At 43.5% G+C, this 113,181-nt stretch overlaps 4 protein-coding genes and 2 non-coding genes across 14 annotated transcripts in view; all 6 read right to left on the bottom strand.

Moving 5' to 3' along the window:
* Window positions 1–1,739: 1,739 nt before the first annotated feature.
* DGKD (diacylglycerol kinase delta) lies at window positions 1,740–60,900 on the bottom strand. 3 transcript variants are annotated; one of them, XM_066326221.1, is made up of 30 exons: window positions 60,751–60,900; window positions 45,264–45,374; window positions 44,497–44,577; window positions 29,907–30,011; window positions 28,968–29,100; window positions 28,314–28,420; window positions 27,667–27,792; window positions 25,828–25,930; window positions 25,143–25,305; window positions 22,988–23,096; window positions 22,137–22,276; window positions 21,274–21,358; window positions 20,640–20,734; window positions 20,452–20,551; window positions 20,025–20,298; window positions 18,238–18,399; window positions 17,375–17,503; window positions 16,312–16,408; window positions 15,907–16,017; window positions 15,070–15,166; window positions 14,209–14,316; window positions 13,491–13,604; window positions 12,971–13,105; window positions 10,409–10,560; window positions 9,582–9,693; window positions 9,323–9,415; window positions 8,879–8,998; window positions 8,421–8,538; window positions 7,041–7,171; window positions 1,740–5,924 (listed from the first exon to the last, which is right to left on the bottom strand). In XM_066326221.1, the coding sequence occupies exons 1-30, from the start codon at window positions 60,898–60,900 to the stop codon at window positions 5,835–5,837; spliced, it is 3,651 nt and encodes a 1,216-aa protein (XP_066182318.1). In that variant the 3' UTR covers window positions 1,740–5,834. The 3 variants fall into 3 exon arrangements, with proteins under 3 accessions (XP_066182318.1, XP_066182319.1, XP_066182320.1); XM_066326222.1 differs by lacking the exon at window positions 60,751–60,900 and adding an exon at window positions 48,299–48,734; XM_066326223.1 differs by lacking the exons at window positions 7,041–7,171; window positions 60,751–60,900 and adding an exon at window positions 48,299–48,735.
* Window positions 60,901–62,844: 1,944 nt separating this feature from the next.
* On the bottom strand, window positions 62,845–81,838 carry SAG (S-antigen visual arrestin). Its single transcript, XM_066326230.1, has 15 exons — window positions 79,413–81,838; window positions 78,080–78,246; window positions 77,450–77,510; window positions 77,321–77,365; window positions 76,839–77,032; window positions 76,068–76,127; window positions 74,900–74,967; window positions 74,587–74,722; window positions 74,184–74,268; window positions 72,916–72,988; window positions 71,750–71,887; window positions 71,370–71,447; window positions 70,476–70,499; window positions 69,989–70,053; window positions 62,845–64,083 (listed from the first exon to the last, which is right to left on the bottom strand). Exons 2-15 carry the CDS (start codon window positions 78,176–78,178, stop codon window positions 64,040–64,042), a joined length of 1,170 nt encoding a protein of 389 aa, XP_066182327.1. The 5' UTR covers window positions 78,179–78,246; window positions 79,413–81,838; the 3' UTR covers window positions 62,845–64,039.
* Window positions 81,839–81,967: 129 nt separating this feature from the next.
* Window positions 81,968–103,481, bottom strand: ATG16L1 (autophagy related 16 like 1). Of its 6 annotated transcripts, none has more exons than XM_066326225.1 (19): window positions 102,834–103,481; window positions 101,745–101,838; window positions 99,417–99,522; window positions 97,848–97,921; window positions 97,411–97,662; window positions 96,487–96,552; window positions 94,204–94,290; window positions 93,403–93,459; window positions 93,156–93,203; window positions 92,361–92,463; window positions 90,152–90,257; window positions 89,962–90,032; window positions 88,419–88,490; window positions 86,370–86,490; window positions 85,438–85,543; window positions 84,767–84,916; window positions 84,297–84,344; window positions 83,831–83,932; window positions 81,968–83,427 (listed from the first exon to the last, which is right to left on the bottom strand). In XM_066326225.1, exons 1-19 carry the CDS (start codon window positions 102,946–102,948, stop codon window positions 83,334–83,336), a joined length of 1,872 nt encoding a protein of 623 aa, XP_066182322.1. In that variant the 5' UTR covers window positions 102,949–103,481; the 3' UTR covers window positions 81,968–83,333. The 6 variants fall into 6 exon arrangements, with proteins under 6 accessions (XP_066182322.1, XP_066182321.1, XP_066182323.1 ...); XM_066326224.1 differs by having other exon boundaries at window positions 94,204–94,293; window positions 102,834–103,480; XM_066326226.1 differs by lacking the exon at window positions 93,156–93,203 and having other exon boundaries at window positions 94,204–94,293; window positions 102,834–103,480.
* Window positions 89,345–89,607, bottom strand: LOC136365830 (small Cajal body-specific RNA 6). Its single transcript, XR_010744431.1, has one exon. It is a non-coding gene; the product is annotated as a small Cajal body-specific RNA 6 (non-coding RNA).
* LOC136365831 (small Cajal body-specific RNA 6) lies at window positions 91,879–92,151 on the bottom strand. Its single transcript, XR_010744432.1, has one exon. It is a non-coding gene; the product is annotated as a small Cajal body-specific RNA 6 (non-coding RNA).
* Window positions 103,482–108,075: 4,594 nt separating the features above from the next.
* Window positions 108,076–113,181, bottom strand: part of INPP5D (inositol polyphosphate-5-phosphatase D) — a 53,079-nt gene continuing 47,973 nt past the window's right edge. The window contains exons 24-28 of one of the 2 annotated variants that reach the window (XM_066326219.1): window positions 112,384–112,477; window positions 112,044–112,151; window positions 111,267–111,536; window positions 109,852–110,437; window positions 108,076–109,118 (exon numbers count right to left, since the gene is read on the bottom strand). In XM_066326219.1, the coding sequence (XP_066182316.1) occupies window positions 109,116–109,118; window positions 109,852–110,437; window positions 111,267–111,536; window positions 112,044–112,151; window positions 112,384–112,477 (1,061 nt within the window). In that variant the 3' untranslated portion in view covers window positions 108,076–109,115. The remainder of the gene's footprint in view (window positions 109,119–109,851; window positions 110,438–111,266; window positions 111,537–112,043; window positions 112,152–112,383; window positions 112,478–113,181) is intronic. The other variant, XM_066326220.1, reaches the window with a different exon arrangement.

The raw sequence follows: 113,181 nt of genomic DNA, 5'->3' as shown, positions 1-113,181 counted from the left end.
GACTTCTGCTAAGAAGACTGCATCCATATCCCAGCTGGGGAAGATATGTGCACTGCAAAGCTCTACTGGTATGTTCTTTATCCTCACTTCAGCCATTCAACAAAGAAACTTCAACTGAGATTAATGACAACAGATTTTTGCTGCAAATTAAGTTTATGAAACACACCTGAAGACAGGAAGCGTAGACTAGGAAATCTAAATAGAAACACATGTACTACCCTGTATTCCAGGTATTACTCAAATTTGTAGCTGACCTGGCTATTTGCTACCATGTAGGCTATGTGGGTTTGAATACTTGTTTCTAAGATTTGGTATAGCCTTAGAAACAAGACTGGAAATTCAGGATACACACACCAACTGCCAACCTCTGACATGCAAACCAATATGTCAGCCTCCTAAAAACATCCTTTTTTTTAACCCCTGTACTGATACTCAATAAGAATTAACTTAGTTCTTCATCATCCCTTTTGTTTTGCAGGCTTTGTTTTCTCATTTTCTCCTGCCACTGCAGCGAAGAAATAAGTATTTTAAAAGCCAGCAGTTGGGTTCTCAGGTGACCACCTTCCCCCCAACCCATTCCACCCTCCTGAGATCCATTAGCTAGTCAGATCAAATCAAGAAGATGGCAGCCCTGAGAAGGTCTGACATTCAGTAATGACACACTGAGTGAAGCAGTAAGATTTTTGCTATTAGCTTCTGCCACATTATTAAAAAAAGACCCAAATTAATTAACCTGTATCAGAGGAGTAAGAATATCTTCTGTCTCTGCTGCTGATTTCTTTGCATGTTTTCTGTAATGCCACTTAAAGCAGAGCCTGACACTTAGGGTCTGATGCATGTGTGAGTAAACACAGTTTTTCTTTTCTCCTTATTCTGGTTCCAGGTAACCAACACTGTAATAATGCTCCATTTTATCATTTTCATCATGCACAAGTATGTAACATTAGAATGATGTTCCCATTCCATACACTATTCTCTCCATACTTCTGTTTAATTATCACATACAAAGATGTTTTTCACATAGAAAATATTTGTGACCATTGTAACTTACTTTCCACCCACTTTGTGACAGTAATGTGGAACTCTACAACTATCCTCTCAATTTAAATAAATCAGCTGGAAGTTTCCTGTCAGGATCTTATGAACACATCAACCTGTACAGATGGAAGAGAAAGCTTGTCACAATCTACTCTATGGACTGCTCACCCAAACGCCTCCAAATTTTTTTGTTTCAAATTTACAGGTGTCATTTATGTAACTCAGTTTCTACATTTCATGAGAAAATTCACTTCTCCCACATTTTTGTAAATGCATTTTCACTTACTCCAGTCTGTACATACTCCCTGCAGTAAAAGGAATATGCAGAGGCCCAGGTGAAAGAGAGAACAACTGCTCCTGTCTCATCCTGGCACCGCAGCACCGTGGCCAGAAACAGCCACCTGAGATGGGGTAACCAACACAGCCGTGGTGAGCCTGACACAGTGTTCCCATTGAGCTGTGGGTTTGCTGCCAGCAGAGCTTTGATCAGGATGAGCACCAGTAGAAGCACCACATTTAGAACATCTTCTGTTCGCTGCAAGACATAGCCGAAAAAATTAAACTACCTGATATCTTCTATTCCATGTCAGTTAAATCAACACAAAAAATGTTACAAAACTAGTCTACAACACTTACATTTACCATTTCACTCCTCTCTAAGGAGTAGCTCTGAACTTCTGATACAAGCCAAGATAAAACCATTTAATCACAGCACAGGTTTTTTATTAGCTGGTTCCCACCCAATGGGCACAGCAGCCCTCTCACAATCAAACCAGTAACAGAGAATCTTTACTGGAAGCTCAGAAACATGTTTACTTTATATACAAGAAAAACATATTTACAACAAGTAAACTATGTACAAAAAAAAAAAAAAAAAAAAAAAAAACCAAGAGACATTTCCACGGTAATCACTGTATAAATTAACAAAATAAATAGGAGGGAAGCAGGTCCCATTCTTAAGGCACAAAACCTTCTTCCCAAGACTGTACAGGGATTCACTTGCTTCCCGATGCTTTTGACAGGATCACAGGAATGGTGGGGAGACCCCTGAGGAACAACGGTCGGTGGACAATGATACAGACATACAGTCACTGCTGACAGTTGTAAAAAAACATCATTTTTCATCCTTTTTTTTTTTTTACAGTACACACATCTTAAGATACAAAATATGTCTTGTAAACAGTCTGTTTTATAAATCACATTGCTATTATGCACATTTTTAAATAACACTAAAACAATGAACAAAACTTTCCACACGACTTGGGTGCAGCAGTTGTAGCACTGGCACTGAAGGCCTTGGCAGAGCTGGAGGCTCCCAAGTGCCAGGCCAGCACCTTCAGGCACCCAGAGGCACAACTCCCATTGGCCACCGTCTCACAAGCTACAGCAGAGAGGCTGTACCCGCCCTCCCAAGGGCAGCCCCCGGCAGGGCACTGCCAACAGCCACAGCTCCCTCCAGTCTCCACTGCATGCAATCTCACTTAGCCCCAACCATCATTCCCCAGAATCTGCCACTAAATATCCAGGGTGTGAGATATGCCAGAATGTGAGAGAATGGACTGAAGCCTCTCCCAAGCAGAAGAAACCCTGTGCCCAACTCACTGCAGCCACTGCCAGGGGTGAGGGATGCAAACAGAGGTGCCACATGGCTTTCACAGGAGTTGCGTTTCTTCAGCGACTAAACACCTGTGTGATATGTGACAGTTCTAGCTTCTCTCAGGGTGCTGTTCCTGAGACTGCTGGACAGTATCTTTTTGGCAAAGCAGCATATTTTTTACTGTCTTTCCTGAGTTTCTCTCTCACAAAAAATTATCAGATGTCAGAAGAGAAATTCAGAATAATGTAGCCAAGAGTTCTACCTGGCTCCCTACTTTGCAGATAGCACTCATTGATGTTCAAGACAAACGGTCTTCATCTATTCACAAAAATCTCACCAACAGAAATCTGCACTATTCCCAGTGAGACACACAGAACTACAACCCTTTGGAGTTTTTTAGATCTATACCTTAATAAATATTCAAAGGCACTCAGGTTAAATGCAGACCCCATTTTCTAGGTCTTAAAAGAGGGCAGAACACCCTCCCTGCCTCTGATAAGTAACAGACAGGAATATAGTGGCTGTCAAGCCTTTGATAAATGTGCATGTGCACAAAAAGGATCTGAAGGCATTGACACAGATCATAAAAGCAAAAGAAATTACAATGGGTCTGTGCAGGTCTCATCACTCATGCAGATGGCCAGGTCTTGATAGATATGGTATGTATTAAGGAACACACTTGAATGTAAAAACTCTTTGGATTCCTCTGTTGCTCTGGGCAGGAAGAGTACAGAGGAGCTGTTTCTACGGAAGCAAGGATTTAATCCCTCAAGGATTATGCAAGGCAAGTGCTTATGGTTTATGCATCCTTAACCATGGGGCTGCCTGGGGAAAGTTCACAGAACAGCTCCTTCACTACATATAGGAACAAACACAGATCTCACCTCTGTGGAGTTATCACCAGCCTCAATCCCCCCAATGAACTCTCCTGGGAAGGCACATGGATGTCCCAGCCATGCACAATTCTGGGATAGACAGTGGGATACACACACTGTGAGGTCACTGCATGCCACCACTGAGGATGGCTGCATCCTGGGGCTCTCCTAAGGAAGTTTCTCCTCATTTTCATCCAGACGCTGCTCTGTGCCTCAACAAGCAAGTGGGACAATACAGTATGCTTGCAATTCTTACTTACCTGATACCTCAGAAATTCAATACAGTTGGAGGGGGTCTGTACTGATAAATAAAAAATACAGCTATGGAAGCAATTGCCAGCATATACATAAAAGAAACACATTCAGGGTAAGGCTGGACATATTTCCTGCTCAGGACCCACACTATTTATATAATAAGTGTTTCTAGCTGGATCAAGCATGTTTAGTCTTCTTTCACCTTCTCATGAGCAAACCCTGTCACTCAGCAAGCTGAGAGGAGACACATGAGTGAATGTGTCTGGTTAGAACAGATAGGCAGAGTCAGAATAACCCTTGGTGAAATACTAGGGAATTCAGTGGAGTTTGGCCAGCTGGAATGAAATCAGCCCAGAGCCTTTATAAGTTGACAAATCTTTACATAAACTAACTTGACTGATTGTTATTAGACTAGAGAAGAGATATCAACTTGATAAAAATCCTTACAAGTGAAAAAAAGAAGAATTATGTCTTCAGCAAATTTTTTTTTTTTTTTGCTAGTGTGTGTGTGGGCTTTTCTGTCTGCAGCCATAGTCAGACAGGTGCCACTCTGTAATAATAGAAAAAAACATACACAGAAAATGACAGAATTATTTAAAATTTCTGCTGTCTCACAAGTTCTAAAGCACTGACTGATTCCCTTTGCAGTGATAAAGACAGTGATATATTTATGCGTGCTGGTCTTGGGCTTTAACAGCCATCCAACTGGTGTCAGCCATCTAGAAACTAGTTCAGACGCACTAATTTTTCCATGCTCCACTGTTGCTGATACCAAAGACAATTTATCAACATATTCCATTTCTCGTTATGATGCTCGTTGGTTCAGTAACAATCCTCCTTCTCTGAGAGCTCTTACAGGAGTCCAAATGTTTGACTGCATAAGGAATCTCTCTCTTAGGAGTACAGCCCAGAATCTTTTGTGTGTCCCTGGAATGAAGGAGCAAGGCAGCGAGAAGCAAGGTGGAAAAGCTACTAAAACCATGACAGGTGAAAAGATAAAAGTACTAGGCTTAAATCACATCTTTTGTGGCAGAAATAGTTTTTCTACACTGAAGGTGAAGTAAAGAAACAGCTCTTGTGTTTGTGGCCACAGAAGTGGCACTAAACAGGCAGGAAGCTACACCTGGCCATTGCCAATCATGCTGCTCCCTCCTCCAAGATGAAGTTAAGTTGTCCTATATCTCCCTTCTTGTGCAGCCCAAACAGCTCATTAGCTTCCCTCTCCCTTTTATCTGGTTCCCAAAGATGAATCTGGAAGCAATGTCATAGCCGATCTCCTGTAACTATTTGGCTCTCCAGAATTTTCTTTTCTTACTGCCAGGAATTCGTGAACAATTGTCTGTGATGACTTGGCACCAAATTTTTTGTGAAAACCTAAAGGTTGTACCATTGCCCCTGGCTGGAAGAGGAGAGCAGGCCCAGCAGAAGGCCCCACCAGCTGGTGCAAACCCTGTCTGAAGCACATGCACTGTTTGTTGCAAGAGTGAGAGTGAATGAGAATCACTGGATTCATTGGAAGAGATCTGAATGGGCTTTGAATTTTAGATGCAAATTGCACGCAACTAGAGATGCATTAAAAAGGGATGAGCAAGATGCAAGGAGAGGCTTTGGCCCACTTAAATATGCAAAATACAGGTGTGATATACAGATAAGCAGAAAAGTTTCGGGTCTGAAAAGACTGTTCAGATGCTCCTGAACTAAGACTGGCCAACACATCTTTTGCCCTGAATGATTCTACTGTGATGAAGTTATCCAATAAAGGTATCTGTGTTACAGTTCTCAGGAGTCCTGCACTGTCCCTGGAACCAGAACTTCCCATGACACAGGACATGGCTCTTCAAACAGTGAGTGAGTTCTCTCCAGGAGGCTCTGTCAACTGCAGAGGAAGCGCCTCTTCACTGGATGCAGTCATACTCCATAGGAAAAAAGTAGCACCATGCTTGGTTGATATGAGCTCTGAACAGCTAAAATTTGGCTGTCCAGCAGAGACAGTTGCGAGCACATCTGCTTTGTGAGGTGACTGCTGTGCAGTTAGGGAGAATGGTAGACACAGGCTGTGAAAACAGAGGCTAAGCCTCGCTGGCAGGAGTACTCCGGCTCAACTCCTTGATCCCGTGCAATATCCTCTTCATGTGACCCACTTTGGTCACACCCAGGTCCTGGAAGTAAAAAGAAAACCTTACATTATGAGAAGGAGGGGAAACTCCAGGTGGCCAAGCAACAGTTACAAACTAGTCAGCCAGTTACAAAGAGAGGAGGAAACTAACCAGAAAAATTCCAAACCTGAGGGTTATATACAGAGCCTCAAACCAGATGTCAAAAAGCTACTAAGGAATGCAGACAAGGCACAGAGCAATGCAGAGAAACAACTGCGGACTGTTAGCCAGAAACACAAATTGCTTTGCCTGTCAAAGACTGCAAGAACAGAAAGAGCACACAGACATCAAGGACCTAAGCTATTAGCCAAAACATGCAGGAAGAACTAACCAGTCACATCTGATGGCTGGGTACCATGCAACAAACACAGGCTGTAGGCGGATGACATGCAGAGGGGTCAGCTACACAGGTTACAGCAAACCCCACCATGGGAAGATGGTCAAAATGATAAATAAAGATTAGAGGGGCATTGAACAAATGCCACACTCTACTTAAAAAAACCCAGTGTTTTCCTGCTCTATGCAAGTCACCAGAATGATGACACAAGTCTCTTGCACATGCAAAGAACCACCACTTTCAGTTTTTCTCAGTAGAAACAATATCTCCTGCTGAAGAAATGAAAAGTTGTGCAGTGTGGTTGCTAAGCCCTCTTAAAAAAGATTCTCTCCATCCCTAAGTCTCACTAAAGTGCACAATCACTTTTTCTGGTAACAAGGAAGCGTGATGATCTATTTGTCCAGTCACTGCACAGTAAGAATCCAATCTTCCCAATTACAGCACCTTCTGCAAAGATGGTACAGTAGCTGAGAAAAACTTCCATCATTAAAACCAGAGACTCTCAAGAATACTGTTGGCAATTTGTGTGCTGGACTGTATCACATCTCCAGGAAGCTGTGGGAGAACTGGACAGCTGGTCCCTCCACCACTTCTTCTACCTCCCTGCTATTAAAAACCAGGTGACACAAAACGGTGAGAAAATAAAATGAGGCCGTAGTGAACCTGTTCATCTTGCCAAGGCACCTGGAATGAACAGCAGGCAGACCACTTCCAAGCACATTCAGCACAGAAGGTCATGCAGATGCAGCTGGCTATTTCTCGTGAGCCGACCGTGAAAGTACCTTGAGGTCCCTCCGTTCAAGGTGCAGGAGCTCAGAGCCCCGGACGTCATGTCGGATGAAGATATCCTTATACTCACAAAGACTGAGGTGCTCAAGCCACGCCGCAACCTCCTCCGTTCCCCAGAGGTGAACTGTTAGAGATGGAAAAGCAAGAGTGCATTGAGTACCCAGAATCCCAGGAGACAGGGAGAGATGAGGACACCACAGCACTCAGTGCCAGAGGAGGAGGGCAAGCAGGACCACAGACAGCCTCTAAGGGAAGGCAGCACAATCTTCAATCTCGAATGAAGGAGGTAGGGCAAAACAAGGTAAGAGATGTTCTCTTAAGAAGAGGCCTGCTGCAGTACAGCCAGGAGGAAGTGCATATTTGTTTTGATGGATGGGATATCTTTTGATGGGGACAACTTTTTTCAAGTTTACCCCCATGTTTAGGAAGAGTAAATTCATTGTGTATATTCTATGTACAAAACGACAAATTCATAAAATGTATGATGGAGTACCAGAGCACAGATTAGTTTGCACATTATTATGTACAACCACTTGTGCTCAGTAAACAAAATGGCAACCTCTCTTCCCCTTGTCTGAGGGAGAGAGGAAGAGTTTAGACTTCCACCTTCTTGCACAGTCTCTAAATAAGAGAATAATAAAATTTCTCAGTTTTGGGAGGCAGTGAATGAAAACCAGCTTGTCAGACAGGAGATGGTACCCACAACTCCACAGAGGACAGGACCCAAAAGCCAAACAGAACAGGTCATATTTCTGAATTTTGGAAGAAAGCCTTCAAAAGGAGAGCATTAACCAAAAATCAACCAGAACAATTTAGAGAGAAAATGTCTTGAATGGCTATTTGTTGATTCATGGCCAGTTTTTATCTACTGACCAACAGGATTAAAGGTCAGAGAGCACCTGTGGTGATGCTGATCCCCAGCCAATTAGACATGAAACTTGATTAAAGTCTGAAAGTGAATCCATGAGAAAAGTATCATTTACTGTATCATAGAGAACAAGCAGTGAAAAGACTGGAGTTATGCGGACTTGGGCCCCACAGTCATTTTTATACTTAAAATGCCAAAATCCTCAAATTCACTTCCTTAAGCACCCTCTGAAATATCCCTGAAAATCTGTACGGTGTAGAGGAGAATTCTTCAGAGGGTACCTCCTGTTCCTCCTCAGGAATGTCTGCATGGTACAGGGGCACCATGACTCAGAGGGGAGCAATAAGATATTCTGCCACACGAAAAAGACTGACTAGACCTGCAGGAAGAGGCAGATGCAGGTGAAACAGAAGGAGAGGATGTGTGAGGAAACAGACCAAGAACAGGCAGTGGTGTGACCACACTGATGTGACAAAAAGACACAGCGAAAGAGCAGACTTGGTACCCGGCAATCCCATGCTACTATGAGTCTCCTTATTTTTGTTGTTCTTCTCCTTTTTAAACTTGGTCACCAGGCGAAATTTGCCACTTCGGCTGCGTTTAGAATAATCCAGCATCTGGTTCTGCAAGAACAGAAAGGGAAAATCAAGAACACAGTCATAAACTGATTGGAATGGACTAAAAGAAACAAACACTGTCAAGCTCAGCTCCATGATCTTGTAAGAAAGGAAAAAAAAAATCCTAAACTCATTCTGATCAAGACAGAAAAGGAAACAGAGAAAGCTGATCCCATGTCAGGCAAGGGATCTTAACAGGAAATTATTTTCTTTAACCCTAGAGAATCAAGTTTCTTTCTCAATAACTTTTTCTCACATCAGTCTTATAGTAACAGGAAGTCAAACACACAGAGCTAACTAGGGAAAAAGAGAACATCTAGGGAAAAACAGCCTTGCTTCTCCTCACCTCCTCATCACAGGGCTCCATAAGCTGCCACAGCCAAGGGATGTCTGCCAGTTTCCTCAGCTGGAGGTCCATGTCTGCCAGGGCTGCCTGGAGCTGCTCCTTCTGTGGAGGATCCAATTGCTGGATCAAGAATAGAAGGAAGGCAGAGTTAAAAGCCTCATGGTAGAACACACAGCCAGGACCTTGAAATTCCTAGCTAACAAAGCAGGAAAGGGAGTGCAGAGCAGGTACTCTGCCCAGACCAAGTTAACAATCCTTATATTTTCTGCTCCAAGCTTCACAAAACACCCATGTAGCAAAATTTTCTGTAGCAAGTGATTCCTGGATGATAAAATCTAAACTGACTTAAAGACTCCAAGATCTCCAAAATGCTAGGCCAAAGCAATAGGAGGAGAGGGGAGGGAAGTGAGAGGCTGCTTTTTCCTCCTGCTTTGTGCTCCTTACCAGTGCCATTTTGCCTGCCAGCAGCAGCTCTGTCTCATTGTGCAGGGCTTTGACGTTATTCACCATCTCTACAACAAGGCTGCAGTTCAGACCCTGCAGAGAAGCAATTCATGCACAAGTTAAGCTTGGAAGTGCAGAGAACTGAGCAGTCAAAAGAAAGAAGTCTTAGACTAGCAAGGCCTACTTTTGGTCAGTCAGAATGGAAAACCAAGAGCTCTGGAGGAAGGACAAAATGGGAAATGCCAAGTGAGTGCAGTACCTCTGTAGACTTGGATTTGGCGTAGACTTTGTCCATAGACTTGGAGCTGGCATTGACAGCATGGGCAAGCTCCTGTTCCATGTCCTGATAGGACTGAGCTATTTCCCGAATGCTAAAGAGAGAATTACAGATTGCATCAGTGTATGCTCAAAGCCAGAGATGTCTCCTGACTGGGTATCCCATTTTAACACCCATACAAGTGATGAGCCAGAGGCACAGCCTCTGGCAAACCAGGGCAGTTCTCCTGCCACACTGAGCACAAGCAAGGAAATGCAGCTCTCACAGGCACAACACGTTCAATTCTGCACACTAGAATCAATGTGAAATACAATCCAGGCAATTTAATATGACCAGAGTGATGTGACAGACAGCTACACTTACAGCAGTCTTCTCTAATGACTGGGAATTTTCTCTAAGAAGCCCAAAGGAATGCCTGGCTAAAGGATGAGCAGGCAAGCATACATTCTGGGCACTGTACAAAAACTTCTGCTGGGCAAAAAGGTTACAAGAACCCAGGCTGTCACCTGAGCTCCTTCAGAGGCTTTTGTTTCTTTTCTGAAAAAACTACTTTATATTCAAAGGTAACAAATTCTTTCAGGATTAAAGGATTCGTGTTTGTTCATGAAAGTAACATTTTTTTTATTCAAAATGGCCTAAGAAAGCTTATTGAGCTGGGACACTGAACAATGAATGATGCTATTCCCTGTGACATGGACCAGCAATGATGCAGGTAAGACTGAACAGGAACATCTCCAGAAACAGGAAGCAGGACAAGAACTTTAGGCCCTAAAGGAGGCTCCATTCACTAAAAGCAAGTTGAGTCACACCTGTGGATCAGAGCACCTGCAGCTTGACCAAACTGGACGATCTGGGTGGATTCTTCTTCAGACATGATCTCTGGTTGCAAAGAGAAAGAGGAGGGCCGTGACAACTCACACTTTTGTTTGTCCTCCCAAGACTTCAGGGTGCTCTCAAATGCCTAAAAACACAGCAAGCAAATTAGAAGGTACCTTGTAAAGCTCCTACAAAAACCCAGTGACTGTGCCTATGCCTCTAAAACATGTAGATCTGGTACAGGCACATTTCATTGCAGGGCCCAGTAGTTAAGTTGCTTATAACTTTGCTAATCAGCTGGCTGAGATGAAGTTTTCCATGTCAAACATCTGCCTTGAATTGCTTAAGCTGAATTTCTGCTTAAGCATAGTTTTAGTCAAAATTACTGGGCCAGTTCTGAGGGCCAGACTAACAAAATCCAACAATCTCCCACTGGTGGCAGCCTTTTCTTTGAGCAGGTGTATCACCTTTACACTTCAATATTACTGTGACACTTCACAGCTTGAAATTAAAAATGTTCAAGGCTCTTCCTTATCTGAAAGTAAACTGGGCTTCCCTAGCAATTGATGGGCCAAGCAGCTGAGCTCAGTGCTAAGACCTGTCCCATTTGCAACCTAACAGATATTCCTGTGGGCAGCAGCTAGTGGTGTGGGAAGAAGCAAATAGAAGGATCAATACTGAATATGGTGAGAATGAAAACTATGGAACCCTGTGGTAAATCACTCCCTTCCTCTACTGCCCCGATACTGAAAAACCAGGCTCTGTCAGCTCAGTGCAAGCTCACTCTTGCTGATGACACTTCAGTGGTCCAGATGAGGCCAAATAAGGGAATTTGAGTTTTTCCATCTTCAGTTTAGGAAACTATATATCCCAAATCACATTTGAAAAACTTTACCAAAGGAACAGGGTCACATGAATGAAGGGAGGACTCCACTTCAACTGAATAGGACAGGTTTGATCTGTGAAAGAAGGGGCATGCAATGACCTTTAAAAGGACAGCAGGAAAAAAATAGGCTAAGTTGAGATGAAGTTGAGTGTGCAACTGCAAAACTGGAACCTCTTCCTCAGCGACAATTCCGTGACTACAAAACCAAGTTGGGAGGCAATTAGGAATGGGCTGACACAACCATAGTTATAGCTTCTGATGGCTTCACATAGCACACTCAAAAGGGACTACTTTGTCCTCTCTATCTCTTGTGCTTCATGCCACCTTTCCCACCATGCCCACATATAGGTTGCCTCTCCTTTTTTCCCTCCCTTTACCTTTACAGCAGCAATCCTGTTCTCTCTCTTGCTCTCTGTGCTATCACTCTCCCTCCAAGTGTCAGTATGATGCTGCAGAAGGTCCTACCCTTCACAAAAGATTGTGTGCACTACTCCTGTCTCCTCTCCACAACATTCAGATCAGAACTGACAGGACAACTCCTTGAACTCAAAAGAGGATAGGTTCAGCTAGATACAAGGAAGGATTTAATATGATGAGGGGGATGAAACACTGGCACAGGTTGCCCCAGAGAAGTGGTGGATGCCGCATCTCTGGCAACATTTAGACCACAGGCTGGATGGAGCTTTAAGCAACCTGGGATAGTGGAAGGTGTCCCTCCCCAAGGCAGGGGCTTGGACTAGATGACCTTTAAAGTCCCTTCCAACCCAAACCATTCTGTGGTTCTATGATCAACACCCACTGCTCTCCCAGTTAAGAGGTCTCCAGTGTCCTACCATAACAGGGGCTTTGTATGCCCACCTTTGCTTTCTTTTCATATTATCTTCTTTGTAACTCCCTGCCAGGCAATGTGCCTCAGGCCTATATCAGGCTACTTTCCCTTTTCCCCTTTGTTGTACTCCTTCTTCTTGTGATTCAGCAGGACAGTCCTTTGCATAGGACTTTGATTTGCTCTGGAAGCTGGGTAAAGGGGTGTTATACTGGAAAATATGAAGCGCTGCTATCAACTGAACTGTTTACACGTGGACAGTCACAGGGTTGGGAGGACTCAAAATCTGTCTGTACCACAGCAGGGTCTTTATCTTTTCCTTTGTCTGACCACTGCTCAATCACCCAGCAAAAGAGCAAGGAGGCTTCCTTATCTGCTGTTATTCATCAGATATATTTGAAAAGTACGAGGTGAGACTGACACACACTTCTGAACAAGGCATAAGACACTGTTTTACATGGTCAATGAGGTATAAGCCACAGACTGAACAATAATGAGAAATTAAAACATTGACCGTCTGAATCTAGACAATCCACAGCACTTGGCGATGCAGGCATCCTGTGGAAAAAACAGCATGCAAGTGTGTTAAGAAACACTGTCACAAGGCACCTAGAAAAGGAAGTAAAATAAACTTGCATAAACAACCTTATTTATACCATTTCCCAAGTGGTGAATGCAAGTTTAATCACATTCTTTCTCAAAAGATTTACGGTATGTAATGAAATATGTGTCTTCTATTCACAAAGATAATATGATGTTCACGTGTGGCTCGTGCCACACTCTCCAGAAAAATGTGACATCAAAACACTTGGATACTGCACAGGGAATTCAGGATGCTCTTACCCTGTCTCGGGTGAGGGTCTGTGCCCTGTTCTTATGAACAATCCAAATGTAACCTGGAGGCTGGATCCAGGCTTCTCCATCCACTTGCACGGGAACTCCCTCTTCTCCAAGGATTGCTATCTTTACTGTTCGGCACTGCAAGGAGCAACTGGGTCAGAAAAGCTCTAAATGTTGATTTTCCAAAAGCGTAAGCCATTCTCTTTCTAAAGCCCCTCCCCAGGTCCTGTAGCTTTGGTGCTACTTGAGGCACACAGGTCTGGGCAGCAGGACACACCTCACCCTTGAGCAGCAGGGACCACCTGCTTTGTCTTTGAATTAAGCTGTGTTTGAGTTGTTGGTCTAACTCCTACTACAATGAATGCTAGTAAACAATTCCATACTGAAATTGCCCCTGAGCATGTCCATTTTCAGCCCTGGTGGATGCTCTTCCCATGGACCAGAGAGAGCAGAAAGAAGGGCTTTACAAAGTCACCAGCTGGAGAGGGGGGATGCAGGAAGAGCTCACAAAAGCAGCTGATACCTGTGCAATCCGGTGATGCTGTAGGTTTATCACACGTGACACTGCCATCTGCATGCTACCAAACACGGCCACCACCTCCAAAATCTTGTCATCGAAGGAAGGGGCTGTAAACGTCTGCCACATACAAGGGAGAGAGAATTCGGCTGAGGCACAGCTCTGCTGGAGAGGTTTCCTTTACCCCCTACTGGTGCCGACCTGGAGGTTGGCTTTCAATTGTGCTCTTTAATCTGTATAAAATTAATAACAAGGCTAGAAGGTGAAGATCTGGAATGAACTAGGAGGGAGAAACAGGAGGCTTCCAATGGCTAAAGTATAATGCAGATATGAAGGCCATGGAACATGTAGGCCACAAGCCAGTAACTATTCTTTTGAGAGCAGGCACTCCATTTCCAAAAAATACAATGCTTCTGAGTGAATCTAGCTGCCTTTGCCTTCAAGAGGCTTTATTTCTCCTTGCTTCTCTGTGAGGACAAGATCAATCTAAAGAACTTCCTGCAGGTCCAAATGTTCTGGTGATGTTTTTTTTTATGAATCCTTACAGATTGCCTGGGTATGAAAGCTGCTCAAGGTTGGATTTCAGTATCTCAGCCACTTCCAACAGAAAGTGCATGCAAACAGGCCCTCAGCCCTCTTCCTTCAAGCACTATTTTCAGAGGCTGTGACCTCAAAAGCAACAGTAAGTAGAAACATTACCTGTATGGTCTTAGAAAATACTCACATCATCTTCCTTGGTTCCCCCCCAGAAGTTAGTGCCTCCTGCATAGCTGGGAATGTTGAGTACAGCAATCCCCTGGAGACTGGGCAAAGGGATTGGCCTCCCATCGCACTGCACAGAAATGAAGGCAACACTACTCTCAGCCCAGCAGGAGAGAGACCCTCCTGCCAGAGCACATGCTCTGTGAACAGAAAACAGCCAGCACCATCTTAGTAATACATTAATTCAGGCTTCTTCCTGTTCATTCTTGGCCTAGAAGAGTAGAAGGTATGCACTCAAGCCTCATGAGCCACACATCTTCCGGCAGACACAGATTTTAGAGAGATACTCTTGCTTCTTTTCCTCTGACAGGTACAGGGCACACCTGAGAGGCTTGGAAAAGCCTCTTGATTTATTTCTCAAGTAAGTGGAATAAAATTCCTGAAACATCCATGTGATGAAGGTCTTCTCCTGCAAGTTACCTGTTTATGCTGTACATGACCTATACAAAAATACTTATTTTTCAGCTGGATGCACATTATAAGCACAGTTAAATTCAGAGCTTTCCACTGCACTCACCATCCAAAATTATGTGCTCACATGAGATACCACATGGAACAGAATAATGCTGAACACTGCACTGGGAAGAGCAAGTAATTTCCAGCAGGATGATACTTCATCCCTTATGGGCTGAGAATATAACTTATGCTCCAAAACTAGGAAAAGCCACTTTTAGTTAAGCTCGGGGTGACATATTGCCAAGTACATTTTTTCAGGCAGGCAAATGTCACCAAGCCAAATGACTACGCCAAAAATCACAGTGCCTGAAGGAGATGGAATTAGGCATCCCAGTCTTAGGAACAGAAGAACATGCTAATTCCTCACCTCCAGCAAGACCTTCTGCTCCAGGTTTTTATATGTTCTGTGCAGCAGCTCCTTGGTCCCCAATACTCCATACCACATCATGTTCTTAGTACGACTTCTAAGGGGGCAAACAAAAAGACAAAAAGTCATCACAGACATTCACCCTTTCACTAAGAAGGAATAAAAGCTTCACACTGAAATGGTGCCTGCTACATACTAAACCACAAAGGTGCTCTGCTTCCAAAAAGGGTCAATTGCTCCAAGTGGTCACTGTGCTAGGAAACTTCCTTTTAAATAAACATCAGGTAGGAATCAAACGTGAGTAACAGACACTACCAGAAACATACATAGACTGCCCTGGCACAGAACCTGTCCATCTTATACACCAGGACATCAACAGTGCTTGGCTGTATTAGCTCATATACACCAAACATAGCCAATCTCAGGCTACACAAAGCATCCTGTAGTTGCTCAGGTCTTCAAAAGGCCAAACCTGTAGCTTGTACTGAGTCAGCATCAATGTCAAAACCAGCCTCTGCCACATTTAGAACTGAGATGTGCTTCTCTCATAGCTAAATAGCAAGCCCAAGAGAAAAATCTGTGAGTGAGATGACATAAACAGAAGACATGTGCTAAATCTGCACCTATGTAGCAACTTAAGTACCTTATAGCATAATGAATCAGTAATAAATCAGTAACTTTTCTCTTCCATTGTGATTTCAAGCTTTGAAGGAGCATTACGTAGACAATACACCTATTCAGCATATTGTACGCAATCAGCTTCAAAATCACACAGAAGCATGAAGTGGTTCAGTCCCTTTTGGTATCAATCCAAATGTCATTTAAAACCAAACCCACCTGCATTTCTCTGGGTGCTCATCACGTTTGTTGTTGAAGTCCAAAGAAATCTTTGCATCCAGTCCAATTCCAAAGTAATTATTCATGACACACTTCTCTGTGTAACATTCACTGCCAAACAGAAGAAGAAAACTTCCACTCCTAAGTATCGGTACCATTTGCTGCTTATCTCACACAGAATTATTTAGACTGGAAAAGACCACCAAGCCCAACTGTGTCAGATGCGTCACTGCATGTGTAACTCCATAAACTGATCCTTAAGCCCTAGAATCCAGCATATGGATCCATATATGTAACTCCAGGCTGCTGCAGTCCATTACTTTGGTCTATAAATTAATCCCCCTCTCTGCTGAGGTCTGTTTGCAAACGCCCACTCCCTCCCTTCAAGCTCCTGAGCATACTCACAGATTTTCAGGCTCAGAGTTAAAGGGATCAGCATGAATCAACAATCGGCTGATGACAGAGCTCCCAGGCAAAGAACCTGACATGCCAGCACGGATATCTGTAGGAAAATCGACCATGGAGAAGAGCATAACTAAGAATAAGCAGAAGGCAGGTAACTTCAATCTCAAAGACGACATGACAAGAGTTGATACATTGTTCCATCATTCATAAAGAATCAAATAGCATTAGTGCTTTCTTTCACTCCAGAGGTTAGTTCTTTTGACAAGGAGAAGAGTTTCTGGGGCTGCCTGCAGGGTTTCTGACTGACAGTGTACTGCCTAAGGCTGGCAGCATAGTTATATAGAAACATGGAAAAGGGAAATAGGAGTGTCTGCAGCAGGTTTTTTTTCCCAGGGTGAGACACGCAATATGCCTGACACAGTGAATAAAGGAAAAGGAGCAGGACTGAAGCTATGATCCAAGTTGTTCAAGAATTACTGTCTTCTGCTTCTTAAATTATTAACTGGTGACCCACAAATAGTAGGTTTGTCAGAGAGAAAGAAAACTACCTGCTTCCAGAAAGAGCAATTTGAACAAGTAATTTGGGTAAAGAGATGTAAAGATACGGCCACAGTGATGGGGAGAAGCTGCTGCACATCGTGTGGGGGGTGGGAATTCTGCTGGGTCTGTGCACTTCCAGTCACTTTAGCCTTCACATAAAGGAACTGCTGCTCCCAACCTACAGCTGCCATTCTTCAGAAACCTTTCGCAACAGCATAATCTCCCCCTTCTCATTGTTACTCTGAGATAAGTATCTCCTTGCAGTTGGCATCTAAATTCTGCCACTGAATGGCATTACTAAAAATCTGTGTCTAAGTCTTAGCTGCAAACTGGAAACTACTACAGCTCGTTCCAAACCTCCACTTGCAGTTATCCACAAAGGGATTTCTCTCACGGCTGACCCTGCACCAAAGGGTATCTGGCAGGACAATCCCATGTTTTCACACAGGGACTGCAGCCTGTGCTGCAGTCACCCATGCTCCAATTGGCTGCTTCGGTGGGACGTGGTGGGTGTTACACTTACTTGGGTAGAGGATTTTTGTATTCAGCATTGGCAAGTTGTCCCGGCTTCCTGTCTGGGGAGGAAGGGATGCAGAGCTGCCCAGTGACAAACTTCCTTTGTTTATTAGTCTTTCACAAGGAGACTTGGAGGCTGTAAAACACAACACAAACTTGGCTATTGACAAACATAGTGCTGTGAATCAGACTAGCACATGCCAAGCAGCAAGACTGGGTTAGGAATCACTCACTCAACAGCAAAACACTTGAGCCCCTAGACAACAAAGAATTGACAGAACCAGTCATTAAGAGACAGAGATGTCACAAATATGCTGCTGGAAAACCCCACAGATGAGAAGTACCAAAATGCCAAAAGAAAAATATTAGAAATGGAGATGAGAAAAAGCTGGTGCCAGCAGCACAACAGACAGGGTATTTGGCTCCAAATCATTACTCAGGGAAGTCGAAATGTACCTGCAGTGATCAGGGATCTTTAACAAATTACTCACATAACACAGTTATTAAAGCAAACTGGCTGCTGTTCTCTGTCATCTGCAAAGGATGACATGAAAAGTGCTCAAGACTGTCCTTGTCCAAACACTGAAAGCCAAGAGACCCCAGATTACTGGCTAAGGTGCAAGAAAATTTCTGAACCCTAGGCTTCATATGCTAAGAACACAGACCATCCATGAGAGATGCAGCAAAAAACAGGGTGTATAATGCACAGGCTAGAACACAGAAATGTGCACAGCTTGAAGAGCAATGATGCAAAAATCTGAGAAGAACAGAACACAGAAGCCAATACACATAACACCTCCTTCCCTTTTTACAACTAACAGAATTGTAATCCACAGCAAGACCAGCATGGTGGCAGCCTCAGAGCAGTACCTTTCCTCTGGCTCCTCCCCTTGGACACTCCATAGCTGCTGCTGTGTGATGACTGCACAGAAATCTTGTCCTCATTCCTCAGCTCCTTGCCCTCCTCAGAGGCTGAGAGACTAAGGAGGAAGCCCTCTTGCTCTTGGGTCTGGGCATTCTGCTCATCTACAGCTGTATGAAGAGATAAAGCAGGTGAGTGCCTCACAGCTCTTCTGGCAAGGAATACCTCCCACTCATGTAAATAACAACAGGATGGGACTCTGAATGTCCTGATTCCTGAAAGGAAAGAACAGGAATAACACAAAGCCTTCCTTTATCATTTGTCTCAGCTCAGCTCTGGAGAGCTTTTGGAAGGAGGTTGGCTTAGCCTCCTTGTTTACTTTGCTGAGCTCTGTAGCAGTGAGGCTCTAAATAGAAGTGCCTATTTTTAATGCCACAGGTATTCAGGCATCCTGAGATGTAAACTGTGCTAGAGGTGATGGGCTTCCATTTATTTGCATTTAGATGTTGCCAGGAATTCTAACCAGACAGACGTGAAACGATTAATGAACTTCCTGTTTGTTTGATCTGTAGTGGTGCAACAACATAAGACACTTGAAAAGGGAACTTAGACACATAATCAAAAAGGAAGAAAACAGCAGTCATAAAAACCAGTACAACCAGAGGAAAGAATCAGATTGCACACTTTGGAAACAGTTTGGAAAAGCTGAACAAATACATTTGAAATGTAACTGGAGTTTGCTCAAGAGCTGGTAACATTTAAATGCTAGCATGCTACCTAAAGAAATCAAAAGTTTGTTTGCATGCAATCAATAGGCCTCTTCGTCCCCAGCAGCCCCTGCCAGGGCACTGCTCTGAATGCCCTCAGCTGCTCTACCAGCTCACTGCCTGCACGGCTCACCCCCTTCTTTCAGCCTCTTCCCCTCTCTTGTGCTGACCTTGTAGCTCATCAAAACTGCCCATGAAGCAATCCAACCCACTCACACAGCAGAAAGAGGAACATTTCTGACTGGATAAAGCAAATCGCTTGGGCTCCAAAAGAACTTTACAAACATCAAACTGGCCTAAGGTAAGCAGCAGCAAAGTGAGGGAGCAGCGAGGTAAAGGCCTCCTACTTTGGTCTCAGTTAACCCCCCACTTTCTGACTAACACTTGAAGACCGATGCCTTTCCAAGGAAAAGGAACTTGGAGCATTGGGGGTGTGTGCCCGGAGAGAGACAAGGGTCCAGATGTGGAGAAGAGGGTCACCTGCCTAAGAAGTAAACGTCAGAACAGAACTGACCTGCACCAAAGTTCAGTATTAAAATATTTTCCCAGGGACAAAGCTCATTTAAGAAGCTCCCGCCCTCTCCTGCAGTTGTACCACAGCAATGTTTTGCTGGGCTCTGCTATAAAGAGATTGAAACAATTAAAGTTAAAATACTTAAAATCCCTTCTTCCCAAGTATTTTCAGATCTGTTTCACAAGCAAGGCCACACAAAGCTGCACTGACACAATTGTGGTATGGGTGGAGACAGACAGGAAATGCAAATTAACAGTGTGGGAGGGTAGGAACTTCCTAAACCAGCCTGCTGGAAGAGAACACACCTTGAACTTCAGACTCATTTACCAAGCAATGTTTCCAAAAGATGGGCTTGGCAGAGATAACACTGAAACTAAATGGCCAGGCTTACTGAAGTTTCTATAGCTTAGGAGAGCTGCTTTCAATAAAGAAGCCTGCTGCCCCCCAGAACAAAGGAAATTGATACTTCCTAAGAGGTTGTAGGAAGTGATGAGCAGGACTCCTGGTGCGTTACCTTTCTCTGCATGCTCTATTATCTGACGAATGGCTTTTTTCAAGCTGTTGGCTCTCAGCATGAGCTGCTCTCGGGGACGGAATATCTGGGGCCGTGCAGTGCATGCCGAGCCCACCGAGAGCTCACTTGATGAGTCACCAGCACTGCCCGACCCATCCCCATCCTCCATCTCCTCTGCAATGGTGGGAGGAGGGTTGGGCAGAGAGGAAGATGCTTGAGATTCATCATTCAGTGTCTTCAGCAATGAGTCCAGCTTCTCCTTCAGGACAGAGCACTACATGAAGAAGAAATACAATTGAGTAGAACTAATGGTTGCCTGGGTAGTTATTCTTTAAGCACTAACTGAACTGCTGCTATCCCAGTTGTCTGAAAACAGAGCAGTTCTATACTTCAGAAGTAGAAACCCAAACATTTTTTCAAATTTTACCTTCCTGGCCATGACCTCTGACTCCTCTGAGCTTTCTGTTGCTTTCTCATAGGCTTTCCCTACTCGAGCCACAAAATCCTTCACTGTCTCACAAAGCACCCTAGAGAAAGGAGAAAAACAAAATCATGCAAGGCTTGTCGCAGGATTTTCACAGGACAATTTAGAGCAGTTGTCCTCTAAGTACTCACTTGGCTGAGGAGATCACCACTGAGTGTTGGTCAGAAGTCAAAATTTTAGACAAATGAGCGGCCACAGAATCTTCATAGCAGAGAATCTTCTGCACCTGTTGACAGTCAGAAAGAAGCCACTGGGGTGCTGCTTCCCGGCATTACAACATATGCTGTGAAATACTGGCTCCTCTAAGAGTACCTATCACTCCCACAGTTTTATTTTGCCCTGAAAAGGTTCCACAGTCCAGGGCTCTGTTACTCACTGAAGACCTGAATCTGATGAAGAAAGTAATTCTGAACCTACAAATCATCAGCAATGCAATTCTTGTCTCTGATCAACTACAAATCTAAAAGCACTGGGTTTTTTTGTGACTGCTTTGCAGCTTGTCACTAATGTCAACAACTTGACAACATGAAGCAAATAAAAGGCAGTAATTCCCTTTCTGTTCCAAGGTATCTTCTCCTCATCTCTCATTATAGTTGTTGACTCTGGTAACCCGACCTCAATCTTTCTCCATAATACTTTATTGACTTAAAGCTCCGGATCTTTGCAGCTCTGGCTCAGCTCTGCTCCACTGGAGCTCAGCCACTGCCTCCTATCTTGTATGCTCCAAGGCTGGTGCTCCAGTCCCCTGCCCCTCCTGGAAGATACCTCTGAATTCTCACTGCAATCTTCAGTGACTGTGGAAGTAGAGGCCTGGCGAGGGAGTTTGGTTTCATACACCATGATGCTCCACCTGTTGAAGATCATACTTGTCAATAACAATGCAGGTGGTTTCCTCTGTTATCCAAACTAACAGGTTAGAACCTCAAAGTAGAACAAACTACACCTTGAGGAGCCATCACTGATATAACGAAGCCACAGAGTGGCAATGGAAATACAAAAGGGCTGAACGAACTGGGGAAGAAGGAAGGATGACATTATGAACAAGTACTCTACAGCACAGAGAACATTTCTGTACTTCTTCTCTCTCCACAAAAATTCCATTGGCATTACTTGATCCAGCATAAGAGATGCCAAGATGCAACTCTAAAGATATGAGACAAAGTACATGTACAAAGATATATACAGGAGATATCAATACCAAGGGCAGACATCCACTTCTGCATTTGGCTTTCATTACTAAGCCAAGCTCATGATAAATTGGTTTAGATTTACCAGAAAGAAATTGCTTTAAAAAAAAAGTCATGACTTTAAGGCTGTCTTAGGTTACAATGTCAGTTTGTTTTCTAACTAGTACAAAGGTTGACAAATTCAACTGATGAGGACTCTGGGACAGAAGAGAGGATATTGGAACCCAGAGAATTTCACTTGTTACTTGTCTGCAGCAGAAACATGGAAAGCCAGACCATTTTCTCTTGCTAGAAGGTGACAGTAGATTATCAACGACAAAATGTTATCTGACACTAGTAAGAGGTCCAGAAGTTTGACAGAGTCAGGACTGCCCTGTTTTCCTGGAAGGATATCTTCACACAACTCTTGAAGAGCAGATGATGTTAGTGATGGTTACTCACCTGTCCAGCATTTTGGTACTGGCCCTCTCCAGCTTCTCCAGGATCTGCGGGAGCTGGGTATCATCATCACATGCAGAACCCCAGCCTAAAACACGGGCAAGGTCATTCCCTGTTCCCAAGGGCAGCACTCCCAGTTGGCACTGCATCACAAAAAAGAAAAATGAAAGTGATATTCAAATGGGGAAACACAAGCCAGGAACACCCATAAGTAACATGACTGATTCCTTCACACACCAGTCACTGGGAAACAGCTAATCCCAGGGTGGTAGAAAGTAACTGGATGGAGAAAATAGCCAGAAGACTATACAATTAAGGAAAAATTTCCTCTACTTTTGATTGTGAATTTAGAGAGGAGCATTTTACAGCTCAAGGAGCACCTTGTTATAGTAAACCTCCTAGAGGTTTATATACAGCCATTGGGTGGTGCCACTGTGTTTCTGTAAAATTAGCACAGACAGCTCCCAGGCAAAACACTCCAGTGAAGCTTCTGCCTTTCCCTAAGACTCAGATACTACACCATGAGAATGAAAGGGAGTAGAGCACAACCCACATGGAACTCTCAAGTTTTCTAACCATAGCCCTTTCAGAGCATGTCTCTGCTGGCAATAGAGCAGGAGTACTCAGAGCTCCTCCAAAAGCTGAATCTTGCGGAGGAACACTGGAGACAGGCATAATCCAGCCATAATTACTGGGATTAACTTCTTAGTTTTCTGCAGAAAACTACTGCAAGAGCACTGCTACGGTAAGCTTTCAGCAGCTTCACTCCTGGGGCAAATGACAAGGAAAGTCCTCTTCATCCCACGCTGTTGTTACTTCATTCCTTCATCCAACCAAGCTCTTGGGGCAGGTACCTGCTTGTGAAGGTTGAGGCTATCAATTTCAGAGAGAACCCAGCCAACACTTCCGTCCCCACCACAAACTAGAATCCGGAAAGTGTCAAATTTCTGGAATAAGCGTAAACTACAGAGAAGAGAAAGAAAAAAGCAAGAGGGAAAAAACAATCAGCTGTTACAGAAAGAAATTGTAATTCCAATCTAGATAATAAACACGGCAGTATTGCTTAAAGTAGGCACTGATTTTACAATGAATACATGTCACTGCCAGATTGCAGATGAATTAAAATGGTGAATTAAGGGATTATAAATACAGCTAAGCAATTTACAATAGCTATTCACTACAGAAATATCTCCCAAGACATACTTGTCTACTAAAGCAGAGCAGTTTTGTCTCTACAGAAGAGGAGACAAGCATGTGACAGACAATTATCCATTGAATTAACTCCTTGCAGCCTTGCTGCATCCAGCCTAACATTAGTTATCTGACAGGGTTCTAAGTGCTCTGATGTCACTGCCTTCATATCACACCCACAGCCACACCAATTACAACAAAGCCTCAAGAGGGGGATCTTCATGCAGTCAACCAGCCAAGAGACAACTGCAAGAGGATGTAAAACATCACAAGCTTTAGTCCTTTGGAAAGCAACATAAATCACTGTTCTGATGCCTTGTCTGTCCCACAGGCAGGCAAACAGCTCACCAGCGTGAATTTCTCCATTCACCCTTTCCAGAACAATAAAAACAGCCTCTCCTGTTTGAAACTGCTTCCTACTGAACATTTTTGAGATCTGCTCCTGCTTTTAATTTGGCTTTGTATGTATGTTTTTTTACTATTATTACCTACACAGGATTTGCTGTAGTACACAAAAATCCTTATTTTATCAAGCATTGCTGATACACGAAAGATGACTAGCAGAAATAACATCTTATGGTGGAAGTCTGACTAGTGTCAGCTGAAAATATTTAAATTATCAAGAAGCAGACTTTACCCTGTACCATCACTTCCTTCTTAAGCAAATATATAAGAGCAGGTGTTTTATAAGTGTGCACCACAGCTCCAGAAGGTATTTGATTCCTTCCATTCCATTCCTACCTAAAAGCAAAATACCTCAGGGCAATCAATCTGGCTGGGGAGGGGAATAAGAAAAGAACTTAATTTTACAAGTCTTTTATAAATTATTTTTCAGCCAAACGCATCCCCTCAATAGAAAACTGCAGTTTTAAACACTTTGTTTTGCAATATGCTATGGCAAAGAACTACAACAGTTCTCAGGAGAACAGAACCCAATGATCACTCATCCAGGAACAGACGCTCCCAGATTTAGCCCCCTGCACTACGGATCTAGTCAAAGACTTGGAGTCACTATGAGGAAAAGATGAGGGAAATTTACCTTGTGTTGGCTCTTATTATAAGGAGCACCAACTAATGACAAAAGTTACTTAAATTTGAAGCAACAGAAAAACATCTGAAAGGGGGCAAACTAAAGACCAAACTTTTTCTTTAATGTGAGAGTTGCAGAAATACACAAAACAAATTTATTTCACAGCATTCACATTTTTAAATCCACCGATATTCCAGCATAATTTGGCAAAGAGTCTGAAATGTAACTTAGATGCTAGGGCAGAACCAACTTTTCCAAACACACTCATAAGAGATCTCTCCACAATATCACCACAAAGTCTTTGAGGGATGAAGTTTCACAGACTTCTCAGGTAAGTTATTTCTCAATAAATCTCATCTTGACAATATAATTTGCTATCTATGATATCTGTCTGTTTACTTGAGTTAACTGAAATTAACTCTTCTTAGCAGTACATCAGGATGCCTCTAACAAGACTGTTTGCTGACGAGTTTTCTTATGGATTCAAGCTCTCCATGTTTGATGATCTTCCAGGAGAGCATTCCTGGAATTCCCCCAAAACACCTCAAGCTGTCCTGCTATTACTGATGAATGGATATAATAACCTTTTGAACAACATTTTTGGTTTTAGCTAATCAATAATGCTTAACACAGAGAGAGGAAAACCCCTCCAAACCTTATGTGTTTCATTTTCTCTGAGGAATAGATTCCCTGTTACATTTGAGGATGAGCTCAACCAAATAAATCCCTCGTACTTTCTGGGTATTTCTGGTGCAACGAATTTTTGTTTCCATAGAATATCTGCCTACCCCAGGTGAGGTCCTCCATTCATGAGGTCAAAGACCTGGGCTGGATTCAGCAGCTGTTTGAATCTTCGTAGAAATTTTACGCCTTGGTTGTCTCCACTTTTTGAGTTGACAAAGACCAACAAAGGGCTTGTGCAAGAAGGGGGACAAGTAGCTTTCCAGAAACCTGTTGGGGCAAATGGAAGAGAGACAGAGGAAAGCCAAGAGATGTGAAGCTGCCCATGGGAATGGATGGAGAGAAAAACCAACAGCCCACACCCCAACTCAGCTGTGAAGCAGCTAATATTTTCCTTGTGCTTATGGCACTCACTGGGTGAATGCAAAACATGCACAGCCCTGAATCCAGCATGAACCACACCTCATGCTGCCAAATGTCACATTTATCTCCTAGCAGTATGCCAAAATTTTCAACTTCCCCAACCTTCCCGAATTGCTGCTGCAATATAGTAATTGTCAACAAATTGCATCAGCTGCAGCTCAGCAAACACTGATATTACAGGGAGATAAAACTGAATGCAAAAGCAAAGCAAACAGTTCACTGCCATACTCAGCAGTGGCTCTCAGTGTTGAGTTTCAGCAACACCAAAAGTAGAATTTTCAGCTGACAGAACCTGGCATTAATAGTGCCAGATGAAGCGACTGTGACTGAGAGGAAGGGAAAGAAGTGCTACTTACTACGAATACTTACCATCTGAATCAATGCTGTTAAGAGCAGTAGGAGGAATGACAGACACTTTGCAGAGCCCTAGAGGGCACTTGTTTGGCAACAACTCTTTACATGCTGTGTGTACCTGGAAACATCACCAAAAAAGAGTAATTCAGACTCTTTTGGACATTTTTGTGGTATAACTCCTAAAGCCACCCAAAAGAAGTTGTAAGAGGAAGAAAGGCAGAGGGAGTGAAATCACCAAAAAATGTCAGTTGATGAATTTATTGATAAAGTTATTTTAAGAAGATCTAATTAGAGCCTTCTATAAATTCTCTTCTCTCCATTAGTACGTACTTTCCTGCCATTCGAATTTATGAGACCAGTACTTTGAGTGCTGAGAGAACTAGATACCAGATTTTGTGGCTTTAGCAGCCTTCAGGCGTTCTATTTTCAAAATCCCAGCCTCAGCTGAGAGATCTGAAGTAGCAACAAAAGAAAAAGCTAGGAACTCAAGAGAACAAGTAAGCAAAAAGCAAAGAAGGAAGATGTGAGGGACGTAAGAGGTAAGAGAAGGAAAGATTATTGAAGCCACACAAAAAAGGAAATACAAAGCAGAGCAGGGCTTTTCTGGTACATAAAGACTGCAATATAAAGTGCTTGGCAGTTGAGCTCCCCATTCTAAAAACATATTTTGTGGTACTTTGTAGGCGAATCTGCAGATGGCTGGGACAAGGAATTCTGCTGACTTGTATATTCTAGAACATGTGGTTTTATTGCAAGGGTCGTGGGCAAAAGGGCCTTGCCTTCAGCCACCAGCCTGGGCTGAAGGGAAGTCCCAAACAGAGAGGGAGAAAGAACAGCAGAGTGAGAGCTGAGAGAGAAGACAGCCAGAGAGCAAAGTGGCAGGGGGAAGAGAGCAAGAGAGAGCAAGAGTAGGGGGAAGAGGACACGTAAGAGTTAAGAGCTAAGAGAGCGAGGTCCTTGTTACAATACATTATATCTCCTCTTGTGATGAATATTCTAATTTACAGTGACCAACCAATACAAGACACAAAATCCTATAGAATCTACATACAGCCTATAAGAACTACTATATTACCATATTGTGTTATATTTTAAACTCTAAAAACTACTCTTTAAACTTCTGGTTTGCTACATTGACCTTTGGATCCCTCAGCCAGCAGAAAGGTATTGTTCAGTCAAAGGGATTCTCCTTCAGCTAGCTGGGCTATTGTTTTCAGGTTATATAGTAACTAAGACTCAGTATCCTACAACTCAAAGTAAGCTTTCATTTCTATTTCAATTATAGGTTTCATATTTTCAGAATCTTTTGCTAAGCAATCATATTTATAAGGTTTCCCTGATTCATCTTCCCCAACAGTACTTCTCTTACTAATATCATAGACAACTGGAATCATAGTAAGATCTGCATCACTTCAGTGGATAGGCAAGAGCAATCTATTGCAATGGAAGGTAAATTGCTATTATTAAAATAGCTGAGTATTCTTTATAGTTTGTTGCACCTTTTCAACCTGTGAAAATAACTAATAATGACTCCTTAAAATCCAGTGTAGTTCATGGCTGAAACTTTGGTTCATGTCTACTGTAATTAGATTCTTCTATGAAAGCTCACTCTCAAAATAAAATGAGCTTGGCTAGAAGCTGGATAATTTTTTCAAGTCTTGCTTTTATGTATCACAGCAACACCTTTGAGCACAAATTAAATTTCTATTTCTTGCAGAACAATAAAGTCCTTCATAGCAAACACTGACAGTATGGTTAAAGATTTTACTCTAAGCAAGTGTCATTAAAAGAACATACCACAGAGCTGATCAAAAACTGTCCTTTTACTGAAATGATCACATTTATTCAACTCACCATGGCTTTGCACCACAGGCAGCGCCAGTCCTGCAAACGAAGGACACTGCCACAGGTTTTATCACACACAGTGCATTTGGCACTCACAGGCAGGTTTCCTTCCAGCCACTGATGTGGCATTGAGATCTGCAAAAGGTACAGAGGGACAGAAGCTTAAAGGTACAGGAGGCATCATGACTCTGAGATACATAGAGAAGCAAGCCTTTATATGCACTGTTTAGGGACACCAAAGGCAATTTCTAGAAAACACCTGAGGACCAATTCCAGCATTTTACATCATGCTCAAGCACAAAGAGTCCAGGTGACTCACCCCAGGCTACCCAAGAAATACTGATTTGCATCAGACATCCAATATACAAAGTTGCTGTTCCAAACACTCATTTATTTTTCTTTTGCCAAAACTTAGATCAAGTTCCCCATGCCTCAAATTATTTAATCTCAACTCTCCCAGTCCCTAGTAGTTTATTCCCACAAAGGAGTCCCTTGCTATCCTGATTGGACTTTTCACACAGAATCTCATGCTCTGACAGTAGAAATCTTTTCCATGCCAAGGCAGAATCTGCTATTTATGAAGTGAAAAAAGCTATAGAACACAAGACAGTGCTTCCATATTAAGGCAAGGCTTAAAAGTTCAGACTAACACCTACCCCATCCTCATCCTCAATGATATCCTTCCCAATAGAGGCCAGAGTTGTCCACTTACAATTGTTGGTTGCCCGCACAGCACAGCGTTTGTGGGCTTTAAACTTGCACACTAGGGAGGAAGAGAAGAATGTATTAATCCTGATCAGGAGCGGCAGTGTGTATTTGGCTCCAGAAGAAAGCATGGGCACACTCTACCCTTCTTAGCACCATCAAAATGATCAGCTGTAAGTGTTCTGATCTAGCTATTAATTCTTGTCATTTTTGCCAGTTGCTTGTACAAAGCTTAACGATCACCTTGTTAAATTTAACATTATTTACATAGTCATACACTCCTCCATCCTTTTACACAGCATAGGTGTCACCACATTCATGTCCAGAAGCATGAGCTGTGCACAGCCAGGCATTTCTGCTAAGTCAAAGCTGAGAAAGAATAACCTCCTGGCACTCAAGCATTTAACAAGGATGCTCTTACAAATACAATTATTCTCATGAATAGGAGTCGTCTTATGAATATTCTCTCAGATACCTCAGAAGTGTGTATCTGCTCATTGCAGACACATGACTTTAATAAGGAATGGCAGTATTGGGGTATATGGGCACCAACAAAACTAAAATGAGGCTGTTCCTCCCCAGGAAGAAGAGGAGAGCACACTTACCTTCACAGGACAGCCCATGTGATGTGACCCCAGACAAGGCCTCCCGACACACATTGCAGTATGTTGGCCGGGCATGGGAGCAGGCGTACCAGTTATGCATCCCTGAGAAATGGTCCATGCTGTACTGGGTAGACTGAGGATAGAAATGTATTACAGCAAGGTCTAAAGTACAGCAACAAGACTTTTTTTTTTTTTTTCTCTGAGACTTGCATGAAGCAGTCAGAAAAAGCAGAAACAGAACATTTTTTTTGCTAGGAAAGAGTGGGCCACTTGGTTTATACACATTAGCTGAAACTTAAGATCTCTAAGGCAAAAAAGACTACCTGAAGAAGCCACACCTTCATTACAGCTCCTGTATCACCTCTCATCCTTGTCTTACTATAAGTATGTCTAGGGAACTGGAGAATTTATCTGATGGAGAATTTATCCCCATTTTTTGTCATATTAAATTGTCAGAAAGATCAGCTCCCCCAGCTGGCTCACTGTGTAGCAGAAAAATGCTTGTGCCAGCATAAGGGTGACAAGCACAAGAGTGGGAAGAACACAAGACAGCTTTTTGTGGTGGCAGTGCTGGTCTCACTCAGCCCCAGGAAGCAGGCAGATGCACTGGAGCTGGCAGAATACCAAGGAGGCAAGGTGTGAATCAGGACAAGGAAGATAATTGAAAAAAAAGAAAAGACAGTAGAAGAAGATATCCATATCCAAGAACATATCCATGCTCTGAAAATTCTCTCCAAACTCCCAAGGGAGCATATACACGGCCAAACATTCTTTGGAGAATCACTTCAATGTATTTGGGATCAATTTTACAGAAGGTCTTGACACTATTACCCCTTAGAGTCAATAGAATGACTTCTATTATTTTCACTAGAAGCTGACTCTTAAGCTGTGATTTAGCAGAGGAAGCACAGAATACAAAGGAACACATTTTCCTGTTACCTCAAAATGTTCACGGTTTTGTACAGTCTTCAGTGCTGCAATCCAATCTTCCATCTCTTTTCTGTTATCAGCACAAAGGATGAGCTTCCGACATGGAGTGATGATCTGAAGAGAGAGAAAAGGAGAAGCGGACATGTCAGTGAGACAGCAAGAGAACACCTTACAACTAGTGCAGTCTGTTGAAGCTATTTTCAGAGCTGCACAATCAAAGTTATTTGCACCTCTGAACCATGTTTCTCCTCCACCATAGCACACCTTAATTTCTTCCTACATACACAGAACCACTAAGATTTTAGCTGTAATTCCCAGTAAAGAAATCTCTCATACCTAAATAACAGCACAACACAAATCAAGAACAGAGCAGCAGGAGTAATTATGTGCAGAACTTGCGTAAGTCTTTTAAAAAGACTTACTGTACTTTTAAAAAGACTTACTGTACTTTTAAAACTGGTAAGAGCATTAAGACATTTTGTTAATAGCACAGTATACCAGTTTCTAGCAATTAATGAATCAGATAACATACTCTACAATATCATACTAAGAATTTGTTTAGTCATGACAATTTGTTTAGTCTCCCTCATGGGGAGGGGAGAAATAAAACAAAAAAAGCAATTCGAACCCTCACGTTTCCTGAGGGCTTGTTCTACATACCTAAAAGATATTCTAACAAATGTTCCCCTATCAGGCTGAGGCTGTGGTGAGTTTGCCTCCATCTAACAATCCTGTCCTCAGTGTGTTAGTACCCTGGGCTAATTCCCATGCATTAGTTGCCCTGTGTTACCTAAACAGTATTTTAACAAACCAGAAGCCACACAGGGTTGCCAAAGTTTCCTTCTGCCCCAGGGTGGCACCACGCCCCCCCTGTCCTCTGCCACCAACTCCCTCCCCTTCACTCAGCTGGTGGCAGCAGAGAGAAATAAAAGCTCTCTGCTTTTCAGAGGACTGTGCCTGCTGTTTTTAGGGCTGCCCATTCAGCTGGAGTCCAGACTTGACTATATATCAACCTTTATTCTTCCTAAGACAAAAGTCCTTCTTCCCCACACCGTACTTATCTCACTGTCTCTTTGAGCACACCTCTGTATTGATTTTCATCAAGCTGACTTATACTGAAGTCTTTGCAAGACCTGGATTTAAGAAAAGCTGCATTAAGGTTGAGCACTGTTAATAAAAATCAAAAGGCTCCCTTTTATGTTAGCTCTAAAAATTTCCAGCAGTCCAGACTCTTCTGCACCCCTCTACATATTGTACATGAAAAAAATTGTCTACATCATCTGCTTTTCAAACAAATTGTACCTAACATCTGAAAGAATGGTTTAAAATAAACTAGGACTCTGTCAATCTCATGAGGTCCAACCATTCAGTCAAAGTTTTGTTAATGAACACTAAAACACCCACACACATCACCCCAATACATGCTATCCCTGTTTTCCAGTCTATTTCTCGCTTCTCTCATCACCATTCATAAAACAGATTAAAAATAAAAGCCTCTGAAGTTGAACACCAAACTTTTAGTTTATGTTCAAGTGCCTCAGAGCATCTCCCAAGATATGTAATGTCAACAAAAAAAGATACACCTGGAAAGTTCTGCTTTATTTAAGGTCTTCAATTTTCAAACTGTATTTCTTTTCATTGGCAGACTGCAGATTCACCTGCAATAACATCACCTTACCCAGAGGCATGACCAATACCTAGAAATCAGTGCTACAGGCACATTAAGTAGGCAATGAAAGGAGCTACAACCCTTTTTAAAGAAAGGACTGGCCATTCATATTAGAAGCACCGTTTTAGCATTTGGAGCATTCTATCTTGGACAAAATTACCTGATCTGTATCAACTGTAAGCACACAGAAGTAATTATTTATACTATTCTAAAAATAAAATTTTGAAGAACTCCTCTCTTCCTTCCCTTTCCTTTAAACATTTCCAGCTTTGAAAATTTTTATTTCAAAAGAAGGTAATCACAGGAATGTTTCTCCTTCCTTGAGAAAGCAGGAGAGTGTTTAGCTAGATGTATTTCCATCAAAAACTCTGCTGTGTAAGAATGGCTACCCTAGAGAAACCTTTTCCAGAGCATGAAACACTGATGCATAAATCAGTGTGAAGTTAGAGAAGAACAAAGCTGCTAAGAGGGAGCAGCTTTTTCCCTGGAAAGTAAAACCAAGGTTAGCTAATTTGTTCAGACACCACTGGGCCTCACTTTCTTCCTGGTAATAACACCAAGAACATCTATAGTTGCATACACAAACAGTAGCACATGTAAAGTCCAAACATCCTAGGATGAAGAATCCAAGGACCTTTCGTGGCTGTAAAACCAGTCAAATTCTCTAAGGAACCACCAGTTCATTTGAGTCACTGGCATGCTCTGGTGCACTGGGGAAGAACAGCTTCAGAACACTCCTACTCAGTGCTGTCCCTTTTCTTATTTTTCTGCCTTTTGGGGGAACGAAAGGAAAATGCAAACAATAGCATAGTTTTTAATCACACTAGAAGACAAGAAATTTAAAATAATTCACAGAAAATACAGAAATACAGACATTCCTTTGATAAGAATTAATTTCTGAGGCTACTGACTTCTTGCATCATCAGATAGATTATCCAATACAGAAAACAACTAATTCCTTCTTAAGTCGCCTACTACATCATCTTAAAAATCCCCACATTCACTGTTAGAAAACCCTCTGTTCAAAGAACAAAGTCGAAGTTTCTAAGACTAGAGGATAAATAAAGAGATCAAAAGATTTTCATACATGAATCATCCAGATAAAGAGTCACAGAATTTAAATAAAGGGTCTACTGTGTAACTACAAAACTGCAAATAAAAATGTAACTGTGCAGGATAAATATATGAAGAGCATTCCCCATTAGTCAGTTCAAAAGCAATATTTGCACTGGGATTTATTGGTATCACCAGAGACAGGAAATAAAAGAATAAACCTCTTTAAAAAGCTTGCTCCTAAGGAGCAAGCTAAAGTTTGTTCTCCTAAGGCGAACAAACTGGGACAATTGAGACTTCACTGTGAAGGACAGACAAGACTTTAATGTAACTCGTGCAGCAATTATTTGGGGAAATGAAGAAACCATACAGACCTGTTTTCCTCATTAATATGCAGCAGTATTACAGTTAAACATCTTAACAAGGATAATCAGGAATCCAGAAATAGGGCCCCTTCCTGTGCAGAGCAGTTCAGCAGCTCTGCTGTTCACACACCCCACACCCCCCAGCCCAGGCTGGGTACCTGGGGAGAGCAGCCCCTCATGCCTGCCCTGCAGTGCAGCAGCTGCCGGCTCCTTCCTGCACAGGCTGGTGGGCAGCACGTGTGCGCTGGGCTGAGCAACAGAAGCTCTCACTCCTCCTGCCACTGCTCCCTCCCTCTCCTTGAACGAGCAATTTCAGCTCCAGACATCCACCTGCTGAAGAATACTGACAAAGGGCCAAGGCTGTTCATACACTGCGCTGTCCAGGCAAGAGAGATGATCAATTTAGCATTTTGCAAAAAAACCAAAATCATTCTCATCATCTCAAAAGAAGCCACACCAATCTTCCCCCTGGAAAGCTGTCCTTTCCCAGCCAGGAGTCCAGGGAGTTCACTCTCAGCTACAGCTGCAATGAGCCAACATGCCAGAACACAAGGCTTGGTTATCCCTGTTGGTGAACATGGCTTACAAATCAGCATGGTCCAGCTATTTTTTTATGCTCCAGCTACAGCTTTTGACTAACATCCTGGAACAGTATATTCCACAGGATGACGACGCACTAGGTGAAGTAGCATTTCCTTTTATTTGTTCTAAATTTACAAAGCAGTAATGTCATCCAGTGACCTCTTGTTCTCATAAATGGAGAGCATTAAAACAACGAACTGATTGCTTCTGAGTTAGGATGAGGGCTGCCTTACTAGGAGTTAAAAAAAACCCAAAACCAATAAAAAGGCCTCAGATTTATTTTTAATCTCACAGATTCTTGGCTTGTTTGGGGATTGGCAGAACTCTGAGCCTTCCTGCCCCAAAACAGCTCAGAACTATATCTAGTTATGAGCAATTATGCAAATTAAAAGTGCTTGTTCTGCCTAAAAAGCGAATATTAAAAACTTTTTTGATTCTAGATGCTACTGAACTTCTGGGTGTGATTCTTTAGATTTCACTCAGTAGAATTTGGGTGCCCAGCGCTCACCACATGGAGATATAATTGACATCTAATCATGACCAGAAAAAGAACTCCACAGTCATGGGGGGGAAAAAGGCTGCCTATCCCTCTAATCACTCCTGTAGAATCATAAGGACACATGGGAATGGCAGGAAAGGTTAAAAACATTTCAAATCAGGATACAAGTTAATTATGAACTTCTCACTGCATATGAAACCCTGGAAATACATTTTGTAGAAACGGGGGTGATAGTCAGGTCCCCACGAAGTAGTTGTGTGCCCTCCATGAATCATCTCAAGTCTATAAGAGAAATTCTCAATTTTCAAGCTTGCCCACTCTAAATCTAAAAAAACTAAATCTGAAAATAACCATGCCTTCATTGGCTGTCTTGTGCAAACAGATACTGTTAACACTGAAAATTCTTAAGCTTTATCTCCTTTTTCTCTCTTACATGGCCCATTCCCTCTTACCAGCTGTTAACCCTCACCTCTCATGTTGACCCACACTCCTCTGTCCAAAACTAACACCAGTTTACTGACATTTCAAATGTAGCCAGTTAGCAAACAACAGAGCCAACCAAAGAAAACTCCTCATTTCATGTTCTAAAAATGGACTAATGTCCCTGAGTGGCCTTCCCTGATGAACAGCTGTGAATAATCAGATTCAAAAGGCAGTCCAAAAAAGACTCCTATATTAGACCAAAATTTAAACAGAAATCTGATATACTTCACCCTTTGTTGTACTGAACGACCTCCCCCACCCCAACAGCTGGAGCATAAACTTAATTCTCTTGTCTTGCTGCTACCTAAGACAACTTTATCACCTCTGCTCACCTGGGGCATTTTCTGGCTGCCCAGAAACTTCTCAGCAACAAAGTGACAGTCTAGCCAAGCATGCCCTGGGACTGTTTGTTATCAGAGTACATCTGGTGAGCTCAGTGACCACAAAAGATGGCAAAGCAAGTTAAGATCACACTGGCCCAATCACAGAGCTGACAGATGAAGAAACACTGTGGGGGGAGATGGGGTGGAGGGACATGGAACTTTGCTAAATATAATTTTCCTGATGTGTACATTTCTTGGAATGGCCAAAGTGGGGGGATGAGAACACCTGCTCATTCTGACTGCTTCCTTTTACTCATATCCTGTTCCAATATAGACTTACATTCAAAGGCGCTAGCCATAATACCCCTAAGAGAGCCTGCATTATTCCAAACAGTTGATGACTTGAGTACAGAGACAACAGGAATTTCTGAAGCTCTAGAGACCCAGAAACTAGAGAAAACAAAAAAAGCTGGAAAACCTTCAGCTTGATCAGATATGGCAAAGGTAGGGAAACCATCCCCCACCTGTAGCTAACTGCTATGTCTGTTCTGTGTGGTGGAGAATGATGTTGGCATCCTGAGAGCCCGAGACTCAGGAAGGAAAACCAAGTGAGATTGTAATGAGGTCCCAGCCATTCTTCCACTTCAGCTCCTGTTTCAGCGACAGCAGTAGTGAAATGAACAGTGAAAACAGTAAAACACCTCACCTGTCAGCAAGGTTCACAAACCACCAAATCCACTGTGGTTTAAACACAATTACTGAACTCATCTAGGGCGAAATGGATTAGCAAGTATTACTCCCTCAGCAAATACACAAAAAAGAAGACTGTGAAAAAGGGAGAAGAAAACACAAATTTGATATTCAAACCAGTTCACAACACTTAAAATCTTTAATGCCTGTCTCAATGATGTCTGTTTCTGAAACAACCTGGAACTCAGCATCAGGCCAGCAAAGCCTTAGGCAGTGACTCAGTATGACTTTAGTAGTTCTCTACAGTTTGGAAGAGAGCAATAATATGAGTATCAAAGACTCATGAAGGTCCAAGCCTTGCCTTCCTCCACAAACTACAGCCCTGTTCTATTTTGCAATTCAGCTTTCACTCAGTTTTGCCAACAAATCCAGCTCCATTAAGTCACTGCAGAGGTCAGTTAGAGCTCTCTAGAACTGCACCAATTCTCTTCCCTCAAAAGCTGGATGATATGGGAAAGAAAAAGTAGCTTTTTATATATAGCACTGGAGAAATGCACCAGTTTTTTATATATTTTTTTTACAGTGCAAGACCTTAATTTCCTGCTAAAATGACCATCCTCCACCCATGGAAACTCTCATTTCCATCAAATAAAACAAGTCATTAATATTCTTACAGTTGTGCCAAATTCTTTTCCCTTTTCTTTTTAAATAGCAGTAACAGGATTTTCCTCAAAGCTGTAAGTGCCCAAATCTCTGTTCACAATATACTGACTATTTTATCCCCAACTTCCATATGGCTGTTTTACCTTCATTTTTCAATCTATAAAATCCAAGAGAGCTCATTTCTATAGGAAAGCAGGTCCAGCATGTGCTGTGGTTCTCTTTAGGACCATTTTTACATTATTAGATTCACGCACCTTGCAATTTGTCCCTCCTGAGCCAGGGCAGCAGTGCATCTTCTCTGAGCATTAGCACTGGCACTTACTGCGCTACGCTATGCTATGCCACAGGTCAAGTTCAACTCGTGCTGACCCTCCAGCTGGGATTTCTCCCAGTCCCTATCCTCCCCCATGCTGCAGCGGGAAACCAGAGCAGACAGAGCGTTATCCCTGGGAAAATTATCATCTCTCATACCAGGGTCACATTCCTGCAGGCTTCTGGAAATTGTTCCTAAACAAGGCACATTCCTATTCTTGGCAATTGGTAAGAGGAGCAGAGACAAGAAGAGGATTTTAAGACGTTAGCAACAATTCAACAGATGTCAAAAGCTAGAGCATGCAAGGTTTTTGCCACTGTGAGCAGGTGAGAAATGCAACTATGCTGGTAGTTCAGCCCTGTTAATCCCTAGAGATCTCCAAGGATGGAGCAGTACCCAGTGGAAGTGGATAGAGTGGCTGTACCAAGTGCCAAGCATCTTAGCACAGCTCCATGACCCACACATCCTCCACTTCATGCAGTAGATGCACATGCATCCCTGTATCTGTTTTCCAAAGGACACAGTCCTGCAAGGAAGAGCTCCTAAACACAACCACTCTGTTCAGAAAGGGCAGCCCATTTAGGAAGGTAAAGGATATTTCAGAGAAAGCTTCCCACTCACTCAAACAGAAACAAACCCATGAAGAACATAGGGGCAGGACTGTTCCCCAGTGGTAGAGCTGCTGTCTCAGTGGGCTCACGCAAGGCTGGCACCCAGTAAATCACAGCACTGGGGAATAAAAGATCCTATCAGTGGCAGGAAAATGACCTATTACTGAGAGTTTATTGTTAGTAGCAGCTTCTCACAGCCCCCTAACTTCAGCAGTGTTGAACAGAGACCAATAGCTAGCACAAAAGGAAATTAATAGCTTTCAACAGCTTGATGAGCCCAGGAGCACCCCACACTAGGCCACCAGGCTAAGACAAATCCTGTTCATGCGCCGTCACAAGAACCAGAAATAGGGAGGCAGCATTTCTTGCAAGTAACGCTAGGAAGCCTCTCCCTGCATAAAAAGAAGCCCTTTCCTTCCAAAGCAGCTTCCATGTAAAGTTGAACATATTCTCAAATGACCACACATTCTTTTGCCTCTGTGTCCCCACCTGGAAGGGGAGAAGATGCCGAAATCTGCAGTCTTACTCAGGAAGGCTGGTGAAACCCCAGTTCAGCATGACAGTTACAAAGAGAAAAGAGATTATCAAACAAAAGTTTCCAGTGTTCAGGCACAAGGGCAGACATGATATCAAAGCTGCAAACTTCCCTATATGAAAGCAAAAGCTCTTAACAGTCTCCTTCACTTTTCAGCTCCTTGTCTATCCTGTCCCACAGCAAAACAGTTAAAGCTCAGTCTAACTTCTTACAGTAGTTTCATCTCTCTCAAAACCTCCCGCATATTTTTGAGTCACTCTGTAACATACAGTAGCAACCGCCAGATTTCTCCACCCACAGCAACTTCTTCCAGACTCTCTAACTCTTCTTCCATGTTTACCTTCTTTTTGGTAGCTTTTCTCCAGATTTTTGTTTCTTTTGTGACAACCGACTAATGACCAACTCCCACAGGAGGCTGGATTAAGAGTCCCAAAAATCCTTGACATGAAAGGATTTTAAATGACTATTTTCACTGACTAACAGTGACTCAGAATGGTCTGTTTACCAAAAGGCCTTTTCTCAAGGAGAAAAAAAAAAAAACTGCACTGAAGTCTGGATCACTAACTACTAAAATAGCAAAGTATTTTGAAACTGCAGCGGTTCTGACAGGAAATGGGGACTGAACTGCACTTAATGAAGGAAGGTGGAAAACCAGCAGAGCGATTCTAGACACGGCAATATACAGCTCAACTCATCTTTTCACTTGCTTATAAAGGAAATTCTGATAGCTGCCAATATAAACAGAGTACAAGCACTAGCAAAGAGTGTACAATTCCTGAATGTGTACACACATGGGTGTGGAAAAGACAACAACCCCCAGCAAAAGCTGAATTTTCCAACATGCACTCCAATTTTGCCCAATTTAGAGACAAGAGTTTAAAAACAAAGAAGAATGAACCATCCTGGTTCAGAAGTCCCTCTTTTCTAATCTTTCCCTTTTCCAAACATTAACAGGGCAATCCATGACTGTGTAAGAATTCAGGACACCTGGGACTGGCCTGTGTCACTATGTCACCAGATTAATCAGTCTTTTTGCCCAGCTGATGCCTTCTCTCTGGGGAGAGACCTGTTGAGAAAGCAGGGGAGGAAAATTCTCTCCCTTGCTAGGAAGCCCAGTGACTCCCTGGATCATATGTTCAACTCCATTTTCTTCAGAGGGCTGAGGCCACACAGGGGAGTTCTGAGAATCTGTGCAAGTGTCAAACCATGCAGATTTTCCTGATCTCTATTAGCTGAAGCTTGAAGTCCAAGTACGACTTCCTGCAAACAGCTTGCAATGAAAGTTCTTATATTCTTTCCCCTAATAAAAACAAGTGCCATGCTCTTTCTCAAAGCCTGTATTTCAAACCAGCACAACCAACCTCTGATCTGGCTGATCTGGGTTCCTCTTGCTCCAACAGTGCCTCAAAGATGCACAGCTCCAGTGCTAGGCAGGAGCAGCAAACCTTCTGTAGCTTCAGCAGCACTGTCAGCTTTCAAAACCAAACTCTTTAGAGAAGACTTCATTGCCTTCTCTGCTGAAAATGATATATTTTAATTTAAAAGCACCCACACAAATAATTCAACTTGACACAAAACCATGAAGAGACAGGCACTTTCACTGCATTGTGAATGAACTGCAAGTATCAACAACATACTTTCCCCATCAGGAAGGACTGTCATCACTTTGATTTTTTACCCAAGTTCAAACACTTTACCCTCTGCTTACAGGAAAGGTCACTTACTCAGAAATGAAAATTCATGCTATTTCAACACAGCATCAATAAGCCCTGAGACAATACAGCAAAAATACACACTCTGGAGATCAGTAAAGTAAAACTTAACAAGACAGAGACTGGTAACTTTGCTGCTGAATAGAGTCAATAACAAGGTTAAAATATGAAATAAATCATGGCACACCTCAGGCTTCCATAGAGCTGGAGAATGACATCCATACTACTTCTCAGAGATGACTGCACTCACTCATTCAGGGGCACCAGCAACTCCCTGTAAATCAGCCTACCACAACCACTGTTGCCTCCAGTCATGCAAGTACTCTGTAAGAGAGGTATTATTCTAACCTGAATACTTCCCCTCTCCTGGGACATTGGTCAGGGTGAATCATCAGTTAATAAACAGTATTTCTGAACTGGGTGCAGCATTTCCAACGACACCGCAGGCACACTTCCCTTTACTCCTCTTCTAGAGAATACATCTACATAAATCCACTCAGGAGAGAACACCTGAAGATGAACAGCTCATTGCAAACGTATTCTAAAGAACCTGAGCTTCTGACATCTGTTATGCCAGCACAGGTGACATGTTTCCCAGTGCTCAATCCAGAAAACTCACACTCCTGCTCTTACCTTTCACGTTCAATCTTCCTCTAAACTAGTGTCCAGAGCAGCCTACTTCCTCAGAAAAAAAAACCTAAACAGATTGCTTGACATGTAATTAATAGGATTAGTCTCGTCTGTGGTCAGTCTCTCTGAGCTACGTTCCACTTGCCACAAGCTGATTAGCTGCCTGCTTAAGGAGGAGCTGGGATAAGTTTCCTTCTGACGGCAATGAAGTGGAGAGGCAGGCGCTGACTGTAATAATATGCTGTTTCCTGTCTGCGGCTGAGCTGAGAGGTACTTCCCAACAAAAAAGGGTTTACAGGAGCCCAGGAGCTCAAGCTCCACCTCTTCCAGTGAAGAGCTTTAACTGTGGAGGAGGGGTCACTAGCATGGCTCCTGGCACTCAAAAATGTGCTCTGAACGAGCTTCCATTTTACCAAAGTATCAGAAAGAAGAAACCAAACTATACGAAATTCCCTCACCACACAGGATTATTTCTCCTATGGGATCTCAAAGCTCTGAATCAGATGAGATAAGAAGTAAACGTTGTAATTCATGTCATGTGAATGAGGGTGAAAGTCCATACCACCATTTGGTAGCAATAACTGGAAAACATTTACCAAACTACCATGTGAGAACCATATTGGAACACAAAATGTGTACCTCAGGAAGATATGAAGCCCTTTCCAGACCCTCTCCTGATGATGACAGTCATTTTTGACTAGTATTAAAGAATACCTACCTTATCTTTATACAAATTGTCCACAAAGCAGGAAAGGGTCAATGAACTGTTAAGGAACCACTTCTTTAACTGTATGAACTACACTGAAGGTACCAGGCTTAACTCAGTTGGCATCTTCTAGAAAAGAGCAGATCTTCAGCCCACACACCAGCCTGAGGAGGAATTTGTTCACCACACAAACACAAAACTGGGCCAAAGGAGACAATACAAAGTGTTTTCAAAGACTTTTGAGGGGACAGCTGTGGTGGCAAAGTGTTGACCTGAGCAACAGGAAAGAGAGTGACTGGTGTCCCCCAGACTTAGCAGCTGTCACAGGGGAGAACAGGCATGATGGATGGCTCAGGTCCATGACACAGGGAAAGCACATCATTTTGAGACAGAGAGATCAGTAAAACCTAGGCTTCCCAGCATCATGTTGAGAAAACACTATTCCAGGTTAAAGTATGGAACTCATTTTCATTGTAGATTTTGTTTTAATGCTCCTCACAGAACTGGAGGCTAGTCCATCATGTGGGCACCTTAACAAATCACATTATGGCAAAACTGCACTGTCCAAGAAAAAACTGTTCATGGAAAGAGCTAAAGTCTCACTAGAAAGACCCAGTGCACCCAGTATGATCCCAAATCATCTGCTTTTTAGAAATCACAAGAGGTTTTGAGGATATGGCTAAGAAACGGCTGCTCAGAAATCAGGGCCAGGCTCTGACCTCACCAGTCTAATGTTATTGATATCCTTTTTGTTAGGAATACAAAATAGCACACACTGATGACAAGAGTCCAGGCTGCAAATTGACTGCTCTTTGAAACAAAGGGTCCTGAACTACCAGGACAACACACTTATCATTGCATTTGTGCCACAGATCTTCTCTAAGGCCCTCTGCAACCCAGCAACTCTAGGAAAAGCCTGGGGACGGATCTTTGTACTAAAGGATCATACATGGAAAGCCCAGACTGTCATAACCCAGACATCCCAGAATAATTTACCTTGTAGACAGCTGAGTTAAGGATCGAGATGGCAGAGAACAGCAATAGAGACAGAACCAGCAAACACAACACCTAGAGGCCTAATGAGAGAAGAGAGCTCTGGCATGAGGCTGCTGTAAGATTTGTTCCCAGAGGCTCCTTGTTAAATTCATCTGCAGCCACACTGCCTGACCTAAAGGAACAGAGCTAAACATAAAGCTTTTCATTACACATCAGGGAATGGAGCTGTACAACACTGTAAGCTCAAAAATGCCCCACGTCACATCCTCCCAGCCCATTCTGTAGTCATCTACTCTGGATAGCAGCCCTGAAAACTGTCCCCACTGCAAACAGGATACACTTACTGAGTGTATCTATGCAAGATCAACCAAGTAAACCACAGCGGAATTTGTTATTACACACTTTTTTCAGAGAAAGAGGTCTGTGTCTTAAAACTCATTTTTCTCACTCTCCTTCCTGCTGAGAGCAAACAAATTACCTGTCAGTCACATCCTATGTAAAAGGTTTACTGGCAACTATTTTGTAACCTTACTCCTCTATCCATGCAGCACAACCTTTCCTTACTTTATGCTCTGGTTTTCTCCTCTCATGATGCCATCTCCCCATGCTCCTCAATGCACTTTCAACAGTTGCTCTTCTGACTGCTTAGCCCTTGTTACTTCTTTGTTTCAGATACACACTATTCCTCCAAGAGGTTTATCTGATGGTTTTGTTGCTTGTCTTTATCTCAGGAAGTTAGGAGCGTCAGTCAGGCAACCTGATTTGCAGAATCTATACATTAGGCAGTACAGATGCCTGGACAGAGGCTGAGTTTTCTCAGAAAGAAACCATTTTTTTTTACAAACCCACAAGTACCTGCCTCCATTGAAGAAAACAGAAAACCAGAAAGAAAACCAGAACATCAAAAATTCTGCTTAAAACACCAAATGCTACATATTTTCAGTTTAGGAGAAAAACTCAAATCATATGACCCACTCATTTGAAACAGGGGAAAAATGCAGCAAAGGACTCTGAATTTTAGAAAGGAAGATACAAAGGGGAAGCAGAGTGGTCTTAGAGAAAACCAACAGAAAACTACATGACTTCAAGGAATCCAAAGCACTGACAGCAATGATGGATGTAACAGAGCAAACAGCAGCAAGACTAGGCCACCTTCTCATTTCTTAAGTGTTTTTAGAGCTCAAGGTAAACGAGTCAAGCACCTCCATAAGTCAGAACAGAAAGAGCAGATAGAAATTAAAAGGAAATATGTTTTTCTTGAATTTACCTAAGCACCATGATACACTACTCAGCTGGAGACAGTGCAAACTGTACCTGCTTGAATTTCAAGGTAACCCTTTACCTTTTATCAGCTAGGTAAGGCAGGGACTGGCAGAGCCTGATACCAGAGTCTTGGAAATAACTCTTCCATCTTTGACTCCGATGGGGCAATCTGAGAAAGCAAATACAGTTCTTCCTTCTGTCCCTAATACAGTCTTCCTGATGGATATTAGATCTCTCCCAACTACAACAGTAAGCAGCACAGTAACAGTACACTTACCTCAAAAATCAGTCCTTATTTATACTTGAGAAAACTGAAGCAAGATCCAGGATAAAATGCTTTTTTAACAGGCAAATAACATCACATTCTTGAAAACATATCCCCTACTCAAATCACTGCATAGACTTTCTGCTCTCTCACATTGACATCTGGTATCAATATTTACTTACCATACCCAGATGTACCTGCCTCCTACCTGTCCAACTATGGATATAGAAAGTGTTTTCAAGCCTTGGGAAGGTGTTGGGATTTTATCTGGACACAGGCACTGCAAAGCCAAAAGCCACAGCTACACGACAGAAATGCCTTTTGGCAGATGTTTGTAGCAGCAGATCACTCCTGCTGCAGCACAAGGCACACTGCCCAGTGCTGGTCACCATCTGCAGGATCAGGAGGGATTCCTCCCTCCTCCTGGATGGTTCCCCCCTTCACCTTGCCTTAGAGCAACACTTTCTTTCCCCAGGCCCTCCTTCTCCTCTGTTCTGAGCCCCTCAGGAGTTCTGTGGAGGTTTGCTGCTCACCAGCTCGACACTCACCCTGCAGGGATGATGTTAATGGCTTCTTTTCTGCACACCAGGTGCTCCCCCAAATTGGAGCTTGCAGAACACCTGCACCTTAGAAATAGAATCATTTTTCCTCCTAGTTCCTGAGCCTGGGGAAAATGAAGCAGGGACACCACCACATTTCCAGACTGCAACTACTTAGCACACATTCCACATCTAATGACTATCCTGAACCAATCCCACAGTTATTTCTGTGCTATTTCTTTCTGTTCCTTCTTTTGCTTTCCCACTATATATAGAATGCATATATAAACACACACACAGACACACAAAGTCAGAGAAAGAAGTTTACATATTTTAATGCCTATGGGAAAAACTAAATTCCTTTAGCAAGATCTCCAGCATAAACATGAACATCACCTCTAAGTCCCTCAGTAGAACAAATTTTTCTGTCCCATGGTGCAAACAGGTTCTATCAAACCCTCTTAGCTTATAGGGAAGATAATCCCTGAATTCCAAGTCTTAGCACAATGCATAGTAACCTGAGGTAATTTCCAATGTTCACAACTATGAGTTATCATATTGTAAAGAATAGTAAGTTTATTGTTTTTTTATTTTTCATAAAAAATGCTGTGAAAGTTGTTCAGGTGCTGTTCAACTCTGCAAAAGAGACAGGATGTGTGGAAAAGATGCAAGAAGAACAGAAAACAATGCAAAAAGTCCTACCGTGAAGCTGTTGTTGACATTCTTTGTGCTGGATTCTGCTACACTAGCATCTGTCAGATCCACTTCATCAAAAATAATGGACTGGAAAGAAAAAATTCAAAATCTCAATAAATTCTTGAATCCAATGTATAAGCAGCAAACTCAAAGGGAGTTGGCCTAGCATGCTCCATATCACAGCCTTTTATGATTTGAAAGAAAGACACAGCATCAACAACATCAAATAGACCTGGAAGTCTAGTTCCATACACTGGGGATCACTCTGGCCAGTCTTCAGACAGGGAACACAATGACTTTATTTTTAATAAAGGATTATTTAAAAATAATCCAAATAACTGTAGGCTTTGTTCTTGTGAAAGGAGGCAGTTTTATACCTAGTTGATTTTCAACATACTAAACCAGATGCATAGCAGCTCTGATTTGATAAATTCTTTCCTTACTTGTCTATTGCACTTTAAGTTTTCATTTGTATTCTCTTCTTTCTATGGATTCAGAGTCCATTCCCTACTAACATGTACCAAAAGGAGAAAACATTTCCACCAAATGTGGAAAAATCAGTACCACAGGTCCGCATGATGCTTTGCTCCAAAACCAAGGACTTCCAGGTGTGAGGCATAATGCAGCGATCTTCTAGTAGCTACAAAGCCTGAAGACCAGCGCCTGAAGAGCCTTTCTCTGCTGAGGGCTGCTTCCCTACTGAATCCCATCTGCCTTCAAACCCCCTCTACTGACCTCCCTCCTTGGCTTCAGAGGCACTGTAAGGACCTTACCTTAGCAGTTTTTGCATAGTAGAGCGTTCGTCCTCGCAGTTTGAAGTATCGTCTCTTCCAGCGCTGGAAGGAGCTGGTTTGTTTCATCAGCATCCCCTCTTTTATGACAGTCTACAAAAGCAGAGGAGAGGGGTGAAACACAGGTTTTACTGACAGGCGCATTTTCTGCTTCCCCAGCACACAGCCCAAGGGAAACAACTGGAGCTGGAGACCAATAACCTCAGTGCCCTCTGCTGGAAGCGTTTCACAGATTCATTCAGCAAAACTGAGCAGCCTTCACAAGATAAAACTCTCCTAAGCACACAAGCCACACTGCGGTGCGGTTTTACCCTTGTCTCCAGCGCTATCACGATACCAAAGAAGATAAATTAAACTGAATGAGCATTTCAAATCTAACAGTGACTCAGGGAGTGTAACAGTTAAACTCACCGAGGTCAGATTTCAGTTGCAGGTAATTGCACCTTTCATTTAATTGGCATCTGATTACCAGCACATACACACCCAGGATATCTGTCTCTACCTCCAGCTGTGCCTTGTGAACCAGCATCTACCTGGCACAGAGGTGGCAAGCTGCAAGCCCAGAGGGTGAAGGATGAAACTAGTGCAACGAAGGAGCTATATCCAACATCAGCATTTGGTATTCTTCAGATAGTCTTGGCCCTGCCTCGGTACTCTCTGGCCAGCTGCCATTTCCCAGGGCTGCAGTGCCAAAACTGTCTATGCATGCTGTCTTTTTTTCTTTAACTGCTTTATAACTAGACTGACATACCAGCATACACAGGCTCATATGGTCGTTCATATACTGTGCATATGTGGGAGTGTGGATTTAACCCACATGCACTTCATTCAGGTTTGAATATCAACAGCTACATGAAAATAATCTCAAAAACTGCAGCTCAGAAAGACAAAAGGCAAAAAAGTCAGGGCTGAATGTCCAGCCCCAAATTCCTCATTGTAAATACTGTCTAGGAGCAACAAGCAGTGCTATGTCATGCCTTGGTACCACAAGAAACCTACTTCTCTCCTCAAAAGAGCTGCAGGAACCTACGTCTTGCTGAGAGAGCCCAATGCAATAAACACTCAGTTAAAACACAGGACACAAATGGCCTGACAATCTCGTAAGACAGGTTATTCTGTATCTTGGTGCCAGGAAAATGACATAGCTTTAACATACCAGAGGTCTCAGTGGAATTCAGGTTTGTAACAGTCAGGTCGCTGATAAGTATCAATTCACAAACAGCACCAAATGGACACCACCATGCTACTGCAGCACACAAAATAAATACTCTTACTGATCCACAGGGCTTAGTTAATTTTAGAAGTCCTTTCCAGGGTATTAAACTTGCTTTTAAAATGCTATATATATTTCTAATGTGTGCTTTTAGTTTTTGGAACGAATTTTGATACGCTCCACATACACTGGCCCTTGCCAAGCTCAAAGCTTCCTCAAAAACCACTTCGAAAAAAATGCTGACTCTAAGGAGAAACATCCGTCTGACAATATATGCTTCTCTTTTGCTAGACTGAGCTATCCTCAGACTGCCCTGAGAGATCACATGGTCTGGACCACCACGGTGAAACCTCTACTTACAAATCAGCTGAGAAGAGCAGGCTCCACATTGCACCAGATCCTAAAGAAAGCTGCCGCATATAGAACCCACTACAATCTTCCTCTACTGTGCTGGGAAACAGAAAAGGGGGAGAGCTCCCCTGTCTCCTGCAAGAACATCATCTACTTTGGATGCTGGGCCCTTGCCAGCTCCAAGGTTGGCAAACCCAGGCCTCAATGCTTCCCAGTGGTGTTTCCCAAAACCACCCGTGTACTGGAAGAAACACCTGCCAGTGTTCAGGCAAACACCAACGTAGTGTGCTCTCTTCAACTGGGAATTGCCAAACTCCACAGAACTTCCAGCAGAATGAAAAGAGCAAACAAAAATGCACAATTGAGGATTAAGCTCCTATAACAAAAATGGCTGTTTCGCACACCAGCTCCTCACAGCTCTCAATTAGTCACTGAAAGGCATCCCGGCCTTGTTTTCACAGAATACAGCAGTAGGACTAAAGCCTAAGACGCCATAAGGCATTTGGGAGTGGCTTTAGAGTCCAGAAGTTAAACACACTACTGCAATACCCAGAAACAAAATGTTAAACCACGCCAGAACTGGTGTTACATCAATAATCCAAAATTCAGACAGCATCTTAGCTGAAGCTTCAGCGTAAGAGAAAATGGAGTGCAAAGACTGACCAAACAGCATCCCTTGCTGAAACAACTCTGAAGGCAAGGCCAGAGCTGAAGGCACTCATCTGGAGCCAGGAAAGATGCATTCATGCTCCTACTCTGCCATGGACTTTTTATGAGTTCCCAATAAAGCAATTTTCACTCTGTGTCTCCATTCCTCATCTGTCAAATGGAACAAACAGCACTCACCAACTCTGTGGAAACCCACTAAAATATATATTTCTCTCACAAGTTATTTTAACCTCCAGCACCTGAGTATCAAAGAGAAATGTAAAGTACCAGCATTCAATTTACCATGCTAAAGAAATCACACATTTCTGCAGCTCATTTTTTTACAGGGAAGAAAATGGGAAAGCAGCAGGAGATTTTCCAGCTTAAGACAGAAACATGGAGAGATTTTTGCATTCCCTGGAAAAAAAACACATATAAATTAAAAATGAGACAGAGAAAGCAGCTACTGAACTCTGAAAAGCCCTGAACCAAAATCAGAGAGGAACTAAAAAACCTGGGGAAGACTCCTGGGATGAAAAGCCCAAAGATATCAAGTCAACCAGGAGGCTGATCAAAAAACAGCAACTTGCAAGAGATGTCAGAGCTCTGTTGCTATGCTTATTTACAGCTACGGTTAAACTGGGGTCAGCCAGAGCCCTTATACACCCCAGGCTCAGGCAGCATCACTTTAGCCAAACTCTTGCCCAGCCCACCAGCACAGCAACTCTCAGCACAACAATACCTCTGCTTTCCCTCAGCTCCCACCGCTCTCAACTGCTCCTCCACCTCAGATGGGCTCACTCACCTCTGCACGAGACGTGCATTCCTCCATTCCTCTTTTAAACCCCCTTTTTTTTCTTTCTTTTTTTTTTACCAAAAGGAAACACTTGCCGAGGTTACCGTGCTCCGCTCTAAGCAGCGGTTTCCGTCATTGCCAGGCTCTATGTATAGAAAACCTCACGGCTACCCAGCTCAGACATGAGAGGCCAGAGCGGGAGCGCTCACTCTGCTCACAGCAAACATGCCTCTGGTTCATGCTGCCCATCTCTGCACGAGAGCAGCCGGGCTATTTATAGGCACTCAGCTCAGCACAGTTTGGTGGGTTTGGGCGGAAAGGGCTGGAGATAAGATCAAGATGACTTTATAAAATGATGTAGACATCACTGTCTTTCTCCTCCTCTATTTTGACTTTACAGCCAAAGGACTCGTTACTTGCAGAGAAATGCAGCTGCAGAAAATGAGCTGGGGATAGGACCTGACTGCAAAGCAACACAAATGAAATAAAAGGGGGGAGGTGAACAGTTACTTCTGCTCCCCAGCCTCTCCGCAGATTTTTAATTGAAGAGCTACTCTGATCAGATTACTGGGCATGTAATCCATCAAGATAAAAGTGAAATTGCTTCTCCCATAGTGAAAAGAGAGCGTTAAATCTATTTTTAGTGTCATATATTGGATCCTACGGGAAAAGCTACTGCCCTGAAACGTTATGGGGATTAATTATGTGCATCCTATCCAGGATAAATACTAAAATTGTTTGCAATGGAACTATGCAGATTGTTTTCTATCCAGCTGAGGCCCTTTCCAGTGTGGTGTCCTGTGGCATGGCATTCTGTGGGCAGATTAACACTATGAAAAAATAAATTATCTTCTTGGACCGAGTGTAAAATGATGTGCTACTGGTTTCAACACTGACGTCTTTTATAATATTGTAAGTCAGTGTAAAAAAGGTTACTGAACAAACCAACAATTTAAAACAACATTGCACACAGCAGAGTGTCTTAAGAAGTCTGAAAAGAACAAGATTAGATAACTGAAAGGCAAGGCCTAGGAAATTTCTTACATTTTAGTATTTATCTTTGGCCTTGAAGAACAGCAACTTCCTGCAGAAAAAAAAAATCAGTTCATGGCAAGCAATACACAACCCTCCCCCCAGCTCATCCCCTTTCAAAACTTGACATTTAGGAAGAGCAATAGTATGTTCTCAGATTTCTCCTGTCAAAACGGGTGCACGGTTCAGGCCCAATCCTGAACTGACAAAAGAAAAGTTTTGCCACTGACCTCAACAGGAATGATTTCAAACAACTCAGAGGACTTAAAAAAAGAACTCAAAAGAAAGCCTCGTGCTTCACTGTTTCCCCTTCCGGCCTTGTAAGAACAAGAAGCCAGAAGATTAACAGGAGCTGTTCAGAAAACCAGTAAGACACAGTTGTGTTTTTTAGCATCACCGCTCATCTGAGGTGTCTCTGCACCCAGTAACCCATGTCAGGAGGTCAAAGACAGCCTACACAGATTAAGTACTTTCTACACTGATAAGACGAATTACTAAAAGTTAGGAAGGATCATGTCAGATTTCGGTTACTTTCAGATTACATCCCTCGTTCTCCTGCACAAAGTACTGCCCACCAAGTGAAACACGGGAGCAGACATTCCTTTCCTGAAGCTTAAACCTATTGCCCCATTTGGAAGTAGGGCTCTTGATAAAACTTATTTCCTAATCTGGAAAACTAGCCCTATTAGCCAGACTGAGGGTGACTATCAAGCATGTCCAGCTGTCAGGCTGGCAAGTGTCCCTCAGCACAGGGAGGCTCCAAACCATGTTTGATAGAGACAGATGAAGAACAATGCAACTTATTTCACTGCTGAGATCATAACATATTCTTAGGGGCAATTATTCAGTGCAGCATATCTAAAACGAGAATTATGCCCCACTGGCACATCTTTCCAATGCAGAAAAAGAACTATGTACAAGGTAACAGGCAAATGATACAAAGCTATTTAAACAGAATCCCAAACCCGAAGTCTCTAGCACGTGGATTTCTGTTTATCATGTGTCTTCAGAATGTAAAAACTTTAGGACACACACAGTTTTTATTTGTATGTACCACAAAACACTGATGTCAAACAACAAATAATTGACTAAACAAAGCACCAAATGCAGCAAGGAAAAAACAAAATGAGAAAGTATATGAGGAACTGGGCTATCTTTATAGATGCTTACTAGGGAATTTTACAGGCAGCTGAGCCCCAGGGCCCAAACAACCTCATCTAGTCACTGATTTTGAGTAAGCTGTGGCAAAAAGGATAGGAATAGACCTACAGGCGCTTAAACATGGCCAGACAGCCTTGCTGCCCTAGGGCAGGTACAAATCTGAGTGCTGTAACTTGTGCGTAAGACAGTTTTAGTAGCTGGTGTCATAGAAGCTCCCCGTAGGCATAAACATGAAACTAATTAATATTTAGAAATCAAATAAAACACGGTAAATCCAACAAAGAAACTACAGGAATAAATCTAACTAACCCCATAGAATAAGACATGAAATGTCAAAAGGGTAGGGGTTAACAAGCTAATCTGAGAGTAACATCCTTCCACCAGACAGTGGTCACACCCTGGAAATGAACTCCAGGAAGCTCGGAGAAGGGAAATCTGGATCAGTAAAGCAATTCTAATGATGAGACACATAGAGAGCTTTACAGACTTATAGGGGAGCACAAGCTAATTGCAGGTTGCACAGTCCTGCTTGGGAATTCTACAGTAAATGCACTTTGCTCTTGAAAAAGTGAAAATTGCATTAAGATTTCTTTCACTTGTACCAAAAGAGCAAGATATTACGAGAACTCACTGCAAAAAAAGGATACTCCAGAAGAAAGTCAGAGCTGGAATCAAATGTCAAAATAGAAGCTGGGGGAGTGAGTCAGAGGCCCACTAGCAGAAGATGAGCACTACAACTGATGAAGGGGGTTACAGTACAGACCTTTGTACAACCACATGGGAAAGCCTGGGAAAACTCTCCTAACAATCATCCTGCCAATTCTCCTCTGTTGTAACCTCCAGCCCTGCTGAATGAGCTGGACTCAGCACACCCAGTGAGACGAGAGACTAGGGCAAGCACGGCTGACAGCTCTCCTACAGCCTCCCTGCAACTCCCAACAGCAGAATCCAGAGGAGAGCACAGCAATCTATCCATGGAGTAGCTGAGATGTCACTGAAACAGGTAATGCAAGCTCCTTCTCCAGATCCACAGTAAAAAACAGGGGTTGGTATTAAATAATCACTGAAAAGGCTTTAAATCGCCTGGGCACAGATAAATGGTCAAACATTTCCATTCTTCATTAGTTCAAGTTGCAACCAATAAACAAAGAATAGGTCTTTGAATCAGCTTCTTTCAATACCAGGTTCAGCTGCTACTACTGGCAACAACTCTCCTAAAAGAGATGCACAGTCACAGACCAAAATTCAACTAATTACCAAATGAAAAACAATTTGAGAGAGCACACAAAAATGTATATGAAAGGAAATACAACATACAGCCTATCAACACACAGCTCCTTGGTAAAATGAGCTCTTTCAGAGTGCTCTAAGAAAAGTACTAAACCAGATGAATATTCTGGTCAAAACACTTAGAAGGGAGAATGAAAAAACGCACACCAGGACACTGATTCAGGATGAGTTAGGAGCTAGACACCTCCTGGCACACTAACTCCTTAAGCCTCAGGATGCTTTCTATAGGCTTTCAGCATCCTTCCCAAACCCATTTATCACAAGAGGGTAACTGAGCACAAAACTCCAGTCAAACTATAGCAAAGCTGGAAGATAAAGGCTCAAACCCATCCACAGAGATAACTAAAGCCAAAAAGGCCACAGTTTAATAGCTACCTGAAAATTTTGGAATGGAATAAATTTGTAAAGGGTACTAATTAAATGTGAACTTTATACATTTAAGGACAAACATGAAAAGTTTGACTGTGATTTTTTCCTACCATCTAAAATTATATATACATGACTACATCCCTTCCTTGGGCATTTTCCCCATACACAAAAAATGTTAAAATATGCTACCTACAGTAAAGCCTTCTGAAACATGCCTGTCACAAGCCATGCACCAGCACCACAGAATCCTATGTCTGAGCTCTGAAGCACGTGGCTCTGCTGCTGAGGCACAGCAATAGAACCTCATTTGGAATCATAGCCTGTACACAGAACCCTCTAATGCTGCCACCTGTACTCCCACAGCTTAAGTCACACTCTTATTCATTCACATTCAGAGAGACGAGTTATTACCAAAAACCCACGTGTCTAAGCCCCCATCTACTTCGCCAGCAGGCAGAAGGAGCCAGGCACTCACCATAGTGGGCTGTCAGAGCCATTTGAGATGCCAGTACCAGGCTGGGGAGTGTGACCGGTGCTGGCACAGAACAGCAAATGTATGGGAAGGCACACGCAGAACAGAGCTGCAGATCTCATCCTCACACTCATAACCACCCCATCCTTCCCACACCGCTCAGCGTCATGGAGATCTTGGCCAAGTAGGAAGGAAAAGTCAGCAGAAAGTACCAGTAAGAGAACTTCAGGATATGGGAAAGTGAAAGTTATACCTTGAGGAAGAAAACTGAATCCTTTGCCCTTGTGTTGAGGCTGAAAGAAAGACAGCTTCCTCCCACTGTGTCTGGATTCCCATGAGCTCTGCTACCGAATTCTGCAAGGAGCCTTGTTTGGTAGGGACTGCCAGAGCCAAATCCTCATCCTTTTACTCCAACTTATGCTCTCAACCTATTTATTCAAATAGGTTGAAAGCAGAAACTGGCTTTTGGCCTTTGGCCATTTAATTAATACTTAGGTATCTTAGAATTTATTTTTATCTCATCTGTAACAACTGTCGTAATCAGATTTTCCATATTTATGTATTAAACAACCTATGTTTTTAAGGGGTTTTTTTCTCATCTATTTAACATAGTCTTTAAAGGATACTGCAAAGTTTTAATTTGTTTTTCCACTTGCCCTGTTTTAATGTCCTGCAAATACCTTTGACCATGCCAAGACTTCTTGATCAGCACCAGCAACAACAAAAAAGATGAGCACAGCCCTGGGAACACCGTTTTGTTAACTTTCAGCTGAACAGAACAGAAGGGGCTGGCACGAGTTCCCAGAATACTGATTTTTAATAAAACCTCAATGAAAGATCTACACACCCTAGAGAGTGCTCTGCCCTGCCTCAGCTGAGAGCAGTTCCAAGAGCAGGCACCTCGCCCTCCCTGTTTTATCAGACATACTTCTGTCATTCAAATACCACTGAAGAGGCTGTCCCACGGGGTAAGACACTACCTGCTGGAGCTTGCACCCCCTGCCTCAGTTCCCAGGTCTGGGGATGCCCTGGGTGATTTCTTGCATTTGTTACAAGAAGTTTGTATCTACATCTTCCCTACAGGAAACTGCGGGTAGTATCACCTCTCCTGACTAGAAAATTACATGGATAAATTTACTAAAGCTTGCAAGTCTCAAGTGCAGTGAGCTCAATACAAGCATTATGTGATCAAGAGAGCATTTCCTTTCTCAAAAAAGGCAAACTACAACATCAGAACAGTGATCACATGTAAAACTTTTCAACGTAATATCGAGATGGTGAGAAAACAAAAAGTTCTCCTCTAAAACCAAATGATGCAATCCTGTACTAATCAATCGCCTAACTGAAGTGGTAATGTTGTAGACATCAAGCCAACTTTTTCCTCTCTGCATGAGAAGAGGGCAGCCAGCTTTAGACCCCTTCCTCCTCTATGGAAGTGCTCCCATGTCCAGGTGTGGTCCAGGGCCTCCAGACTGCAAGCTCCATACCCTGTGGAAGCACTGCACTGCTGCTGCAGAGGTGCAGCGCTACTGAACATGGCATGCACGATAAGCTCATTACTGTCTGAAGTGTTTTATATAAAATGTGTGAGGAGGCACCACAAACCAGGCAGCTGCTGTGGAAGAGTGCTGCTGCCTCAGCTATTCTGCCTGAAGCTCAGCTACCCCTGGATGACTATCCCACAGGGCTGCAATACTAAACAGAAGCATCTTCTATCTTTAAGAGACACATAAATTCTTAGTGAAACAAGAAGCAATAACCATTTGAAGAAAAAGCAGGGAACAAACTGTTTCAGTGGAGAGTTAATAAAATATCCTTTAAATAATGGTCGGTGCATTTGAGATCTTGTAAAAACGTGTTCCAAGAGGAACACATGTTCACTTGGGACAGTATTGAGCTGCAAAATTTCCAATGAGGCTGTGCCAATATCTAGGGTAAACCTGCAGCTTTCCAGGAATACGGAAAAACTCCGTCTATCCCACGTGTGCTTTCTCTTACATATGCAGGTACAGCTGCTATTTTAGAAATATTTTAGAAATATTTAGAAAGGATTTGTAATTGAAGAAGGTAAAGTTATGCAGGGTCTCACACGGTATACTGGATTTCCTAATCAGGTAATCTGGAGATACACATTTCCTTGTTTTCATTTATAACCCTGCACTCCTCCAAAGTAAAAATTCAATTATTTTTCTTTAATGAGAGGTTTTGGGTAGGGGAAAATACTCCAAATATTTTACTTATGTTGGGGGTTTTTTTGCTTAGTTGGTTTTTTGTTTTGTTTTGCTGTTTTTTTTAAACAAGCAATCAAACCAAAACATTCAATATCTATGCTTTTTGGTCTCTAATTTTATTAGAGAAAATAATTAGTAGCCTGGATACTTTTTAGTGATGTAGTCTAAGTAAATCCGTGCTCTTTAAAACATGGAAAAGTTTAATGTTAGCTCTTTAGTTCTTGGAACCTGATCTATAGTTAGAAGGAATGAGAAACGCTTCAAGTGCGTGTGGTTTTGTGCTTTGTTTTGTTGTGCGGTGGGATTTTTTTAGTTTGGGTTTGTTGTTTTGGGTTTTTTTTTAACAAGGAAGTAACAGCTGTTGCTTTCATACAGCATCCAAAACGCTCCAGCAGCAAGGCGAACTTACAGTACACCAGTGGAAATAGTGCTGGGAGGCTTCCCACACTGTGTCAGAACAAATGACTCTGAAGTGCACACAAAACAGAATGTACATTAAGGGACAGAAGCCCTCTTACAGCCGAAAATCTTACCTATCTCTTGATGCTCAGAGAGGAAACTAGTATGTTCATGCTGTTAATCCAAGAAAATTCATGTCCTTAAACCTGTGCTCAAGATGTTTCAATTCAATTACAAAAACTTCTCTTTTGCAACAGTTCTCGCTCTTCTTATGTGAAGAGTTCCCAGTTTCTCTCTGGATTAAAGCACAAACCACCACAATTTATGACACATGAAGATCCTAAAAAGTCCTCTTTCAGACAGCCCATTAGAAGGCAACAAAACAAAACCAGACAGACATTTTAATATGTTTTAGTGGAAGATGCCACAGACAGAACATGAATTAAGTCATGAATTCCTGAAAATGCCTTCCTTATTTCTTGCTTATTTCTTTTACAGTATTGTTTTACTGAAATGCTTTGCTTCTTATCATAATACCGCTTTCAATACTTACATTTCAAACTAATAAACTAAAATCTCATTTTCCTCACTCTAATTTCAGGTAACTTTAAAACACTTGCCCTCAGAAATAAAAATAACACTTCTTTACCTATAAAATGGACATGTTATCTAATAGGCAATACAAAAAGAAACAAAATGAGCTTTCTTCAGTTGCCCATGCTGCCCACCATATGTCTGAGGACTCAGCATTGTATGCTCTGGAAATTCGCATGAAAACCAGGAGAAACATTTTGCTTCCGCCTGTTTTTCTGCCTTTATGCTGCAGGGTGACTCCAAGACCTGAAGGCTACGGGTCAGAAAGAGAATCACAACTTCCCATAGCACAAAAGGCATCTCCTATAGCTGGTACACAGCACAGAGGAGGGAAACGTGCTAGTTCAGATGCTGAACAGCCTGCCCACAGCAACATAAAGCTCAACACCAGTCCATCTGTACAGCTTTCCAGAATACAAATGAACTTGACACATCTCTGCTACCAGAGCCAGACAGCTTCCCAGAAAGTTTGGAGAGCTGCTCACTCTGTTTGCAACTCTGGTGAAATACACGCTGCAAACATGTCTTTAAAAGTTCAAGGCAATGATAAATGCTTATAAAAATGAAAATATTACAGACAAATTGCTTGTGAAAGTAAACAGAACTTAGCCTGAACTAGTCTAAACAAGAAGTTCTCCTGATGCTACCCAAGGACGCTGCTGAAATCCTGTCTGGTAAACAAACTGAGAGCTCAACATACCAAAGCTGGCAAGCTGGAAATCCCACAGAACTGATGAATGAAATGGGAAGATGGCCTGCTCATCCACCTCCAGCTTTCTGAGGGTTGTAATGTGACGCTGGAAATGAAAGGTCAAGTTCAAAGGAAGAAGCACACTTTGCTGTCAGAGCTTATAAAAGGTGCTGTGCTCCTTGGTTTCACACCTTCAGCTTCCAGGACCACTTTGGATATTCCTGTGCCTCAATCCATGCTGAGTGACAATGAGATGACATTACCACTTCAGCTGGTTCCAGCTGAGGTCCCAGCACTGCTTAGGAGGTGGGAGCAAGGTCGTGCTGTTGCTTCTCCTCACACACATTTTCCTTCTTTTAGTTAATTTCATCTCTTTCCTAATTCCTATCCATTCAAAAATACTTCATCTTAGCTGACCAACAGTTTCTGCAGCTACACCAACACCAGCCTGAGACCAGAGAGGAACTAAAAGCAATGCACTCGGAAGCCTTATGCTGGTACAAGTCGGTCAGGTCTCAAAATGGCCGATCAAGCACACAATTCAGCCTCTGCTTCTCAGCCAGCTAGGACAAGAGCACTCACATTACCTACTATACCTGCTCAAGTGAGGTTTCCTTTTTCCATAATAATAATAATCATCATTAAAAGACTGCTAAACATGCTTCCTCTATACTTTCTTCTCTGCCTCAAAAATTCTTTCTAGCTAAAAGCAAGTACATTAGAACGCAGTACTTCACTTTCCAAACACTGAGCTCTCCCCCTTCTCCTTCCCTTGCCCTCTGCCTCACAAACAACAGATTTTTTAGCTAAAAAGATGTTACTTGTGATTTCCCTTCAGACCCTGCAGATCAACATCTCAGTCCTTAAACATCCAAATTATTCCACTTGCCCCACCACTATTACACCAAGCTACTTGAGCCAAATACAGTTGAACAATCTCTGGGCTTTGAGACAAATTCACTGAAGTTTTATGGTCTTGCAAGCAAGCAAGCAGCTTTACTTGTCAGCATTTCTTAGGAAAAGTGGTGGCAGGACCAGAGGAAGGAAAACGTACCTTCCAAGTGCTTGCAAGTATGACAAACAAGTAAATTCTGAGGAATCCCATGGCCACAACAGATTTCACACTCAAGCTGTGATAATAGCCAGCTTCCATGGTGACTTAGCTGTACTTACAGGCCTGGTCTTAAGCCAACTGCAGCAAAAGATGTGGTCAGAAGAGATTTATATCCTCAGGCCAGAGTAAAAGTCTGCCTGTATCTCTTACGGTCATTGATGGACCTGTCCAACAGCTTCTACAGCTTACAGCAGCCTGCACTCTATCATTCAACAGACAAATTCAGAATTAAGTCTGCCTTTATAAAGGAAGCAAGCTCCACAGTCTCAACAAAACCATGATTACTCATGAAGTTGTCTTTTCTCCTTGACCTGAGGGCAAGGAAAGAGCATACATGCAGCAGCATGCAGAAAAGACAATGACAAACCAAAATGACATCAACAAACAATAAAACAAATGAGTCCTGAATATCATAATACCTGGGCTTACTTGGAAAATTTGACACTATTTAGTCAAAGCTTTTTGGCAGGTTAACACACAGAAGGCTTAACATCCGTAGACAGTATCTGTTTATAATCCTTGTTCTCTAATATGCTTACATTTGCATATACAAGTAGCTGGTTTTGTCTTCTTCCAGCCATGCTGACACAAGAAGTGACGTAAAACAGGGAAGACGATTAAGCAGGGACAGGAGGATGTGCTCTGCTATAGTCAAACAAAAACACAACCCAATCCACCTTTCACTTTAGCATCTCTAACATCCTGCTATAAGCAAGAGGTCCTACTCTAAGCACTGGAAAAGTCTTTGTATCCTTGCTCTCATCACAAACACTAACATGGAGACAGACTATAGCATCCTTCCTTCCTTTCCACGGGATCCCTGCCACAAGCGGTGTTAAAATATCCCAAGGTTCATCCAGCAAGCCAAATTCTTGATATTCAGCACTCTGGATACAGGAAAATATCTCAAAAGGCTTATTTTTTTTTCACAGCAGCGGAACAGACGAGCTTAAGTCACCCGGTGCCACAGCACAACTGAGATCTGCTTGATACAGAATATCAACAGGTTTAGAGGGCTACAGAGTTTCCTGGTATGGTCAAAAGAACCATGTCACAGCCCAGCCCCGCAGTGCCTCAGCCCAAGAAGCCAGTGGCAGTGCCAGCAGCACCTCACAGATGGCGGAAGCAGCCCCGTCACAGTCCTCACATACGACTGCACTTTATCACAGGAGTTTCACAACTGGGACCAATGCAGCCAAACAATGATGAGCAGCAGAATGATGGCAGGTCCTGTGTTTGAAAGCAGGGCAAACCAGCCAGCACAAAAAAGAGCCCTTTGAATAATGCTCCAGACACTGCACCATGCAGAGACATTTACTCTCCTTCGCTATGAGTACAAGAGAAGCAACACTGAGCTGCAGCACCAGTGCTGAGCGAGCTTTTGCATCCCCACAGCTGCACCGTGCTTGTCCATGCTGCAGAGACAAGGTGAGCACAAGGCAGGTGATGACACAGTAACTAACCTGGTATTTCTAAGCAGAAACACATGACACAACAGTCCAAGAGTTACACAGGAGCTTAGTGGCTACAAAAAAAAAAAATCATGCTGCTATAATAAAAGTGGTACAGAAAAGGGAAACTCTCTGTGCCTGGTTCCCAGTCTAAGGTTGAAGGAAACCTTCACATCTTCTTTTACAGTAACAATATAGAAGAACAACAATTGTGGTTGTAGTTGTAGAATGTTGTTACAGCCCCTAAAAATGGTGTTATTGTTCCAGGACAAGTCACAAAGGGATAAAATACAACTGGGCCAAGTGGAAAGGATGGTTACCTTACCAGGAAGGCAAAGCAGGACAGATAACGCTGGGAACAAAGACTAACCAGCTCTAAGATCACTCCTTGACCAGACAGGAAGACAAATATTGCTATATGGCTACAGAAAGGTAAAACAGCACAGCATGAGATTGGGAAAATTAGGATGCACAAAAAGGATGAGAAGATGCTGAGGGAGACACAAACAATGACTGCAGGGAATAACAAGTGCTGCACCTTCCAGAGCAGAGGCCTGAAGATCAGACAGAGACTTGTGCCAAGTACAACAGCCATGGAGGAGGGAGGTGTTGGAAATCAATAATGGAACACTGTGACAGGGAGCTATGGCTGGGATGTGCAGAGGTTCTCAGGGAAGGAGGCATGGGGAGGTAAGGAAGGAGCCCGTGGCAGCTGTGACATGGGAAAAGGGGAGATGCAGCTTCATGGAATGAGGATGCCCTTGAGGATTCAAATACCAGGTAAATGGAGCAGCCCTAGGGAGTAAGAGCCCAAATCTGACCTCCATGACTCCAAGAAAATATTACAGGGAAAGAGGGTAAGAAAAGAAAGAAGTAAGACAACGCTCTGCTGAGCCTGGGTACACTGATCACTGAGCCGGCTAAAGCTCCCTGGAAGGTCTCAGCCTGGGCACTGGGAAGAAGGTGGCCTAAGCTGGGCCACAGAGGAGGGGAACTGGAGAGGTTCAGAGAGGCACAGGGGGGCAACTCCCGGAGACCCTGAGGGCAGTTTGTGGGGCGCTGGCAGGCGCTGAAGGGCATTTAGGGGGCAGCTGTTAACGGGCACCTGAGAAACAGCTCATTATGGGGATCCCCGAGGGGCATTTTGGGGTCCACATGTGCCTGGAAAGCCATTGGGAGCGCTGTCAGGAGGTCTCTGCGGTGTGTGTTGGGGGTCGCCAGCAGGACCCGCGGGGAGGTTAGGCTGTCACCGAAAACGACGGGATAAATAAACCTCTCTAACACAGACACTACTTGCTACAATAACAGATTTTCCCAACAGGGGGAAAGGGGGAAATGGCCGAGTCCTGAGGGGCGCTTTGGCGGATGTGAAGCGGTCACAGGCAGACCCCCCGAGGGATGGTTGTGAGGGGAGAGGAGCGGGGTGTGTGGGGGATCGCCGGCAGCTCCCTGAGGGACGGGCTCGGCGGCAGGCCCCAGGGGAAAGCTCCGGGGGTCTCCGGTAGCTCCCAAAGCGGCGGCCCGGGCTGGCGGCGGCGCGGACCGTGCCGGGCGGGAGGGAGAGGCGGCGGCACCGAGCGTAACGCGGAGGCAGCGCCGGCCGCAGCGCCGCCAGGAGCCCGAGGCCCTGCCCGCGGCCCCCTCCCGCCGCACGCACCTTCTGGCGGATCTGCCCGGACGTCGAGACTTTGCGGATGAGCTTCTGCAGGGAGCCGGGCTCCTGCTCCGGCTCGCTGTCCGACGACTCCTCGGGCGCGGCGCCGGCGGCCGGCTCCGGCTGCGTCTGCTCAGCGCCCGCCGCCGCCATGCTGCACGGACCGGCGGCGCGCCCGGCGCCCCCTACCGGCCCCGGCCGCGCGGCGCCCCCCAGCGGCGGCCGCGTCACACGGCGGCGGAGGGGCGGGGAGGGCCCGGCCGCCCTAACGGGACTGTCGCGGCCGCCCGGCCTCTGCCCCGGCCCCGGCCCCGGCCCCTCCCCGCGGCTCCCGCCAGCCGCCCGGCCGCCCGTCGCGGCGGCTCCGTGGAGCCTGGGCAAACGTGTTCAGCGCAGCCCTCCCCGCTGAGGCCAGCCCTTCAGCCCGGACCGTGGTCCCATTCCTTCCCATTCTTGGTGGCTACTGCAGCACAGAATCACAGATTTTTATCGGGTTGGAAAAGACCTCTGACATCACCCAATCCAACCTATACCCGAACACCACCTTGTGAACCAGACCAGAGCGCTGAGTGCCACGTCCCGTCGTTCCTTGAATACCTCCAGGGACGCGTACTCCACCGCCTCCGCGGACAGCCCCTCCCGCGGCTCTCCCCGTGTTCCCAGGATTTAATGAAATGCTTTGAGCACACCCTGCCTAGCGCCCAGGCTCCCCCAGCCGAGCAGCCCCCGCCCCTGGGGCAATCCGGGGCGCTGCGGCCCCGCTCCATTCGCCATGGGCAGGTGACTCCCCCGCCGCTCCAACACCCGGCAGCGACGGGCAGATTAATGTTCCCGCTGGGATCTCAGGAAGGTGCGCGAGGGGAAAGCGTCTGTCGCGAAACCCGTCCTGTCATGTATTTGCTCCAAGTTGTCTTCAAACACAGCAGGTCCAGAGATGCCATCGCTCCCAGCACGCATCCCTCTCCGGGAGCTGGCGAGCTCTCAGCTAACAGAGTCCCACCACATCAAAGCCACGGAGTCAGGAAACTGGATCTGCTCTCCCCCAGCGGTAAACAGGAGGAGCAGGCCACAGGTCTGACTCGGTAGAGCAACGTAACACCAGAACCAGAAGAAAGGGAAGATAAAAGGCAAACAGTTGTAGCTAGAAACCTATTTTCTGCTGACAGAAGGCATCATCTGCTGGCTTGAAAGGCCAGAGACCCAGCTTGTCCTGAAGGACAGGGAACTGCAGGAACCAGCAGAAAGCCCTCATTGCTCTCTGAGCAAATGACCAGCATGAGCTGAACAAATACTGTCTCAAAGTGCTTTCCCAAGCCCAGACAAAAGAACAGATGTAATAACCATTTAACAACCATTTCCTCCCCACTGCACAACAGAGTACACTGTGATTTTTGTCACACTTAGCTTACAGAAATCATCACCACAATCTGAATTTGAGAGGAAAGTCAGGCAGCGACAGAGGCCCCACACAAAGTTGAGAAATTTTTAAAAAAAGAAAAAAAAAAATCAGATCTCTGAGTTTACCAGTCCCATACTTACAGGTCTAGTAGCCAGAAACACCTTTGTGGAGAAAGATACACTATTAAGTAAGACAGAAGGACCCTATTCCCCTCCTTTTCTTAGATCTTTAAAGGATTTTCTGAACTCCTGCTCTCAAAAACCAGCATATTCACAACCAGCAATTTGTTCAACCTTACTGTATCTTCTGTGTGTTCTCAAACCACCAACAAATTAGTAATAAAAATACCAAGGAAAAGCCTTCCCAGACATCCAGGTGTAAATGCCTGACCCTCCCTCAAAGCTAAAAGTCCCACAGAAAATATCTTGATCGTGAACACCTGGAACTAGCTGGGTTCCTCTGGCAGCAAAACACCCAGTGCAGAGCAAACATTGTGCCTCTTGCAATTCGAGCTAAGGTGAGACACCTGTGACTAAATGGCCAGCACTGAGGAACAGGTGTATGAGGAGAGAGCACTGATGGAACCCTGGAGTCAGCTGTGGTCTTAATTAACTGCTTCCAGCATCTTAATCTGGACCAGTTTACAGAAGCAAACAGATATATGTTTGAAGTTCTTAATTCTATTTTCCAGAGAGTAAGGTGGGAAACGTAAGCCTTTATTAATTAGTGTGGACCCCGCATTCAGATTTTTCAGGAGAATTTAAACCAGGAACCCTGAAAAGCAGATTTAAAGCAAAAATGAGAAAAATAAAACACCAGTTGTTTTACATGCAAAAGTGTAATTAGCTGATGCAACTCACTTCAGCGAAAACCTAAGTGAGATTCAGGAAAATATCCAACATCTACATGGATAATGAGAATATCCAGATCAACAAGAGAAAAAAAAAGTTTGCAGAAAGCAATCTCATTTCTTAGAGCTTAAACCAACTGCTGCCAGATGGATGTTGGGAAAGGCTTCTCAGGGAAGGCTGCACAATTATTTCCTCCTTAATTTTCCTGCACCATCTTTTGAAGCAGTTGCCTACAGGAAACTAGATTAAATACAGGCTCTGTCTGGACTTGTATTTCTGTTTGGCATTGTATATAGGAGCTTTAAGCAATTCATGGACAGTGCACATTTATCTCATCTTTAATAACATGGTTATTCAGCACATTGCTAGAAAGCTAATACTGTGTGTTGGCATTGTCTGTGCTGTGGGAGACAATTTGCAAGACATTTACTGGTACAGAAAGTGAATGTAAAAGCCACATGGGGACAGTGCAAGCACTGAAAAACTTCACAAGCCGAATTTAGTAAAGGATCAACACAAAAGCAGCCAAAAGGAAGTAAAATCAGTTTTGTACAGTCTGCTGAGAAACTTTGATGAATCACCCATGGCTGCAAGCCTGCCTTCCAGGCTAGGATTTGGTTCACTGGCACTTCAAAGTCACAGACTGACACTGACTAAGTCCAGGCAGGCTGCATCTATCCTCCTTTAAGCTCTCACCAGTGCTGAAAGCAACCAACCTTTTATTAGGCAGCCCTAAAAGCAAAAGTCATGACATGGCAGACGTGCTGTCCTCCTCTGCTAACTTGAGTAGGACCAAGGTGCTGTGTTGGGTACATTCCTCCAGAGTTGAATCTTGTAATAAACAATAAAGATTCCTGATGTCCACTGACCTCAGGGCTGATCCCTGGAAGACCATGCATAAAACTGAGAACATGCAGATTACTAGAAACTTAGGTCCTACATTTGTAATTGAAGCCAAACAACACAGCTCCTCTGTCAGCCTGTTCTTTTAATCACTCATCAGTTGAGGGTGAATTCTTGTCCTCTTCATCAGGTGTATTTTTTAGCTGCTGACGAGCAAAATCCTCAAATACCAGCTCTGCTTCACTGCAATGAAAGAAACACAGGTCTTTCAAATGATGCTACCTTATTTTTACACCAGTAGACTAGAGGCAACACATAGGAAGAAGAGAAGCCCACAGTAGACTGTAGTGTTTCCTTTGTCTCCAAAGGGATTTGGATCACATTCCCACAGACACCATCTTCACTGGTGCTACACTAGGTGAAATGAAAAGCAGTTGATTGAGCAAGTCAAGGCACAAACTGAGGATGTTTTCCTCTGTACTGAATCATGTCCATTCCAGATACATATTCATCAGCTAGCTGAACAGCCTAGAGCCTGCAAGGGGCTTTGTCCAGGAATAAAATGTAAAACATTTCAAACCTATTAAATTCCTTACACTTCCAGGTGCAGGGCAAAAACACACCCCTCCTGGGTGTGTTTGTGCTGTTAGGCAAAACATGATCTCTTAATCTATCTTCACATGGTCACTCATTGCTGTTTAACTCAGAGCAGTCATTTGTCAGGCCACAGTAACTTGCTCACTTTGGATTTTAAGCTGGGGATTTTTGGACAGTTTTGAGGAGTTCTTAAAAGAGTCAATGCACAAATGTAGCTAAAATGTGAAATACTAAAGGAAACTTACCCATCCTTCCCTGCAGTCATGGGCATGCAGCAAAGGAGGAAAAAAGACAGACTGGGTAGTGAGAAGAGCAAAAGCTAAAACAGTTGCAAAATGTTTAATGCAAAAATGTATAAACTGACTCTGTATAAACAGAGCAGTGACAAGAAGCAGGATTTGCAGCAGTACAAGTAGAATTCCAGAAAGTCTCAAAATGTGCATACCTACACCTGATGAGGCAAAACTCAATCTCCCAAACAGAAAAGCATTCCAGCAATGCTGCCCAAGCTATCTAAAGGGCTGAGGAACAAAGAGAGATTTTCCCATCTACACTTGCTCATGGTCACAGCTGTGGGAGACATCTATGCACACACCTGCACCCTGAGCTTACAGTGCTTGCATGACATGATGTCAGCTTTGATTTCTCTGTCACTGTGATTGAAGAAGTCAGCTGATGACAAGACAATGCTCTTGTTCAATAAACATGAAGGTATTAAAATTAGAGGTCAAAGTACAGAAACACCTCAGGGATCTCTCATCAGATGGCCTAAGGCCTTTGGGGCAACAGTCCTGATTTCATCTTGCCCTAAAAATGGTTTCAAGACTTTTGGCATTTGTGTTTCTTGAGCGGAATCTTTGCTAACCACACTATAACAAATCCTGCTTACTAGCAGGATTCCTTGAAAGCTGTTTCAGCACAGCCTAAAATAAGCAGAAGAGTGTATTTGCAGGGATTTTATTGTTCTCACAGTTATTTTAGCAGGCATAGTCACTTCACTGGCTTACTTTTCATGGCTTTGGGTCAGGGAGCAAAGCACCCTTGTTCTACAGAAGTCAGCAGGGATCTCAGTGACTGGGTAACTCACTACCTGGAGATTTCCCATCCACAACACACACTGCAATCAAGGGCAACAAGCACTGCTGGAAAAGTCAGCATTAAAAGTGTGCCAAAGGGGGCCACTTCAGCCAAAATGCCTCAAAGGATGCCTCATGTAAAGACACTCCTGATGGCATCTCTCCAGACCAGGACAGAAGCCAAGATGAAGTCTGGAATATCTCAGGGTATGTATGCTTGATTAAAATGGATTTAAAATGAAACATTTAGAACTTCTAAAATTTCCAACATATAAAGCATCATTCTCATTCCATTTCTTCTCCAGTTTTTATTCTTTAGTCTGCTCTCTTTCCCCTCTTGGAGGTACTTTCATTACTATGGGAACAATGATATCAGTGATATGGGTGAAGCTGAGTGACATCCCCACCGGTGATTTGAAACTGATTTTACAAAATGGAGTGAGGGGGGAAATAGATATTGCTTCAAGTAGGCATAGATTTAACCTTATATTCAAGTCAGATAAATGATTACTGAGTCAATGCATGGATAGTGTGGCAGCAGAGTAGTGCTTATAATATACCTCAGATGGAAGATTACAGTCAAAGATGCACCACTTCACCTTCAGGCAACACTATCTCCAACATGCTACAATTGCACCCTAGCAGGAGGTAGGTCCACTCCAGAGTTTTCTGTCTGTCCTGTGGCCTATTTAAAATTATAATATTGAAAAAGATCTCAGAAAATGGGTAGACTTTTGCTTCTTTTAATTAGAATTTCAGCAATTGTTTTGAGGATTGGGATGCGAGGCGGATTGATGAGGGTCCAGAATACCATCGTCCTCTCAGGGGAGAGTTTTCTGGGAGCTTTTATTATGCAGCCACAGAAATTATTCCATATAATTCAAGTCATAGCATGTGGTAATTTTCAGTATAAACTTGCTTTTAACATCTCTTAGCTTGATGGGGAAGAAAAGAAAAAGAGAGTAGGTTTTATTATTTTCCAAGGCATTCAATGCTTTAAAATTTCCTAATTTCTGAAAGTCACAATACCAAAACAGGGAAAGTATTGCTTTGCTGTTAGAGGGACAAAGCATTCCTGGGTTTCTTGAAAACAGCCCTTTTGTGCAAGTTTAATCAGGGAGCAGATAAATTACCATTTGTCGAATAACGGCCAAAACAAAGGCCAGTGTCCAAGACATAGGCCCACAAAATGTAAAACATCAGAAGACTGGCAAGAAAATCCCAGACCAAAGAACTCGTGCTGAGACCACAGCCTTGAGAAAAACCCAGCAGGAACTTCTGGGCTAACTGCTGACCAGGAAAGGTTTTGGAAGCACGAAGAGACAGCCAAGTTTGAATATATCTTTAAAAGAAACATCCTTACACATTTTTTTGTCAACAGGCGGAACAGACAGACTGCCAATGTGACAGGAGCCGCTTTGCCTAAAAATAACCACATGTAAACCACATGGGTCTAAAAACAGTCACAAAAACAGTACACATGAAACATGCAAATCCCCGCCTAGCAGAAGACCAAGAGAAGGAAGTGATAAAGGCAGGGAAGGAAAGGTAGCAAGCTGCTGCTTTTCTGTCTCCTCCTGGCACAGGGAAGAGAGATCAAGCAATCTGCAAAAGCTATGCACTGTGACAGACCTGCTGTTTACTGAGAGATGAATGCTTCAGAGCTCACAGACAACTAGAGAGGGCAAAGCCATCTGTGAAACAGAGCACACAGCACTTGCTCACACTTGCCCTGGCTTGGCCCTGAAAAAATTACATCATGTTCTTGGGAAGCGTACATTTCTGAGATTCTCTGCACTCAAGGTAGCCCTGCATGATTGAATGCATTGATGCTACACATTTTACTTCTGCCATAAATTACCTTGGCAAGAAAAAATTATATTCCCCCACTGCAGAATAAATCACAGTATGTGGCCTTTTTTAATCCCATTCCAGCTTTAACTCCATAAGATGGTTACTCTGACTTCTTTCTGTTCTTCCAGCTATGCCTTAAGACAGTCAACGAGGAGGAAAGAGCAGTGGGCAAACTGGTAACTGCTGACTTGTCAGTAAAAACAAAAGGAAATTGAAAAAGAAGATAAGGAGTGATCTCAAAACTCCCTGTGCACGTGCCTCTGCCTACACCCACTGCAGGGGCTGCTGAACAAGATAACAAAGAAAAACTCCATCTTTTGCAGAGCCTAAGCACTGTTTGTTGAAGCTCCATCTCTGCAATTAGGCCTGTATTTGCTTGATTCCAAATTAGATAGCATTTCACTAATGGAACACATTAGGTTTCTCAGAGTTCATGAGCTTAAGTGGTAGAAGAAAAAATTAAAAAGCCTGAACTCACAACTGGGGAAAGGGAGGAAGCACAGTGCATGGAAAACTACCAACCAATAAAGCTGAAAAGTGTTTCAGTTTACCAGCTTAATATGGGAAACTGTTTTATTCCCTGTAATAAGCCCAGACATCATATTCCAGCACAGTTTCCAAGTCAGCTCTTCAGGATTCAGAGGAATTTTGTGTTGTGTTAGAGTATCTTTTTTTAAGAGAAAGCATTTATTTCCTGAGCTTACCATTTGCAGGGCTTTCCCATGGGATAGCTCCTGAAATTACCTGCATTCTTTTCCAGTTTATCAGAAACATAGTATTTCCATCTGTACAAAATGCACGGAGCATAGCTCACACTTCTGACAGCAAGCTCCTAGAAGACTTTGATGTATGAAACAACATGTGGGCTGTGATTCTGGTAAGAGGATGTGCTGGGGGAAGTGATCTGAGAAATATTGCAGGCCTCCATTTTCCTTGTAAAGCCTCCTTGCCCACATCCTTTTGAGTGTACTATATAAAGGAGTACATCATCTCTCTTTTGAAACTATCTTAAAAGGGAGAATTACCTGACTTCCATTTTTCCTTCTATTACAAATGCTTCTGCCAGAAGTATAAAGTAATAAAAAGAGGATGCTGGTATATTTAACACCAAAAAAGGCACATAAAAAAAAAAATCACACCATTCTAAAAATGTAAAATTCTTTACAGTTGCCTAAACCTTTGGATGAGCCTTGTCAGACATTTTCAAGCTTTTCTTGGTGTCCATGAAAGCTCCTGAGCTACCCAGAGGCACTAGATGGCCCTCACCAGCCACGCTCCTGGGATCACCAGTGCCACCCCAGCCCCCACCACTTCTGTGCCAAGAGAATGTGCTGGCACTGCTCACAGCAGGGGCTTTCCCAGGGAAAATTAGTTCCCTGTAGTGCAACTGTTACAGGAGAGATAAACCCTACCTTTGCCCACTCCAGCACATCCATAATTAGCAAAGCCCATTTCCCAACCATAGCATCTGAATGTGGAATGGATCACCAGCTCTCTTCTCATTGCTCACATTTGATTCCTCCAATTTTTCACACAGTAAGGAATCAAGTCACCCCTTTCTAATGCTTCCAGTAGAAACCAAAGCATCTACCTCAGGATAACTCTTCTCAAAGGTTCCCACTGTCACTTTCCAGTTTCATATTCTTAGAAACAGCAGCTTTAGGTCAGTTTGGGCACAAAGAGAAAAAGAAAAAGAAAGAAAGAAAAAGCACAAAAGCAGCCATGGCTTTTGTTTGAAGCCCACTAAAGTTTGTTCCATTCAGAAGGTAGGACAAGATGGCTCATCTGTAACAGCTCCAGCAGGAAAGGGCTGGTGAGTCTGGTGGTCAAGAGAGGCTTCAGATGCTGCACAGGAGCTTCTGATTTAGTGTGAGCACCTTGCAAACTCTGGTGCCCACCATTGGGGAACAGAGCCAGCCAGGGCCTGAGGAAGTGGGAGGATGCTCCTGACAGCCTGTGGTTTTGGCATCTGATCCCAAGCCTCAGGATGCATCCATCAGGCTTGCTTCTTAACTATTATAGAGGTCCTCCACTTCCACATAGAGACCTAACATTGGAGAGAGGTTCATCTTGGATAACTACTGAACAAGAAGGCCACATCACAAACACCATGGCAAATGCCACATCAAGATAATGGAGACTTGAGAATCATCAGTAGTTTTATCACCTCTTAACTTTGCTTATAAGTATTTGGCTTTGTACAATGCTTATGTGTGTTAGGTATTTTCTGTGTCAGATTTCTTCTTTTTCACTTATACTGCAACCTGGCTAGGAATTGCTGACAGCTTTACGTAAGATATTTTGCACTACAGTCATGAGATTTCATTGTGCAGAGCTTCCTCAAACCTCTTTTCTCTGAGCTCTGATTCTGTACATAAGAGATGAAAGGGAACATCTTTTCCATTTTCTCCCATCTTTGTATCCCTGATCTCTGTTATTTAGTGCCTGGAGGTTGATACATACATATATATATATAAACACACAAACACACAGAACAGCTCCATACTGCAGCCTTGCTGGCTCTGGAGGCTTCCTGTAGCACAAATCACTCTAAGCCTTACAATGATGAGATCTCACCAGAGCCTGTTAATGAACAAAGGCAAAAACAAGGTGTAACTGACCTGCTGGGTTCTTTTCCTCAGGTTTGGGGTGCATGAGACGAAATGGCAGCTCTGTGCCCACTTCACTTTAGGGAGAAGAAAGAATGCATCAGATCCACAGCTCCACACACATGGCTAGCTCAGCATCCTTCCTCCTTAGGCCAGCCTGAGCCCTCATCTCTAGCTTTACTCATTCGTTCATGTTTTTCTAAACATAATTTTCCTTTCAAAAGAAGTTAAGCTCCAATTTCTCCACAAATGTCCCAGGCATATCCACTTTCACAGACTGGGTATACTGTGTACTGAATGTACTTGCATAGATATAAAAATCAAAAGATATTTTTGTAATAGCTTCATTTTCACAGCAGAAGCACAAACTACAAGCTGCTTCTAACAGCTTAAGGGACAGTTACTTTTTTTAGGGAGGTGGAAATGGCAATAAGAAAGAGAATAAAAAGATGAACTAACAACTAGGACTGCATGGTCTGAAAAAGAAGATGACATTTACCTGGAAGTGATGTCTCCCAGCATGCTACAAAAGAAAACAAGAAGGAAACCAAAGAATATTTAATGCCTTTCTATTCTATTGGTGCTCCAGCAAATGCTGTTTAATTGGCATTCTACTGAAATTACTTTCCTCACGTACTGTTCTCTACTTGTCACAAATTAACTGAACTTGTTTTTAAAAAGGTAGTTTTACTTTTTCATGTCATTCCCATGGAGAAAGAGTCCAAGTTTTTGAACTCCTGACCAAGTGTTGGGCAAGGCTCCTTTTCCAAGAGCCAAAAGGCAAGTAGATGACCACAGAAGAAAACAGGCATTTTGCCATGCTTTAGATAAATCTTTGATGCATTTTTATACTAGAACAAAGGACAGATGAATGAAATACAAATGTAGACAGTGACTAGCATCAACTGAGAGTCACCATCCTTGTCATTTTTTGCACTGCTCATGTTGATAACACCAGCTCTACCCAGAAAGCTGGCTGAGTGCAGAACCTGAGCTACAATATTTATGACTCTCAGGCAGATGTTTTCACCTTCTGCTCTAGGAGAACAGCAATGCCAACATAAAGGTTCACACGAAGTTCCACCTCACTTCTCACAAAATAGGTTATGGCTTTGAAACAAAAATTGCAGTGCAAACCAGAGGTTCCTATGGTTAAACCATAAAGTTATATGGTATCTAAAGAGAGTAATACTGTTTGGCTCAGGACAAGTTCTATGGATAGGCCAAGATTGTTTTCCAGGTAATTTATGCTTTATATGGAGCCTTATATCCTATGGCATGTGCCCTTTCTCTTGGGGTGGACTGCTTTGGTCTCTCCTCACCCATCAATGGCATAAACACACTCCCCTCCCTTAACTCCAGGCAGATGTAGCAAAATGTGTGTTACACTTACCCTGGAACAGTGAGCTTCACTTTGACCTTGTAAGAAACCAGAATCCCCATCACTGTCTTGTCTATTCCTTCCTTAATGCTGCCAGAGAAAACAGAGAGCAGTGTGAGGTGGCACAGCACTATAGCAACAACACACACCTGGAGCAAGGACTAGGGGAACATCCTGGAAGTGGGAGGGCAGGGAGGCTTCAGGGGCAGCCAATACCTCTCCAGATTTGAGATCACCCTTCACCCTGAAAGAACACGATGGCATTAGTACTGGTGCTCCATGTATCCACCCAGGCACAACTTTACATAAAGTCCTGAGGGAAGTGTCTCCTCCATCTTCCCCTCTTCTCTATAATGCTCCTGCTACCTGGGACCATTTAAAACTCCACTCACATAGTACTAGAAGCCAAGTTGGTGTCCTCATCCTTCAGTTTTCCATCCAGAGCTATTTCCTTTGTCTCCCGGTTATTTGCAAGCAAGGGCAAAAGTGTCAGTGTCTTGGTCAGGCTGCTGTTTGGCTGCACCTTTTCCCTGAAAATAAGAAGAGAAGTAATGCACAGTGGTTTGTAACACACCAAACTAGGAGAATTCCAAAACAGATTACAAAGCTGCCCAAAAGGAGAGAAATTTATCTGTGCAAATTCAGTTGTCAACAATACAGACATCCACCTCTAATCTAGTCAGCAAAATTCCCTTTATAGTCAGCAGAGAAAAACAAGCACTTATAGAAAATGCTTAATTCCACATTAAGGCAGAAAACTAGGTCAAAACCGCAGAAAAATAAAATAGTTTAGGTTGGAAAAGCCCTTTAAAATTATGAAGTCTAACCATCAACTGAACACTGCCAAGGCCACCAGTGAACCATGTCCTCAAATGCCATGTCTATTTTTCCTAATATCCAACCTATATCTCCCTGGATGCAACTTGCGACCACATTCTCTGCACTGCAAAGCTCTGAATGCAGACAAAATGAACCCTAGCTGAAAATACCAATAGTGAATGGAAAACATGTCCCTAAGCTACAGAAATAACACCAGACAAATATAAAATACCTGGGTATGCCCCATTTTCCTCACAGTGTGAGGTTCAGAGCTGCACTGCCAGTATAGGGAAAAAAGCAAGTGGTTCTCTATAACATCTACAGACTCAAGGTTTCTATGGGCTTTCTCAGGCCAGAAGAAACCAAATTAAATGCTCTTGCTCAAGGAAGAGTGTCCATGACTTCCACTCAAACACCTTTCAGAAAAGTGTTGCATCTCTATTTAAAGACTTCAGCGATTGGGAACCTTCTGCCACCACCACTAAGCTTATCTAGCAGGTAATTACTCTTCAAACCTCTTCTGTAACATTCTCGTTCCCTGAAAAACCCTGAGGATCTCTGCTGCTCTGTGAAAAGGGGACCAGCTGCATCTGCAGAGTATGAGTGGTGTGGCACACACACAGCACAAAGAGAGAGCACTGTAACAGCAGGAGACTGCCAGACTGTAATTATAAGAACCTCTCATTACTGACGGAGAGGGTAAATAAAAGGGTGTGAAGGAGCAGGAGCATTCACTCACTGTGCTTCCTCAGCAGCCACCACTTTGGTGTAGAAGTCACTGGAGTACAGAACCACGTTGGCCACCTGCTCCACTGAGGGAGAAAGAGGAAAGTGAACACTCAGGTGTGTGCATGCCCCACAAACAACATGGTTGCCCCTACCCCAAATACCAGGAATGGGAAACATGGTGAAGACAGCAGAAAACCCCATCCATTTAGAGCCTGAAGGGACCACCAGGTCAGATAGCACGACCTGGACAGAGACCAACAGCACCCCAACAGCCAAAGTCTGTCTTCACTGAAAGGCACCTGGCCTTGATTTGGAGACAACAGAAAGTCAGTAACCCACAGTTTCTCTCGGGATCCTCCCTTTCCATTATAAAGATGTCCATCTTCCTTCTACATTTGGGTTTGCTTTTATCTCTGGTCCTGGCACCTCTCATATGCCTGCAGCCCATGCATGTGCATCGAGGAGACAGCATCAGCACAGAGCCTGTGGCAGCAAACAGCTTATATTCTCCAATCCTACACAAAAATCCCAAGGTATCTGACTGAAACACTGAAGAGAAGAGAATCTGGGACCAACAAGGTCTTTTTAAGCCTAACAGAGGCATAAAAGAGAGCCTAAAAATATTTGAGAATCACAGTGCCAGACTGGCATTGAAAGAGCTTTCTCTGCTATAGTTCTGTAGGAACCTCAGCCATTTTGTTCTCTCCCTGCCATCTTTTCTCTTTTCCATCCTATGTCTTTCAGACTGTCTTCCCCAGCTCTACAGCCTGTGGGATGAAAACATGTAGTGTTACATATAAAACACTGGCACAGCAATGAAGCTCAGCCCCTGCCCTCAGCTTCCTCAGGAGGAATGACACTGTTGCTGGCAGAGGGGCTGTTTCTCACACTGCCACAGGTTTCTGGATGCCAGGCAAAGCTGTGTGATCTAGGCACATTCACAGTTAACAGGAGCATCACAATGACAGGGAACCCTTCCCAGTGACCTCCCCAAAAGGGTGGATTTTCCCCCACTTTTCCCACACCTGCATTGGCCACTGCAGGAGACAGACCCTTTCTCTTTTCTAGGGGGGGACAATCTGGTGTCTGAAATTAAGACATACAAGTAACCACAAGAATCAGGAAAAAAGTTACAGCACTTCACTTGATGAGCAACAAAGAAACAGCAACATACAGGGGGAGGGACAAATTCCTTCTTAAACTGTTACAAGCACTAAATTCTGTCTCTCTTTCAGTCCTATTGCACTCAAAGAATCCCAAGCAACAGTAAAACCATACCCTGGACTTTGATCTTCTTCACTGTTTTGTCTGTGCTGTTGTTGATGGTGACAGTGACTGGAATGGGCTCACCATGGTAGTATACCTAGAAGGAATGTGATGCTCAGAAATCCAGCCAGGGGACTTCTTCCAAGCCCTAAAACCCTCTAGTTCCCCCGGATTACAGCTCACAGAGGCCAGATAGGGGAAGATGACCCCTCCCAGAGATTTACGACCCTTCCTTCAATGACTTCAAATGTGTTTGGTAACGGGGTTTCAGCCACCCCTAGCAGTAGTTACTGACAGAAATTACACTGGAGCCCTGGAGTGCCGGCACAAGTCACTCTCAGCTGAGAAAGCAGCAAAATGCCCACTGGCCTGCAGATGCCATGATGCCCCAGCCCCAGGGCAGACACACCCTCACCTCTTTACTGAGGCAAGCTTTCATGTGCAGAGGCTTGTTGGACATGAAGAACTGCCAGGTGGTCTCTGCACAAGGCTTGGGTCCTGGCTTCTCCGGAGCATACTGCACCTTACGGATCAGCAGACGTGCAGAGTTCCTGGGAAGCAGCAGAGGACAACATGGTGACACCCAGTGCTTGGCAGAGGCAGGAGTTCTGCATTCCCATTTGCTCACACCCCACAAGTCACTGACAAGGTGGGAGAACGCTGAACAATCAACCACTGGACCACCCATCCCTTTTAAGGCAAAGCTGAAGGGAGACATATCCTATTACCTTCTATGAATTCTCTCTTCCACATTTTCAGTTGAGAAAGCTTTCACCTCAAAGTCCACCCCACAACTCTGTCAGAGAGAGAGAGGAGAGATGTGAAATCAGGATCAGAGGACGGGAACATCTGCAGATGTTTCAGTATCTTTATGCACACCAGAAACTGGCAGACTCCTGCCAGCAGCAAATTATTCTGGCCTCCCACCACTGTCACAGACATCCCTGATAACTGGTGTTGGCACATCCACCTATTCTGAAGTGCTTCTGATATATAAGGCTTAATCCCAGCCTCTGAAAGATGACATCCTTGCTCCTGAAAGGCTTCCTGTGAGATTGGTGCTGGAAAGGTCACATCATAAGACTGACCAGTGTGCCATGCTCTCTGGACCACCTTGGGTTTCTGAACTGAATTTCTGAGTTGGCCTTGCAATGCCAAAACCAGCATCTAAGGAGTGGAAGTGATCATGCCAAGCTAACCTTTGCTTTAAAAGGTTTATAGCATTGTGGGGCACCTGTGTGAGTCCCAAATAATTCTCTACAGAGACATTTTTGCTAAAATTTCATTCCCTGGCATAAAACATAGGTTATCTTTTTTGCACTAGATTCTACAATCCTCATCCCATTTTGCCTGGCTGATTGCCTAGTTCTGCTGTCCAGACAAGCATATATATATATAAAAGGAGTATTTTTAACAGTATCAGAAAACTTGCAGAACATAATTATTTAATGCCTTTTACTACGGGGTTTTTGTTCAGTTTACACTTATTTATGAGCCAGCTCTTCTCTGCATTTAATTCAGGGCAGGTCTTAAGGTATGTTATTTATAGCAATCTGTGAGATTTTAGGCACTCAGTCTCCTTTTCTTTCATGTAGCCTCATAACCACAATCATTTTATGTGCAGCCAACCCACAAATCATGTGATAGTCTTAAAGAAGCTACAGCACTGCCGATTTTGTAGTCTCACTACTATTTGTTTAGATTCCCTTTCTTATTTTGAGGATTTCAACTCCAATTCTGTGAGACATACTTGTAGCCCTTGCTCTTGACATTCATGGCACAGCACAGCAAAATCAGTACCACCTTCTCCTACTCTCAAGCTAAACAAAGTCACATGATTTTTTTCCATCTGACTTTCCTTAATCATGATAAGCACAAGTGTCCCACTGGCCTCACCTTATCAACATCTCGAGGTGCCGGCTGCAGACAGACTGAGCAAGGCAGGTAATCTGGAAACTGTGGGAGAAAGAAGAGGAAATGCCCCAAAGCAATAGTACATACACGTGTTTTAGGTAACATACTGCTCACAAAAGCAGTCCTGAAGACAAGGAGTCACTCATTGTAATGCAGTTAGCCTTTAGAATTCTGGCTAGTGTACTTGCCTTGTATGAACAAACCCCTCTCTTTCAAAAGTATTTTAAAAGTCAAGAAAAAAAAATCCATGCACAACATGAATCTTCTTCAGGAACACTAAGACAGACATATGACTGACAGTACTGGAAGGATTTCCTGTTAGAATTTGGCAGTCAGCTGTCATTTGCTGACAACATCTGGTAGAGACCTTTTCATCTCCTTATTTGATCCACAAAGTTTTTAAAGGAAAAGGATTTGGCACTGGGGCAATGGTAGAAAGTATTCCAGCCCTTAGGAACAGGAAGGCAAGGATGTATGACGCTGTCACTAGCATAAAGCCATTGCAAATTCTCTTGCCTTTTTTAAGGAAACACTTCTCACAGTGCTGTGATCACTGCACATTTAGGATCTTCTGGCACTTTACCTCTCAGTGTTGCAAGAAAAAAAACCATTGGTAACACCACCTGTCACTCAAAACTGGAACTTGCAGAACACGAATTCACTATAAGTTCCCATCTTCAGTTTATCACAAGGCCTCAACAGCCTGGTAAGTACAGACAAGAAGAGAATCAGAGGCCCTTCTGAGACACTTACTGTAAAGAAAAAGGGATAAGCGTTCTTCCCCAGCTTCTTTAGCAGAGATTCCTGCAGGAGGGTGAGAGACTCTGGCTTGTCAGCAGGTGGGTACACCTGGACCCTGGAGAAGAACAGGTCCCGGCGGAAGGTGAGGCCAATCACATCAATGTCCTCCTGGCCATAGCGGAACGCGCAGGTGAGGGACACAAACACTGAGAAGAAGCACAGGACAGGTGAAACATGCAGCAGGATAGCAGTGAAGGCAGGCTGGGATGAGGACATCTCCTGCCTCAGGCAGACATGGAAACTCATTCCAGCATTTGCATAACCCATCGAGTACTTATCCCATGTGTTACAACAGACATTGCACTGCTAAGAAGCCCATTAACCGGGGATGAGAGTTACATTTGTAGCATTAAAAGAGTGAAAAGGTTCTACCTTAGCAATTCACTCAGAAAGACAAACAATTTCTGAGACATACATTACGTAAAACCTCAAACCTTTTTTCCCCTTGAGAATAGCAGGATCCACCAATACAACACCATCTGAAAGAAAGGGAAAAAATCAAGATAAACAGAGGATAAGCAGGGTTGAGAGCAGAAGAGCAGCATGCAACCTTGTGGACTTACCTACAGGTTCCACATTCTCTATATTGTCAACGAAGTCCCGCTTTCCCAGGTAGATGGTCAGCTGTGGAGAGAGGATGACCACAGCTGAACTATAACATGTTTGTGGTTGTAGAGGGAAGGGGGACACACACATGAAAGAGCTATAAATCTTGCAGAGATTAGAACAATTCCATTTTAAATGGAATTTTTTTTTTTTCAGCAAACATGCAACCCCCATCAGACACAACAGGATTATTCAAATGCTTCAGGACATCAGAACTGAAGACCTGACAGAGGCCAACTCCCAAAGGTACAACACAAATACTTGTGCATGGGACAAAGAAGTGTAGATTTAAAGATTTTTGGTGCTGTCAGGTTGGAAAGTCAATGAATCAGCTTTGTTTTAAACATTTACCAGCAGAAGTACAACCCAGGAGGAGAGTGAGGTGAGCTGCCTTCCTCTTGTATTATAATACATGAAAAGTTTGTTCGAAAAACTGTTTACATCATCTCCTCAAATTTAGTGGTAATATGGCTCACACTCCTTCTTCAGAAAAAAATAAAGGGGACAGGAGAGGGCTTTCTAATAAGTCTTCAGTCTGACTACAGGTAAAACTGAAACCTAAATAAGCCCATTATTATCATACTCACAGCTTTGTCACGGGTGCTTTTTCTGAAGATAACTTGCTTTTGATGAGAATCAGCATTCTTCCCAACATTTCTGGTTTTTTGAGACTCAGGGCAGCTCATAGTCAAAGACAGGGATGTGACTGTGGGTGAATGAAGCTTTCTGTCCCAAAATGTCCTGCCCCAGATGCCTGGGAAAAATAGGTGGATGAGATAAAAGCAGTAGGTAAAGCACTGTACTCCTGTGCTGTTTCAGAACCCCTCACACACCCAAATGGTGGCTCTGTCTAAAAGCTTCAAAGGTGGTTTCTGTTGCTAAGAAGTCAGACCAACCCCAAATGAGAACTCATCTGTCCTGCTGTATTTTTTTCAACCAGAAGCCAGGGCAATCCATTATGGGAAGAGTGGCACTGAGCTCAAAGCAGAATGCACCTAAAGGATAGAACAGTTCAGCCACCTGCCCAGAAAGGCAACAATTATACTTGGAGGTACGGAACAGCTTGCACCTGAGGGGTAGAAATCATGGGGAATAAAAACTCTTCAGGAGGAGGAAAATAAGGAGGGAGAGAAAAGGGGAGAGGGGGGAAAGAATGGGGGGAAAAGTAGAGAAGCAGCAGAAAAAAGAAGAGAAAGGAAGAGAAAGGGGAGACCACAAGGGCATAAGAGATATCCAGAGAGAGAAGTCCAGAAAACCTAAATGCTACAAAGCAGAGATGTCAGCTTTTCATTTTGTTGTAAGTCATAAAATAGCATCCTGTTAATGGTCAGACAGCAAATTTAAAATAAGGTGAAGCACTTCCCCAGTTAACAGAAGATCCAAGGTGGCTCTGGAAATCACCAATATAAATGAATGAAAAGATTAGACACATTCACAGGGAAAAAGGCTTTTGGCAGCTGTTGGACGAGGATCCAGGAGCAACCTTAACCCTGTAAGATGTGAAGCAAAGGAGCAGCACCAGGAACAGATGATGCCACCCTGTCCTTACACTTCTCACCATCAGAGCTGTGTGAATGAGAGAACTGTGTTAGACAGACTCCAGCTCTGATGGAGTATAACTGTCCTTGCAATTTGCTCCCATTCTATTTCTCTGCTTGCTTTCCCATTTTAAAATTGCTTCAAGAGTAAAACAGCTTCTAGGGCCTATTTGCGATGACAAACCATAGAAAAAGGAAACACTTGGCTTCTTGGAAACCTGAAAAAAATGTAAATGTAAGGCAGACATTAGACCACACACATGTAAGCATTTCTATTTTTATTAAGTAGGTTTTTCAAGCCCAGACCAGTACTTGTTGCTGACTAAACATGATACTGATGCTGTAGACTCAAAGAAACACACCAGCAAATAACATTAAATACCTTATTGCGCTCCAAACGGCACAGGAGCTTCCACGGGCAGTGATGGGAACTTCTAAATTATTGAAGAAAGATGAATTTTCCAAGGCAGCTGTGTCCTATGCTTCTTTGCATCTACCAGAGGGAATTACTGCCCTCTTTGCAAACAAGGAAGACAATTTGTAGGGGATTTGAAAGCTCGTCTCCAGTTTCGTCCATCCAGGATTTCAAGAATTAATCCCTCTCTAAGAGCAAATATTGCACCTGGGCTAAGATTCAGCTGGGAAGTGGTTAAGTCAGCAACAACAAGGCATTACCTAAGGACACTCAGGTAGTCAGTGAAGAGGTCTACAATGTCCTATTCACGTGTTTTGCAAAGACTAGACTTAGGTAGCACAGGACAGTTACTGAAAGCAGTTTATTCTAAAGCTCTAGCTCCTCCCTCCTAGGGCTGCAAGACACTCAGCCCGATAAGAAACTGAACAGACAAGAGTCATTTATGAAAAAGGGAGTTTATAAAACACTAAAACGCCATTTTGATGGACTGTCAAACACTGAGAACAATGCAGTATTCTCATGATCACTAAGCAATTTATCTATTACTGCTTCACCAGCATCCAACTGACATGCTGATGCAAAACAATATACTGCTGGCTTCTTGAATCCCCTCCTCAATTTATTTATAAAAGCACAACATCCAGGATTTAAGAAACACAAATATTTCAATTAATTTCAGCTTTTCTGTTCCTTAATCTTCCAAGAGTAGCTTTCCTCCCATCAGTGAATTTTTTACAACCCTGGTATTTTTTACAGCAGTATGTTTTAACTTCTGGGTTGTGAGCTGCAGGAACAGCTGTAGCTTTCCTCTGGCTGCATCTGTTCATTTGATTACAAGGATCACATGATATCCTGTCCACTTGCCAGCCTAACAGCTCTCTCCAGCTCAAGCAACCTTGCAGTCACAGATCAGACTTGTTTTTCACAATCACTGACATTTGCCTGAATTTAGTGGTTGCGGCTACACAAATTACTAAAAAAAAAAAAAAAAAAAAAAAAAAAAAAAAAAAAAAAAAAAGAATGACAGAACCAATGTTCTTCAGCTCATTCAGGGTTCCAGTAACATTTTATTAACTGGAGGTGGATTATTTGGAGAGCTTAATCACCACTCTGTCTAATCAACTCTTGCAAACACAAACAGCCAGGCTGGAACCACAGAAATTCACACATGTCTGTGCTGCAGAAGGAAAGTCAGGTCCTTATTTTAGGAAGTAAGGAAGAAACCTCAGATATTCCACTCAGTCACACTTTGCAAAAGCAAAAGGGAGGATGCTGGTTTTCTACAAGTGTGTGCTGCAGCCACTGCAAGCTTATTAGTTCTGCAGCAGAAGATGAAAATTCCTGTTGCTACATGTACCATTGCAAATGTCTTCAGGGGATCTTGGAAAGGATCAGCTTACAGCTTCTTTGAAACACATGTTCCTAGTGCACCCTTAATCCAGAAAAAGATGCACAACCCACCCCCAAATCCACTTGAAGGGCAGCTCCACCTCTGTCAGCAAAACTGCTACAGCCACCTCTGCCCTGCAGGTACCTTCATTTGCTCTTTTCCCCACTGCAGGCTGAACCAGAAAAGAAAGCAATAGAAGTAATCAAAATATAGGAAAAAAAGAAAAGCTAGAATTGGTCACTAGAACTTCTTACATACCTTGGTGGTAAGGAACTTTAATCTAAAATCCTTAAGGACTTAGCTAACTGGCTGTTATCCTCCAGCATTATTAACCTGCTTCACAACAGCATCAATGGGCCTAACAAAGCCCTTTGGGTAAGATCTGTGTCCCTGCTGTAGAAAAACACAAGTGTAGCAGTCTCAATTATAAACATCCTAAACCCATTCTGATCCTCCTCAGCACAGCCTGCAGTTTTTATTATGCTAATCTCCCAATAATCTTTCATCATGCTGACTTGCCACTTTGTGATCTGCTTTCCTGCAGTAACCAAGGTCACCTGGACTCGTGGCAGGTGCCTTTTCAAGGACCATCTGCCACTAACACAGGCAGAAGAAAATATCCCTTGCCTTTTGAAACTGTTCAGAATGCCAATTTTTCATTTTTGCTACAGTTCTCACTTCCATGAGCTGGATAAAAGCTTATTTTCTTATGAAAAAAGGAGGGTGGCCAGTGATGGTTATTAGTTCTGAGATTTGTACACTGAAGAGCTGAAGACTTTCTTCATTACTCTGAAGCTGGAACCACAGCAACATCTCCAACAGGGTTTTTGTGTTTTTCCTCGGTTCAGTAGTTTATTGATAACACCCAACAATATATCAGCTTTTCAAGGCCAGTGACAGAGGCACTTGTTCAACAAGGCAAGACTTCCTTCAGCATCAAGGCAGGACTACTGAGACAGGGCAAGCCCAGGCTGTACGTGCAGGACATCTAGCCCCAAGCTAAGAGCATTATCCCTTCTCCCCCTCTACACCAAATCCCACAATTCACCAGGAAAATGATATTTCAGGTCTCCACACTCATTCCAAACAAGATCTCAAACACAGATGCACAAAGAAATAAATCAGAGCAGTGTGGGGTTTTAAAAGCAGAACACAGGTTTATTTACAATCAAGTTCTTATGGGCAGCTGAATAAATAAAAATTTTGCCCCATATACTCTACCTCCCCTCTGCAGGAAGTGTCTGAATGAAAGGCTGGGTTACTGGGAGCCTGTCAGAGTAGGTCCCCCAACCCAGCCCCTCCAAAGAACACACTTCCACAGTAAAACACTATCGGGAAAGAAGAAAATAAAGTGCAAATAAAAAGGCAATAAAACGCTGGTGGCTTGTCTTGAGGCCCAGATGATGTGGAAAGGTTTGGCTGGATAAAGATATGCCAGGCAGCTCACACTCAGTCACATCATGGTTTGGGGTGCCAGAACAGGGACAGAGCTAAGACACTGCTCGGTACCACAGAGGGCTCCAGCGCAAATGGGAATATTGCACGTGTGCTCAAGAATGGGGCAAGTGGCCTGGAATTGCCAGCACCAAAACAATGGATTTGGGATTTGATGCCACTGCTCCCCTGTGTACTGACAGCCGCCAGGACAGGACGGATGAACAGAAAAAGGGACCAAACATCTGTACTCCAGGACTGAAGTCACAGGACTACTACATTCCTCATCACCGCAGCACCTCAACAAGCTTAGCTCTCTCCTCACACCCAGTAACCGAACTGCCTGTGGTATAAAAAGATTAAAAACCTATTTTGTGGTGCCCAAGTTGCTGAAGGGCATTTCAACACAAGGGTGCAGAAGTCCTGAAGAACAGACCGTTGCCTCAAGAACCGATACACAGAGTTCACATGACAGTGCTGGAGAGCCTGTGCCAGGATCAGAACAGATCCAAACTGAGTTGATGACTCAAAGGCAGAGCTGTCAGAGCCATAGGAGACTCTCTTTAAAAGCTGTTCCAACACTTCAAACTGCCTAGGACGTGCTTCTTCTAACCCCATGCCTGAACTAGGCCACCAGAACAGAACACAGGAGACAGGACATGCTTTAAGTCAGCATACACAATGACTTCTTTCCAAAGTTTCCACCTCAGAAGTGCTGTAGATACATTTGTGTGACAGGGTATTTGGCACAGCTGTCTGGTGAGGAATCCCACTAGTATCTTCAGCCCCACGTGGTGCATAGATACTGCAAGTAAAGGCATGACTAAGTAGCATTCTCCATCTACAACAGCTAATCCCATTCTGAGTCCGAGTGCCACAGTGCAGTTATGGCCGTGAGAAGTCTCTGACTCAGGCTCCTTTCTCCATTGCTTTAGAACTTCCCTCTGGAAAGCAAAGCCCTTGTGCTTGTCAATATCCTGACTCTGGATGGATCTGGGCTCGGGTCTCCATGCTGTGCAGCCACGGACCAGCACCACCACACACAGCCTTCCACTCTCTGTCAGTCAAAACTCAGACCACAGCACAGCCTTGTTTCCTTTGTCCACACTGACCACGTGGGCACCCGCTGGCGACCACGTCACTGCATTGATAGAAGAACTGAAAGGGAAGGCAACAGTAAGTTTACAAGAAAGCTGAATTCCAACAACAGCACTTAGCACTGGAATGAAACACTAAAATACTCTCATTACCAATTAAAAAAAAGCCCCACTTTCTTACATCTCAAGAGACCTGGGTTTTTAATTAGCCTGAGACAGGTACAATTTGTTCAAAATATATTGAACGCACTTTATTAGAATCATCTCAGTTTAGCAAGATAACAACAGCAAATCTAATCTAATTCAATCTAGAGAATACTGCCATGAATCCACAAAGACTTTGCATATTAATAATTCTCACATGCCAATAAAAGTTGCAAAGCTGTACAGCTCCAACTTTTTGATAGCTCAGCAAGATCCACAACACAGATCCCCATCTAGGCTGCATGTCCCACTTCCCTCACCTGTGATGCTTGGCAAGCGTCCTCTCCAATTTCCCAGTAAGCACATTCCAGATGTAGAGGGCCCCATCAGCTGAGCCAGCAGCCACATAGTTACCATCAGGGCTGTGAGATCAGACCAGGTGCAGAGGGCAAAGAACAATTTTCAAGTCAGCAATTTTCAGCACACATCATTCCACCCACAAGTTCCTAAGCAAGCAGCTTGGCATTAAATAGTTTTTTAGGAATTATGTGTTATCACCTGCTAATACCAAGAGGTGCAAGCACTTTGATCCAATGTCTTGGAAATGCTCTGATTTCAATATTTACAGATATGTCCCGGCTTGACCAAGAGGTAACCTTGGACAAATTACTAGCTTTGCCCCAGTTTTTCTAGCTCTAACTGGGGACCAGTGCAACCAAGCATCAGGAGTCACTCAGTTCAGCTGGGGAAAGGTTCATTAGGTACCTTTTTTGTGTCTGACCTTACCTGAACACAACTCTTGTCCAGTCAGAGCCACATTTGAATCCCTGGGCACTGGAAAGTTAGAATCAAATAACTGTTAATGCATTTATGAGAAGACAATGAGAACTCAATTACAAGAAGACAACTTACTGAAGACAATATTAAGGATTTCTGCATGGTTCAGAATAAACTCCAGCATCCCTTTATACCAATTCATGTTTCTCATACACCCTTCTCTCAATGGCACCTGAAGGAAATTCTTTCCTTTAGAACACAGCCTTCTAAGCCAAGCTGCCTTCTTTAAAGAGAAACATGAGAAGATCCATTAGAGAAGATCTTTGCTGTTTCTAGACATTCTAGAGAACTTTGCCATGTAGAAAAAGAAGTGAGGATGCTGCTCTCTTCACAGAGTCCTGAAAACCACTCCAGCACTGAGGGTAACCCACAGTACAGGGTCCTGAAATTCAGAGTGTTCTGGTGAAGAATACACTCACCTGAATGTCTGCTTGACAGCACCGACCCGCAGATCAATGATCTTGAGTAGATCATCACGGGAACAGGTCAGAAGTTCTGTTCGCTCCGGGTTCAGGTCCAGAGCTGTGATTCTTCCAAGCAACTCCAGTTCTTTTACAATGCTTTCGGTCCTAAAGACAGAAAGAAGGGGAAGAAAGAAAAGAAACAGGGAAGGAAAAAAGAAAGCCGTGAACTAGGGTCCAGAAGCCAAACCAGTGCATCAAAACTTTGACTTGTCCCAGTGTGGAAGGTAAGAAAAAGAATTACTGGTTTATTCTGACATTTTCTTACTTTCCCAAGCTAGATCCTACCTTGTGGATAACATTTCCAGCAAATAGTTAAGACACTACTTTCCTCACCACCTTAGCCTAGAACAGCAAGCACTGACCAATGAAAAATATTTACCAGCAACCAGGCTGTCTTTTTAGAAAAGAAATGGCATCCCCCCCACCAAAAAAACCCACAACAAAACAACAAAAAAAAAACCTATAATACCAAACAGCACAGAAGTAGTAATGAAAGTCTCTTTCATTTGCCACTTTTTTAACAGTCTCCCCAGCTGCCAAGCTCAGAAGAGCTCCCTATTTCAGATTAACCTGACAGCAAACCCATAACTACTCCTACACCATAAGCTCTCCTACAATAATTTTACCTGATGTCCCAGAAACGAATTTTCTTATCAAAATGTCCACTCATTACACACTGCTCAGTACACACGATGTCGTTGCAGCTAGATCCTGCAAACACTGTTTTTATACCTAAAAAGGAGAAACCGATGGTGATACACTTAAATTCACATTGTCCAAACTGATGGAAATTGAGACAGAAACCAATCCCTAAACCCTCCTGGCCCTGCCATACAGTGGCCACACAGAGCAGGGTACTGGCACAGGGTAAACTGACTTAAAATAATCCTGATTAAGTCTTCAACCTCTCTGCCCTTCTCAATCTCTTTTGCTGGGACTTTAAATGACAGCCACATCACTTCCACTTCATATTTAGCCAGCTATAATTTGCTACTGTTAAACAACATGAATCTGTCTCCTTGACCTATGTTTGCAATTCAGGTATCAAGGTAACTTTGAATCTCAAATGCTCTCTCAGCGCAAGCAGGTTTAAGAGCCCCCAGTGGGAGAAGAACAAAGGAAATAAGGTATTTCTCACAAAGAAAAGCCTGGATCCTAGCAATTCCTTCATTTGAGATGCTGAAATTTTCAGTATGTTTCCAAGAGACACTTCCATCCACCCACCTCAGGGTTAAAAACCTGGCCAGGCTCCAAGTTTTTAGTGGAAGACTAAAATACCCATTCCCAGACTGGTAAACAAAGAACACTCCCAAAACCAGCTGCTCTTAGTGTAATAGCATTAACAGTGCTTCCTGCATACACAGGATTTCTTATTCCAGGTAATACAGGCAGAAAGAATTCAGTTATTTAAAGAATAACAAAAAAAACGGGATGCCTGTTAGCTTTTTCCATTTTTATACTGGCAAAAAGATTCAATAATTGATCTGACACTAGACTGCCATGAGCATTCAGCAGAAGCACAAAACATGGATGAAAAGCAGAAATTAGGCTTCCTTACAAACTTTGCTGCGGAGGTCCCAGAGCTTGAGGGTCCGGTCGTGACTTCCCGAAACAATCCGTGCATTGTCCAGCAAGAACTTGGCTGACAGAACTTTACCACTGTGACCTGTCAGGGTGTGCTGGGGACAGGAGATTGACATGGTGAAAATGAGTATCTCCACCTGCTCCAAGTGTAATTTGCATGTCTCCTGCATTGCTTGGCAGAAAAAACATCTATTACAGTCAAACAGAAATCACCATTGAGTAGGAGTGTTAATTATCAGAGTCCAGCCTTGAACTGGGAAACACAAGTCATCTTTTGCTGCAGTTTCTCCAGTTACTCAGGAACTTGTCAGCTCCTTCCTCAACAATCTGTACATCGACATTTCATGGACAGATGGCAACTCCAACACAGCCTTGCAGGACATACCAATGACAAGGGGTTAAAGTGTGCTGAAAATGGAAATTGAGCCTTTCTGCTTTCATATAGAGCTTCCTGAAGGACAGAACAGGGTATCAAGTCTCAACTGTTATTACATCTTAAAGCCTGAAAGCTGAGACAACCAGGGATTTCAGAAAAACTCTCTACAGCAGCTTCTCTAAGTGCAGAGGGAGGCTCCCTGGGGCTGAGAACATCAACCACATTCACTTAGAATTGCTCAACATCTACATACTAAATCACAGAACAGACAGTGAATTACTAAAGTAAGAGTTATGAAAAACAAGACAGAAATCTTTGTAGATAGATTTTTAAAATACTCAACGGAGTATCAAATTACACAAAGCAATCTGGGTTTGGATAAACACAAAATAAAAACCCTTAAGAATGGAAAGAAATGGAAGTTGGGGGGAAAAAAACCAAATCTGATACACAAAACATCATCCCAAAAATACCACCTTGCCTTTATAAAGAAATACCAATTCCAGCAAGAAGCATCTATCTTCCACTCTCCATCTCTCTCCTGCCCTTGCTGCACAGACATGACATACAGGTATCTGCATTTAGGCAGGGAGTTTTGGCAAAGTTTATAGTGTTTACTTCCTCCTGTTCACGTGCACGCCATGAAAAGTCCACAGTGCTCACACTTGAAACAGAGGGCACTATTTAATCTCAGCAAACAATGAATGCACTCCAAAGAATTACAGGAAGATTATGAGAATGTTTGCAGATGTAACTAACCTTTTGTAGTAATCTATGTCTGCTAAACTTGTTTTCACTGTAATTCATATCCAATAGCAAGTTCTGCAGCCAGGGAGAAAGTGTGAAAGAACTGATACTCTTCACTTTCCTGAGATTTGACATCTCCACACTGACAACTACCCAATGAATTACAGTACATCTGTTGGTTATAACCAACATTGAAATGTCAGAAGATTTGAATGTCAAAGTAGCATCTTACTAAAATAAAAAATTGAGGAAAAGTGTACATAGGAAATGACAATTAAACAAAGCTCTTGGAAAGCCATGAAACTTTTATTTCGATCTATCAAAGGATTATTTTCAAATCAGAGACAATTGTTAGAGAAGAATATGAGTACGAAGTATTTGGTAGGAGAGGAGGAACCTTTCAAAAGACATTGAGGATGATGTCCAACATGCTGAGGCTTGCTGCCTTGGACAGCAGGCAGAGGGCTCCCCTCCAAGAATGCTGCTCCTGAATTGCAACAAAGTCCTGCTTTGTCTTCCACAAAGCCCTTTTCAGCAGCCTGTCCTTTGAGAGAGGCTGAAACATTGAGGTGGTTCTCCATAAATCATAAGAAGCATTTAAAGTTCCCCAGAGGGGTAGACAAAAGTGTACACACACTTTATGTGGCAAGGTTTTTCTAGGGAGGATGTTGTATTGGGAAAATGCACAGTAACAGGAGCTTCCTGCAAGGCTGTGTGGAGATCAACACTGTATTTTAGGTCTTGCTGTGAAGACTTTCAAGAGATAAAGAACTGCTCAACAAAAAGAACTATTAAAGAGTCTGTAAATGCCCAACTTCTAAAATTGCCATGTCTCCATTAGAAAAACTGGGAATACAACACAGAAATAACCTGTGCACTGCTTTGCCTCACAAGACTCACCCGTAATCGATTGTCATCAACAGTCCAGATTCTGCTGGCAAAGTCATTTGAAGCTGCTAAGAGGTAAGAACCCTGTGAACACAAGATTCCTTTAAAATTCCTTCTGCTAGTCAATATGCAAACCAAATTCAAATATTTCCAATAAACCATTAAAACCGTATTAATGCTATTTTATCAAAGGAAAAAGGGAATAAAGCGAAAACCACAGTTGCAAATGCCAGTATCGAAAGCTAATGTAACCCTTCCCAAAGGGTTACACCACCTGCTTCTCACCTAAGTGGGAGGGTTTCTAGAATCACAGCTACAGACGATAATAAGAATAGTGTATATCAATTATAACAATAACCAGACCAGAAAAAGTTCATCTTTCCCTTTGGCCACAGTGAGAAAATGGATTCTAGTTTACCCTCATCTGTTGTGGAGCAGTTTCCTCCTCTTTTTTCTTTTTTTCCAGAGGAAAAAAGCCCTGCATCATCTACTCCCACTGCTTAGAAAGGTCTCAGAGTGGAATTAGCCTGATTTTTGCCATTTCCAACAAAATTCTAGCATTTTAAGCAAAGATTTAAAAAATGAAATCTGCCTCAGGAGAGAGAAATCAACATGTTCATGGCTTTAGGCTTAGGGCTCCCATAAGTCACCCATGATGGAGAATGGCCACCACGAAATTCATGCTTGCACTCTCCTGTCCATCACAAAAGACTTTCCCGAATCCTGCTAATCCTTCAGCATCTCACCCAGGCAATTCTCACTGCAAATGTGTTCAAGCAACCTGCCAAACCTCAAGACTAGTTTCTCCTGCAGATTAACAGCACATCTCTAATGAACTGGTCAGTGTCCAAAAGAAGGATCCTCTTGGGTGCGCATCATAATTTAGCATGTAGAATCACCAAATGGCAGAAATTGTATCAGCTTTGTGCTATGGAAGAGGTCTCAGCAGAAAAGTCAGATCACATGTCCAGTTAGACCAATCCAAGACCCCAAACTCCTTCAGGCAGGACTGTTGGATGCTGATCCCAGTCATGTCTCTGCTGCTCCAGGAGAACATGACCTGAGCACATCTCACACTGTCAGCAAACACTCTGCCAGCCACAACATTGCTGTGCCGTGGCTGGGGAGAAACTGCTGGGAGAAGTGGGCATGGAACTGCAAGTCTTGGGATAATCAGACCTTTTACTATTCATCACAGACCTCAGGAAAGCACTTACAGTAAAAAACCTTTACAAAAATAAAGCCTCAGTGTATTTGCTTCTTCTGTTATGCCAGCTTCAGTGGAAAGCTGATTTCTTACTTTAAACAAAAATCCGTAACAGCCAATGTCTGAGCTGCATATCATGATCTGAATCATAAACCAAGGATCAGAATTACAGACTGCATCCTATCAAATAAAGGTATTTTGTAAAATTTTAACTACATTCAGTTACTTTCATGTTTTAACCCATTTCTTAAGTAACTTCTCAATTAGAACGGAAACAATGGTAGAAAACAACATAATTCCATTAAATTATTCCCACTTATGAACAGTAGATATTGCACAGATACTCACAGCACTATCAAATTCTATGCTTGTAATCCCAGCATTACTGCCAGAGAGGGAACCTTTGGGCTCACACCTATCTGCACAGAGAAAGATGAACAAAAACTTGAGCAATGGATTAGAACAGAAGTTGACACAAAGTGACCCATAATATGAGTTTATTTAGCATCCCACCATACCCTAAAGCAAAAAAGTTTACCTCCCAAGACTTCCCAAAGCTTAACCCTCCGGTCCATGCCTCCTGTAGCCAGTAACCGGGAGCCGGGGCTGAACTGCACTGCATTCACCTCCCCATCATGTGCATCCTGAGCAGGGCAAGGAACAGAACAGCCACCCAAAAGGGAATTAGCACACACCCAGAACCCACAGATCAGAAAACTACAGAAATTAAAGGTTACACAGAATCACAGCTGTGCATCTTTCAGCAGCACATGGGAAGTAAAGCCACAGACTGAAACTCTGCTGTGGCTGATGGGGTACAGACAGCAAAAAGGCTGACTCTTATCTGAAGAAAAAACAAAGGTGCATCAATAAAAACAGGAGCAAGGACTCAGCAGCAATAATAAAGTACCAAAAGCCTTACAATGCTTCCTAAGCTTAGGCCCTTAAGTCACATCAGAAAAAAAACAAACAAAACAAAAAACAAAATAACAAAACAAAACAACAACAACAACAACAACAACAAAAAAAAAAAAAAAAAAAAAAAAAAAAAAAAAAAAAAAAAAAAACACCCCAAGGAAAGGACAGGACAAGAAACAGTAACAGGTGATGTGCTGTAGAAGGAAAGTAACTTTTCATTTCTCCATCTACAGACAGCCATGGAAGATGATCCAATCAGTTCATGCAACCATGGAACAATCAAGCCAGGCTTGAGTTAAGCAGGTCTGCTAGGAAACAGCACAGCAGCTGCACTGCATTCACTGGGTGTGTTGGTGATTATGCAGGACAAGTGTGACAGCACCTGATTGCCTAGGACTTGGGCTTAGGCTGCCCCTCCTCTCTGCAGATGCACTGACTCTCCAGCATCCCTTCTCACAGCTTAATGTTCTGAATTCTTGAACTTTTAAAATCTATGGGTTTTAAGATTCATTCAGTTTTTATTCCTCTATTCATTTCACAGCTTTACACAACTTACTCACACAGTATTACCACCACCATCTTAATTATTTTTTAAATATTTTCAGTAACTGCTCTTTCAAAACCAGCTTTTCTGGAGACTTGTATTTTTACAGAACTTGTTGTTTGAATGTGGTCCATCAGTTCATATTTAAGGCTAATCACATCTCCAATCTGATCTTTCTGCAAATGCAGAGGTGCCATTCACAACAAAACTGGTGAAAAGCCTTGCCTAGAAGCTACACATGGGAATGATTCCTCAAGTGACTGCCTTTTCCATCTCCTACTTGCCTCTCCAAAGGTGGGCCCAGTCTGCTCCCTGCATTTGCCAAACCTCTGCCACAGAGCCCTTGCACTAATTCCTGGAATGCTCTGCCAGGCCTAGATATGTCTTGACCCTCCAACCTGGACTCAAAACATTGGAGCCAAAGCCTAACACCTCCTCCCCTGATGGCCCCTATTCAAGCCAGCTCCAGCTGCCATTTCAGTCCTGAAATGTCACCTATTCTCATAAGAGGTGACATGGTTACTCCTTCCATCCACAACTTCCACTACAGAATATGGTAACAGGGCAGGCAAGAATATACATGTTTCACTGCTGCAATGAGATACACTGTTACTCTGGATGAAGAAAATAAGTCTTTTAACATCTATAAAAAATTCATATCCAGCTCTGGAGTGCCCAAGAAAGCTCCAGAGACATGTTCAAACAAGCAGCTGCATTACAAGACAACTTCCTTTCAGTCACAAGACAATGCTCTGCACAGAACCTTAAGTTTAGCTTTCTGAGGCTAAAGAACACATAAAGGAGGTCTCAGCTTGAAAACCTTTGATCATGCACAGCAATTGAGGACACCTCATTACCATGAGCTCCTCTTCACCAGATTTGTTGGATTACATTTGGTGCCACAACTCCCTTTACTGTGGAGAACTGGAACTGAATTAATCCCAAACTGTCAGCAGTCTCTTCCTCCATCACAGCTCTACTATGGCATGATAGAATACAGGGACTGCTGGGAGCCAAGGGGGTAATAAGGTGGAATTTCCCTGTGCCCTCAGAAAACTTTTTTGTCATCATCGACCTCAGTAAGACAGACATCAAGCACACTGGCTCTGAGAAACATTTGGGCTAAGAATTAAATGGAATTAATGCTTCTACCAAACCAAGAATTCGTTCCTGTTCGCCAGTGCTAATAGTAAGACTCTCAGCATATCAGTCCCCACACAGAGGATTCTCTTCCTCCAAAACCAGAACAAAGAACGGCAGAGCAGAGAATTCCTTCTGTACTCACAAAGACACATATGGCAGTAGTGGGCACTCTCACTTCTTTACTGGCACCTGGATGTGGCTCTGCATTATCTTGGGGTGCAGGGAATGAGGACAGAGAACGCCTCCTGAGATGAAACAAAGCAGAAACATTTTAAAATGAGAAATGAACACTGTTTCTCTGTAGTTCATCCTGGTCTATACCTGTCAATTAACTACTCTGTACAGAAAGTAAAAAAAAAATGGGGGAAGGTGCTTTCAACGTCTTTTTTTATCCCATCTTTCAAAAATTACATTTATCGTGTAACACTATATTCACTTGTGGCTTTAGATACTTCACAGTTCACCACATAAGTTACCTGAACTGATTACTGACCTCATTTTGGAGCAGCGTTTTAATGTTTTCAATAGGAAGAGAAACATGGGACTGGCTGCAGCTCCATCTTTATGTCCAGTAAGACTCAACACCATTTCAGCACTACACTCTAGGCAGCAAAATGCTCTGTTGCAAAGCTTGGGCTGCTCAATTTAAGCAAAGACAGCCACCTACTGCAGAGCTTAGGTGTCCACTCTAGACACTAAGCACAGAACCCAATGACTTATTTTAAATAACCCTAGTAGAGGAGTAAAGTGCAGTGGAAAGTAAGAGCAAACCCCATGTATTCTCTCCACAAAGAGGGGTTCATTGCCTCTCTCACTGTAGATAGTTTCTAGCCAAAGTTATCAACTGCAGAATCTAATCAGCACAATGCAGCTGTGTTCCATGTTACTTCAATGGAATACAATCACATGCTGGACTAAGAGCGGATAATGTTTTCACCTGGCAGTATCAGAAGACTGATGTCCCAAAAGGGGAGACTCAGACAGACTGGAGGGAAAGGTCAGAGGTCAGCACACGGCAAGATGGAAGAAACAGGAAGTTGAGGAGAACGAAAAAGAAAAAAAAAAGAAAGGCAGAAGCTAGAAGGAAGGCTGAAAACATTTGTTCACATTCCCTGCATCACCAAGATTTTGGTGTACATTGAAACCAATAAATAAAACAAGGAGGTGAAAGTGTTCTAACCTACCCAAAGATATTACTGATAGAGTCCAGAAGGCCTCCAGCTGGCTGGGAGAGTCGCTTACTGAAGGAGGGGAGGACAGGTTTAAACCTTGTGAATAGCTTCTCCACATAAAGATCAATACAAACACATTTCATAGCAACATGTCTCTGGAAAGACTCCCTCCCCTCAGACCCAGCCCAGAGACAGAGAACACCAAGGCAGGCATCAGTGCAAAAGTCATCAGTAACTACAACTCAGAACACATTCTGTGGGTGAAATTTCTTCAATGTCCCTCAACCTCACCCTGTGAATTGCTGGGTTTAGGTAGAACAGCCTACCAAGTCTGAAGTTTCAATCAAATTACTCCATGATCTCACATAACTACCTCTTACTTTCCACTCACTGCTATTTTAGAGAAAGAACAAGATTTTATCTAGGTGAAGATTATTTTCAGCATTTCAGATAAACCTAGCTATTTGCAAAGTCACATTGATATCTTGTAAAGTAATGGAGGCATAAAACAACAGGCATTGTAACACCCATGTTATTAACTACATTGTTTTTAAACATTTGTTTTAAAGATTAAACAAAGATTTTTCAGGCACTAGGGTAATTTAGTTAAAACAGCAAAGGAAAACCAGCACATCTAAAGCATGGCAACAGAGAACACAACACATGAGGTTCCTACTGCTCTGGCAGTAGCCTAAACTGTGTTCCACCTACAGGCAACTAGAAACCCAAGTTCCATTCCCAACAGTGCTCCAGCTCTGCCATGCCCCTTGCAGTCCCTCAGTGACATGCTACAGGAGTCTGTTGGTCACAAACCTGGATGTCCGGCTCACTGCTCGCACTGGAGAGGTTTCCTCAGCTGTGTCAGAGGTCTCATCTGCAAGCACTTCAATATCATCATCCCTGCTGAAGTGAGAGAAAACACCTCCTTTTCAGTCAGCCACCGACAGCATCAACTGACTGGATGGCACTGTTCCAGGGCCTGTCAGTGTCCATGCCCACAGCAACCCAGGTTCATGGAGCTGTAGCAACACACAGGTAGACCCACATAACACACACTGACACAACTGCCACTGCCAGAGATGTAACTCAACACACAGTGTCTGAACAGATACAGACAGCAACTAAATTTCAGGTTTTCCCTTTCCAGCTGCCAATTCCACTTCACTGACAGCAGGGATGGATTTCCACATCCCTATTTCTGGTTTTAGACCTCTTTTTCAGATTCTCTTTACCACAGGAACCCTATTTTAGCCTGTAGCACTAACTACATACAGCATTGTAGCAACCCAACGCACGGAGGAGCAAGGCTTCATTACAGAGTGAATGATATTTGCTGGAACAGTTAAAGAACAAAAACTTGAGTTACTGCAACACCAGGTATATGTGATATCCTTTTTGCTGTTTCAAAAAAAGCAGGTGTTAAAAAAAGCACAAGAGGTTGACTGAATTTTCCTGCTTCATCTACACCAAAGATACCCTGATACTTTCTACACTCTTGTACTTCAGGTGCTGCACCATTAAGTGTGAGAGCTGTTTTTGTTCGCTCCATTAAAGTGTTGGTGGTCAACTGAACACAAGTGTGAGGTTCCAATCCATGTACAATTAATTAATCCAGCTAAATTACTTAGCTAATGCTGAAGATTTCCCCCCATTAGTCACCACGGGCTCTGACAGCCTGGTATTTTTTCCTTCAATGATGATTTTCCTCCACTACTAATTCTGCAGGACAAACTATTTTTAAACACGCTTTACTAAGCTAATGGCATTTGACTGAAGAGAAGTTTAAATTCAGTATTTAACCAATGTATGCCATCAGATAACACTCAGCTGCAAACACATTTAAAAAGACAAAACCATTTCTAATCCCTCATTTCAGAACATGGCTGCATTTTCAATTCTAAGATTTGGGAGGAGCGAATACATGAAAAGACTACGGAAAATATGTTCTCTGATTGAATGTATTAGGCTGGTGTTTCAGTAAAATACTATCAAGTTCTGCCAATATTTATTTTTTAAAAATCTAAAATTTCTGCTATTAAAACTACGTGTAGCAAAAGAACTTTCCATGTTAACATTGTATTTTTAAGAAAATATACACCAGGGCACAGCCCCTGAAATGGTTTTTCCCTTCAGAAAGCAGCACATTTACACAACACAAGCCCTCTCAAATTATAAAATCCTTGAGAAGAAATCAAAGCCATTTCTGAAGCAGAGTTTGAGCACTAAACAGAAGCAATTATGCTGTAGGGTGTCTCATACTCCCTTTCCCAGCCATTTACACAGCCCCCCTTCCAGAGGGATGCACTGCTTCCGTCCTATGCAAGGGCTTGCAGCAGAGCACTCCGTGTGACTCTGTTATGTGAACATAAAGAGAATCTGCAGAAAAAGCCTGCAGGTAGCTCTGGCACCCCTCAGCAGGGCCCAGGCACAGAGTATCAGATGCAGCTATTCTGGACCAGGCAAACACAAACACCCTGCTCAGCCCAGCTCAGAGCACCCACAGCTCCCACTGCCCACTTCAGCCACCTGACCCAACACCATCCAGAGCCAAACACAGCAGGGCAAGAACAAGGACTAGAGGGATTCTCATCAGCTTACCAGGTAAAGCACTCCACTTTTTTTCCCTTAGACAATAAATCCCTGCCAGTATGGAAGATATGTATTCTCACCCAGGTTCATTCACTTGGTACCTGTTCCTACAGGAAATTATTGAGCATGTTTGCAGTCTTACATTTTAAAACCCAGACATCTCCAGAGTAATTGTTTCATGACTTCACTGTCTCAATGAAAAATCATGTTAAAGACTGAAGAAGGTATGTATCTCAGCATAAAAACATATGTTATAATAACATCTATTGGCCATATGAAGCATTCCTGGGACTTTCAGTCCAAACATCTATTTTCAGTCCTAAAAGAGCTCCTTCTTCTGTAAGTTCAGGTCGGGAGAATTACTGCACATTTCTGACTTGACACAAGAAGTTCAAACACTCTCTACATCACCCAATTTAGGACTAACAAAGATACTATTTATCAAGCATCTGCATAAACCTGAGGCATAAACTGATGAAAGAGACTCTATAAATCAAAACTGCTTACGGTTCAACAGGCAAGGGCTCTTTGGCAGCTTCTGCCAGCTCCTTCTGCAGCCTGGCCTGGCGTCTCCTAAGAAAGAGAATCCAAGGTTAGTAAAAAAGAAAAACAACATTTCCTTAATCCCATTCCAAAGGCTACCCTGCACAGTTTTAATGGGCTTCCTAAAATTAAAAATCAGTCCCCTGCTCTAATTTTCTCCTGCTTTTCAAGATACTCCAAGCAGGGGAGGCAGTTTTCTTACTGTGAGCACCAAAGATAAGATCCCTCAAGTGAGGCAGTGAGGCAGCAACGTGAACCTACGGCCCTTTATGATCCATATGAATTATGCATTAGTTTGCAGGGCAAGAACTTGCCAAAATAATGATTTTGTTAGTAAATCTAATACAAAACTGCCAGCTACTGTGGACTAGTAACATAGGTCAGTCTCCAGGTATATTTAGCTAGCAAGTAAGCTGAAACAATTCAGAAGAAAAATCATTTTGCAAGGAAAGAAAGCCATACAAACTACTCTTGCAATAAGTTTTACATAGGTCAGTCTCATAGCAGATGCTCATTCTAGAGGAATGCAGAAAACACTGAAGTTAGTCAAGTCAAAAAAGTACAAAACTAGTGCAGTATAAGATGCCATATGAACAAGAGAAGTCCAAATCTAATACAAAATCCCAAAGTTTTTATTTGATTTATGATCTTCAGCATACAGTTAAATGTTGCTGAAGAAGCAAAAGAACATGTTTTATTCATTAAAAGACAGGAATGTTTTCACAAAGTGTCAGTCTGTTGGCTGGAAAAAGAAACAGAAAGTTCTGGACTCCCACTGTGTTGCGCAAAAATGGAGATCTCAGAGGTCAAAACTAAATCTAGTTTTATCCTATGCACTCATAACTGAAAAATATATCAGTTTTATCAAACAGAGATCATGGATCTCACCTTGAATCCTTTTCATTTTCTGCATTCAAACGATTGGCTTCTTGCGCTTTCTCTGCCATCCAACGTGACACCAGCTCCTGGTTGTCTTCAGTAGTTTTCCTTAGTTTCTCCTCCAAGGCATTGAAGGTGATCTGGAGAGCATCATATTCATCTTTCAGTGTCTGATTAGCTCGCTCAAGATCTTGCAGTTTGCTACGCAATTCCTGGCACTCTGTTTCCAGTTCAGAAATCTTTTGCAAATACTCTGCAATCCTGGAATGTCAACAAAACACACAAAACCATGAGGACCTCCTCTGGGACCTGTGCCATCTTCCTTGTGCTGTTTGCACAATGCCTCACAAAGGCATTTTCAGCCCTGGGCTATAACTCCTAAAGAACGTTATTACTCCAATAAAGAACCCCACCAGAAGTCTGGTCACAGACAAAACAGTTCTTACTTGGCTTCATTCATCTGCATCTCTTTGTCCTTCTGCTGCATTTGGTTGTTCAGATCAATTACAGACTGGGCCAGCTGGGGAGAGGAGAAAATTGCATTACAAACTGCAGGGATGTCAGTGGATAACACATTGAACAGCCTTCAGTGCAAGCACAGACTAATCTAGCACTAAAAGCATGGATCACACATTTCAGGTCCTTTTTACCTGAAACCAGCTTTTACCTTTTTACCAGCTTTCTATGCAGATCTGCTACAGAGGTCCTTAAATTAGAGAATCCACTTAATCCAATTTCAAAAAAGAATCGTCAAAAATTGCTGTCCTTTGATGTCTCACTCTGTTCCCTCAAAAAGTTTAATTAATAGTCAGACCAAACAGAATGGATATTAGGAAGGAATTTCAGTAGTGGAAAAATCAATAGAGAAACTAAAAATTGTCAAGTACACAACAAACGAGTACTGACAAGCAAGAAACAAATCATCCTGTTATGGCCAGGACAGCCATTTCAGGAGACACACGGCTCACACTGTGAACACAGGTGCCACCAAGAGTTCTCACAGAGAAAGTTGCTGGTGGAGTGCCTGCAGAGCACAGGGAACAGAGAGGCAGAGGCCAGTGCTGCTGAGCTCAGCTGCCAGCTCATAGCTTACCTGGCAGCACAGCCTCAGCTGCCCAAGAAGAAGGAAAACTGATTCTTGGGAAGAGTGCCTGCCTGTGTAAGTGGTTTTAGGACAGCAGGCTGAGGGCAAAGAAAGTATTGTGAGTGCCCTGACCACTTGGTGCCCACCTCTGACAGAAAACAGTCTCCTCTTTGGAAAGCTCAGAATTCCTGACACTGGAGCTTCTCCACACCTCCAGTGGGATGTGATCAAAGAAGCATGATAGCATTTTCCAGGCCATTCACACCTTTTCCCTATGAAAGTGCGCAGTCCCATTCAGCTTCCTGACTCATTCCACTGCTGTACTTTTAAAAACCCAATTCTGCTGCTGAAATTCCATACCTCCTTGCCAAAAAAAAAACCCCAAAATACAAATCCAAGACCCCCTGGCTTCTCCTCTCTTCCAGGCCCAGGTACCATTGTAACAGAACTCCTGGGCTCTGAACCAGCACTTCCTTTCCAGCCCACCACTGTGGATCTTTCAATTTTGGCTGGTGCTCGTTTACATTGTCCACTGCCACAGAAGTGGTGCTGCAAGGGAGACCAGTGAAACCACACACAGCCCCCTATGCTCCACTCATTCTACGTCTTTTCGAGTTACTCGTGGTCATATACAGCTCTGGGGCCCAGATCAGTTCCCTCCTCCTCTAATACAACTAAAAACCTATTAATGAAGCAGAAAATTCAGCACTTAAAAATCATGCTATGCTGACAATGTAAGCTCTCATCTCCTGCTGACTGTATTACAGACCAGCTCATCTCTGGTTGATTTTAATCATCAAAAACTGGGGAAGCTTCAAAAGGCTCTAGATGAAAGGAGGAAGAAATGATGATTAATGAGCCTGGTAAAATCATGCTCAGGCTCCGAAAGGGCCACATATGGACCACAGAGAAGATAAGAAGACTCCCCAACCTCGCCACGTTTCTTGTGCAGCTCAGTCAGCTCTTCTTGGTGCTTAATCTTCAGCTGGGCCAGTTCCTGCAGCTGAGCATCATTCCATGTGCCATCATGTCCTGGGCTGCAAAGGACAGAGAAAAAGAAGAGATGTCCCAAACCAGAATCCAGTTGTTTCTGTGTCTTTGCCAGGGTCCAGACACTGCCTCCCTTGGATGCTCTGCACACCAGGGACACAGCTGATTTGTAACAAACCAAGCCACAGCTCAGTTCCACACCACGCACTCTTCACCAGCCAAAAGGCCATCACACAGGACTGGAAAGTTACATCTCCTGAGGACTAGATTCCCTTTTTGTGCATTTCTAAACCAGAATTCAAACTCCAACAGAAGATAACTACCCTCTGTTTAAAATTGCATGAAGATGACCGAGTCTTAAAGATACACTGTCTAAATTCTGGAGACACACGGCTCACGCTGTGAATTCAATTCAATTTGCAAGTATTTTACCACCCTGATTTGTTCTGGAGGGAGATGGTGAACCTTGCAGATGCGAGATGTCTGGAGAGGGTAGAGAATCAAAAGCCAAGAAAACCAAGGGAATATTCCCAGGCCCTTGGGATTACAGTCCCAGGTGTGACAAGTCATTTCTCCATTGGCCTAACTATACTCATTTTGTGCATAAGTTTTGAAGTGGCTACTAACTGTGTTTTTCAACACTATTACTGTGAGAAAATATTGAATTTTTACATTTATATCACCCTCTGTGCAAAACAACTACAGAGTTTTATCACTCATGTCTCTGATAGCACAGACACAGGAACAGAGAAAAGCATGCTTTTTAAAAGGCATATATAGACACACACTTTGAGCACTTTATCAGCTATATTTTGAATTACAACTTTTTAAAAAATAATAATTTTAACTTCAACATCGACAGCAGACAAACAGAAAAAAGTAATTGCATCCCTTTCTGCAATCATTTTGTGTTGTAACAGTCCAGGGGGAAACAGATAATCCATCCAAATGCCTGTACTGTGATATCAGTAACCTAATGCTCTTCTCAAAAAACACCAACCAACCCCTCACTGAATTAATGCTGCATTAACTGCATTTCCAAAAATTTCTGTGCAAACAGGAAACCAAGTCCTGTGGTAATATCCAACACATGCTATAGCTCCAGCCATGCTATAGCCAGAACTAGATACTATTCCTTGGCCTTAAGAGAAGTAAAAACACTTTTCATCAGCTATCTAGGATTAGAAAAGTAATTCTATTTCAAAGACCTGTCATATATTGAACACAGTATCAGAGTTCAGCTGAGTATTTACTTTCAGATGCTTTTGTTCTCGTCCACATTTAGTCCAGCCTCATCTTAGAGCTAGCATTCAGCCAGAACACGATTCCTGTAAACTGAAATGGTTCAAGACAACTGCAGCCATCAGAAAGCTTTTGGGAACTTCCACATGGGTGTTAACTCCAGCCTGCTGGAGCTTTGCCTGCAATTCCTGTAAACCCAGCAGCTTTTCTTTCTCTGCTATACTGATTTGCTTTGTATCCCAACTGGACACACTCATACAGTTCCCTGCTTTACGGGGGTTCTGGTTTCAGGACAAGAGCAAAAAGAACCTCAACAGTGGAAGCAATTCTCACAGATGTAGGAACTGTGAGCTCCTTGGCACTGCCTTCTCTTCAGGTACACTGAGGGCAGAGCTTGCCAGTGTTCACCTGTGGAACAGACAGGCTGCTCAAGGGACACTTCTGGCACATGGGTTTGCTACGCAGTCAAATGCCAGCAGAACCAGCACAACCCCTGCCTTCAGCACCAGAGAGCTACTCCCAGGTTAGGGAGGAAGCTTCCCAAGAAATCCTACTAAAACACAGGCACAAAACACCTTCCTTTTGGCATCTGGTGCATACTTACGACTGACACTTCACAATCACGGTTTACTTCTCTCCTTTCATGTGATGACACAGACTGAAGAAACCAAGCTATTAAACCATCCCATACTCATTAGGAAGAGCAGGTAAACACTGTGAGTGTTACAAGGCAAACAGACCAGGAGCAGCAGCTCATTGTGGTCCACCTCTGTTCCATGAGTTTGTGATAAACCAGCTTCCTCCCCAAACCTGGCCAGACCTTTCTGTGCTGCATACTTTAAACATTCTGAAACTTTATCACATGTTAGACACAGCTGTCAGTTATATTTACTCCAACAGAATTTCAGTTCCTTGTGTGCCAAGTCACTGTAGGGATCTGAGAGCTGCTTGTGTGAGGCATCAAACAGTGGTTTAGGTTACAAGGTGCACAACAGATACCTGCTGACAAAAAAGGAGTGTTACATACCTGATCTCATGTCTGCTCTGCATGTCATATTTTTCTGCTTGAAGCTTATCAGCCAGCACTGCATGAAGGTCTGACTTCTCCAGCAGCTTGTTATCTGCAGGAGCAAAAAGTGCACTTTAGACAACCAGAAAGCAAATCCAGATTCCCATATTCTCCTGCCTAGATCACTAGCTGTGATCTAGTGCCTTTAATTACTGTGACACAGCCAAATGCTACGCGAGCCTCCACCACATCAGTGTGTTCTCCCTTCTCTTTGATCTCAAGAGGTTAAGGTATCATCTACCCACATCTCCAGGAACTCCTCATCAGTCCAGATGCTGTGTGGGACTGCTGTCATGAAAGAGCGAGCAATGTGCTAAAACAGAGGGAGTTCAAAGTTCGGACTCTCACAGCTCCTCAAAGGACAGCAATGAAGAGAACAGGCCTGCCAGAGAGGCCAAACCTGGCTCTGCCGTTTGCTTTCCCCACAGTGTGTGGTACCCCCTCCAATCCTGACACAGCTGATGCAGGAGAGGGGCGGGCAGGAAAGCCCTGAACAGAGACTGCTGGCCCCTGGTAGCTCCAAATTTTACAAAAGACCACGAGCAAGGTCAATAGCACCATTGTTCTCGGTTCCACAAGCAACTGGGCAGGAATTGTGCAGACAATTCAGACATTCAATCACTGTCCAGGGCACAAAGAGCTTCAGCCTCTGAGAGAGCTGAAACAACTACATATTTTCCTCGACAAAGCAGAAATTCCAGCTTTCCTGTTATTACAGACACGTCCCACACAGTCTCGTGAAAAGGGCTCGGGCGAAGCCCCGGGGATGCTGTGCCCCCACGGCTTTCCCACTTTTGAGTAAGAGGAGGAATCCCAGAACGATTCGGGCAGGAAGGGAACACAGGGGTCACCAGATCCCACCTGCCTGATCAAGCAGGGTCATCCCACAGTACACGGCACTGGATAGAATCCAGCTCTGGAATACCTCCAGAGAAGAAGACTGCACACCCTCCCCACTGAGCAGAGTCTCCCTGCAGATACTGATGGGCATCGGTGTGGGAGAAGAGAAGCGCTACTTCGGCCGCGCCCCCGCCGGGCCCCGCTTACACTGAGCGATGATCTCCTCGAAAGCCTGGCGCTGCAGCCGGTCCCGCCGCCGCAGCTCCTCCGCGATGTGCCGCTTCCAGGGGGGGAACCCGGCGGCGCGCAGCCCCGACGCCATCTCCGCGGCAGGCCGGGCCGGAGCGGGCCAGGGCAGGCGGAGCGGGCGACTCGGGGGGCAGGGAGCCGGCGGGAGCGCGGGGAGGCGGCGGAGGCGGCGGAAGCCCCCTCAGAGCCAGGCCCGGGCCCGCGGCCGCGCCCCCACGCCCGCCATGGCGCCGCGCTACGTCAGGGGGCCTCGCGTCTGTCCGGCGCGTCGTGATGGCGACAGAGGCTGCCCTGCTGCTGCCTGACGCCGTCCGCCCGCTTCCGGCTCCGCCGACCCCGGCACCGGTGTCGCCAGGATGGAAAGCGCCGCCTGAGAGCGCGCTGCAAACACGGAGGAGAGGTCATCCTCGGGAGGGAAAACAAGCTCTTTCTGAGGCGGGGAGGTCCTCGCCATTTTGTGTCCTCCGCGCTGGCGCCATCTTGAGAGTGGCCCTGCCACCATCTTAAGAGGGGCCCTACTGCCACGTTGAGCGTGGCCCTGTCGCCATCTAGAAGTGGCTTTACCGGCATCTTGGGCGAGCCTGAGCCGCCATCTTGAGAGTGGCCTTGCCCCCATGTTAGGGCCCCGGCCGCCCCGTAGCGGCGCATGCGCACAGCCTGCCCCCTGTGGAGGGCGATGGCCGCGCCGTGAGGGGCCCGGCCGGGCTGGAGCGGGGCCGACGAGTCACACAGGCCGAGCCTTCCGCGGTCACACCGCTCGCAGCTCAGTGTCCCCGCACGGCCGGCAGCACTGTGGCCCTGCAGTGACACTGGCGGGGCGTTGGTGGGCTGCACCAAAATGAGCCCAAAAAATGGCTGCTAGAAATGAGGAAGGGCTGATAAAGGCCGGTGAAGATCGAAACAGGCTGCTTGAGGCAGATGAGAATCTCTCCTGCTGGAGCTTTATAAGGCCACTTGGAAACATGGTGAAGGATTTTGTAGTTTACTCTTTGCTGGTGTGGTTAATGGATTGCAGGGCCCCATCAGGCCCCTCTCCAGCCCAGTCTGATTCTATGCTGGGTGTGTTGTGACTGACATTGAGGTGACAGAAGGGATCCATGTTCCAAGTTGAGTGGAGCAGTTTCTGATGGGATGTTTCCCTGAAGCTTGGTGCTCAGATTCACTTACTTCCTTCACTGCTTCCTGACTGGGAACTAGAAATGTTAATTTTCCGGGAAGATACTGATCACTAGTTATGTTAGCTTAACCAGTTATGTTAACATATGTTAACAGTTAACATCCCAAAGCTATGCTCAGAACACCATTTTCGAATTCAGCTCTGTTTTGGACCTTTATTTTACCTTAGAAAAGAGGGAACATGTCCCACAACTGGTCATTTTCTTTGTACTTCAAGCCATAATGTCAAGATGCAAATTACTGTGAAGTATGAAGCAGACATAAATTCTGTGCTAACTCTCCATCCCTTCTGTTGCAAAGGTCTCTTTATTTTCCAGTCTCTTTGCTGCCTTTACATTCTTCCCTTGTCTGACCTGTTTCTGTGAGAGAGAGCTTTTACCCACCTCCCTTCTGGGTCCCCTCTCCTTCCACAAAGCCTTTGTTAGGTGCTTTTCTGTAACCTTTCTGCATGTTGCTGGCCATCTTCATCCATTTCCATGCATGCGTTCTCTCTCGAGCCCAGCATTTACTGCCCTGTTCTGTGTCATCCTTATTCGTTATGAATTAAGTTGATACTTCATTATAAGAGAGACTAATTTGTTTTCTATGTAATCTAGACCAGACCTTGGGAAAAAGTGCAGTAAAGTGTTAATAATAACTGTAATGTGCAGCAGAAGACCATCCCTGGCACAGAATGGTCTCAGTTAAATAGAACCACACAAGTAAGGAACAGCTGGATCTGGATGGGCCTCTGGAGATTCTCCAGTCCAAGCCCCACATTCAGCAGACCTGTGTCTGGTTTTTGTGATGGCTTCTGCAATACTGGGGTATATAAAACAGTTCTGATCACAGTTTTCTGAGAGCTACAGAAGAATGTCAGTTAGTTTTGACCTAAAAGGGTACACTGAAGTATCCTTTTAGTTTAGCTGACTTGGGAGCTAGAGCAAAGATTATCTGCAAATAAAATTAATGGAACCGAATAATGCTAATGAGCTGAGAACAGAAGTTCACGGAAATTTGGTGATGCATAATGAGATAATGCTTTGTGATGATGCATAATAAGATAATGCAGAAAAAAAATACAGCAGATTACAGTAGGCAAAAAGAAATCTCTCTCTTCTGTCAACCTGGGATTCAAATCTGAAACTTCAATAGTTTAACACAAATGCAATCTTAAAATACTTTTTATTAGGAACCTCATTTGAAACAACACCATGCACACACTGTGGAGTTAAGAGGATCTTTTTCATATTCATGTGAGTAATAACTTGATGTTTGCTTATATATATATTTAGAAAGAACATTTCATACCTCTGCAGCTAACACCTTTGCTGCACTTTGAAAGGAGTATTTGGATTATTCTGTAGCACTTGCATAACGGATCCTTCCATAGGCCTTGCAGGAATGCCCTGGGGCCTGCAGCTGTCCTTTGGTGGCAGGTTTGACCAGCATGTGAGACAGTGCCAGCTGGGCACCGAGACAGGCAAACCCACTGACCCTGTCACTAAATACTTCAGCCACAACAACGTGAGCACCACACAGATGGAGCTGATGATCAAGAGGCTTTGCAGCACCCCTCACTTCCCTAAGCCCAGCCCTCTGGCTGCAGCTCTGATCTGTGATATCAGCGAGGAACATCACCAGTGACAAAAGGGACAGTCTCACTGGCAAATGTCCCACAGGGGAAAGTGTTGATTTCTCTCAGGAAGAGAGTACAGAAACAAAAGGGAAATATCTGCGTATTGTCTATTTCCAGTCCATCTGCTGATACTGATTAGGAGATCTCTGAGAACTGTCCTGCATCAGCTTGGTCAGTTAGTCCCAACACCCACAGTTTGTTCACACATAAGTATCTGAGCCTTCACAATGTTATAAAAATAAGAAGCTTGGTCTGGGGGTGAAACAATTGGACAGTAAGTCAAATCACATGGACTATTATTGTATTATCACAAGGACAACAGAAAAAATTGTAAAATTTTAGCAAACCTTTCATTTTAAAAACAAGTGGGAGGATAGTGACTAAGTGGTTAGTTTAAAGCTGTTCAGGAAAAGAGTGCTTGGTCGCAGTAGATTACAGGCTTAAGCAACATCATTTCTAACATCAAAATTATCCCCTTGCTATTTTGGAGTGAGTAACTCAGCTTAATTTGGTTTTCCTTCTGTTTTTCCTCTTTGAGCTATTTTCTCTAAGACTCTGCCTTTATCAGGATGAAAATATGTTGCCCACAACATCTTAGGAAAAGGCTTAAAGGTGCCCTGTGGGAAACTGGTGTTATGTGCAACAGGTGCAGGCAGGAAATGGGGGCTTTAAAACTTACTGTGTTCTGCAACATTACATCCTGTAGCTGGGAACTTCAAGCATTTTTGAAAGCTGGGTCTCCATGGAAATAAGTACAAAAAGACTAGCTATTTTAAGAACTTTAAAAAAAGGATGCTGGAAGGTTGTGGATATATAATACATCTGGGGGAAATCAGTACATTTTTGGACAATTCATATCCTTCAGTTCATGTCTTTCACTCATACTGCCTGTACCATGTTGTCTCTGGACAACAGCAGAGGGGGCAGAGAAATGTCCCTAGTTGGGCAAGAGGGTCTCAGGCTCAGGGATGTCAGAGAAAGTAGCACCTTGTTTTCAGTTCTGTGGTTTCATGTGGTTCAAGACACGGGCAGTAAAACCAGTAGAGGCTTTGTGACAGAAATAAAAAATAAAATAAAACAAACAGAAGCACCAGACTTATTTATTAAATTCAGTTTTCTGATATTTACATCGGCCAAACACCCACAGCTGTTGTTACCACTTCTACCATCCCAAGGCACAGCCAGTCTGGCCACAGAGACAAGTACTGTGCAGTGTCTCACTGCTTGTCCCACTTCTCCACTCCGTGTCTAAGCCTTTCACCTTGGAAGACTCTCATCCAGAAAGGCTTCAGAAAGCTCTTCACAGAGCCTTCTTTTGAACACTGTCCACTTGCACAAAGCCTGGTGGCATTTGCCACCATTCCATCAGACTGTCTTTGGAACCCCAAGTGGGTGGGCAATCCATTTTTAGCAGAGGAGCAGGAATGTATTTTTTTTTTCTGCTGGAAACTTGGAAGAGAGCTGCTTTTCTTCCCCAGCAACACGCCTTTCTAAAGGACAGGCCAAATTAAGTACCTGGATGGATTTTTATGCCTTAGCAAGTCCAGTGTTCTCTGTTCACCTGCAAATCTGTGCACAATTTAAGCAGCATTCCCAATTAGGACAATGTTTACATAGAAAGCTATATTTGTTTTATATCCAGCTTTTAGTTTCTAAACTTTGGGGAATATACCTTATTTTTTACAGTTTAGGGATAAAATCAAAAAACCTGAGCTTGTCTAATTCTTGAGAAGTTAAAAAATTTCTTATGGAAAGCTCATCCCATTTCCATCTCCATACATAGGAGAACACAGCCCAGAATTACTGGCACCTGATTTAACTCTCTGTGAGGGACAGAAAGCTCACCTGCTCCAGGGGGGATTTACTCCGTAGCCACACGAGTTCTTCTGCAACCTGGAAAAATGAAATGCTCTCCAGGACCAGGGAAATACCACAGCTACTGAATTATTGCAATTACACAGGGAGGGTTCTGGTGAATAAAGCAAAAGGAATGTAAGCTCATGGTCTCTCTTGCTGATTTGTAGGTTGGAGAGCCAGGTGCTTCAGTAATGATGCCTTGAAACTCCAACCTGCATGGCACAAAATCATCTCTTGAAAGGTTTCTATCTACAGGCTGTCGTCTTTCACCCATTCTCACAAGCCTGTGCTTGACCTCTTCTCCTCCAGTAAAACTACTGTACCTTTTCTACACTCAGACAATTAGTAACTGTACCTGCCAACAGGTCCTGCAGTTTTCAAACCAGCTACATCCACGAAAGGTCTGTGCAGACAGACAGGCAGATGCATTCTCAGTCGTCCTTGTCTTCCCTGCTCTGCTTGGTGTTTTCTCTGGGCAGGGGCTACTGTCACTGAGCAGGCTGGTGTAATAGCCACCTAAAGCTGAATCATGTGACAGGCAGTTCTGAATTCTCAATAAAGAATGACCAGAAAGGTGACTATTTTATTATTTTTTAAGTAATCAACATGGAAACAATAGCAGTGATTAAGCCACAACAGGCTTAGCCTTAGTAACCATAGCATTAATACTTAACACAAATATAACAGAAATGACAAGTATGTTAACATTATTCATTCTCAGTCAATGAACAAAAGTGTACAGTAAGGTCAGCATTAATCTATTAAGAATGCTCCAAAACCAGCTGGCCAGTGTCCTCCAAAGCAGAGTGCTTGCTGCCAGGGGTGCTGCTGTCTGCCCCTCCAGGCAGCTGCATTCCTGGGCTGCCATGGGCCCTTCCTCCTCCCATTTCTGCCTGTGGTTCGGGTGTTTCCCTCTGTTTGCTGGGATATCAAAGCAGGGACTGCTTGAAGGAAAAGAAGCCACAGTGCCACGGGCTGGCCCTCACTTGCTGTGTCCCCTGGGTGGTGCAGGGATGCAGCCCTGAGCTCCAGGCAAGGCTGGCTCCGCTGAGAGTGTGTGACCTGCATCAGTATCTGCTATTCAGATTTTCTCCACCCTCCCTGACCTCCTTGCTCCACGGATAGGACATGCTTTTGGAGCTGTACCACTTTTAAGATGCTTTCTTTTACATATCACTCTTTAATAGGAATCCTGTAACAAAATAGAAATCTTGCTTTTGTAGGAAGGGGGTTCTTTCAATGCACCCCTTCCATCTCCTTGTCCTTGTACCGTACCGTCCTTTTTTCCAAAACATTTACTAATGCATGTACTTGGCCACCCACCTCTTAATGGAAGTACCAAAGTGACACTCAAAAGAATAACCTGCATTTGGTATTGTGGTCCTGGCCCCTCTTGGTCTGAGCAACATAGGATAAACTTCTCAGCTAGAACATTTTCATAATCACAGGGAGGGCTACACCCTCAAAAATAAAATTCCTCAGTCTTTTTTAGAACAAGACTAGAGGACATCAGTGTGAACAAAGCAGTAGTCTCCATTGTTCTTCCCATTGGGATTCCTCCTAGGGTACCACCAGCTGCTGTGTCCTGTTCACTGTGGAGACAAGAGAAGACATGAGCTTGTATATTGCAAATTCTACAAGTTTTGATGGAGATGGAAAAGAAAAAAATCCTGCAGCCTGCTCAAGTGGGGTTTTTCTCCCAAATGCACTTACTAAGGCCTCTCCTACTCCTCATACAGCTCTTATGTTCTATTAAAAAAAAAAACAAAAAACAAAAAACAAAACCAACACAAAACCAAACCACAAGAAATAAACCCACCAGCCCAGGAAAGTATGTATCAGATTATTTCTGTAGAAGGGTCAGTAATGGTGTTGGACATGCTGTTCTAAGGTGCTACATGTTTACCACTAACTACTAACTACTTTTAATCATCTTTTTACTACTTAGAGCAAAGCAAATCCATTGCCTAATACTGCAGATTGTGCTATCAGGCCAGCATCAGCCTCTTTCAGGAACAGCACAGTATGCCCAAAACAAGACACAGCAAGGTACTAATTGCATTCCTCTTGCAGTCCAGCAGAAGGTAAAAATTCCTGCTAAGCTAAAGCTGTAGTTTCACACCATGCCATCCTCTACAGCAATACTGCCTTAGGATATTCGCTGGCACCCCCTGCTCTGCAAGCCCTCTAGGTTTGTGGGACAGCACTGAGCTTGGACAGGAGCCATGGAGTGAGGACTTTGGGACTAAGCCAATAGTGCTCCAGTCGCAGTGACATCAGAGCCCAAGACAAGCTGCAGCCCATTCGGCTGGCCCAGGAACGCACCGGTGTGGCTGTCCTGCTGAGCGGGCCCTCCTCCACGCGGTGCTTCCCGGAGTGCGGCAGCTCCGAGCTGTCCCGATAGTCGCGGCCCTTGGAGTTCTGCATGTCCAGCACTGCCCGGCTCTTGGAGGGAAGGGGCGGCTTGTTCTGCTGTCCCTGCATGCTCAGGCTGACTTCAGCCCTTGATGGCTTCATGAGTTTTTTGAGAGGTGCCGCATTTTCCAATGGTGTTGTCATCTTTGGTTTGCCTTGACTCTTTTCCCCTGTATTCTTTTCTTCCAGTTGGCAGGGGGAGGTGTAGGACCGGAAGTGCTGTGTGGGCACCAGGAAAGGTGGTGATGGCTGTTTGCCAGAGGTCTTGCTGCACTCAGGCTCCTGTGGCTTTGTGAGATGACAGCTCTGCTCAGGCAGCGGGGGCTGCTCTTTCCGCAAGGCCTTGGCATATTCCTGCTCTTTCTTGGGGGCCACCTTGCCCTTGGAGGTCATGGAGCCGTACAGTGGGTTCTCGAACATCTCCGGCCTTTGCTGCCCCTCCTCCTGCAGCACAGGCTCTGCTGTGGATTTCCCCATGTCAGGCGGCCTACAGTCACTGAAAAAGGGTGAAAAGGAGACTTGTGAAGAACAGGCAAGAGAGTTACTGACTGATTTAGAGAGGACATGAATAGTAAATGAGTGTGAGCAAATTAAACTGACTGCCTAAAGGGGCAACAGAAAAACAATTAAACTCGGAGAGAGAGAACAGAAGTGTGCATTGTTTTTACTTTGTTTAATCATTAGTAACATGACAGCAGAGAGCAGATATGCACCGTGTAATCTCCCTGCTAGATTACAGTCCTGTCAAAGTGATGTTTGGCTTCTTTTTAAACACAGATAAACTACTGAGCCAAACTGTGCCAGGTCCTTTGATGACTTTGCGACACATACAAATCTGAATTTGAATATTAATAAGAATCTTCAGATCTGGCAGAGAGGATGGAAATGGTTGTCTAGAGGCTTAAAATAAGAGCTCACATCATACTGTGGCATTTTACAACTAGGTCAATCTCCTCTCCAGTGCAGCATGGTACTCCTAAGGAGGGGATAAATGTCCTTAATGCACCTGAATGCACAGTGTAAGAGTAAAAGTTCTGCTGTAGGGTGAGACAGGGGGTGGAATGAGATGAGCTTAAGGTCCATTCCAATCCAAACCATTCTATGATTCTAAGATTCCATTATTTAATTGTAAGTTTAACTCATTATCTTTGGCGTTCCTTTCACAAAAGTCTGAGGAACTGCTACACTAATTTTCTTGTGACCTTCACTTAGCTAATTCTAGAGATAAAGTATGTAAAGAATATGTTGCACCTTGAACTCTAAACAGATAATGAAACAGTGACAGGAGAGAGGGACCCAGCCTCCGTGCAAAACTCAACACTCACTGGTACTCTTGACTCCAACCACCAATGCTTCTGTTTGCTGTAGGTTGGAGGGATGGTTTTGGAGATAGAGGTGACAAGGAGGGCGATGTGGAGGATGGCTGACTCTGCCCCATTAGGGAGGTGCTCTCTTTGGACTGCTGCTCATAGTTCCAGAGGGAAGGTGCCTGCTCTGATGAAGGTGTCTGCTTAAGCTGGCAGGTTGCAGAGGGTTGCTGTGAGAAGGCAGCCATGCCCAGGTAGTTGGGGTTGCTGATGTCTGTGGGGGTGGAGCTGCTCAAGAGAAGAAATATCGTTAGGGAGGTACATGCACAAATACGTTTGGGATTTTTTGTCCCTCTGCCAGCTACAAAGGAGTTAGTTCCCACTGACTACTTAGATTCAATACCACCTACTTTTTTTTTTTTACCTCTTTTTGTTACTGTTGCTTCAGAATCAGTGAATGAGTGGGAGTCCTGTTGGTGCCTCACTCCCCTCGGTCACTGGAGAGGAAGCAGCTGGGTCTAGACCACCTCCCCCACCCCCAAAATAGTTCCTGTGGCAGTGGCAGATGCTTCCCTTTCCAGGCTGCAGAGAGCACTCCACTTCTGCAGCCACGTACAGGGGCTGTCATGGGTTTCTGGGCCCAGCCAGAAGCTGCATACAAGGAAAAGCCCCAGTGAAAACAGGTGAGAGGACAGCCTTACCCAGATTTGTCCTATGACTCTTGGAAAGGAAAATCCAGGCAGTTTGAGCATAGCTTCCCACCCCAAGGTGTCAGAGCTAAGGTGGCACAGTTACCGTAAGATATCCTCCTTTCCAGGGCTGTCTGGAGAAGGGACAGCACTCCCCCAGTAGCGAGCGATGGCTGCCGCCTCTCTGGCCATCAGATGAGTAGATTTTGACTTTCTGTTGGAAATAGAAGGGACTTTTTTAAGTGGGTGCAGGGACCCGGTCTGGCTAATGAATTCTCAGCTTTTGAAGCTTTGGGCACAGGAGCATTGACAGTCCTGACTAGAGAGGCACAAAGCAGCTTGCCAGTGCTCAGCACACCTGTTGATGCTGCTCCCACAGCAAGCCCAATTTTGCATTTATGGCATCAACTATTTTCCTGGAACTTACTTACCCACTTGCCCTTTACCTGTTAGTCTGATCCCAATCTTTGTTAGGCTCTAAATTGCTGATGTTCTTTGGTTTCTGACCAGTGATTTCATCACGTTCAATCTTGACAAAATCTGAAGGAAAGAAGGGAACACATATCTCCAGAGTCTGTCTGCTCAAGTTTTCTGTGTTCCCGTGTTCATTAAGGCATCTCTCTTTGTCTATCATTCTGGACAGTTTTAAACTGTTGTTGCTGTTATGTTTTCAATCTGCCCACTAATACATGCCATCTCTTGTTGAGGAAGAAATGTGTGTCTTGAAATACAAAGGTCATGACCACCAAACAGTCACATATAGTTATTTTACCATTGAGAATAATTGTAAATATCATGAATAATTGTAAATGGCTGCTTCTGTGCTCTGAATGAGAACAACAGATAACAAGGCAAAAAAAGCAAAGTCTGTGATCTTCTAGCTAAGGACTGCTCATTGAGAGCCTAACATATTCTTTGCTTCCCAGGATAACTGGAGCAGGGAGAGCTTGGCATGGAGTGTGTCATGTCACAAATGGAAGTAAGGTATCTCCATTCAATAAAACCAGTGCTGGTGACAGACAGGGGGCTCTCTCAGTCTGCTGAATTTACTTGAATGATGAAAAACCCTGCGGAATCCAATGTTCTGTCTTCCTGAAAGAGTACAGGTATGCTCCTGAGAGCTAGCCATACTCACACCTCCTGGCACTCAGGATCAAAAACATTCTTTGATTACAGGCACTGCAGATATAGTTTTCAATTCCTTGACAGCTATCAGAAATCTTTTGAGGTGAGCATTCTCTAGC

This window comes from Sylvia atricapilla, chromosome 10 (assembly GCF_009819655.1).
Source record: "Sylvia atricapilla isolate bSylAtr1 chromosome 10, bSylAtr1.pri, whole genome shotgun sequence".
Taxonomy (NCBI): domain Eukaryota; kingdom Metazoa; phylum Chordata; class Aves; order Passeriformes; family Sylviidae; genus Sylvia; species Sylvia atricapilla.
This window is presented reverse-complemented; position numbering and strand designations above follow the sequence as displayed.

Bases quoted from the DNA above. Each gene is read 5' to 3' on its own strand.
- ATG16L1 (XM_066326224.1), bottom strand. From the start codon at position 102,948: ATGGCGTCGGGGCTGCGCGCCGCCGGGTTCCCCCCCTGGAAGCGGCAC. The intron at 101,839-102,833 runs GTAAGCGGGGCC...TTGCTCCTGCAG, and splicing joins CGAGGAGATCATCGCTCAGT to ATAACAAGCTGCTGGAGAAG. The intron at 84,917-85,437 runs GTAAAATTATTG...TTCTGTCTTTAG, and splicing joins ATTCGTTTCTGGGACATCAG to GACCGAAAGCATTGTAAAAG.
- DGKD (XM_066326221.1), bottom strand. From the start codon at position 60,900: ATGGCGGCGGCGGGCGCTGAGCAGACGCAGCCGGAGCCGGCCGCCGGC. The intron at 20,735-21,273 runs GTATCTTCCAGG...GACTGTCAACAG, and splicing joins ATTGCAGTGAGAATTCAGAG to GTGCAGAAGATTCTCTGCTA. The intron at 9,416-9,581 runs GTACTGCACTCA...GCTTCTCTGCAG, and splicing joins CCAAATCCAAGTCTACAGAG to GGTCTGAACTGCAGCCTTGT.
- SAG (XM_066326230.1), bottom strand. From the start codon at position 78,178: ATGAGCTGCCCTGAGTCTCAAAAAACCAGAAATGTTGGGAAGAATGCT. The intron at 74,269-74,586 runs GTGAGGGTGTGT...CATTCCTTCTAG, and splicing joins AAGCTTGCCTCAGTAAAGAG to GTATACTACCATGGTGAGCC. The intron at 71,448-71,749 runs GTGAGTGGAGTT...TTTCTCTGGCAG, and splicing joins AACTTGGCTTCTAGTACTAT to CATTAAGGAAGGAATAGACA.